Source organism: Gadus macrocephalus, chromosome 3 (assembly GCF_031168955.1).
Source record: "Gadus macrocephalus chromosome 3, ASM3116895v1".
Taxonomy (NCBI): domain Eukaryota; kingdom Metazoa; phylum Chordata; class Actinopteri; order Gadiformes; family Gadidae; genus Gadus; species Gadus macrocephalus.
In genome coordinates, this window is record NC_082384.1 from 25847407 (window position 1) to 25973420 (window position 126014).

At 47.3% G+C, this 126014-nt stretch overlaps 5 protein-coding genes across 9 annotated transcripts in view; 3 read left to right on the forward strand and 2 right to left on the reverse strand.

The window, feature by feature from the left end:
* Positions 1-2722, forward strand: part of LOC132453608 (transmembrane channel-like protein 7) — a 13862-nt gene extending 11140 nt beyond the window's left edge. For all 3 annotated transcript variants that reach the window (XM_060046569.1, XM_060046571.1, XM_060046570.1), the window contains 4 exons: positions 331-461; positions 843-1001; positions 1403-1481; positions 1871-2722. In XM_060046569.1, coding sequence (XP_059902552.1) covers positions 331-461; positions 843-1001; positions 1403-1481; positions 1871-2107 — 606 coding nt within the window. In that variant the 3' untranslated portion in view covers positions 2108-2722. The remainder of the gene's footprint in view (positions 1-330; positions 462-842; positions 1002-1402; positions 1482-1870) is intronic.
* Positions 2723-24419: 21697 nt separating this feature from the next.
* LOC132453624 (uncharacterized) lies at positions 24420-28021 on the reverse strand. Of its 3 annotated transcripts, XM_060046597.1 has the most exons (12): positions 27265-28021; positions 27008-27111; positions 26638-26910; positions 26451-26544; positions 26245-26312; positions 25913-26140; positions 25759-25830; positions 25496-25630; positions 25265-25327; positions 24999-25118; positions 24766-24838; positions 24420-24554 (listed from the first exon to the last, which is right to left on the reverse strand). In XM_060046597.1, the coding sequence occupies exons 1-9, from the start codon at positions 27356-27358 to the stop codon at positions 25307-25309; spliced, it is 1089 nt and encodes a 362-aa protein (XP_059902580.1). In that variant the 5' UTR covers positions 27359-28021; the 3' UTR covers positions 24420-24554; positions 24766-24838; positions 24999-25118; positions 25265-25306. The 3 variants fall into 3 exon arrangements, with proteins under 3 accessions (XP_059902580.1, XP_059902579.1, XP_059902578.1); XM_060046596.1 differs by having other exon boundaries at positions 24999-25327; XM_060046595.1 differs by having other exon boundaries at positions 24999-25630; positions 27265-28019.
* Positions 28022-41177: 13156 nt separating this feature from the next.
* Positions 41178-48243, reverse strand: LOC132454206 (uncharacterized). The gene is made up of 4 exons (XM_060047426.1): positions 48049-48243; positions 43017-43086; positions 42086-42264; positions 41178-41988 (listed from the first exon to the last, which is right to left on the reverse strand). The coding sequence occupies exons 1-4, from the start codon at positions 48241-48243 to the stop codon at positions 41203-41205; spliced, it is 1230 nt and encodes a 409-aa protein (XP_059903409.1). The 3' UTR covers positions 41178-41202.
* Positions 48244-54304: 6061 nt separating this feature from the next.
* nomo (nodal modulator) lies at positions 54305-81265 on the forward strand. The gene is made up of 31 exons (XM_060046548.1): positions 54305-54522; positions 55537-55626; positions 55709-55754; positions 56323-56423; positions 56781-56887; positions 59054-59126; positions 60094-60246; positions 60797-60934; positions 61292-61381; positions 61923-62028; positions 62333-62483; positions 63535-63712; positions 65084-65225; positions 65737-65868; positions 67886-68022; positions 68120-68207; positions 68505-68568; positions 68691-68786; positions 69275-69505; positions 70095-70177; positions 70350-70509; positions 71192-71318; positions 74057-74170; positions 74595-74722; positions 75548-75689; positions 76280-76363; positions 76627-76737; positions 77268-77369; positions 78040-78159; positions 78463-78555; positions 79520-81265. The coding sequence occupies exons 1-31, from the start codon at positions 54364-54366 to the stop codon at positions 79649-79651; spliced, it is 3678 nt and encodes a 1225-aa protein (XP_059902531.1). The 5' UTR covers positions 54305-54363; the 3' UTR covers positions 79652-81265.
* An 11702-nt stretch (positions 81266-92967) lies between these two features.
* On the forward strand, positions 92968-121122 carry LOC132454208 (uncharacterized). The gene is made up of 8 exons (XM_060047427.1): positions 92968-93004; positions 93265-93640; positions 113587-113705; positions 116926-117053; positions 117282-117382; positions 117469-117617; positions 118170-118478; positions 120563-121122. The coding sequence occupies exons 1-8, from the start codon at positions 92968-92970 to the stop codon at positions 121105-121107; spliced, it is 1764 nt and encodes a 587-aa protein (XP_059903410.1). The 3' UTR covers positions 121108-121122.
* The last annotated feature ends 4892 nt before the right edge of the window (positions 121123-126014 follow it).

Sequence of the window (126014 nt, forward strand, 5' to 3'; positions counted from 1 at the left end):
GGCTAATGCTAATATAATGAGTAGGGTAGGATGTCTCTAAGACCAGACCCCCCCTTCATGAGGCTAATGCTAATATAATGAGTAGGGTAGGATGTCTCTAGGACCAGACCCCCGCTTCATGAGGCTAATGCTAATATAATGAGTAGGGTAGGATGTCTCTAGGACCAGACCCCCCCTTCATGAGGCTAATGCTAATATAATGAGTAGGGTAGGATGTCTCTAGGACCAGACCCCCCTTCATGAGGCTAATGCTAATATAATGAGTAGGGTAGGATGTCTCTAGGACCAGACCCCCCCTTCAGGAGGGTAATGCTCCCTCCGACCCACTAGGTGTCCCTGGTGAACAACTGCCGCCCGGCCACCCGTCCGTTCCGGGCATCCAGCTCCAACTTCTTCTTCCTGGTGGTCCTCCTGATTGGCCTGGCTCTGGCCTCTCTGCCCGTCATGGTGGGCGTCGGCCAGTGAGTGATGTCGTACTCTTAACTTTGAGCTTTTGTGGCAAAGCACCTTGAAGATTTTATTTGCAGGAGGAATCTAGAAAATGCAAACACAAAATATATCAAGAATGGGAGACATACAGTATAAGGAAATGTGCGGGCCCATGCAGGGTATATTATCTCTGATAGTATGAGGCTGAAATAATTGGATTCTACTAAATGTCCATGATGTAAAGGATTCTCAAATCAAATCAATTTCTCATTCAGCAACATCATGTTCCTCCCGGACAGAGCTCAGAATTGAATGCTGTGCATTTTCCGTTGCCCGCCTTGTCCTCGCTCCCTCTATTCCACGGCCTCTCACTCTTCCTCACCCTGTGCTGGGATGGTCTGCCTCCCCTCCAGGATCAACTGCTCCCAGGCCTGCGGGCCCTTCGTGAACTACACCGTGTCCTGGGAGGTTCTGCCTCGCACCGTCTCCCTGCTGCCCAACAAGGCCCTGCGCGACCTCCTCTTCGCCCTCGCCTCGGAGGCCGTCGCCGTCTCCCTCTTCGTCATCACGTGGTGGGTGCGGCTGTTCCCCTTCACAGCTCCTCCCCCCACGAGCCCTGAGCCAATGATTAGAGCCGTCAATAAAGTCTTTGGTTACTATTGGGTCGGCATGTGGCTCAGGAGGTAGAGCGAGTCGGCTGGTAACCGGAAGGACGCTAGTTCGATCCCCGGAGTGTGGAGGTGTCCCTGAGCGAGACGCCTCCCCCTGACTGCTGCTGACCAGCTGGCTGTCGCCCTGCGGGGCTGACTCCGCCGTCGGTGTGTGAATGTGTGTATGAATGGGTGAATGTTGGGCAGCATTGTAAAGCGCTTTGAGTGGCCACTGGTTAGAAAAGTGCCGTGTAAATGCAGTCCATTTAGCCAATGATGTTTTCCGTGTACTGCTTAATATTGTCATCTATTCATCTTTTCAGTGTGGGCATGTTCTACGTCATCGCCTTGGCCGGAGCTCACAAGAGGGTCATCAACCAGCTCCGAGAGCAGCTGGTCATGGTACGTAGCCAGTAACTATCATCTCTGTGTACATGTTTCACAGTTTGACCTATTTAATTGAATAGTGGCGCCATGTGGCTCAGGAGGTAGAGCGGGTCGGCTGGTAACCAGAAGGTTGCTAGTTCGATCCCCGAGGTGTCCCTGAGCGAGACGCCTCACCCTGACTGCTCCTGACCAGCTGGCTGTCGCCCCGCGGGGCTGACTCCGCCGCCCCGCGGGGCTGACTCCGCCGCCGGGGTGGGGATGTGTGCATGAACGGGGTGGATGTTAGCCGGTATTGTGAAGCGCTTTGGGTTATTTAAAGCGCGGTACAGAGTCTGTTTAACTTCAATCACTAAATAGATGTCCTTAGCGGAGCGCTAACCCTTCGTCTGTCCCGGGGCGACCAGGAGGGGCGGGACAAGCGGTTCCTGATCCAGAAGCTGTGTCAGGCCCAGAGGCTGACCCCCGCGCGGCCCCCGGCCCCCCCGGGGGGCCCCCAGCCCCTGGCCCGGGGGGGCCGGGACGGCAGCGCGGGCAGCAGGAGCAGCTGGGGCAGCCCCAGCTACCACACCAGCTTCTCCACCAACCACAGCGACGCCATGTTCCTGGCCAACGCCCCCCCACACGGGTCCACGCACGTCTAGTGTGAGCCGGGGATGTGACCTTTGACCTCCTTAACAGGGGGGTCAAGATGGAGTCTTCACATTCATGGCTGTCACTTAGAGGTGGTTTCATTGGAGGAGGGGTCGTCTTCCTTTTGGGGGGGAAGGAGGTCGACGGGAGAGAGAAAGACGATGTGAAGCTCAAGCGTGTGAATCTTTGGACTAAAGATGGAAAAATAATGGTGGGGGAAAAGGTGCCTTCTGTGTGTGTCCTCTACATTTTCCTTCCAGGAAGGACTTTTATATGATGGGAAAACCACATCTTCTACTTCTCAATATTAACTTTTTGTATTACTATAGGAAGTGCTTTATTTACGTTGTAAATGTCTTGTTTGGTCGAAGCGGGTCGTAAAGAAACAATGTTTTGTTTGTTGCAGTTGCATATTGACCAGAAGTTGACACTTCTGGACTACTTGTCGCAAAACAAATTGTTCCCTTTAAATTGTTTTACATTTGTCCAATCTGTTAACTTTTAAGTTGTGCTGTTACTTTATTTCATCAATGGCATGTAACAATATATTTGGTGTTTTGCCGATTTTTGGATCACAATTCTTTACTTTTTGCCCAATAAAGTAATTTGGTCATGTTTTCCAAGAACGCCTCAATCCTGAATTTGAAGCCATGAACCCTCCTGTCTCCACTCCGCACTGCCGTCATCAACCCTCCTATCCACCAGGGGCACTGCTGTCATGAACACTCCTATCCACCAGGGGCACTGCTGTACTGCGCCCTCCACTCCGCTAGGGAGCGCTGATGTCATTAACCCGCTAGGGGGTGCTGCCATGTCCAATTCCAAATAAAAATCAGTACATCTGACTGTAAAATAGTTGGTTATACTCTTAACAACCCACAAAGTGCAGTGTTCGAGCCTTGTCTGAACACCAACACGTCAAGGGATTGAGTTTAAAGTAGATGCTAATCAGTTATAAACTTCTAATAATTAATTGTAATTATCTTGTCTTAGCTTTACTTTGAGGCAGGAAATATTAACAATGGAAGTATCACGTGCTTCTAGTGTGTGAATAATAAACAAGTTGTCCTATGGACAGAAGTGTATTATTAATTGTCTACGGGCAGAGACATCAAACGTTCAAGGCTTGTGGGTGAGAGACACTCTTCCTCAAAAGTACCCGAAATTTTAAGAATAATGCAAGTATATTTTATTTAATTTAGTTAAGTTTGGTGTATTCATCATTAAACTAAACGAGTATAGTAACTGCCTGTAGCCCCTAGAGAGCGCCACTGTTCTATATATGGTGAGTTAGAGCAGGGTACAGTATATGGCCCATGGACCGATAAAGAAACGGCCGGAGCAGAAGACCCGCATGTCAGTCATTGTTATTAGTTATGCGGAATGGATGAATAAAGCCAGGTCAACTAAAGTACTGGTTCTGGATTATTGATTTGAAGATTATTGAGTCAGTTGAATGTGTTTCATTGTCGCCTTCCGAAGAAATGCACAGTGAAATGTTGCCAAACTATACGAAAAGAAAAACGAAAAAATAATATGCTTACAACAAAACATACAGCTCCCCAAATATTAATTAGAATAAATATCAAGTTGCAAAGATGAATTGGGCTTGACATGGTGACGGTTCGAGTGGCAAACTGTGAATACGCCTGGTCCAAACCTTCTCCAAGGCAATTTAACATGGCAGAAGTCACAGACCCGGAGCTCTTGTCCGAGGTTTTTCCTTTTAGTTAACATGAATGACGTTGATGGTTTTTAGGCACTGTGTTGACTTTTTTTATCAATTAAAGTCGCCAAGGGATGTGTAGACAGACCTCTCGCCTATGATGCTACAATGCTACACAACGAGAATATATCTGCATCCGCCACGTCAGGGCGTGGCTGGCTCCCATGATTCGGAAGCTAATATCTCTTGACGTTGCCTTCTTAAATATGTCCATGGATATTGCCCTGCGCCATTGAGCAGTTTTCATAGGAATGAATATGCGCCATTTTTTTAATCCAGTGTCCTTTCTTTAATGGGTCTATGTCACAGACCCGGAGCCAGTTGGTGTGAAAACGGAACCCTGTGGTTTGGCAGGTCGGGTTTCTTCGGCTTTTTTTCGACGTTTCACGTCACAGTTGCGTCACAGTCAAAGTTGTTTGACCGAAGTCAGATGAAGAAGAAGGACAAGGACAAGGACAAGACGTGCACCTGTGAGTACTTGGCCTCTTTACATTCGGACATTTGTATTTTTCACGTTTATATCCATCGTCTTGCTAATGCGCACATGCTTTGCGAAGTGTCTATCTTGCTTATTAACATATGTTTTGCAAGGTACACATTGTTTCGTCAAGTTTGCTACCGTTAATTCATTAACACTTGTTATCACATGTCCATTTTTCCACGACGCTCTTATGAAACCCGTCATCCCTCCATGATGGCGAAATTTAAAGACAAGTTCAACTTGATTTATAAGGCGTGCTTTTACTTTATTTCAGCAATGGGATATAACATTATTTCTGGTGTTTTGGCGATTTTTGGATCAGATTCTTTACTTTATGCCCAATAAAGTAATTGAGTATTTGGCGTCTTTATATAGTGTTTGTATTTGTCGCCTTTAAATCCATCGTCTAGCTAATGCGCACATGTTGTGCGAAGTGTCTATCTTGCTTATTAGTGTATGTTTTGCAAAGTACCCATTGTTTCGTCAAGTTTGCTACCTTAAATTCATTAACAGTTTACATAAATGTTAGTTTTTCCACGACGCTCTTCTGAAACCCGTCACCCCTCCAAGATGGCGAAATTTAAAGACAAGGTCAACTTGATTTATAAGGCGTGCTGTTACTTTATTTTAGCGATGGGATATAACATATTCGGTGTTTTGCCGATTTTTGGATCAGAATTCTTTACTTTTTTCCCAATAAAGTTATTGTAAGTATTTAGCGTCTGTATATAGTGTTTGTATTTTTCACGTTTATCTCCATTGTCTATCTAATGAGCACATGTTTTGCGAAGTGTCTATTGCTGTGTCTGAAATCGCGCACTTGAGTGAAGTTGGCGCAAAAACGGAGAGTGGGCCAAAAAGCAGTGCACTGGAAGTACCTCGTGGCGCACTCAAAATTATAATTATCTAAAACTTGAGTGTGGACGATGGACACTTTCCACCCCCAACGGCCGCCATCTTGTCTACGTAGCGGAGGGGGCGGGAATTTCTAATGGAGGACGTTGTAACATTTGAGACCGACGTGCTCTGCAGATCTAAATAAAAGTACACATTTTTGGTTGGTTTTTCAGTATAGCACTGGTCGGGCTGTATCCGACCAGTGTTTTTATGTTAATTCTGTAATCAGTTGGTATTGTCGTAGCAATTTCTATTAACGACTTATCTAATTCCCCTCAACTAGCTATACGCAAAAGGAATCGGGGAGTCCGGAAAAAGTAATGACAGAGACTTTATTGTTACCCACAAATTAGGCACAACAGAGCCGAGTATATGGTTTTGCAAAAGACACACTGACGGGCGCTTCGATCCCGCTCTCTTATCCATCCCAACTGAGCTGTTTTGCATGTAATTTGACCGTCCTGGTATGTGTTCAAAATGGTCATACATAGCACGGAAAGTTAGCCTTACATTCCTTTACGTATGTGCTCATCTCCTGTAGTTAATCTAAAAATGGGAGGATGTCAGTAGCTTAGGCCCCAAAGTCCTTGGCGCCTTATCAGGCCATTACTCTGGGTCCAGGTGTGGTTTCTCTACATTCCACCATTAATGTTTATGCCTGATGTATATACGCCGGAGAATACTCATAGTTAATATGAAAGTAATGGTTAATTTCTCCCACTCATAGTTAATATAAAAGTAATGGTTAATTTCTCCCACAGTATCAAGAACGATAACGTGAATACTGCTAGATCGCTCATACAGGTGAGTGACGCAAATGATCAAGCAGAAAAAAAAGACCACAGAAGAAACGTCAAACTGCAAACTCATTTCCGGTAGGTGCGCGAAGCTTGTTTTGACAGTGTACTGTAGAAATGAGAGCACTGCGCCTATAAGTAAGTGTACTGTAGGGGTGTAACGATACATCGATGTAGATCGATACATCGATTGATTGGCCAACGTTCCAACTGCATCGATGCAACGGCCAAACATCGATGCATATCGCAGTATTACACCCTTTTATTATTATATATCTCCTTTCGCGGGTGTTTGTGAAACTATTTCTGCGCAAAGCGCCAAGCCGCTCGTATCCATTCACCGGTTAACAGCGAGCACATGTGTGAGCGCGAGGATTTCTAGTTTGCCCAATCTGGCAACACGGACGGCTTATCTTAACAGCCAAGATGATTCCGAGGGATGTTTTGTTTTTAGAAGAAAACTATCCACACAGATAGGTTGGGAATGGTCTACGTTCAAAATGAAAGATCATTACAGGCTCTTTAATTTAAGCCATAAAAAACCTTTGGCGCTTAAATGCAATTATGTGGCACTTTATTATTTGTATTAAAGATGGATTTTTTTGTTTTAAATATCCGGAAGAGCAAAGAAATAAAATGATGAAATTATAATTGAGTTCATGTGATTGTAAGAGGTTGTGTTAAATGGGCATATGATATCGTCTCATATCGATCGCATGCCCCTGAATCGAAATCGTATCGCGGCAGACTTTTGATATCGGCAAATATCGTATCGTTGTCCAATGAATCGACATAATATCGTATCGTGATGAAACCAGAGATTTACACCCCTAGTAGGGTGTGATTTCAGACACAGCATATCTTGCTAATTAGCATGTTTTTTGCAAAGTATAATTTTTTTCAAGTTTGCTACCCTTCATTCATTCACACTTTACTTAATTGTCAGTTTTTCCACAACGCTCTGCTGAAACCTCTCACCCTTCCAAGATGACGAAATTGTAAGACAAGTTAAGCTTGATTTATACTTTTTGGTGTGGTTGCTACTACTGCAAGCACATCCACTGTTAAGTTTTATTTGTTCCGTTTGCCTATTTAACCAGTTTTGCCAGTTAACTGCTCCTGCATACTTTCAGCTACAGAAGCTATTCAACTATCAAAACGTCTAGGGTAGTTATGGTCAGGCGACTGACTCCAGGTGTTGATGTTGTTTTCAGCTGACGGGGTTGATGGATGACTGCTTCTGTGACATCGAGAGCATCGACTCCTTCAACAACATTAAGATCTACCCCCGTGCCAAGAGGCTGACCGAGAGAGACTTCTTCAGACGCTACCGGGTCAGTACCCTTAAGTCAGTACCCATAGGTTACTTCCACTAGGTCAGTACCACCAGGTTACTATCGCAGGCACACATGTTCGAATATGACCTCACTGCGTAGGCTATTTATCATGGCTTTGCTACTCATATTATTAAATATCCTGTTGTGTCAATAACTTCACCCTCACTATCAAAAGTTTAACTTTTGCTCACATGGATCTTGGTTTGCATTCGGACATTCCAAATTTCGCTAACATCTTTTGTCTCTTGAGTCATTCTGATCTCTCTCTCTGTCTAAAGTCGATACCAGGAAGTGTTTAAGTGGACCCGTATCTTTCATCTTATACCTTCTCTTCAACATTTATTTTGCATCGATGAGTAAGGTGTTACGCGCTGCTATGATTAAGTAATCTACCCATACAAACAATCACTTTCTCGTACTCAGATTTTCTGCTGTAGACACAATGATCAGCATCATTTTGTACAATGCCATTCTCTGTAAGATGATCATGCAGTAACATGTTCCAGTTAATCCCGGACTGTTTTAAACCATGCAATGACTTATTGAGTTTACACGCTAAGTGTTCTCCTGTTTTTGATTTGATCTTGAAACCATCTGGTTGTTCCATTTATTCCAGTCTGTCAGAGCATGGAGGTAAGCGGTCTTCACATCCATTTGGTGTAGGATAAGATCCTCTTGTACAGCCACCTACATCAATGCTCGGACAAAGGTCACGTTAGCTGTCGGTGAAAAGGTCTCTATATTCAATCCCTTCTACTTAAACCATCCCTTTGCGTCATATCTGGCTTAACAAGTCTCCGATCCATCTGGGCTCTCTTTCACTGCATATACCCAGTGTACTCCAACTGCTTGTTTGCCTCTTGGCAGTAGGGTCAGAGTGAGAGTCATTCTCTTTCAAAGAGTTCATCTCCTCTTTCATCGCATCAGCCCACATTTTTGACATTTTAAAATCCATACCCTTTTTCTAAATGTGTTAAGTACACCTTACCTCTGTAGAGATAAACTTAATTTACACTTTCGTCATTATTACACTCCTTAACACTGCTACTCCTTTAAGTATTCTGGAGCCTTTCTGTCTCGTAGGAAACTTCCTTTCTCTCTGAGTACTCTCTGAGAACTATCTGTCTGGGTCGCACCTGCCTCAGCAGTCTTAACACTGGTCTCTTTACTCTTCTTAGGCTGTCCCTGACCCTGGTTGACTATCTCCAGTGGTCTATCTCCATAACTCTCAATGTCGTCCTCTAAATCACAATCTGTCTTGAGTCTGGCTATCTTTGCTACCTTTGGGGATGAATTTCACCAGCCTATGTTTTTTTCTAGAATGCACGTTATATGCTCGACTATATTTATCATAGCCTACAAAGATCCCCTTTTTACACCTTGAATCCAGCTTCTTTCCCTGCTGATATCCGTAACATCAGAGCTAAATATCTTCATGTTAGATAGGTTAGGTGTTTTTCCTGTGAATAAAGGGTAAGGTGTCTGCTCTAGCCGCTTACTGTAGCACCTGTTACAGATTTGAGCAGCTGTCTGTACATGTCCATAATTTCTTCGGGAGGTTAATCTCCAATAGCATGCATCGTGACATCTCGATTAAAGGTCCCATGACATGCCATCAGGTGTGGGTTGATTAGCCGTTCCAAGTCGTTTTGGAAATCTGTCCCTTATGACATCACAGGTGGGCGTGTCCACCTAGATGTGTGACGGATGTGTCACATGTGTGACGGACCTCATCTTTTTCGCCCTTGTGTTTTGCCTTAGAAGAAATAGAAATCGATGCGTTAATTATCTGGACAAAGGGGGGGGGGGGGGGGTTACCGGCGCCTTGTCCCGCTCCGTCAGCCTCTCCCAGAGAGCGATGATGTCTCTGGTCTGACGGGCGGTGACAAAGGCGTGGTGACGTAGCTCCACGAGGCCGTGGGCCAACCGGGCTGACATTCCGGCCCGACGGCGTCCAGACAAAAAAACACAGCGCACAGACACGGCACCCGATGAGACGCCGCACGCAAACAACTCGGCCGACATGAAATGTTGACGGGGCGACGGTCCACTAATTTCCTCCTCCTCCTCAGCCTGCTGCACCTCCATCCCGTCATCGACAGGAGGCGGGTGGGGCGATCCCAACGAGGCTTCGACCTGGAGCACACCGCGGGGCTCCTGGAGGAGGGCGCTGTGGTGTGCCAGGAGACGGATCTCCTCTGGCTCCTCCTCCTCCTCCTCCTCGAAGCCCTCATCGGCGGCGCCGTCGTCCTATTCCTCCTCCTCGGCCCCATCCAGAGCGTCGGGATCCGGCTTTTGCTCAGCGCCCGACTGGGAGTACAGGTACTCTACCCCCAAGAGTTCCCCTGCAGAGAGAAACACACACACACACATTAGCAGATGCCTCAAGACAGCTGCAGCGAACACTGTCGCTAATCTCTATCAGGCCTCGACATTAACGGTTGCCCGCTTGCCCGGGGCAACTAAAAGTAATATTTGGGCAAGTTGAGATTGATTTCTGGTTGCCCGAACGGGCAAGTGGATGTTTATTATAAAGCCTAAAGTGTTTTTATAAACTGCAGAACAACCTTTTGTTCCCCGAAATCACACAAAAAAGTATTTGCAATTGATCAGCGCGCTGTCTTCTCTTCTCTCGGAAAGCGAGTTAACAGACACGCATCGCTTCAGCACGAATATAGCCCCACCTTCTGTCACTCACTCGCAGTGCGGTCTCTGGCCGTGATTCGAAGGTGTTAGCTAAAGGTTAGCCAACACGGCTAGCATCTCAAGTGCAGTGCCTCCGCGAACGGTTTAGGTAGAAGGTAAATGGAGTAGTGATGGAGGAGTGCAGTTTGGAAGTACTTTGGATTGAGGCAAATTACCAAGGAAAGTCATATGCAAGAACACGGTTTTGGGTTTCATAACTGTGCACATGCACAGCAATAGCGATCTTTTTCACGAGATTGGACCCTCACAAACTATATATTACATGAAAGCTGAGCCTCCACTTATTCCAAGGTGGTGATTCCAAGGTGTCAAATAAATGGAAAAATTGTCTGTTTTAGTAGTAAGCCCACTCACCGACGTCAAGGTACAGACCTTTAGAGAGTTTTTTTTTTGGTTTTTGTTTTTTTACGGCTGACGCAACTCAACTCAAAATGTATTTATAGAACACGTGTAAAAACAACGGTTGACCAAAGTGCTGTACAATCAAAAATAGCAAAAGTGTTGAACATATATTATTGATCCCAGAAATTAATCATTTATCAGGCTATATTATACTGCTTAAAAGATGCATTAAATATATACAATATCCATAACATACAAACAGCAATATTGACAGTATAACTATTAAGGAAAATCTGAATATTAACAAGAACCAAATAACTCCAGCAAAGGGACTCGTACCTACCAGTCCTACAAAGGAAAAAAACTGAGCAGAATAGTTAGAATATGATTTGACAATTTGGACAAATGTATTCATAAATATTCTGCACATGGGAAAGACAGGACTGGTGAAAGGGCCTACCACACCTCCTGCATGGGACCAGAGGTGCTTTTCCTTGCCTGATGGTCCGTCTGCAGAGGCAGTGCACATCCACATCAATGGCGAATGGCTCGGCAGTGGGGGACCTCATGGCTCTAGGGAAGAGTTGCACTTCTCCAGCCTGAAAACAGGAAAAGAGGTGACTGCGCATTTGTCCTTGATGGTATATGATTGTGGTGGGACCCTCCCCGCTGCAGAGAGCAAAACTGTTGGCAATAGCAAACAGTCCACAATCTGATCCACCTGCCTGCTGCTGTATGTCAGGCCACTGCAGTCGGACACTCTTCCCTGGAAAAGCAAGCAGACCTGTGACCTGTTCAATGAAGACCTCTGTCCTGGTGTGTCCTAGGGAGTCAAAAATGTTTACTGAACCTCCCTGGCAGCCAATGTCACTTACCGTAACCCAGTGATTTGCAGAAACATTGAGTATCTGTACAAACCCTTGCGCTGGCTCGGGCAAAGTGGACAGCAAGGCTAGGGAGGTGGTGGCGTAGAGCCCGTTGACGTTTGGATACTTAGCCTTAAGCAGGGCCTGAGCATGGTCCATAGCACGGTCATCCAACCAAGTACTTGGGTTGCTGAGCATGGCCCTGAAGCCCTCCACCCTATTGCTCAGTGACGCTTGATAAGCCCGGCCTGGCTGGACACTAGTGATGACAACATCCAAGTCCTGAAACCAAAAAAACAAACATCTCACTCATTAAGCAACAATGTGAGCATGTAATAGAGCAACCAAAGTATTTATTAAGTGAAATTAAGACTGACTGAAATATTTACCTCTAGTGGGTCCTCCTCCAACTCTGAATCTGATGGCTCGGATAGATCGGACACAGTCTCCTTGGTGGGACAGGCAGCCTGGGATCCTAAAGGGGAAAGAAGCACCTTATCAAAAAGCTTCATAATCACTTCCCAGTATAGTCTAGATTTTAATAATTCAATTAACATACTTCTCCGCACAGGCTTCACTGAAGCATAGGGTGTCCTGGTCTTCAATGGCTTTCCATCCAAGTTCTCCATCTGCACAAGGTTATTGTCCGTAACCTCAGTAACCCTGAAAATATCAAACATCAATGTGAGAGCTAGATGAGTTTTGATACATATATATATATATATATATATATAACCATTAATTGTATTTCTTTATTGGCAGGATAAGCCTTAGATCTTGTTTTCGAGGGGGTCCTCGAAACGTGATGCCTTTGATGTCTTAACCATTTTTGGGTATCTTAACGATTTACCTGTACACAGTTGGCCAATCTGGCTCCATGGTTTGACCATGCCTTCCACGCTTCCTCTCATTCTTCTTCAGGACCTCCATGCCTGGTGTGATCCTGAAGCGCTTGGTCCCCCTCTTGGTCCTCCTCTTGTATGCCTCTTTCTGTATCTCCTGGGCCTTCTCTATGTTGGCAATCACCTGATGCAGGATAGTTAATCGATATATGAATATTCCGCCCTCACAATTGCCTTTCTGTGCAAGGCAACTAGCTTAACTACTAGAGATGTCCTCAAATATAAAGCAAAAAACCATAAATACATAATGATGATAATATAAATAATGATTTGCTTCCCATTTATAAAACACTTGCCTTGTCATTGACCTTTCCATCGCTCTCAGCTCTTGCCTGGACGTACTTCTCGATGTCCTCGTTATCTGGAGAAGCAATGTCCACATCATCTGGAAGATCTCCAGTGGTCTTAAGTAACATAGGAAAGGCAAAGGACAAGCAATAAAAGTACGTTCAGCCTCATAGAAATTATTATTTTGACATATATACTTTTCATGTTGATTCCCCACTGTTAAGTCGTCTCCTTATACCATACAAAGTGTAACTTCCTCCCCGAAGAGTAACAATTTTGATTTAGAAATTGTTAATATGGTAATATGAAAAAGTCAACCACTACACACCTCTGAAAACAGACGTGGCTCCCGTCCATACATCAGACTATAGGGCGAATACCTGGAAGAGGCTTGGACACAACAGTTATTTGAAAAAACAATTTCTTTTAATTTGTCTTCCCACCTCTCCTGTTGTCCATCAAGGGTCTTGCCAATGGACCTCTTCAATGTTTGATTGGTCCTCTCATCCAGTCCGTTGGTCTGTAAAAACAGCAAAGTACAAGCAAGGGGAATACATGCATGTATAAGTTAATAGTAACATTATTTAGAAGCTTATCGATCTTTCTTTTATGTCAATTATATTTCTTTATTACACAGCTTTGTTGAAAATTCGATTCTGATTGGTCAATTAGGGCATTCTACGGTCTGTTATTTCTGTATAGCAGACCGCTGCTATGAATAACAGACTTTTGCTATGGACGCCGTTCTGATCATATTCCAGTCGGGGTCCTGCATCACCCTGTTGGGGTTAATTTCTCAATAATGACCTGTACATTATCCCATACATAATATACACTATACCTGAGGATGGTATGCTGATGTGATTCGGTGCTTGACACCAAACTCCTCAAACATGGACTTGTTTACCTGAATTAAGGAATTCAACAGTAATTGGGTTTCTTGTTTGCCAGTGTTAATCAATCACTGTTAAATGACACATCTATATGTGTAAATACTCCACCTTGTTCCAGAATTCACGACCCTGGTCTGTCAAGATGACCTCAGGAGCCCCATGGGAGTAGAAAATGTCCATCATAGCCTGTGGAACATCAAAAGAAGCTGAAATCATTCTCCATCCCCCCGCCAAACTTTTCTGTCAGTTGTAACAACATTCTGCATTCACAATATGTGGCTACGCTGCAAATGTTGCTATGATTTACACACCTGTGATGTGGCAATTGCAGTCTTGTCCTTGATGGGCCTGGCCTCCACCCACTTGGTAAAGAAGTCAGTTGCTGTCAGACAGAAGCGGTTCCCATTCTTAGAGGCTTTGAATGGTCCAATTAGGTAAACACCTAGAGTAGGGAGAGTAATAAACACATACCCACAGCCCATGACGTTAGAGAGGTAGAAATGACAATACAGTACATTAAGAAAATAATACAAATTAAACTATGACTTTGAGAGGTTGTAGCCATTTCACAGAACCCAAAAGCAAGATATCTCACCAATCATATGCCATGGTGACTTTGGTTTGATGGGCTTCAACTCTGGTGCCTCCGTTTTCACTTGCTCAAACCTCTGGCATGACATACAGGTTTTCACCTTTACAACACAAGGAGATTAAACACAACAGATTTAATAATATGCTCTAGAGTAGAGGTGATGTTCTTTGTGTCACAGTAGTTTGAATGAACAATTACTTATATAAGGCAATCACTATAAATTATTATAGGGGTCATTTTGACCCCTCTTGTGGCGCTAGTGGCGCTCTTGTGGCGAATGTTCGTCAACCTTTCACGTCATTTCGATGCGATCGTCTGTTGCCAGGCAACGGACGACACGATCATCTGTTTCCAGGCAGGTTTGGAATGGATTACGTATTGATGACGCGCCCGGTACAAATTTGGCAGCCGGTACAAATTTGGCATGACTGCGCCCCTAGCATTTGCCTATGCCCAGGGCCGGCTCTGCTGTTATCTTCCCCTTGGAAAAAAGTGGAGCAGAGAGATCGCCATGTCTGTACCAGAGTGGTGGTGACGTTATATCATTCGCGTCGACAGCAGCGAAGAGCTGTAAGTTCACAAAGTGGCCTCACACAAAACCTAACATTATCAAACTTCTTCGTGAACATTTTTAGTTTTCTTTGCATGAAAAATTATAATTGAAATCCACAAACATGTGTAATCCAGGGCATATAAAGACTGGGACCAGAAATTAATTACTTTCTCCATTGAAACCCATTCATATTTTTTGATCTCATAGGTCCCATGGGCTCTACCGGTGGCGATTTACTCAGACACACAGGGGGGCAAAATTACCAGTGTTTAAACATAGAATGAAATTAATTATTGTAAATTGTAAGTTGTAGATGAATAGGGAAAAAATGCTGAAAAGGGACAAAATATCTATGGCTTTTATTAGAGGGGCAAAAAAATAAAAAAATGGGGTGAAAATTTAAAGTAAAAATCCAAAAGTTAAAAATGGATAATATTTATTAGAAAAAATAGAAAAGACGAAGACAAAACATTTAAAACATTGGGTAGTGCTAAAAAAAAACACATAACTATGCCTTTGTTTAGAGGGGCAAATCCATAAAAAAAAAATGGGGAGAAAATGCATTATTTATTAGAAGAAATAAAAAAAAAATATATATATAGAATATTTAATATTTATTATTTATTAGAAAAAATAGAAAAGACAAAGACAAAACATTTAAAACATTGGGTAGTGCTAAAAAAAACAAAACATATATATGGCTTTGTTTAGAGGGGCAAATCCATAAAAACAAATGGGGAGAAAATTCATTATTTATTAGAAAAAATAGAAAATTAAAAATATATATTTAATATTTATTATTTATTTGAAAAAATAGAAAAGACAGACAAAACATTGAAATTATTGGGTAGTGCTAAAACCTGCGAGCCAAACGAGCTAACCAGTTACAGAAGGAAATCTAAACAGAGGCACTCATGATCGGAGTAGTACGTGGACAGAATTCGCACTTTGATATCAGTGGGATTAATGTCACGAATGTATACGTGATCAATTGTTGTGTCGTTTTCTGTGGTTGGCAAAGAGACAATTTGGGTGTAACCTTGCTGTCGCATGAAATTTTCTGCAGATTTCGAAACAAGAGCATTGTCATTGAAGTCACCCATAATTACCTTTCCTCCTGAAAGTTGGTTAAAGTGTTGCAGTACCAAAGCGAGATTGTGTTTGAATAAGGCGAGTTGATATGATGGCGGTTTGTACAGCACAATGTAATTGTAATTCAAAGGCTGAACATTAAACATGATGGCTTCCAAGTCACTGCATGGCATGTGTATAATGTTACAAGTGATGTGGTCTTTGTGATAGTAGCCCACACCACCGTGCCGTTTGTTTACCAAGTCTTGGAATTGGGTCATGTTATGGTAGGATTGGGCCCGGAGTTTGTGATTAAAAGTCCAACCTGGCATTTCAATGGAACTGACTGATGTGCTTTGTTCCAGCCATGTTTCTGTCACGCAGATGATGTCAGCACTCAAGACTCTCTGGTCATGTTTAAGGTCTTCCATGTGTTGACATAGACCTTGAATGTTGTGTAGGCATATTCTGAGGGTCGAAGTTATTTCTGCTGGGGGAGTTGCAATGAATGGTTCCATTTTTTGCAGGGCAATGTCAATGTCTGGTTTTGAATAGAAGGCTTTGGCTGTGTAGTCTTGAATGGTAAGGTTTTCCTCACACGTTACTCGGCTTAATGCTACATATGCTTGGCCAGCTGCAAATATATTTTTGAGGGACACTACAGCTCTTTCTAAAGTTAAACCTTGAACCTTGTGTATGGTACAGGCCCATGCTAGGCGTAACGGGAATTGGCGTCTAGATCCACCAGTCATTGCTTTGTCTTCCACAGCATCTATGGGTGTTGCTTGTTGAAATTGTGGCTCCAAGCATAGAGACCTACTCCTCAGTTTCCTGCCGATTTTGTCATTGTCAAAGTTAACCAAAATGGTTTTGGGAAACTGAACGTTTCCTTCAAATGTTATTTTGCAAACGGTACCGAATACACCATTGACCAATCCGTCTGAAAGATCTATATTTTTGATGAGCATAACACGAGCTGATGGACCAACGATTAACGTTCTGCTTAAGCATGTCTGTTTATCAAAAGTTTGTGGACTAGGTTTTCTCGTTACATTTCCTGTGTTAGGGTCTCTCTGAGTATCTTGAGCTTGAATTTGCACTACATCCGTACATGTCTTGTGTAACATGGTGATGTTATGGACTGCCACTGCAGTGTTTGTTGAGAAAATGTGAAGGTCCTGTGTCAGTTCCCCCTCGCTTGTCTCGCGTTGTCTTAGTAAGATTTCATCTCGCTCATAAAGATTGTCTCCTTTTCTGTGTTTCCTAAGACGATTCAAGGTTTCAGCAAACTCTTTTTTTTTTTGTCGCATTATCTTAGTCAACTCAATGTGAGTGAAATGATTGTTCCACAGATCGGTCACCAATTGCTCGTGGTAAAGATGTGTTCCCTTTACAGGGCCGAGCTGGAAGAAGTCACCAACTGCCATGATTGATACATTCCCAAACAATGCATAATCTCCTTGTTGCTTTATTTGTCGTAGTCTGCCATGGACATACGTCAGGATTTTATGATCAACCATACTCACCTCGTCCAAAATGAGTATTTGTAAGTCTTTCATGGTGGCTCTTAACGAATTGATTCTTTCATCTCCTAGAGGTTGATATGGCAGTTTGGCAGTGGTAGTAATAGCAAAGGTGCTGTGTATTGTGCTTCCGTTGATATTATATGCTGCTACTCCTGTAGGAGCAGCTAGCAAAACATGAGTGTCTGGATTAATGGACATTCTTGCAAAGAGTCTGCATGACTCGTAGTACACAGCTTTAATCAGGTGGGACTTTCCCGTGCCTGCTCCCCCTGAAATGAATACTCGAAACGGGTCAGGGTTTTTGCCATTGACTTTGTCAAGGCACCATGCGCGGATTTTGTAAAAAATTTGAGTCTGTTCGTTTAACGTGCGCATAATGGACAGACCTTCAGCTCTTTGCATCGAGTGTGTGGGAAATTCTTTAGACAGTGTCGCGATTGTGTCCGACTGCAAGTCCGGTATGGCTTCTCTTTCATTTTGATTTGTGTCGTTGTTGTTAGACATCTCCTCCTGACATTCTAATCGCTCCAACTCAGATTCAGGGCAAAGGTCTGCCCATGCCTCGTCGTGAGCCCCGTGGTGCCCTGCAACCTCTTGGCATCTGTCGAGCTCATCTGCATCTACTTCAAACAGGGATCTGTTCAAATCTACAACTTCCTTAACACTTTGCGTTGTATTGCTGCTGTTAGTGAAGGAACCGGTCCTGTAAAACTGCTCATAACTGTTGTACGGTGGAGGTTTTAACTCATCTGTTGAATAATGAGGCAAAAACAATTGTAGCAAACTTTGGTAGTGTTTTTCTGGATATTTGGTTTGTGAGAAACGAGCGTATCTAGCAACAGCATCAGATCCCCTCGTTCTCATCTTAACAAAGCCAGTGTTATTTTCCAGTTTAACAGAGCCCTTGCTGTGCTGCTCTTTCCCGTACAGAACTCTGTATTTTGAAACAAATGTGGCTATACAAATATCATGGAAAATTGCGCCCTGGGGGCGGTTTTTGTAGCGGTCCGTTATGCTCGTCATCCATATCGAGTCTGTTGATGTGTCACCCTGTTCTGCTTTGCTTTGAATGACACTGAGAGGATAACTCATTCTGACGGTATTTTCACCAGTAGGGATAAATGTGACCAGTCTTGAGCATTCGTTGAGATGCATGTTTGTAACTCGATAAACACTTTCTTGAGCTGAGACCTCGCGATTGTGGAGAAAGACACTTCCCAACTTATTGAGTGTTTGTTTGGCATCTAAATTTCCATGTTTTTTCATTTCATTTTGAGTATGTTGCAACAATAAGCCCATGTCTTGTTCTGCTTTTGAGATGTAGGATATTATGTATACTACACAAGCAAAAGCATCGCAGACATATTGTATGTCCATGTTGGCATCCCAGCAACGCAAAAGGTCTTTGTTGTATTGATTAACGTAAACATCTGATGGGTTGCGTTTGTGTACAACCGCGTTTTTATTGGTTGTCAATCGGTAGGCATTTTCAAACATTTCCTGGGTGATGTTAATGGAAGCAAATAGCTGATCCACAGTGTCGAAGGTTAGGTCTGGACTTGAAAGAGCATGTTTGACCCTTGTCATGACACTTTTAGCCACCTCTTTTTCTTTTCGCATTTCTAATATAGAGACGTCTATCGGATCAGCGTCTGTTACCTCCTGGTTCTCGTCTGTTTTACTTCTACAAAGAAAGGTGTGGTTGCTTGGAGGACGTGGAAAGTTAAATCTGCATGTTGTGCCTTTTTTCCTACAACTCTTTGAGTGCTTGGAGCTGTGTTTTTGAACGCTGGAAACAACTTCATGCAATGCGTCGGTTGCTGGCGGGAGTTCACAACTGATGTATTTATCGATAAATTGTGTGACTTCTTGGTCTGTGTTTTTGCCTATTTTCGGTACATTTTCTACCCAGAACAGACAATGAGTATGGGGTGAGCCGCGTTGTTGGAATTCAACTCTATAAAATGTCTCTAACTTTACCAATGGGGTTAGCTGGTGACTTGATGACGTCATTTAGGAAAGTCTGAAACCTGTGTTGGAACATTCTTGCCGCGGTAACCGGATTAGTTTTGAGTAAATTGCACCTCTGTGACCAGTCCAGGTCGTTGACATTTCCCTGTATTTTCTGTAGTCTCATGAAAACATCGATGAGTTCAGTCCAGCGTAAATCAGCACATGAAAATGAACAGAACCAAGTAGGGACACCAAGCTGACGAACCATAGCAAATAGATTTTTCTGTACACCTTGCCAAAAAACTGGAGTCCCTCGGATCGGTTGAAGGAACTTGTAACCGAGATCGGTTTTTAAGACATTTTGTACATAGTCTTTGTTTGAAAGCATGGCGGAAGTTATAGCCAATGATTCCCCTGCATGGTAACCTTTTCTCAATGCTATGGACACCTTGGAAACAACCTGATTGACCTCAGATAAATATTGAGCATAGAAAATGTAGTCCAAGTTGCTGCTAAACCTCCCATCAGCATTTAGGATTCGTGTGTTGATGTATCTACTGAGAGTGAGCCTGTGGGGCCGTGCATCATGGAATGTACCCGTCCCTTTGGGGAAAAGAGTTGGGAAACATTTTGCTTCATTGCCCTTATCTGTCAGCAGCCTAACAGGACTGTTGCCCTCAGCTGGAGCTATTGATAAAACACTTTCGAAATGCTGATCAAATATTTCTTGTGCGATATCAATCGGTTGCAAACATGTGTCCAAGAGTAACCCGTGTGTTTGAGTTTCATATATGTGGTCAGCTTCTTCATCATCCGACACCTGGTCTGATTGAGTTGTAATGTCACTGCTTTCAGGTGCAGATGGAGTGGCATTAACTGGGTTGCATTCTTTCAAAACAGAACATGCATCTTCTGGCAAGGGATTTTCCCATTCTGCGTTAAAGTCTATGTCCTTATACCATTTATTCATGTCCTTTAAACATGCTATCGCATTTTGGATTTTGAGTGTGCACGGCGCGAAGCCTTTGAAAAAATAATGATTAAATGGTACATTCTGAGGCTATCTTAGAGAGAAATTCTAGCTCTTGTGGTCATCCTGAAAAACTAAAATACTATCAACTTTTGGTAGACTTGTACAACTTTACCCTGTAAATAAACATGACAAATTTCAAAAATATTGGCTAAACTTTTATTAAGTAGGACAAATCACAACAGCAGCCGTCTGTTCCTGAGACTGCCCCAACGGCTCACTGCCTTGTCAAAATCAAATTGATCAATTGCAGGCCCCTCAATACTGATCCTGAGGAGGTGGTTCAGGGTAGCGTTAGTCATGGTAGACCTCCTGTGCCATGCCTCTATGGAACAAGTTTTGGGGCTCTAGAGTCAATAATGGCGACGCTATAGAAATGTTACTATTGTTGTCGTTTTCAGTTTTGCACTTTGCAGACGGTCCCTAAGCTCGCGGCTGAAAGCCGACTGCTCATAGAAGCCAATGCAATTCACCGTTCGCTAAAGACGGCTCGTTTGGATGAAAACTATGTTGTAGCTGGTTCTCTGGGTTACTACACTTTTATTGGGCTAATTCGGCCGTGCAGCTGCCATTTAGTTCCCTGCTACGGGTTCCCTGGTAACAGGGAACCCGTAGCTTTGTGCAGAGAGAACTGGAATGGTCTTGTATACTTGCTTAGCATCTTGGCGCCTAGACCAAAAACCCATTCAAATACATAGTAGCTAGCTAGCTAGCTGCTAATAACTTTAACGTTAGCATGTCGACTCGGTCTGGGAAACTCCAATTAGGATCGGAATATTTTTGGAGTAATTATAAGTTATTTGAGGATCAGACACATTGTCAGGTGGTGGTGTTGGGATATTTTCGCGGAGAAAAGATCGTTTTGAGAAATACTGTATGTTGTACAGCAGCATGTAAGTACAGATCCAAGTCTGACAGGTTCAGTCGGCATTTCGGTAGGATGGCGCACGCCGGGAGTATCGGGGCGCAGCGCCCCTGTTCCCTTGTTTAGAAAAAACCCTGCTGATAATGCCCCTTATAAGTAAGTTTTCTTTTCAGTTTTATTCGGATCATTAAATCTTGATTTTCTAGCCTAGGGAGAACCGAAGTGACTACATCGCTGTTTGATGGAACGCAAGTCACCGGCCCATGGACAGAATTCTGAGAACCTCGTGGCAATGCCACAAGTCGCATAAAGGGAATATTCAATGCGCACAGGTGTTGTTCTAATGAGTTCAGTGTGCCTAATTCGTCCGGAATTGGATCTAATGCCATATTGTTCACAGCGCTCTCCTGGGGAACCTTACCACTGAGTAACTTGGAGTTGCAACTGAAACGTATCCACAATTTACCAGCAACTGTCTGTTTTAGTGTGCATGGCGATAAACATGCGTTATCACATTGATGGAGATATGTCGTAGTAATGCATTGTTTTGCAATTGCTGACACAGTTGAAGCCTTGGATTCATATGAAGTTATGTCACATAATCTTACTTGCTTTCGGAACAATAATCTGTGACATACACAACAAACATGTTCTGGTCCATGTTTGACCTCTTCTTGGAAGAGCTCAATTACAAAGTCAATATTGTGTTTTAAGAGGGTTAGATTAAGTCTCCTTTGACAGTTTCTTTCAATTACAGAGGGTTTATAAACCGGATCTTCTCTGTATTTGATTACAATACTTTGTATCACCTGGTTACGATGGGCGAGATTATTAGCATATTTTTCAATACTACAGTTTTTTAATTTTGCTTGATACTGGTCATCACAATTATATCTTTGTTGTGTTTGTAGCTTTTTAACTTGCCTATATTCTGGGTCTTCAGCATATGTTTTCTTTTTTCTTAGATTATATTCTTTATCACTACATTTTTTACGTGGTGAAACAAGGTTTGCATTGGACATTTTGTGCGACATTTCACAGAAGCTAGTTAAACTAAAGCATGTAAGCGAGATTTTTCCTTTGACACATGCAATTGGTTCATAATGGCATTCGTTGCAGTGATTCAGATATATAGCTTTTCTTGAAATCGGCTCAATGTTCGCCGTAAATGTAATCCATTTCTGTTGACTGTATGTGTAAATATCAACACAGAGGAAATCTGCAGAAGCTTGTATTTCCAACTCTGTTGCCCAAGATCCAACATATTTCATTTTTGAGTCCCTGAGATATTGCTCCACAGAATCAAATTGCCGTCTTAGACAAGAAATGTAATGGAGTGGATTATTTGAGATGTGATTCACTACAGCCTTTCGAAAGGCCTTGTGATGTGACTCGCAACCACTCAATACAGACGAAAGAGAACGAAAGAAACAATTACCGTCACCTTCAATGGATGTTGTTTGGCATGGCTCAGGCTGTGCCATATCGAAGGTTTGTACAACAATATTTTGATCTAAACTTGGTACGACATTCAGTTTGTTGCAAATCCTGTTTTTTTCCCTTAATGTCAATCCAGTAAATATTATATTGGGGCTATCTGTTACAGAAATTAAACAGACATCTGATGCACCCTCTGTGTGAATTGGAGGATCACTGTCAATGTTTACCGTTGTGTCACATGTAGAAGTGTTTGCTACAGGCTGCACAGTTTCAAGGGTAAAAGACGCGTTTACTGCAAGGGAATTTCTATGTTACCGAAAGGACACAGAGATCAGAGTCACTGTCAAGGTCCAAAGTACCGTCATGTGCCGAAGTGCTGGCTTCAGGCTGTGCAGTTAAAGCAGTAAATGGTGAGTTTACCTCAACAGCTTTCACACCAGTGACTTCAAACACCTTGTTTGGGATAACAAAAGCATGTGGATGATTTTGATATAAGGAATTGACAAGGATCTTAATATGGTCATATAACTCATACACAGTAGCATAGTGCGCTACTATGCTGGTTCCATCCGGTGCAACCGAACCCCAAGTACTACGAGAATGAGGATCGAAAACTGCAAAAGCAGTTTCGACCTTGAAAACGGCACAGACACTTCCTTGGATGTTGAGCAAGCATGTGTCTGTCTGCAGCAGTGTCTTCTGAATAGCCTCTTCTAAAGGCATGGCTATGTTTTGCAAAGAAGCGTCATAATCATCCTTTTGATCAAGACTTCCAGTGAGTGTATCAAAATATTCCAAACTAAATCATTTATTGTTGAATTTGCAGTGTCTGGGTAACTCTGAAATGAAAATATGCCCACTGGTTTTGGCTGCACTGATTTCCTTATTTTCTAGCATAGATGTGTACAAGCCATTACCTTGTTTTAGAATATGATGAATGTTCTTTTTTTTCCATTTGAGGACGCTATGGGTGGTGTGGGTCATAATCGCCACTATGCCATTTGTAGCACACTGCTTACCTGCATTTTCCCCGAATATGTGGCTGCTCTGGTCAAACGATCCTTGAAGACACCCAGGGTTGTCATAAGTCACATGACTTGATGTAGCAGCTCTGGCAGGTGCGAAATCACAGGGTGCCTAAAAACAACAGTAGTTCAATCAAAAAGGAGTGTAACCAATAGTTTATATCGAAATTAACAAGGAATTCATAAAAAAGGCTAGGAATCAATCAGCTGTAGTTCATGGCTGTGTATAATGGGAAAACGGAATTGTACATGATATTAACATTACTTTAACTAATTTCCAAGATCTAATAAATGGCAGGAAAACTCACAAGGAACAGGGAATAACATGTTAAAAATAAGTACCTTCTGATTGCCAAGTGTTACATGAGGATCTTCAAGCTGGCCATTGTCCTCAGGCGGGCTCTGCTGAAATGACAATTCAGTGTTTTTAAAAGCATGTTGGTTCCCAGTAAGTAATTAGAAAATGTACATAGTATAGGCAAATTAGTCAGAACTGCACACTTACACCATATCAATGTTTTAAAAGAATAAACACATCAAAACAAAATGGGTCTCTTAAGCTGCGGCTTTTCCCGTTGGTATACAATTATTCCACTAGTAATTGCATACCTGCTGACTGCTCACAGTGACCTCAGGTGCTGGTTCAAACGGCTCATGGTCCTCAATGTGTGTCATCTGCAATCACAAACATTACGAATGTTAAAAAAAAAATAGGTTTACCCATACATGCAAACTCATAAGCCATAGAAAAGGGGACATTTGGTGTATTGTGGTGAACAGAATTAAGGACAAAGAAAACTTTTATTTCAGTTCAGTTTAAATAATTAAAATGAGCACAACAAGTTCATCAGCCAACCTTCTTGACATTTCCAAATCATAGTGTGTAGATATTACCAAGAACATGTTAAAAACAGTTAAACTATGTTGATTGTAATTATGAAGTAAAAATGTAAATGTTACTAGATACTGATCCTGGAACAGATTGATTGCTCATTTGCAAATCATTTGTTTATATTGTTTTAATTACCTTGGTTGAACATCCCAAGAAGCTGGTCTCATTAGCTGTTGGTTTATCAGCCTGGGCCATCACAACTTTTGGCCCCCAAGGTGTTGGCTCCTCTTGTTTTCTCTGTCCAGAGACAACCCGAGGAGTTGGCTGGTTCACCTTCTACAATGAGGTAAGGGAGCAAAATTATCGAGAGATACAATTGCATGAAAATTGAAAAGTGGGCAGTTCAAAGAACTTACTGCTAATGTAGTTTATTTAAAACAGTAACAAACATAGTGTTGTGCACGCCTGTATTTTGTGGCGCTACATACAAATTTAACAACAAAACCCAAATATTACAAGATGCTCTTTTTTTCCCCCATTCCTTTACCTCACAAAACTCTGTTTGAAGAAACGGCCACTCATCAACACAGAGTCTGGTCATCCCCCTCCGGTTGAGCAAACTGCAATGACATAGAAAGAATTATATGTACATTACAATTGAGAAATGGAAACACAAAACTACACTTTCTTAAAGGGTACTTAGAGAAAAAATCAAAAGAATAGAGAACCGCACTCTATTCACTGAATGTGTGTAATCATCACATGTTGTATGCAAATTACCTTGCTCGAAGGCACAAAGACGCTGCCCTCCAGAGTGGCTGGTACAGCAGCTTCTGGAACAGGTCGAGGGGGAGGTACCAGCTTCGAAGGTTTGGCAATCCTTGCTGGAGTTGGAAGTGCCTGGAAAATAATTGTAAATCATTGGCAAAACAATACCTACACAGAGAATGTTGGACTATCTCTTGTGTTAAAGGCGAAATCAGAAAATAGTTGTTCCTGTGTTTCAACCAAAAAACAAGTACATATTTCACTGAGAAATTACCAACCTCAAGGCGGGCCTTCTTTCCTTTGGAGACCACAGCCGTGGTTCAATGTGCCACCTTCCGTTTCTATCATAATGGAAGAGAACGGAAATGATAACAGTTAATGAAATATAACACATTTGTTATCAATGCAACTATCTGTACCATACAATGTAAAGCTTGTCATATAGGATTACAGGCGCTATTAATATGTATGCACTCACAAACAGTTAATATTAAAATCACACAAATTACCTTTGAGCGATTCCCCATGGGGACGTCAAGGTTGGATGGAACAATGCGATCCATTGCAGCCAACTTGTCAGTGCTAAACCGGATAGGGTTTAGCACGACAAAGCACTCCCTCAGGACCAGAGGAGGCACACAAACCTAGAAATAAAAAACAGAATTGAGCCATTGACCATTTGCCCTGTCTTATAGGAATAGCATTTAAATGAAACAAATGTACGCATCATTACGGTTTAATTTCCTATCAGCTATCATACCAATGTACAAACCTCATGAGGAAGGATCCGCACGGAAGACTGATCCCAGTCCTCAGGCGCATCCCAGGACTCAGGTTGGCTGCGCTATAAACACATAGGGAGAATTAGTATTCAATAAATGTGGCCTAACTAAAACTAAAGCTCTTCAAAATTGTATAACTTTTACCTTTCCGCGACGTCCGACGACAGTTTCCTTGAAGGGGTCAAGGGGACGTGGACGGGAAACCTCTCCCTTCACAACCACGGTGGTAGCAAAGGGTCTCACAGTCGGGGGTGACTTGGGAGGAGACACAGGCGGAGGTGTAACAGGCAGAGGTGACTGTAGCTGCAGAAAGGAGAAGTGCCACAGAAGCTTCGCGAGAAGCGGCATCCCCAGATCGTCACTCAGGTGGATCTATTATAATGAGAAGCACGGGTTATTATTGAAATAAACTGCTTTTGCCATCTAAAAATGACATTACATGAATTTCTCACGTGCCAAGTTATAACACGACTTACCCCATCACGACTCCACAAGGCACGCGAGTCCAGCGGAAAGCGGTCAGCTGTGACGCAGTACTTAACATCTGCAGAAGAAAACAAATATTAAACCATACACTATATACATATTTTACACGTGGTACCAAGAGGTGGTGTTGATACACTAAAAGCTTTCCTACAAAGATATTCTATACTGACATTATCTCTTAATCATTTTTACATACCGTTCTTTGCTGCAACGCGACGAAACTCCTCTCGAAGGAATTGTTGCGGTGCCAATTCACTCGCCAGCCGGGGAGGGAAATCGAGCACAAACACCTGATCCGCACAAAAGTTTTGGATTACACACTATACAATTCTGTTAAATAGTCTGCCTTGAAAATACACTTTATTTTGTAACACAAAAACTACCTTAGGCCATCGACTGCGGGCAGCTCTCAGAAGTCCATCGAAGGCAACTCCAGCCGCTTCGATGCCTGGCGTCGCCGTGAGGTTGTTGCTCGGAGCCAGCAAGCAAACGATGTCGGGGGTTCTGGGGATGTCTGCGTTCAGCAACTCAGTGCGGAGCTCAGCGGCAGACGCCCCAGGCGTAGACAGGAACCCAAACGAAAGGCAACCGTCTGGCATCCTCACGTAACGGTCAACCAACGCACGCAGATGCGAGTCGCCCACAAACAGCACAAACTATAAATAAGGACAAATAAAAAGTTGTCATTCCACTCCAAACATATTCCACAGCTAAATTATATATTATTTTCTGAAAGGTCTTTGACAAGTTTACCTGCTTATCTGGAGACTCAGGAGGGAGAACCAATCGATTGGTCTTCCCGGTGTGGGCAGAGACAGGCCACGGCTCGACACGGTGACGTGCTCCAGTGCCACGCACTAATAAAAAGACAAATTCAACACAAAACTAAAATGAATAACTTATCTCGAGCTGTTGATCTAAAAGTCAAACATCACACATTCATGCAATAGAATTCTGAGGAATATAAATGAGTTGAAAACATGCATCATTGTATCTTTACGACTACATACCAGGCTCGAAGCCTCTGGCCAGAGTCGTCGCCATGGGAAGAATCCTCTTCCACTTCATCTTGGCTACAGACGAAGCGCGCGAAGCACGGGGCATCTAATGATTTCACAATAAGAAAAATAGAATGTTTCAAAATAGGTACAAGATTTCCCTTTACAAATACACATCAAGAAAGGCTGCATGTTGAAAACCCCACCCTGTACAGAGATGTATTTATGTAATTATAACCATGTGTTTTCATATGAAATGAACATTAAACAGAACAGATAGGTGCAATAAATACACACACGCACATGTGAAATCAATATATGGGCTAAAGCACGGCATTTAAAACACATTGCATATGGTGGACAGAGGTAGAATTTAGACTGTTGGGTGGATGTGTGCGTGTAAAAAGGAAATGTAACACGACATTGCAGCATTTAAAATTTCCTAATCACAGCCAACTTATAAAGCTTTCATCCCAGGACAAATTTAAAGCCAAATATTTGCATAGAATGACATAGGCAGTACAGAAAACATTTTCCCAAAAAAATCTATTAATAGACAACTAAAATGCTAATTCAGTCAAAACCCAACCAGCACCAAGTAATTTAACCAGCACCTCACCTTGAGTTGAACGGCGGACGATCTCCTGTTTCTCCTTTCAACACATGACCAACAAACCTACCGTGCTTAGACAATCTGAAAATCAGTATACAGCCACACACGACACAGCCCCACACACAGACAGGCACACACACAGACAGGCACACACACAGACAGCCACACACGACACAGCCCCACACACAGACAGGCACACACACAGACAGGCACACACACAGACAGCCACACACGACACAGCCCCACACACAGACAGGCACACACACAGACAGGCACACACACAGACAGCCACACACGACACAGCCCCACACACAGACAGGCACACACACACACAGACAGGCACACACACAGACAGCCACACACGACACAGCCCCACACACAGACAGGCACAGCCCCACACAGCCCAACACACACAGACAGGCACACACACACAGACAGGCACACACACAGACACACACACAGACAGGCACACACACAGACACACACACACAGACAGGCACAGACACACACACACAGACAGGCACACACACAGACAGGCACACACACAGACAGGCACACACACAGACAGGCACACACACAGACAGGCACACACACACACAGACAGACAGACACACAGACAGGCACACAGACAGTCACACACAGACACACAGACACACACTCAGACACACACACAGACACACACACAGACACAGACACAGACACAGGCACAGGCACACACAGACACAGGCAGACACAGACACAGACAGACACAGGCACACACACAGACACACACACACACAGACACAGACAGGCACACAGTCACACAGACACACACAGACACACACAGACACAGACAGGCACACAGACAGACACACAGACACACACACACACACAGACACAGACACACACACACACAGACACAGACACAGACAGACACAGGCACACACAGACACACACACAGACACACACAGACACACACAGGCACACACAGACACAGGCAGACACACAGACACACACACAGACACACGCAGACAGACAGACAGTCTCACACAGACAGACACACACAGACAGACATACACACACAGACAGGCACACAGACACACACAGACACACAGACAGACAGGCACACACACAGACATACAGACACACACACACACACAGACAGACACACACAGACACACACAGACACAGACACACACAGACAGACACACACACACACAGACACACACACACAGACAGGCACACAGACAGGCACACACACACAGACAGACACACACACAGACACACACACAGACACACACAGACACACACAGACACACACACACACAGACAGGCACAGACAGGCACACAGACAGTCACACACAGACAGACACACACACAGACACACACACAGACACACACACACAGACACACACAGACAGGCACACACACAGACACACACACACAGACACACACACACAGACACACACAGACACACACACACAGACACACACACACACACTAACCATTTTCCAAAAAAATCTATTGATGGACCCACTAGCATTAGTAATATAAGCAGCACCTCACCTTGGGTTGAACGGCGGACGATCTCCCGTTTCATGACCAACAGCACAGCATTTAAAACACATTGCATATGGTAGAGTTTAGACTGTTGGGCGGATGTGTGCGTGTAAAAAGTGAATGTAACACGACATTGCAGCATTTAAAACACATTGCATTGTATGGACAGAGTCCACCAGAAAGCTTTTCTGTGGTACTCACGAAGAAAGAAGAAAGCTTATCTGTGGTAAAATGGCCGCCTAGACGCCGCCATCACCACATCATGTCAACAAACCGGTCACGAAAGAAGAAAGCGTATGCCATAACTGTATCAACAAACCGCCAAAGCAACCATGCTAACTTAATACAATAAACAGGGTAGCTAGTTGCCTACCCGTGATACACAACTAAGCTGCACGATTACGTTGTTTTTCACTGACTTAGACAAAGAAAGCTTTTCTGTGGTAAAATGGCCGCCTAGACGCCAAAGCAACCATGCTAACTTAATACAATAAACATAATTATCCATTTCTTAAGGACTTACCTTGACAACGAAGTTCTTTGGTTGAACCGCAAAGTTGAATGACGGAACGTACTCGAATGAATCCGCTCACAATATTAATCCGTGGAAAGGAGAGGAAAAGGGTCTATCTGAACAAAGATGTCTCAAGCAGAGAAATTCCGAACAGAGAGTGAGCCGTGCCGTGCGTCGCTGACGATAGTCATTCAACTCGCGAAGCACCATGGGAGTATGCCACGCCCACACCTCTACAGATGTTGTAGATGTGTTTCTCTGCTCTTCATACCAGACAACATCTCCTGACTTCTTGCTCGCCAAAGTAAAAAAGATAAGATTGACGGATGTCCAAAACGGGAAGACTGAATAATACAGTTGGTTTGTTTTGTTTGCGTGAAAATGGATACAACCGCAATGAATGCTAGGAAAAGCCTGCGAATTCAAATCAAACAAAGGACAGAGAGGCAGAGAACTCCGTGTATGGTTCGTTCATTGAATATTCCAATTTAACAAACCATACACAGATTCGGAAATACCTTTTTATTTCATGATTTGGATTGTGGCTTGTGAATAATAGCTAGCCTAGCGATCATCTACGAATTCATATAAAAGGATAGACAGAGGCAGAACTCCGTGTCTGCCTCTTTGTCCATCGACTTGGGACCGTCAAATATCCCAGGATGCATTTCGCATTCCTTTTTTAAAATATCAGTGTAAAAGCTATAAAATAGGCTATATAGGGACATTTTAAAAGTATAACAAATATGGAGACCTATTATTTACATACTATTTTAAAATGAAAGAGGGGTTTTGCTTTATATAATGTGTTTATATTGTATAAATCGCTGGAGGAAACCCATCGCAACTGAGCCTGCATATTGTGTGGACTTGGGACCATAGACATCATATAGGTAGACGCCGCCTCCACTGCTACAGCCCGTTGCCTCGGCGAAACGCGTCGCCGCCATATTGGTACGGGAGCTCTCTGAAGCCAGAGGTCTGTCAGACGTGGAGCTCTCTGAAGCCAGAGGTCTGTCAGACGTGTCAAACAAGCGCAAGTTGCCAGGAGCTGCGGTTTATCTGGATAAAAATCACGATAACCTTTTACATTTCGTAACCAATTACATGGAGTATTCAAGGGTTTATGCTCTACGTGAAGTGTGTGAAAAAGATTAGCCTCTACGTTACTTTGAATCTCGCTAGTTAAATCGCCAGTCATACATGTGCATGGGTCTATGATAAACGCTCACTTTTCTTGCACAGCCCGTGCACTTTGAAAATACTGAGAAGATCTATAAACTATCGAAATAGTGCTTTAGTTACTACGTACGTATTGACCATCATTAAAGGCACCCAGTGCAACTTTATGTAAACATTCAATGAAAAATAAACATTCAATTTCTAGTCTTTTTTACACGTAGTAAGTTTCAATAACTCCATACCATTACATATCGACATTCAAGGAGCAAAGATGAGACGTCGTTGTGTGGTGAGAACTGATAGAAAATCGTAAACAACAATCGCCGGTGGGGAGAAGCCATTTTTCCATAAAACATAAAGAAAATGGCGGCATTGTTGTTATCGAATTTCTATCAGTTCTCACCACACAACGACGTCTCATCTTTGCTGCTTGAATGTCGGTATGTAATGGTATGGAGTTATTGAAACTTACTACATGTAAAAAAGACTAGAAATTGAATGTTTATTTTTAAGCCTCGAAAGTTGCACTGGGTGCCTTTAAGAGAAAGAGCATACATCAAATAGTGAGAAACTGGCAGTCAGTGTGTTTTTCATAGTTTAATAGTTCCTTTTCAAGTATGTGCATTAAGAAACCTTGAACAGTGCAATTGGCAGTACACATTTATTTCACAAATCAACATTACCAAAAAAAGCTATATGTTTCTATAGCAGTAAAAATATACACATCTCAATATATACATACACATCACAATATAATATAATGACTCAGTATAATGTGCAAGCTATATATTTCTATAGCAGTAAAAATATACACATCTCAATATATACATACACATCTCAATATACAATATAATATAATGACTCAGTATAATGTGCAATGGAATAACATATATATGATATATAATATGTGAAACAATATAATATAATATATTTTAAGTATAGGTATATATTCATATTATATAATATATATATATATATATTTGTACAATTTGACATAATATACAATCATCCTCATAACATTTTCACATCTATGCAGTGCAATTGACACAATATATAATTTCACACAATTGTGTGGACTTGGGACCATCAAATATCCCAGGATGCATTTCGCATTCCTGTTTCTCAATTCGCGTTCTTTTCTGTACTTGTGTGCCTGCGTTTGGACCGTCAAATATCCCAGGAAGCATGTGTTCAAAACGCTACCGTGAACCTGTGGATACGAAGGTTTTGACTGTGGGAGGTTCGGTGTTGGAGATATATCCCTAAACGCGATTTCAGAACATTCCTTTGGCCAGTTAGGAGATGAAAAATTCCCTTGTTTATGGCGGCCCCTAATGGCGAAAAGGAGATGAACAATTCCCTCGTTTATGGCGGCCCCTAATGGTGAAATTTTGTGGAAGATATACAATTTCCTCGTTTATTGCGCCCCCTAATGGCGAAATGTTCCGTTATTTTTATCGAAGGTCATTAAGGTTAGCACCGACATGTGTTTAAAATTTGGACTCGATCCGATGTCTAATTTTATTTTGATTTTTTTTTTTGATTTTCCACGTCTAATTTAGCTAATAAACCAATATTCAAAACGCTAACGTTTCGTCGGAAAAGGTCGGATCAAAAAAGTGTTCGAGGATTTCTCTGCGTGTGCGTCTGAAGATGTCTTGTGCAAAGTTTGGTGTTGATTGGTCAAGAAATGTGGGAGGAGTAGGGAAAAATCAGTTTTGCGGTTTTCGCGATTTTGCGAAAAATATTCATAGACGCAAATGGGCGTGGCCTAGGCCAAAAGATGCAGCAGACTCCAGTGCATATGTGGGTACAAGTTTTTGACTGTGGGAGGTTCGGTGGGAGTTATAGCCCCAAACGCGTATTCCTTGGTATAGTGCCACCTAGTGGCTGGCGTGTCTGGATTTTGTCGTCTGCCGTCACCTCACGGACCTGGATCTAGTCATGCAATTTGCGTGTGTGCACCATTTACGGTTTGGGCTGTGGTACCACTTATAGCTGGGAATAATAAAAATCCTTACAAAAACATTAGGGATCCAACCTGTTGGCTTGGACCCCTAATAAGAAAAATCCTTACAAAAACAATAGGGATCCAACCTGTTGGCTTGGACCCCTAAAAATATGGTCTGCACTTTCACTGTAGACTAACTGACGACCCCGCCTACTTGTTGACTACCTATCTTCCGTAAGGTGATCAGCTGATGCCATCAGCTGGATCTGGAGCACCTGGGACCGGTGCTCCAGCCGAATAAAAGAGCAGCTGATTGCTTGTTGTGGGCGCTACTCATTGGCCCTCCTTGCAGGCATCCACACCTTTTGGGGTTTTAGTTGGAGGTTTTGTTAAGTTATGTGGTGTAGGGAAATAAACCTTCGTTTTCTATTGGTAAATGCACGTCTCTCCCGTTTTTGAGCCGGGTCATGACAAATGGGGGCTCGTCCATTCGGTTTGCGCAATAGTTGAGTGTAGATTTTGTTTTGCCTTTGTTAGTTTGCCTTGAGGGTAAAACGGTTGTTGCTCATTTTGTGAGTGTTTTTTCAGTAATTAAGGGGAGAGTTCATGGTGCATGTGGGCTGACGGATCAGGGTGAGCATCAGGGTCGCTCACTTAATTTATGCCAGTACCAAAAAGCCGGTTGACAAGTGTTGTCCTCAGCGTGTGGATCTTAGTGCGGTGCGGAGTTTTCCCTGGTAGGCATAGCGGCGTTCCCCTTTGGGTTCGTTGCGGGGGTCGTGGTAGTGTTGTGGCGGCATAGTGGTTAAAGCATTGTCTTGGGAGCATGTCCGTGATTTTGGGGGAGTTGCTGGCTTGCTAGTCGCTTTCCCGGGTCAGCGGTCTCTAGTGCGTAAGTACCCGCCACTGCCCGCTGCATGAAGACTAGCCGGGAGTTTAGGTAGGGGGTTGATGTTTAGATAGCGGGGAAACTCCAAACTGGGATCCTCTTAGTGCGCACGGGGATACTTCACTGTCTTGCTGGTCCTGTTCGGACTTAAAGGTGTGTTTTGCTTGATTCTAGGGGTGGTTTGGGGGGGGGGGATTGCTCTGCTTCCAGACTGCTCATTGGCGTTTGCAATTGTGACTTGGGCGTTGTACTCCGCATCTCATTTGCGGCGGGGGCAATTTCTCCACTTAAAAATCTTGCACGCGAAAAAAAAATTGAAAGAATTTGCACTACTTCCATTGCATATTGTTGCATCTGACAAGAAATTGTGCGTTTCGTGTTCTAAGTTTGGTCGCCCAGTTATTTCTCGTCCTTCGATATCGGGAGGAGGGTTCGGCGTTTCTCTTGAATTTTGGAAGGAAGCTTGCGGTCTTTGTTCATTCATTTCATCGGTTGTTGAACCAAAAGCATGGGAGCACAAATCTCCAAAACCGCTGGAAAGGAAGACGTTGCTGCAGAAAAGCCACCAGTAGAAGCTGTAACTATTGTCACGAAGAAGGACATTGGAAGGCAGATTGCCCTGCATTAAAGGCTAGGCGCCAGGTATTGTGAAGAGCTGGTTGGTATGGAAAAGGGATGGTTGGTTGGTATGGAAAAGGGATGGTTGGTTGGTATGGAGATGAGTTGGTTGGTATGGTAAAGAGTAGAGCTGGGTTTCGATTCAAATTTCAAGAATCTATTCAATTCCGATTTTTAAGTTTCAGAATCGATTTTTTTCAGATTTTCTCAGATTCCATCCGATTTTGATCTGATTTTCGATCCGATTTCGATTCGATCCGGGGGTTAATGTTATTAAAAATGAAAAATGTATTTGAACCGTTTCCTTCACTTCATGACTGTGTAGAGAAGCAACATATTAAAACTAGTATTATATCAATATTAAACAGCAAATCTTACAAGTATTGGTAGTTACTGATGGCTGGAAGACTGATGAAAAGGTTAAGGGTCAATCTACCTTCAAGAAAGATCATCATTGAGGTGACTATATCTGCAACAGTGGATTCCTACTGGGACACTAACCAGTGCATTATTATTATGCCTGAAAATAATTAAGAATTCACCCAAAAGCGGTTGCTACCAAAAGCATTTTTAATTATAAAACTGCTCACACTTAATAAACTGAGAAGTACTGAAACTGGAAGTATAAAATGTAAACGTTGAGCATTTTTCTTTAACCCATTTATGCCTAAAACGCCTGCTAAAAACGCCTGCTAAAATCCTATGCTTTTCTAGGAAAAAGAACCTCATTTCCTGAGGGTTTTCTGAGAAAATAGTAAGAATTGTCAACGTCTACAAAAACCTTAATATCTAAGCCTCTGTAGCACTTAGAAACATTAAATAAGAAGCATTGTGAAGGTAAGAACTGCAGGTTTTATTTAAACCTGCTCCCTGAGCACACAAAAAACAATAACATTTATAAAAAAAACTCAAACACACAAACAATATAAATCAATGATATACAATAGTACAATAAATACAATTTTGTATGCAAACATTATGAGGGAGGGGAAGAGGGGGAGGGAGGGGGGAAGAGAAATGGGGAGGGAGGAGGGGAAGAGGGGGAGGGAGGGGGGAAGAGAAATGGGGAGGGAGGAGGGAGAGGGTTGGGAGGGAGGAGCAGAGAGGGAGGGAGGGAGGAGCGGAGAGGGATGGGGAGGAGAGGAATGGAGAACGTCCTGGGGTGGAGCTGGCCTCGCGGTTTACATGGAGCATGAAGCACTCGCGTTGCAGAGGGATGTTACACTGCTTGCACCCCATCAGTGTTGACCCCGGACGCACGTTGGTGCCGCTGTGCTTCAGGGAACACTCCTTGCAGGTCTTCCTTTTACTATTGATCTGGGCCAGATCATGGTCAGCAGAAGCTCCTGTTGGGGTGGTGGGGCGCACAGAGGGAGCGCTCCTCGCTGTGACAGGAACGATCAGCTCCTGGGCCAGATCCTCCAGCCAGTCTTTAGAGCCAGTTCTCCTGTATTTCCAGGCAGGTCCTCCCACAGACCTGGCAGCAACAAAGGCATTGTAGGCCGCCACACCGATCAGGTAGAAAAACAGCCTCCTCCACCACTTCGTAGACCGATGGTGAATCTGGTAGTAGCCCACCATCTGGTCCAGAAGATCCACACCCTTCATGTGCTTTTGATAATCAGCCAGGCACGCTGGCACACGGACATCTGTCTGGCGTTGCCCACCAACTCTCCTTTTCACTGACCCATGCTCTGTCCGGTCATGAAAGTTGGACAGAACCATCAGTTTTTATGTCCTGCCAGACGCAGAACGTGAGGTCATCCCGCTGCGCCACATTGAATGCGTGCTTTGTTAGACCAGCCGCCTTAGTCAGTTCTTTGTTTTTAGGGAGGTCCTTCCTCCCGGCACGCACCGTGCCGCATGCTTGCACCCCCCTGCCCTGCAGATCTAGTAACAACTTCACACTTGTGTAAAAATTGTCCATGTACACAGACAGGTTGGACCCAAAGTAGGGCTGTGCCAGGTCTGACACAATGCGGTGAGCCAGGCCTGTCTCAGTCTTTCCCACAATGGCCCCTGTGTACACCTGGAAGTTGTTGACGTAGCCAGTGCTGCTCTCCGCCATGACCCACACCTTTATCCCCCACTTCACCGGCTTCATCGGGAGGTACTGCCGGAAGGAGAGGCGTCCCTTGTATTTCACCATGGACTCATCCACGCTCACATACCCATTGACCTCATAGAGTGCCTGGAACTGAGCGAGGAGGAGGTCCATGAACCGCCGTATCTTCCATAGTTTGTCAGATTTATCCATGGCGGGGTCAACATTATCTTGGAGATGGAGATATCTGAAAATACATATGACAAAGCATTCAATCATTGTATTATTATGAGACCCACCCTCTCAGCTGGTGCTAAGACAATGGCCTACTAGAGTGTCTATAGGGTATAGGGGTTAATTTTGGGGGAGGGGGGAGGGGTGACAAAAGATGACAAAGGTGAATAGCAGGAAGGGGGTAGGGAAGGCGTTCAAATGCTAATTGTTCAGGTCTCATTGAGGCGCAGACAGGGAGTACACATTCAAATTGGATACACAATAAAGCTACACTAACAGAAAAGCATTTCCAGTTCCATCAATGTTATTTATAGTATTTATATTTATTCATAATTGTATTATTCATTATGCTGTATTATGCTATACAGTTCTGCATCAACATTAGTAATCGCTATAGCAACACTATCATTACTGCCCATTCCGTTTTCTAAGAGAAGAGAACTCGGAAGAGCGCACAAGAAAACAAAACATAAATAATTACCTCCAGATCATGTCGAAACGGTCCCTGGACATTGCCTTGGGAACGTGTGTCTGGAAAAGCCACTTAGTTTGCCTCCAGTAGTCCCGGCGTGCTGGCAGCTTTAAAATCCCGAACGTGAGACACAGCCCGAGGAAAGTTTTCATCTCCGTTTTGGAGACCGGTGTCCACTTTGAGTTCGTGGGGATCTGTGTGCGTAATTGTTCAGCATACGGATTTGTCTCTGTTGCCAACAAGTCCCACAGCTCATCTGTAAATATCAGGGAAAAGACTTCGAGGGGGCTAGCATCCACGGCGATCGGTTGCTTTATCCCCGGTGTTCTTTTAAATGCCTTCGTTGTCCGAGGCTGGTAATTGCCGGTTGTCCAGTCCACTTGGAATCCCTGAAATTCCTCCTCCTCTCCTTCCGTGTCCACAAACGTGTCCCACTCCTGTGCCGTATCTAATGGATCCTCAATATCCTCCTCCCTCTCAGACTCAAATCCTTCAAAGTCTAGCTCGAAATCACTGCCATCGCTATCAAAACACTCCATCTTCACTGCTCCTTCTTCACTACTACTTCTCGCTAACCAGCATGGAATCACTGAAAACGAACACAGAATATCGCGTGGCTATATGATTGATTGACGTGATTTTCAGCCAACCAAAGTTCGTTTTGGTGGTCTCCTGATCTTTACCAAAGCCTTAAGACCCACCCCATGTGTATTTTTAACCAACCAGAGTGAGTTATATGCTGCATTCGTCATGAAAACAGCACGTGTACAAAATAATGCGCTACGCAGCAACCGGCAGGAAAGCCTATGTTGCGCTATGCAGCAACCGGCAGGAGGGGCTATGCTGCGCTACGCAGCATCCGGCGCCAATGGGTTAAGGTGATCAGCTGATGCCATCAGCTGGATCTGGAGCACCTGGGACCGGTGCTCCAGCCGAATAAAAGAGCAGCTGATTGCTTGTTGTGGGCGCTACTCATTGGCCCTCCTTGCAGGCGTCCACACCTTTTGGGGTTTTAGTTGGTGGTTTTGTTAAGTTATGTGGTGTAGGGAAATAAACCTTTGCTTTCTATTGGTAAATGCACCGTCTCTCCCGTTTTTGTCATCGCCATTGAGCCGGGTCATGACAAATGGGGGCTCGTCCATTCGGTTTGCGCAATAGTTGAGTGTAGATTTTGTTTTGCCTTTGTTAGTTTGCCTTGAGGGTAAAACGGTTGTTGCTCATTTTGTGAGTGTTTTTTCAGTAATTAAGGGGAGAGTTCATGGTGCATGTGGGCTGACGGATCAGGGTGAGCATCAGGGTCGCTCACTTAATTTATGCCAGTCCCAAAAAGCCGGTTGACAAGTGTTGTCCTCAGCGTGTGGATCTTAGTGCGGTGCGGAGTTTTCCCTGGTAGGCATAGCGGCGTTCCCCTTTGGGTTCGTTGCGGGGGTCGTGGTAGTGTTGTGGCGGCATAGTGGTTAAAGCATTGTCTTGGGAGCATGTCCGTGATTTTGGGGGAGTTGCTGGCTTGCTAGTCGCTTTCCCGGGTCAGCGGTCTCTAGTGCGTAAGTACCCGCCACTGCCCGCTGCATGAAGACTAGCCGGGAGTTTAGGTAGGGGGTTGATGTTTAGATAGCGGGGAAACTCCAAACTGGGATCCTCTTGGTGCGCACGGGGATACTTCACTGTCTTGCTGGTCCTGTTCGGGCATAAAGGTGTGTTTTGCTTGATTCTAGGGGTGGTTTGGGGGGGGGGGATTGCTCTGCTTCCAGACTGCTCATTGGTGTTTGCAATTGTGACTTGGGCGTTGTACTCCGCATCTCATTTGCGGCGGGGGCAATTTCTCCACTTACAAATCTTGCACGCGAAAAAAAATCGAAAGAATTTGCACTACTTCCATTGCATATTGTTGCATCTGACAAGAAATTGTGCGTTTCGTGTTCTAAGTTTGGTCGCCCAGTTATTTCTCGTCCTTCGATATCGGGAGGAGGGTTCGGCGTTTCTCTTGAATTTTGGAAGGAAGCTTGCGGTCTTTGTTCATTAATTTCATCGGTTGTTGAACCAAAAGCATGGGAGCACAAATCTCCAAAACCGCTGGAAAGGAAGACGTTGCTGCAGAAAAGCCACCAGTAGAAGTATAAGATGTATAAGATGGCTTGTGCATATACACCATGTAATTAGACTAAAATAATATTGATATTCGATTTCTGTGGACTCTTATGAACATTTCAAGACCCAACATGAAGTATCAACTCATTGTTGAGGATATCCACAACGACGATAAAGTAAGAATGCACCAAGGGTGGGGGAGGGTGAGGGGGGCTATTTTGACCTAAGACACTAGGATATATTGGATCGATATTCACTAAACATTTATTCCACCGAATGGTTGATATTGGTTGACATTCCTGAGATTCTAAGCTTTCAAACAGTGTATGACATGACTATCACTCAACCTTATGATGCTGAAAATTGACCTATCATGTTTGGGGGGAACATGCTAGGTGTAACTAAAACTTTCCCGCCGGCGGGATTTGACGATTAAGTAGCTAACAAGACATAATACACAATTGCATGAATATTACTAAATATATTAAGCATTTTGACAGTCTCACTTACTTGCATGTTTTAGGCATCACTCGCTCGGGCGGGCACACTCTAATTTCAGGTAAATTTCAGCTAATTTCAGGTAAGAAACGGGATCAGAAATGCTGTTTGACCAGTCCTCAATGTGAACTGAGTGGCCGCCCCCTCGATGTGGAACTGAGTGGCCGCCCCCTCCATGTGGGCTCCGTCTCCTCCAGTAGCTCACAGCAGCTACCTGCTGTGACCTTCTGGAAACCACTACTGGAAACCTACTGATAGCTGTTTCCAGCTATCAGTATTTTGACGATACTGATAGCTGGATCAGTCCACATGGAGGGGGCTGGCGGAGTGCCAGCCCCCTCCATGTGGACTGAGTGCCCGCCCCCTCCATGTGGGCTCCGTCTGCGGGCTGCAGTCAGGGGCTTCTCGACTGAAGGGGGGTGCACATGGAAAGATCGTCAAAACATAAGTAATTAGAAATCCTGATGCTACTATTGTGAAGAGATTTTTATAAAGATAATAAATATGGGGACAAAATATATGCATTGGGGCATTTTGGGGGCCCCAAAAACCTTCTATGGGGCCCGGGGCTCCAGGCAAATGCCTGGTTTGCATAATAGTACGGCCCGCCACTGCTGATACAGCATTATTGCTATCCATACCCTTCGTTCATGTTGGCAACTTATTTTCAAGCAAGCTACCTGTAGCTGAACATAAATGGGATCTATTTTCTAAATCATTGACATCTTTCGTCCCTACCAGTACATCTCAGTGGCTCAAAAGCCTAAAGTTAGGTAGGTATGCAGTTAGGTATTCTCTTGAACTAAATCTTTATCCTTTTACCTGTCATTTAACTTACTTAACAATCTTTGCACTCACTATATCCCTGCAATCTCATCTTTAAAAGTAGGATAGTATTTATTCTAAGCCAGATAGAATAAAAAGCCTGCTTAATGAATGATCTTAATTCATTTTATGTGGCCTATGCCAATTAGCCATGGCAATGACAAAGAATGCAGGCTCAGTTTGCTGCCCTTGCTCAAATTTTGAATTGCATGTAGAATTGCTTGCGATATATAGGAAAATATTTTTATTTGTCTATACCCATTTACTTGTGTGTGTGTTCTAAACCGCCATGAGAAAGAAAGGCTTCCTGTAAATTCAATATTTAGACCATAAAGACTTTACCATTACCTGCACAGCTTAGTCTAACTGACCAATTCCCTTTTTAAGACTTTATTATACAACAGTAAAATATTAATAGAAAACACATAAAGTAAATACAAGTGCCAAAATTGAAAAACGCAACACAAAACCACACAACAAAGGTTAATGTCGATGCTTGTCAAACAATTCTGCCAGGCCCTCATCATCCACATGAGGCACAGCCTCAGAGTCCCTTACATAGGAGGTCGACGCCTCCTCCGCATCTGGGACATTGCCCTGGCCGCTGTGAACTGTGGCCTCAGCAACAGCAGGAGGAGCCAAGCGCTCAACCAGCCCTTCAGAACTGAATGTCACCTCCAGCTCAGGCATTGCAATTATTATTTCCTCCAGGGCTTGAGCATCATGGGCAGAAGTTAATAGTACTTGAGCCCTGACAAACTCAGACACCGCTGAGTTGGTCAGGACCATTGAGCACTCCTCCCCATCTCTTGCTACCACAATTAGCTTACCAGAGTACGTCACCAAGTACGAGGCTGTGTGCTGGTGCATGGAGCAGCGCTCGCAACGGTGAGTGGACAGCTTCACACCCAGGTTGTCCTGGCCGGTGTGGCATCTCGGGCACCTGGGCTTTGCAATGGTGTTGACCGCAGACACCAGCCCACGCAGAGTCTCCTTAGCCTTCACGGCCATCAAAAGAAGGGAAGATGGCTGCCCAATACCCGCAATGAGGGTGACGACTGAGGAGGGTGTGGTGGTCAACACTGTCCGGTTAGCGTCCTTCCTGGTGCTCAAAGCCTGAAAAGAGTAGCACTTCCCCACCTGCACAGATAGGATCAGCCGGTCCCACACAGTCGATGCCGTCTGTCCCGTCCCATCGCACACCTCAAAGCATTTGAGCTCCACCGGCGCTCCTTGGATCTGCACCACCCTGACCTCGATCACGCCCACCTGTTGAAAAAGGACAAACAAACTGGAGTTAGGATTCGATATCCGTCTCTCTCCAAAATACTTATTTCAACAAGCTTCACAGAAGCACGACACTTACCCTCTGCCTGGGACCCAAATTCAAGACTTGCGCTATGGTCAGCTTGTCCGTGTTCCTAGGGACCCTACGGGGGAATGCGAGGTCCCCAGACACATCGAGTCTGCTGCGGCTCGATACCAGGACATCAAATCCCCCTGGATTGCTATAGCCTGTGAAAACAAAATGGGAAGAAATGAATGCTTAACAGCAGGCCGTAACACATGGGATGCCACTAACGACTCATTTATGCGATTGGTCGCTCAATCTAAACGACTGATTAAAAAAAAAAAACATTAAAGATATATATCAACCTCTCTGAAATCAGCCAGGCACGTTTACGTGTAAACTAGTCCTGTCAAGCGATAAAAATATTTCACTCACGATTAGTAGCACATTTCTTTCTATTCTAAATATCCCTTGATTTCTTTGTCCCATTTCTTTCCATGTTGATAAGCGCATTTTTAATGCGCTTATCAACATGAAGTGCATCAGCTTGCTTTGTGCAAACGTTTTTTCATTGAGAACAACATTGGCGTGTACTTAAAAAATAGTAAAAAGAAAAGTAAAAAAATTAATGCCGTTAAAATTGGTTTGCGTTAACGCGTTAAACCGACAGAACTGGTGTAAAAGGGAGGGGAAGAAAGACGAGCAGGTCGAGTCTGCCATTTTACATATTAAAGCACCTCCACACACTTGCCTTGTGTAGAGGTCAATTAGTTTGCCGTAAGACTAGTCGACTAATTAATTTTTTTGCCGTAGACTAATTTTGATGGTCTAGTGACTCCTCGTGCATGGCACAAGTCAAGCTCCCTCGCACATCCCTCGACTGACTAACGACGACACGAGGAGTAAAGTAAGCTAATTACGTCGATTACGTCAACTAATCACGGCAGCACTGTATCGCTCATTCCATTTAAAAAAACTAACGCAGAAAAGCCAAACCAATACTTACTGATGCCCTTTCGCACGTTGACCAACTTGACCGCTTGGCTGTGGTCAGCGGCATGGACAAACTGGTTGCGCTTCTCAGGGGCGTAGCAGACAACTCTGTTGAACTCCTCCGGTCTGTAACGTCGCCTCAAAGTATCGGTTGTTTGTCTTCAGCGACGTCTTCAACGGAGACACTGCGTGCAAGTGCCCAACCACTGTCTCGCAGTCGGTCATTTGCTGCTTGGTTGGAGTTGCCATGTTGGTAATTTGGAAATGTGCGGTGTGAGCTTGGGGCTTCAATTAAGTAGGCAAGGGGTCGGTAACGGGAAGGCAGGCAGAGGTTTGACGGCCGTTGGGAGGTCGGACAGGCGATGGGTCGGCAAAGGGCAGGCAGGCAAAGGGTTTGACGACGGGTGGAAGGTCGGACAGGCGATGGGTCGGCAACGGGCAGGCAGGCAGAGGTTCGATGACGGGTGGGAGGTCGGACAGGCGATGGGTCGCAACGGGCAGGCAAGCAGAGGTTCGATGACAGGTAGGAGGTCAGACAAGCGTGAGGACGGCAATGGGCAGGCAGGTAGATAGATATCAGAAACACGGAGGTAGAGAGTGCGGGAAAGCTCAGTAAAGACTAGAGACGATCTGGCAGAGACTGGTTGGGGGCAGAGGGTTAATATAGAAGGAATACAGGTGAGGATGGTTGGGTTGATTAGGGAATTGCAGGGTGACTGGGAAACTCAGGAACGGATCGTGACAAGTTTATCTGATATCGGCGGGCCAAAAGCGTTGCTGTTCTCTCCAAGAGTGTCTGGATGGAAATACTTAACCTCAATAACGAAATAATTTGTATAAAACCTTTCATTATCCGTGGGGATGCACCGATATGAAAATTTTGACCGATATTAAAATTGCTGTTACGGCCGATAACCGATATTTATCGATATTGGTATAAAAACAAGATGATTTTGTATGTATACAATGATTCTTTATTTTCCAAAACTTCGAAATACATTGTTTCTTCAACAAGTTACAGGGCATCCATAACAAACACAAGTTACTAACAGTGTTAGTTTTAGGCTACTTTTACAACTTGCATCTATGACAAAGTTTGGATCATAAATCACAATAACGATCACAAATCTAAATATCTTGACGAGGTTTTATAACTTAAATCAAATTTGCCAATATTCACTTGTGTAATAAGTTACAAAAAGTGTTTCAAGTTTTAAGTCAATTTCAACTGAAATCTGTGAAATAGGATAAATCAAATATATCAAGGGAGGTTGGTTGTAGTCTTTTCACTCTGTTCTAGCCCGACTGTTGATCCGGAGAACGGACGAAAAGACTACAACCAAATATAAACGTATCCGGTTCCCGCTTCTATGCGATTACTGAACGCCAAATAAAACACAACAGAAACTGTATTTCGCTACGTTACTTGATGACGTTGTTAATACTGGAACTGTCCTTTAAACATGCGCTGATCACGTGAACGCACAACTTTTTTTTTTATCAGCCGATCCGCGGATCACTTGCGTCCCTAACCGTGAGGGTTGATCCGTACGGATCACGGTAAACCCGTGAACCGTTGCACCACTAGTGGGTGTTGAATGATTTGGCACGGCATCCTCCGTGCATTACTTCGGCTTTGCAAGTACTGCATATTGCAATTCGAGTACCTTCATTTGAGACCGTAAAAAACATCCAAACCGCCGACATGGATTCTTTTCAGTTAAGGTGACAAACACTCCTGTACTGCCTCAGCCAGTGCATACTTGCTCTGGCTGCGTCACTGACACTGTCACATGACCAAACAAGCTGCGCATGGGCAAAAAACACACAACGGCAACTAGACGGAAATAAATATCGGCTGTTAATATCGGACCAGTTTTACTTATCAGGCCGATGCCGATATGTTAAAAAATGAATAACATCGGCCGATAACGATATCATTGCCGATATATCGTGCATCCGTTCATGTATCAAACCAGGCCCCTACGTTGTAGCTACTGCATACTTGCGCAATCCACCAATGCTCAACGGCTAAGGGAGCGTGTCTATGTTCCCCGTGTCCTATGTACCCCGGGTCCTATTTTTTTTAAAAAAAAAGGTCCTATGTTCCCCGCTTTTCCCAAAAAGAGTTCATGTTCCCCAATATGTATGTGACCGTGGAACATGGGACCCTTTTTAAAAAAAAAGGTGTTATGTTCCCCGGTCTGTTACTTTTTCCACCATTACTGCCAAATTCCGGCCGACATAACCACCATTTACCTTTTTGTGGAAGAGGGAGAGACGTCGGAGAACCTGACGCAGTCTATTCATACGCCGGTAAACAAACCCAGAGAAGCCCAATCCCTACGAGAGCTCCCCGCGCTACGGCCATCCGGAGGCGCACAGAGCTTTTGGCCGTGATATTATTCTACAATTATATTATATACTATTATATAAAGAGCTCCGGGAGTCGCACACGGCAACAATCACTTTCTCCTCCATGCTGCGGTTCACCCCGTACTGCACTGCACTGAGTTGGCCAGTTGAACGCTGATTGGCTGTTACGTTACACATGTCACTCAGTGGCCACGCTGTTGAACGCCGATTGGCTGTCATCACGCGAATGTCGCGTCAAAGTTTAAATATTTTTAAAGATTGATAGATTGCAGGGAACATATGTTCCCCGCTTTTCCCAAAAAGGGTCCTATGCTCCCCGGATATGTATTGCTACAGGGTAACATAGGACCCTTTTTGGGAAAAACGGGGGACATAGGACCCGGGGAACATAGGGATGACCCCGCGGCCAAGCCTGGTTGTTTTAACCATAACGAGCTGTGGATGGGTCCCTCGATTCATGGGGCCCAGAAGTACATATCCCAGTTTTCGCAAAGTAATTCTGGATATCAGTCAAAGGCTCAGTTATCTTCATACAAAGTACTAATAAAATCCACGTTTTGTCTTTTCAAAACGCCGCCTCAAGCGTTTTATTTGATTATTTTTGTGCAGCTGAAAAGGAGTCGTAGTGAAACAAATGTTCTTCTTTCGGCCCGGCATTCGAGAGGACCCATTGCCCGGCTCCGTGAACTTCTCGTGTCCGAGGTTTTTCCTTTAACTTAACATGAATGACGTTGATGGTTTTAAGGCACTGTTGTGACTTCTTATCACTTAAAGGGGACCTATTATGCTTTTTCGACTTTTATGACCTATAAACGTTGTCATAATGATTGATAGTCATGTTTAACCATACTAAAGTGTCAAATAATGACGTACATGCATTTCGACGTATTCCCTGCTGACAGTCTGGGGTGGCTGTGCAGAGCGCTAAACACTCGGGACAACGTTTGCGATTCACTTGTTCACATTTCCGGGAAATCATCTACGTAGAGGCACTCCTGCCGCGCCCCCATATGCCTGGTCAAATCTGCCCACGCACGCGCTTCAAGGAAGGTAACCATCACAACGCAGTTGGGTTGGCAGGAGGGGGGGCGAGGGGGCGGAGAAGGAAGAAACCGAGCGTTGACAGAGAATGCTGAAAGCGCCCAGATGAGAGGAAGAGTTTCCCGAAAATCAACATCGTTTTTTGTGTATGGTTAAACATGACTTTCAATCATTATAACAACATTTATAGGTCATAAATGTCGAAAAAGCATAATAGGTCCCCTTTAAAGTCGCCGAGGGATTTCTAGACTGGTTCAGCTGTTGGACATGTGTACTAGAGCCCGACCGATATAGAATTTTTTAACATTTTTTATTTTTAATTTACCATTTTTCCCACTTACAATATAAACTGCAATTCTTACTGGATTAGAAGCGTCATGAATCGCCTCCAGAACGGATGCTTGTTTACATTATGTCTCTTAGGGATATTGTTCCGAAGACCCCTATGTATTTGTGTCATTCTGTCGGGCAGACTGTAATGCGCCCTTACCTCTATGGGGTCATTTTTCCATTTGGTAAACATTGACGCATACTCGTATAATGCTGTAGTACATTCCGCCAGCTGTCGTTATTACCGATTACCGAAACGGTCGTCGTGTAGCCACCTAGCCGATGACGTCCGTCCGGCAAAATTAGTTAGTTTATCGAGTCCCATTATGCTTGACACCCAACATTGCTGCTTCTAGCTATATTTTTTATTTATTTTTGTGAGTTTGGTTTTATGAACATTTTGAAAGATGGCTTAGCGCCCGGAGGGGGAGGGAGGGAGGGAATCATGTTAATAGTTATTTTTGTTTATTTGTACATTGTTATTGTAATTTTACTTATTTTTAGTGTGTTACTTATTTTTAGTGTGTTACTTAGTTTATTTGTACATAGTTATTCATACTATTTTTACTATTTCAGTTTTGGTGGTTATACTATTGCAGTTTTCACTTTTTAAGTAAAAATAATAGCAGAAACACTTTTTTAGCCTTATTTTGTCAAAATTGCATAGGCGAATAGCTAAAAATTGGATTTGTGTGATTTTGCCTGCCTCATTACATATCGGAATCTCTGGTATGCTATCTAAATGGTTCACAAGAAAGCCCAGAGGGTAACCTTTCATTTGCGACCAAGATTATGCTTCTATATGTTTGGGTCCTTTGGGTCTTTTTTGATGTCTCCAAATGGACCTTGAACAAAACAAATGGACATATCATTACATGAAAGGAGCTTGAGACTTCATCTTTTATGCTTTGTTGATCTGCTTTTACACAAAGCATCACAAGACCTAGGGCTAGGGCTCAGTAGTGATTCAAAGGGATATGGAGTTACTCAGGGTACTACAATCAGCTTGGTTTTAGAGGTGTGTGTGTGTGTGTGCGTGTAACCTGCTGGAAGGAAAAACAATATTGTAGCCTTCCCAGCACTGACAGTACATGATAGTTATTCTGATAATGTTAAACAATTCTACAGCTTCTCAGCTTTCCAAAGAGTTCAAGCATGTGATTAGAGGTCATACTATGAATGAGCAGTGCTCTCTAGAGTAGGCGAAGTGCAAAAACAAAAAAATGGCCAAAAATGGCCCAAAGACTAAGTGGTTAAAGTGACATGCTTATACGTCAGAACAGCCGGGAATAGCTCACGTGAGCAACGTCCAGCTGCTCCAGGATTTCCTGCGACCAGCCCGCCACCTTTTTGCCGCTGGAGGGGCACTGAAGGCCCTCTGTGGCCATGTAGTACCACCCGCTCCTGTCCGAGACCCTCCGGACGATCTCGTAGAGGCCGGCGCCCATCAGCTTGCCCCCATCGGCGGGGCACTTGAGGTGGCTCGCCCACATCCGATAGGGCAGCCAGAGGGAGAACGGGCGCTGGAAGAAGGCGTGAGCTGTGGCCGGGGGGCTGCGTGTAGAGGAGCCGGGCGCCTGGCGGGTACCACCTCAGTCGGGGCGGTGTGGTGAGGACAGTCTTCCCGCTGCTGGGGTCCCTGTGGAACAGCGCCCGGCACACCCACTCCTGCTGCTCTTCAGGCAGCGTCTTCCTCCAGATGAGGGGATGCAGCAGAAACACACAGACACACCTACTCGGACCCCACCGACGCCCAACAGCTCGCCGCTGCCGACGAGGTCGACCCTCCCAGTGAGTATACGTTTAGATGTGAATACACTTGTACCGCACGTGTAACGCACCGCCCTAACGCTGATATGGGTTGTCAGGCACGTCCAGGGACGCCCCTCCGGCCACGCTGGAAGGACCAGCACCAGGTCCAGGACCAAGACCGATGGCCACGAGGCCTGCTACCGGCAAAGAGGTTTGTATGATTGTCTGTGTGTGTGTGTGTATGTATGATGTGTGTGTTTATGTGTGCCTGTCTGCTGCACATTCACACTCATTAACTATGTGTCTGCTGCGTGTGTGTTTCAGCTGCTCCCCCTCAGCTGGCGTCAGACGCTGCCTGAAGAGCAGCAGGAGGGGGTGGGCCGGGCGCTGTTCCACAGGGACCCCAGCAGCCGGAAGGTGGACCTCTCCACACTCCCTCGCCATGAAGAGGCCGTAGAGCTGTTTGCTGTCGGTGGGGACCCCCCTCGCGAAGCGTCGCATGAGGTGCCACACGTCCAGCCGCACCACCAGCTCGTGCAACTCGTGGTACATGCCCTGCACGGCCGACTGGCCCACGGCGGCACAGCAGCCCCGGTCCACGTACAGGACCCTCGGAGGGGCCTTCCCGGCTTCCCAGTACCGCCGCATCAGGCAGGCCGGCATGTTGGTCAGTCCCTCTCCCTCGGCCGAGGTGAGAACGGACACGAGCACCTGCCCGTACTCGTTGCCAACGTTCGTCATCCATGCGGCTGAGCCCGCGGCGGCGCCCGCAAGCTTTTTGGCGATCTGCAAGACACAATCACATATTTAGACGCACGGACGGACGGCACACAGACGTGATACGAGGTGACGGCACACAAAGAGAGAAACCTCGCCTTCTTGGTGGAGTCCATCTTCAAGATCTCGCCAAAAATGGACGTCACCCTGACCGTGGTCTTGGCAAGCCTGGTCATGGCCTCCAGGACGTAGACCCGACCGATCCAGGTGAGCCCGGGCACCTTGACGAAGGTCGGGAGCAACACTGTCCAGAGCATCAAACATTCCACAGCGAGAGGTCCCTGCTATTCCGCTCACAGAGCTGGGCACCCGAGCCATCAACATCTGGTGTCCCAGCACAAGGTCCAGGATGTGCCGGTAGTGAGGCAGTGCGCTGTCCCACCGCGTACCCCGGGAACCGGGCACACGGGTGCCTGTGGGATACAGACGGCAGAGCTGGACACACACTGCTTCTACCAGCCGGCTTGCGCTGGGACTGCTGGCGGGTCCAGAGGTTTGTCCGACCAGGCCGCTGCGGACGACGGACGAAAACAATGATGGATGTGAGCGCGCCTGAAACGTTACATAAAGCAGCTGGCGTGTACGTCAGGGAAATGTACGACGGAAGCGTAGCCTCCTCACCGTCTCAGGCTCTCCGCACCGGGGATACCAGTGCGGCCTGGCTTCGCTGCCATGAATCGTCCCCCCCCGAGCTGCCCCGTCCCTGTAGCCGGGAGGGTAAACTACTCGGCTGGCTGAAGTTATGGCTCGAACGTTCTTACCCGTGTACTCCCTGGGCTTGGAGTAGTCCCTGACCAAACTCGAGCCAAGCCCCCGTTGGCTGAGCTGGTCCAGGGAGTGCTGCGGGCGGCCACTGTAGGTGCGGAGCAGCGGACGACCCTCCTGGGCCGCGACGGTGGTGGCGCGGGTGGTGTTGACGCTGGTGGTGGTGGTGGCGCGGGTGGTGAAAGATGGACATTACAATTACAATCGGGGCATTTAGCAGATGCTTTTACTCAAAGCGACTTGCATCGATTAATACACACATTGCACACCGACGGCAGAGTCAACCATGCAAGGCGACAGCCAGCTCGTCAGGAGCAGTTAGGGTTAAGTGTCTGGCTCAGGGACACATCAACACTCAGCTAGGAGGAGCTGGGGATCGAACTAGCAACCTTTCGGTTACAAGACAACTGCTCTACCTCCTGAGCCGACCCCGACATGACAGTGAAACACGTGGTTTACCTGGAATGAAGCGGATGAGATGCAGATGGAACGACTCCAGGGACGTGGAGCCTCGCGCACAACGGTGCGTCAGCAGGCTGATCCCCCCCCCCCCCCCCCCCCCCCCCCCGGTCGGCCTGCCTGTCTCCGTGTACAGCTCCACTCCCGGAGGGTCCTGGTTGCACTGGTGGTTCCGCCGCTGCTCCGTGGCGATGGAGAGCCATCTCCCTGTGGCTGACGTGCCTCCACACTCCGGCGTCGGGCGTGGAGGTCATCCCCTGGGCCTCAAGCGTCCTCTTCATGGCGTGGAGCAAACCGGGCTGTGTCCTCTTGGTCCCACAGGAAGGTACTGGCAGAGTGCTGCTGCAGGAAGACCTTGTAGAGCTGGTGGCTCTCGGTACTGACAACCAACGCATAGCGTCGCATCAGGTGCCAGATGTCCAGCCGGACCACCAGCTATTCGACCAGATAGTTTAATTTATTTCGAGCTTGACTTCCAGCGATCTGAATTGTCAAAAGAATAATAATAATCGAGAGATATATATTTGAAGAGATCTGTTTGGTCGAAGAAAAAATATGAAAAAAAATAGATCTGATTGGTCGAAAATTTTAATTTAATCATTTTTCTACATTTGTCTTCCATTTCTTCCCCATGCCATAAAGAAACAAACATAATAACTGGTAGAAAAAAAATCGAGATATGTGATTGGTCAGCAAAACTATTTGTTGAGGGATCTGATTGGGGGGAAAAAACTTTTTCTAGTGATATGATTGGTCGAAATAATACAATTATTTCGAGAGCTCTGATTGGTTGAATAAATGAATTAATTTTGAGCGACGTGGTTGAAAATTAATGATTGGTCGAAAAATTTATAATTTCTAGCAACTGATTGGTCGAAAAAAAAAATATATATATTTTCAGCGACCTGATTGGTTGAGAACTATTTATTTCAAATAGGGATGCACCGATATGAACATTTTGACCGATATCCGATATGAAAATTGCTGTTACGGCCGATAACCGATATTTATCGATATTGGTATAAAAACAAGTTTCTATGATGATTTTGTATACTGAAGAACATGTAAACACTGAATATCTTTATTTTCAAAAACTTTGAAATGCATTGTTTCTTCAACAAGTTACAGGGCATCCATAACAAACACAAGTTACTAACAGTGTTAATTTTAGGCTACTTTTACAACTTGCATCTATGAAAAAGTTAAGATCATAAATCACTAACGATCACAAATCAAAATATCTTGACAAGGTTTTATAACTTAAATCAAATTTGCCAATATTCATGGAAACCAGACAACTGTCTAATTAACAGTTTAAGTCAATTTCAACTCTAATCTGTGAGATAGGCTAAATCAAATATATCAAGGGAGGTTGGTTGTAGTCTTTTCACTCGGTTCTAGCCCTACTGTTGATCCGGAGAACGGAGCGAAAAGACTACTACCAAATATGAACATATCCGGTTCCGATTTCTGTTTCAATACGATTACGGAGCGCCAAATAAAACACAACAGAAACTGTATTTCGCTACGATACGTGATTAGATTAGATTTATTTATTGTCCTTGTTCAACAGAGTTAATCAACGAAATTAAGTTTAGAACATTGATGTTGTTAATACCGGAATTGTCCTTTAAACATGCGCTGATCACGTGAACGCACAACTTTTTTTTTATCAGCCGATCCGCGGATCACTTGCGTCCCGAACCGTGAGGGTTCACAGGGAAACCCGTGAACCGTTTGCACCACTAGTGGTGTTGAATGATTTGACACGGCATCCTCCGCGCATTACTTCGGCTTTGCAAGTACTGCATATTGCAATTCGAGTACCTTCATTTGAGACCGTTAAAAACATCCAAACCGCCGACATTGATTCTTTTCAGTTAAGGTGACAAACACTCCTGTACTGCCTCTGTGCGTCTCTGGCTGCGTCACTGACACTGTCACATGACCAAACAAGCTGCGCATAGGCAAAAAACACGGCAACTAGATGGAAATTAATATCGGACCAGTCTAACTTATCGGGCCGATGCCGATATGTTAAAAAATGACTAACATCGGCCGATAACGATATCACTGCCGATATATCGTGCATCCCTAATTTGAAGCGATCAATAGTTGAAAAAATTATTCATATATTTTGAGCTTTATTGGTCGAAAATGTTCTTTACAGCGATCTGATTGTTCTAAAAATTATTCAGAGCAGGGGTCGGCAATCCCTGGCATGCGTGCCACCCCTGGCACGTGGCAGCATAATCATTGGCACACTTGGGGGAGAAAAAACAAAACATTTTTATTTTATTATTAGTAAAAAAAATCACCGCACATCATTCCTACCGATTTTTTTTTTTTGCACTTTATTCTGTTTTGGGCATTGACTCCCAGTGCAAATATGTTTAAATTAGTTGCTGAAAGTAGTATTCTGAAATGGGATCAATTAATAGTGTTTAAACCTATGTTGTGAGTAATAGACAAGTATTTAAAATATTGTTGCAAGTGGCCTGTATGTTTCGCCCTCGCATGGTTTTGCAAAGCTGTACCTGTCTTAAAGATATTGATGTGGATGCTTCCAACAACCTCGTATGCAGCAGAGCTAAATTTAATTTGATTTTGTTTTATTTTTGGTCAATGTTCATAATTTTTTGTTTTATTGTGAACTTCTCCAAAGATTGGTTCCTGTGTAAGTTGGTTCCACATTGTTGTTTTCTATGGCATGCCTTTTGTTTCCCTTGGGAGTGGTTTGGCGTTACACCTGTGTGTCAAGCTTCAGTTGGTGCTGATGCACGGAGCTGAGTGGAGAGAGATATCTTGGATTGTGTGTGACGCCCGTGTTTCTTTTGTCAGCTTTAAAATAAATAAACCTCCATAACTCGACTCCTGTGTGTGCCTCACTCAACGAATACCAGACAACGCAGAAACTCATCGCTTACACATATTCTCGTTTTTTACATTTCTCACAGTGCAAATATGTTTTTGAGTTTCTGAAACTGATTGGTCTCAATTTCTTTTTTTTATTAAGAGCTATCTGATTGTTAAAAAAAAACAAGCTTTTTTCCAAGGGGAGGATAACGGCATCGAAAGAGGTGAAAACCATTATAAGTCGGGGCACGTTCAGAGTTTCAGTTATTGTCGGTCTTGTCCACGCCAGTCGCAGGGAGCTTGAGGTCCCATGAGACGTGTAGTCATTCTCATTGTGTTCTCTACAGCCTTTAACTCATGGGTTCCCAAACTGGGGGTCGCGAAAAAATTTTGATCTTTTAAATACACAAACATGTGTAATCTGTGGCATATAAAGACTGGGACCAGAAGATAATTACTTTCTCTCCGTTGAAACCTATACATATTTTTCGACCTTCTTAATTTTACTGTATGTTTGACGTTATTTTTGCAACCATGTAACCAATAAAACTGAATTTGAATTGAACCTCATAGGTCCCGTGGGCTCCCCCTGAAGGGGGTGTGACTACGCCACTACGTCCGATTCCTACTCGGCGACATTCTTCCGGTCTTCAATTATTTCAATTAAATTCATAAAAGCTTTATTGGTATGAAAAACAAACATGTACATTGCCAAAGCATGTGAACAATAAAGAGGTCAGTATATATAAAAGTATATAAGTATAAAACGTTAAAAACAAAATATACATATTGGATAGAATCTAATATCCTATCAATCAGGGGGTGCCGCTGTCACTATCCAGTGGATCCACCCAGGGGCGCTGCTGGCCTCCTTCCTCCAGTCCACCAGGGGACGCTGCTGCCCGACTCCCCGCCCTCTGCCGCCGACCCCCTCTCGGCACAGACCCGGTGACAGCGTGCACTTGTCCGGTCCGCTGACAGCCGAGAATCAGAGCAGCATCAAGATGATCGGGATTACGGTTCTTCGAGTGGACATGGGGCTCATGGCGGTGCTCCTCGGGGTGCTCTGTTGCCAAGTCCTGGCGTCGGCGTCGGACGACGTGGTGGTGGCCTGCGGGGGGTTCGTGAAGTCCGACGTGGAGATTAATTACTCTTTGATCGAGGTAAGAGGAAGGAAGCTAGGCTAGTCTGTTAGCTCGTCAGTTAGCCTATCGGCTAGCCGCTGATCAGATGCTGATAATCTGAGCACAGTACCTGTCAATCAACTTTAATGATTCCCCTATGGGTTAACCTGGTATTTGTTTGATTAAATTCAATATCTCTTCATTGTGTCTTAATATCTACCCCTTGGTTGTGAATACTAATGTCTCCTTGCAGTACCATGTATATGATGGCTTAATGAAAGCTCACTCACACATACGAATACATTTGGTCAAATTTCTACCACTTGGTTGTGAATAGTTTCTCCTTGCAGCAATATGAATCTACTACTAATCCACTCCCAGACCCACCCAAAACGGCAACTTTTTCTGTCACTTGCACAGCAGTGAACCGTGGCTGTAGCGCTGCCACTTGAACACTTTACACTAACTCATTAATGCGAGCCTCTCGTTAACCCCTAAACCTGCCGGTGCTGATCGGGCTGTCGGCTCACACCAGGGTCCCTACCCCCCATGCCTCCAGTTAATACGATTAACTGCTTAGTTAATACCGGCACAACCTAGACTAGCCTGGACCCCCAGTTGAAGACCCTTTAAAGATGTGGCGTGTTTGTTCATTCATCCGATCACATCACTGCATTCACCAGACAAGGTCACGTTTCCATGAAAACTCACTTTTATTCAACAGTTTTCAGCTGTGCTAACATAATTGCACAAGGCTTTTCTGATCATCAATTCGCCTTTTAACACGATGAGCTAAACAATGTACCATTAGAACACAGGAGTGATGGTGGCTGGAATTGGGCCTCTGTTCGCCTATGTAGATATTCCATGAAAAATCTGCCGTTTACTGCTACAATGGTCATTTACCACATTAACAATGTCTAGACTGTATTTTCTGATTATTTTAATGTTATCTTCATTGAAGGAAACAGTGCTTTTCTTAAACGTTTCTAAGTGACTCCAAACTTTTGAACTGTAGTGTATATTAAATACATTTGTTTTCTCTTTTCACAGATTAAACTGTACACTAAGCAAGGTTCACTGAAATATCAAACGGACTGCGCGCCAATCAATGGTTACTTTATGATCCCTCTTTATGACAAGGTATGTACATTACAGACCCCAACTTGAATCTTCATTCATGAATGATATTTTAGTAAACAAAAATATACTTTTTGGTTTCCAGGGCGACTTTGTGTTGAAGATTGAGCCTCCACTTGGTTGGAGCTTCGGTAAGAATATCCATCACAGCCTACTCAGTGTTTAGATATACAGATAAACACAGGATCCACGTGACCATCCACAGGAAGTCAGATAAAACTGGGGTCATTCTGTCTTTGGTATGCAATAGGTATACCCACGATACATGATATATCTTCTGCTCATTAACATGTCTTTCAAAATTGCAAAAATAACAAATTGAATGCTTATTTCCTTGGCTGTAAACATTGTTTTACCCCACAAACGCACACTGAAACAAGCCACTCTTTTGATTTGGTCTGCAGAATGCCTCCTCAAATCTAACTTGGCTGTCATACTCATTCTGATCATTTCCTAATGATCCGTGATAAGGCAGAGGATGTAACCAAACCCGTGTGTGTGTGCACCTCTGCTTGTATGAGCCCGGCCTTGTTCTCATAGGCTGCCCCCCCCCCACACTTCACACATGTGAGAAGTGCATACAGAAATAGAAGGGATTCATATTTATGTATGCTGCACGAGTAGAGGGATGTCCATCGTTATTTTGTTATGTCTTTATTATCGCCGATGGTTTCCTTGAACGTTTTTCTCCCCATGAAGAGCCGACCCGAGTGGATCTCCACGTGGACGGGGTCAACGACATCTGCACCCGGGAGCAGGACATCAACTTCGCCTTCACCGGCTTCTCCATCTCGGGAGCGGTTAGTACCTCTGAATCATGCATACATACTTTTATTTTTATTTTTTCCCTTCAAGCATCAATTGATGTACACCCTTATTGTAGGTTGTACGTCCTGGCACTTAAAAATAGTACTTAGCAATGTGTAGCATCTTATCCTAGCCAACTCTGTTGTGTACGGGGAATGGGTTAATCTAGTGATTGTTAGTGCTTGGCGCTTGGTTCTATGACCATCCTTACTGAACCGACAGAGATATATTGTTGTTTCTCCATCTTCGGACGTCTGTACTTTGTCGCTTTGGATAAAAGCGTCTACTAAATGTAATTGGAAAAAGTCCTTCTTCTCATTTCCTCGCTGTTTTTTCCCGATGACCTTCAGGTTCTCAGTAAAGGTCATCCACTGGGCCCAGCCGACGTTGAGGTGAAGCTGAGCCGGTCCGGGACGGAGGAGAAGCTCCAGTCTGTCCTCACTCAACCTGGGGGAAAGTAGGTTATCCTTATTAACTCACTAAAGGCCAAAGTATGCTACTCCAAATCCGTAACTACGGAGACCCCTCCAGCAGTCACAGTTCTCCGTCGGGTTGTCGGATATGCAATGAAATTCACCGCCCGATCGATCTTATATGTTGACTACAAACTAGGGCTGTGCAATTAATCGAATTTCGATCGCGATATCGATTTTGGGGTCAAACGATCTCCAAACTCGTATAATCGAGTTGAAACGATTAATTTGACATTTTCCGTTTTACAGTAGGCCTAGAGAGTTTATGAAAGTTTATGAAAGAGACGCGCATGCGAAAGCATTCAACGCGGCGAGAGGGAGTACAATCTAACAGGCGTGCTGCATCAGGAAGTATGCCGTTGGCAGGAGGCGGGACATGCCAGTTAACCGCCAATCAGCAGCATCGACTGTTGACAGACATGTTGGAGTAGACCTACCGTGTGGAATATTAAAGTTTCAGTAACGTTACAGTTTGATGAACGATAACAAGCTCCTATAGCAGACTTTAACTAAGAGTTCTTTAAGGCAGAACTGCCAAGTACATCTTGTATATGTATTTCTGTTTAACAACAATATGATTTTTATTAGCCATCCAGTGATGTTGCTAGGTACGCGTCCTGCGTCCCTGACGCATTACAATCTGAAAGGACGCACTAAACTCACTATCCATGCGTCCCGGGGACGCATCTCATTTTCCCCATGAAAAACGATACATTGTGAACATTAAACAACTCGTGTTTAATCACAGTAACTGGCCAAAGAAACCTTCTTGTGAGCAGATCGGACAAGCGCTGTTTCAACCCTCTGCGCATCTACTCGGCGCAGACGTGATCCCCTGTACAAAGTATCGCGACATGCTAATTTAGCCGCTACCAAAACAACTAGCTCGTCACCGCTGATTTCATTTCAACAATTAAAAATACGAACTTCATAGTAAATAAACCCACGTTTCCACTGCTCGATGCTGTGCTCATTCGTGTCGAATGAGCAAATCAAACAGGATTTTTTTGCAATCCTTCTGATTGAATATATGTACATTTATGACAAAATCGTGAGGACTAGGCTTGTGACACACACACACAAATGTGGCGCTCGCGCGGTAATAGCTCATTGGCGCCACCTAGTGATCATTATGTGCAAATGCACAGCCTCTCATTAAAATGACTTAGGGGTCATTTGACCCCTCTTGCGGCGCTAGGAGTAGGCCTAAGTAAAAACGGCCCGGCGTTTCTAGTGTTAAACATGAACGGTTGAGTACTCCAGCTCTAACCATATCATACCACCATCAAGGAGTTTAACACTATTAATTTAATTTAAGAAATAGAATAATAATAAAAAAGAAACACATTTTTTAAACTGGGGAGTCGGAACCCATTGAATTTCTCAGGGACCCACCCAACTCGCCACCTGTGGGTCCCGGGGACTCACTACATTGAAAACCTATCAACATCACTGGCCATGTGTTTGTTATGGCTTTGTGACTTTTAACTTTGCTATGGAGAAATGCTGGGACCGTTGTTCTCTAGACATTAAATAGGGAATGTATTATTTCACGTATGTGTAGAACCTATTTAGAATGGCTGAGCCTGACCTTACATAAAAACGGCTGTGAAAGAGACTGGAGGCAAGCACTTCCCCTGCCTCCATGAGGGGGGAGTGTGAGAGCATGTTTCTATGTCATAATTGATTGTGTCAATAAATGCATGTTTTCAAACTCAAAAATAATCGTTTGAATAATCGTGATATCAATATTGACCAAAATAATCGTGATTATGATTTTTCCCATAATCGAGCAGCCCTACTACAAACCATGTAATTAGTGTCGGAAAATATCTTCCAAAGCTTTTCAAATCTTATTTGGTGTTTTATTGATCCTTAATATGCAAAGTAAACAATGTACAAAGTAAATAAGGTGCAAAGTCAAACCGGGAAAGGTGATTCCGGAAATGATTTTGTTAGAGGACCAATCACAGCCCTTGCCGTCTCCGTTGCGTCGACAGATAGTTGAAAAATATACGATGAGCACGTAAGACACGGAGAGGGCTCTCGTGTCTACGTACAGGCCTTCACGGAGCACTATAAACCGGCCTTTAATGTCTCCACTGGTAGACCTTCCGTCGTCTCCTCTGAACCCAACTCTGTTTCTCCAGGTACACCTTCTTCAAAGTGATGCCGGGAAGCTATGACATCACAGCCTCTCATTCCTCCTGGACGCTGGAGCAGGTGGGTCACTCACAGATATCACCTGATGAAGTCAGAAAGGTACCCATAAACAAAGGCACCTGGCCTTTGTTTATCTTTACCTTTCTGACTTCATGTGTTTGTTTATGTCGCTACAAATCACGCTATACGTCTTACAGCTTGAGGACTTTGAAGTCCTGCATGTTTATTGGTGTGTAATTTTCCTTGTTAACTTAAGTGGTCATATTTGATGTTTAGTTTGAGAAACATGTACTCGATAAACGGTTCAGAAATGAAGAACATTATATTATAGTTTATAATGCAAGATTATATGATAGTTTATAATGTACGATTATATGATAGTTTATAATGTCAGGGTCGGGGTGTGTGTCCCTAACTCCTCCCCCTATGGGGGGCTAGGGTCGGGGTGTGTCTGTCCCTAACTCCTCCCCCTATGGGGGGCTAGGGTCGGGGTGTGTCTGTCCCTAACTCCTCCCCCTATGGGGGGCTAGGGTCGGGGTGTGTCTGTCCCTAACTCCTCCCCCTATGGGGGGCTAGGGTCGGGGTGTGTCTGTCCCTAACTCCTCCCCCTATGGGGGGCTGGGGTCGGGGTGTGTCTGTCCCTAACTCCTCCCCCTTTGGGGGCTAGGGTCGGGGTCTGTCTGTCCGTCCCTAACTCCTCCCCCTTTGGGGGGCTAGGGTCAGGTGTGTCTGTCCCTAACTCCTCCCCCTTTGGGGGCCTAGGGTCGGTGTGTCTGTCCCTAACTCCTCCCCTTTGGGGGCCTAGGGTCGGTGTGTCTGTCCCTAACTCCTCCCCCTTTGGGGGCCTAGGGTCGGTGTGTCTGTCCCTAACTCCTCCCCTTTGGGTGGGGAGGGTCGGGTGTGTCTGTCCCTAACTCCTCCCCCTTCGGGGGGCTGGGGTCGGGGTGTGTGTCCCTAACTCCTCCCCTTTGGGGGCTAGGGTCGGGGTGTGTGTCCCTAACTCCTCCCCCCTGTGGTCGACTCCCAGAGCGTGACGTCGGTGCTGGTGTCCAACGCCAACGCCCCGGCCGCCGCCCCCCTGGTGGTGGGGGGCTACGATGTGACGGGGGTGGTGCGCAGCGACGGGGAGCCCATGAAGGAGGTCACCTTCCTGCTGTACTCGGCTTCCGTCCGCCAGGAGGTGAGCCCCCACACCCCCACACCCCCCCGCCTCTGTCTTAGCGGAGGAGGCACCGAGGCGGGCGTGGAAGGACGTGCGCGCTCGAGGACTTTAGGATTGGAGGACGTCTGGTTTCACCTTGCTTGGGTTGATCGATCTCAGGGGGGCGACCTCGTTAGCTTTCGGCGAAATTCACAGATTTTAACGCAAATCCGGCATCCGGTTCGTGCATCGATCCTTTTCTGATGACTTTCTGACAATATTTCTTCGTCACCTTTCTGGGCCCTCACCAGTTTGCACCCCCGCTATCTAATTGTTAATTATTGCCTTTGTTTGAAAACCCGCTGGTCAATTAAATAAGGAACAGAAACTTTGCACCTTAAATTAACTTGTTTTTCTTTGACTTATTTTGAGCTATTTGAGTTGTCCCTGCTAGCACAGCCCCACTGAGCTCTGTGATTAAATGAACAAAACGTCCCCGCCCTTACGCTAACCCACATGCATTAAGTGACCCTATTAATAACTCTACCCTCTGTGTGTCTGCGTGTCCTCCCCCCCCCCCGCGGTCCAGGCGGTGGCGGGCTGCAACACGGCGCCGGTGGAAGGGGCGGAGTCGGGGGACAGCGCGCTGCTCTACCTCTGCAGCTCTCTGTCCGGCGAGGACGGCGCCTTCGTGTTCCCCTCGCTGCCCAGCGGCGAGTACACGGTGGTGAGTAGCCCGCGCCGGGACTGAGGGAGGACCCGGTTAGGAACCTGTACCTGGAGGATGTGTGTAGCATCTGCATAGACTCCCCCTTGTCCCCTCCACACCCCTCTTACGTCCTGGCACAACAAAAATACTATTTAGCATTGTGTAGCGTCTTCTCCTAGCTATCCCTGTTGTCTACGGGGAGTGGGTTAACCTAGTGATGGTTGGTGCTTGGCAGCTGGTTCTATGAACATCCTTACTGTACCCACAGAGATATATTGTTGTTTCTCTTTCCTCTGACTAATGGACTGATAAGTGGCTCTGGATAAAGGCGTCTGCTAAACGCCCTGAGAGTAAACGCGATTCCGTCTGCTTCAGATTCCGTTCTACCGGGGAGAGAGGATCACGTTCGACGTGGCGCCCTCCAGGATGAACTTCAAGGTGGAGCACAACAGTCTGCAGCTGGAGGTAAAGGAGCCGCTCGCGTTCCCTTGTTGATCTCCTCGGTCTCCTACTGAACCCTGAGGTCTGTGCGGGCAGAGACCAGGGTTTCCCCGGGTGGTTAAAGGTATTAAAAGGTAGTAAATGAAATTAGCCCAAATTAAGGCCATTAAAAAGTAATAAAAGTAATAAACATCACATGAAGAGGTATTACGTTTCCAATTAGGCCTATGAGTTTTTCAATTTGTGTAATTTACGTGCAGGCCTATCTCCTAAAATTACTACAACTTGACAGTAAAGGCCGACCCCCCGTGGGTCTCAGAGCGATGGGGGGTCAGCCTTTAGTGTCTACGGTCCTCGCCTCTGGAACAGCATGCTGGAGGAGCTGAGCCATCACAATCTGTGAACCCCTTTAAAGAAACCTTAAAGCATACCTAATTCAGCTTTTAATCCCTTTTATTTATTTCTGTATTTATTTCCGTTTATTTTCATTGTATCGTTAAGCCCCTTGCACTTTTGTACGGAAGGCGCTTTATCAATAAAGTTTGATTTGTGTGGTCCTCTGTAGCCCATCTTCCGCGTCATGGGGTTCTCCGTTACCGGCCGCGTGCTCAACAGCCTGGAGGGGGAGGGGGTCCCGGACGCCACCGTGTACCTCAACAACCAGATCAAAGGTACTGGGCCCCTTAAAGAGCTACCAAACCAGGCAGGAGCCTGGTCCATCTCATTCTAACTCCTCCATCAAACTTGATGCTTAGTTTCTTGGCTGTAGACCTTGTTTCAAACGCACAATAAAACAAGCCACCCTTTTGATTTGGGTCTGCAGAATGCTTCCTTGAATCTAATTTGGCAGATTTTCCTAAATGATCCGTGATAAGCTTGGATAAGGTGGAGGATGTCACCAAATGACAAATCAGTGGCATGCGCCTATGAAGCGCCTATGAAATGATGCGTCGCTCTCTCTGGTTCGGACTCCAGTGGTGACCAGAGAGGACGGCTCCTTCCGCCTGGAGAACATGACCGCAGGAACCTACACCATCCGCACCCAGAAGGAGCTCATGTTCTTCGAGCCCATCTCCGTGAAGATCGCCCCCAACACCCCCCAGCTCCCGGACATCATCACCGCAGGGTGAGTACCCCCCCCAGCTCCCGGACATCATCACCGCAGGGTGAGTCCCCGTCTGTTTGGGGGGTTTTCAGCTGATTTTGATAATAGCTGTTCCAATACCGGTATCCATACCGGTATTGGGAGATTTCTCAGATGGTGCAGTGTTGTGATGCGTTCGTTAACGGTGGGGCAACGGAAAAGTCGGAAAAACATGGATGCTCACGCTTAACTACAACAATACAAATGTCTTATTATAATTATAGATCATAAATGTAAATTATCTAGTGTTTGAGCAAAAATAATAGTGGTCTATACATCGCTGTCATCGTAAGAGAACCCTTCAATCAGAACAAGTGCTATTAGTAGTTGGAATGCCAGATGCTATATCGGTATATACTCTGTATCGGCTAATACTCTGTATCGGCTGATACTCCAGTTCAGGAATCTGAATCGGGGAGGAAAAAGTGGTATCAGAACATAATTTTGATGGATGGGTTCTTTGTTGAGGCAGAGGTTCTGCTGGGGCTGAGAGACTCTCAACCTGTTTACCGCTCTTCTGCTTTATGAATAAAACAGCTGCCACGTATCAACTTGGTGTGCGGCTGCATCGATGCATTGATTTTAGTTTTTCCAATCCTCCTCACTCAAAGGGATACAGAGTTTAAGAATATATATTTTTGAAAATGGATAAATATTTATAAATGGTCTCTTCATCTTAACCCAAATCGAGCGTGTGCGTGTGCGTGTGTGTGTGTGTGTGTGTGTGTGTGTGTGTGTGTGTGTGTGTGTGTGTGTGTGTGTGTGTGTGTGTGTGTGTGTGTGTGTGTGTGTGTGTGTGTGTGTGTGTGTGTGTGTGTGTGTGTGTGTGTGTGTGTGTGTGGCTCTGCTCTGCTCTGCTCTCGTTGGGCTGAAGGGTTTATTGGACGTCCGGGGAAGGCTAAATTGATCATTAAAATCAGTATTCTCCAATCACAGCGTGTAGCCCCTCCTAGTAACCAGGCAGCCTGCGCTCCCTGACGCTCCCGTCCTGACGCCTCGCTACCCTCCCCCTCTGGTGACTCCGCCCCCTCAGGTTCAGCGTGTGCGGCCGCATCGCCGTGAGCCGTCTGCCCGAGGGCATGAAGCAGCAGAGCCGCTACAGGGTGACCCTCCGGCCCCGGGACCAGGACCCGGGCCTCGGCAAGACTGCCGACTCTGACCCCCAAGGCGGCTTCTGCTTCCAGGCCAAACCCGGAGACTACAGCGTCCACGTAAGACCCCCGCCCGTTAGCCCCCAGTTAGCCTGTCCCTTAGCCCCCCGGTAGCCAGTCTGTCAGCCCCACGTTAGCCTGTCCCTTAGCTGCCCATTAGCTGTCTGTTAGCCCGTCTGTTAGCCCCACGTTAGCCTGTCCCTTAGCTGCCCGTTAGCTGTCCGTTAGCCTCCGTACGCCTGTCCCTTAGCCCCCCTGGTACCCCGTCTGTTAGCCCATTAGGACCCCGCTAGCCCTTCTGTTAGCTGCCCGTTAGCCTGTCCCTTAGCCCTTAGCCCCCCTGTTAGCCTGTCCGTTAGCCCCCATAAGCCTGACCCTTAGCCCCCCAGTAGCCCGTCTGCTTGCCCCACGTTAGCCTGTCCCTTAGCTGTCCGTTAGCCTCTGTAAGCCTTTCCTTTAGCCCCCCGTTAGCCCGTCTGTTAGCCCGTTAGTCCCCCGCTAGCCTGTCTGTTAGCTGCACGTTAGCCCGTCTGTTAGCCCCAGGTTAGCTCATCCGCTTTTGAAGGAAAACATTCTGCCCGAAGATTCAAACACTGGAAAGATTCAATGGGCAGTTGCACTCATTAAACGTACTTGTATAAAAAAAATTACATATTTAAAAAAATATATTACTAGCATTTAATTTAAAAAAATGCACTTTGAGAGACCGTTTCAAAGGAAAAATGTTATTTGACTATCAACCTTTTATGCACCATTAGTTGATATGATTTATGCTTTATTCATTTAATTATTGATATGTTGCAGTTCTAGTGCCTTTCCTCTGGAAAGGTCTAATATCAATAACATTTCACATTGTGCACAATCAGCTTATGCTCAAAACTATCTCAAAGCCATTGGTGTAAATCAATGTGTTTTTAATGGTGTGATCCAGTTGCCTCTGACACCAGCCTTTCGAGTTGCAAGTGGGGAAATCTCCCAGCTTTCTTGCGGCATTACACGGAGGCACGCCCCCTTTTGGTCGAGCCCCCTCGGAATTCTGAGAGTAGACCGAGTTCAGTGATGACGCTCTCAACAAAGAAGGCTGCGCCACGTTCGACATTTCAATGTCGATTTTAAATGCTCTTACAAACTTGATTGCATTACTACTTTATTCCGGTCACAAATGTATGCATTGCACGGTCTTGCTGTGCGTTCAAAACAATGCATAGTTGTGTTTTTTGTTTTCGAGCTGGTTTGCTAAAGACGTTTATGCAGCCAACAATCACAAAGACAAACGGGAACACTATAAGTGCTCCGAGACCGGAAATTATGTCACAAGTGCAACTCGGAAGGCTGGTGTCCGAGGCATCTGGATCACACCATGATATAAAGAGTACTCCTCCCAGACGTAGTGACCCAACAGTCTGTCCGACGTGCCAACTCCCCGTCCAGGTGTCTGTCCCCGAAGCGGAGGTGAAGCTGGGCATGGCCCTCCTGCCCTCTCTATTGGACGTCTCCCTGGTGGACCGGCCAATCACAGACCTGCTCTTCACCCAGTTCATGGCGTCCGTCTCGGGCAAAGTCCACTGCCTCGGTAAGACTGTAGACCGGGTTAATGATCACACTGACACAACTGACTTTTAAACTAATGTCCTTGTGAAATGTAATTGTTTAATTATTACTACCTTTTTTAATTCGATGCCATGACATTTATAAAGTAAGAATTTAACAGATTTGCCGAAGGGTATATTCCAGACACAAATAATTTCCTTTGTCCTATTTATAGTAGTAGTAGTAGTAGTAGTAGTAGACAGAGTAAATAATTGAATACAAATGTAAACCTATAAAAATATAACATTTTAATAAAAATGGAATAGGATACAATAAAATGGTTAGCTAAAAATCCCAAAAAATAAGAAGTTAAAAGAAAGAAGGAAGGAGAAGAGGTGAAAGCGATCTTGAAAAGCTGAGTTTTTAGGGACTGTTTGAACGAAGGGTATTCAAGTGTATTTATGACTTACTCATTTGAAAGATTGCGACATCCTCCTTCAAGGTCATTTCCTATTGAGCCTTTTAAGAGCGTGTGACCTTGTCTCGACCTCCAGCCTCCTGTGACGACCTCTCGGTGACCCTGCAGCCCGTGAGTCGGCAGGGCGACCGACGGACGGTGGCGCTGTCGGCCAGCGGGGACGTCCTCAGCTTCTCCTTCGACGGCGTGCTGCCCGGAAAATACAAAGGTTGGTGCCGCTGTCTCTACTGGGAACAGTGGTTTAGGAACGTGGTAATGGGGGGGGGGGGGGGAGCTGGTGGTGGTGGTTCTGTCAACCCGGCCTCCGTCTCTACTGGGAACAGTGGTTTAGGAACGTGGTAATGGTCGTTGGTGAACGTGGTAAACGTGGTGGTGGTCGTTGTTGTTCATTCACAAGGGGGAACAAACTGTCCTTTTTATAAGCACCCAGGATGTCATGGATGGAATCGTGAAATTTGGTTCTAGGAATGGAATAGTAGTAGTAGTAGATAATTAGCAAGATAATAATAATCAAAAGTAGACTATTGTAGTAGCCTTACAGACGAGTAGGCATAAATACATAATATTGCAATTTTCTGCGCATCATTAAAAATACTGTTATATCTTACCAAATTGATATTAATGTTATAAATCGGATTAAATCGTTTTATTAATTGACGTAAGTAGACACTCTTTCTGAAGATAAAATTAGCACAAATCGTAAAAGTCAGAACTCGGAAAACAATAAAAGGAAAAATAAAGAATAAGTGAAAATATAAAACGGATTTCATAGGTCTCCACCTTCACTTGAGAGAACCCCGTCTCTGGTGAAGGGCTGGTTTAGTAGCAACCATCTGTCTGGATGGACGTAAACGAGGTCAAACTCAAATGTAAACGCACCTAATGCAAAGAATCAGTCGAGAAATTACGTTAAAAGCAACAAAGCAGAGAGGATGTCTCAACTGTGTACTTTATTTATTTATTTTGGTGCAAAGTAGCCGTAGCAACCCAGTTATAAATAACTGCCTTGCTACAGTTCCAAGACTTGCGGTTCTGATGCTTCTGCTCAGACGTGGTTCTATAGGTGAAAACACATTATTTAGCATCTGCTGCTATTGATGCTGTGTCCCCTTCATCTATCCATTAAACGGACATGCCATGGTCGCAGTGCAGGCTTGTGTAGTTCAGTGGCAGAGCTTCAAACCCCACCCGGCCCTTTGTATGTGTGGTCCTGGATCAGATCACGTCGCTCTGCTCCCTGTGTACCAAAGCCCCAGCTCTCCTGGTCTGAGCTTCACTTTGTTCCCCCCGCCGCACATGAGAGCTGAGCCAGCAGACGGAGCAGCAGCAGGGAGATGATTCAGGCCGCTGGAACATGCGTGCGTTTAAAAACAGAACTGCTTTAGTCAGACACAAGCTTAGTTTAAAAGCTGTGATGTATTGCAGCGGAGGCTTTAGGGACCCTCCACCCACCGAGGGAATGCAGAGCCCAGCCCAGAGCGGCTAAACTTGTGAGACCTCTCATATGTTCTTATTAAATAAGTGCGTCAGGGCCGGATGTTGTCGACCGCAGGGATGCACTTCAGCACATTATTGCACCTTGGAGAAAGTGTGGGGGAATGCATTTCAAAAAAATTCTTCCTTTCCTCCAAATAAATAGTTATGACTATAAAACCTGCTAGAATATTCCAGCCGTAACGTTATGAAGGTAAGAACAGGCATGTATTGAGCAACACATAAAACTGTAAAACTTTATCATTTGTTTCTTTCGTACTTTTCCGTTTTACTCATTTAATGATAGCGACTGTAATTCTAATTCCCTAATTCGCCTTGTGGGTTTAAAAAGTAGGTCGTATCTTAATCCAGTTTAGTACGGGGTGTAGAACTCTGCAATTAACGGCTATCGAGTTCTCCCTTCGGAGGCGGAGAGGTCATCCTAACCCCTCGTCTCCTCTCTCTCTCCTCCTCCTCTCCTGCTCCTCCTCTCCATCTCCTCCTCTCCACCTCTCTATCCACCTCTTCTCTTTCTCCTCATCTCTCTCCTCCTCCCTCTCCTCTCTCTCCATCTCTCCTTCCTCCCCTCTCTCCATCTCTCCTTCCTCCTCTTCCTCGGCCTCTCCTCCTCTCTCCTCTTTCTCCTCCTTCCTCCCCTCTCTCCTTCCTCCTCTTCCTTGGCCTCTCCTCCTCTCTCCTCTTTCTTCTCCTTCCTCCTCTTCCTCTGCCTCTCCTCCTCTTCCTCACCACAGCGAGCATCTCCCACGAGGAGTGGTGCTGGAAACACAAGTCGGTGGAGGTGGAGGTCCTGGACTCCGACGTGGCGGGGGTGGAGTTCCGTCAGATCGGCTACATCCTGCGTTGCTCGCTCTCCCACGCCATCACGCTGGTACGTACGTCTCCGTCCGATCGACGTGACGACGCCCGGGAGGACCCCTGCGCTGGGCCGCGGTTGAACCCTTTCCTCGTCTCCCTCCTCTCCGCAGGAGTTCTTCCAGGACGGCAGCCAGCCGGAGAACGTGGGCGTGTACAACCTCTCCAAGGGGGTGAACCGCTTCTGCCTCTCCAAGCCTGGTGAGGAATGGGGGAAAAGAGCGAGGGGAATGTATCCAATGAGGGGCGGCAGTCTCTCATGAGGTGGAGCGGGTCGACTGGTACCCTGAAGGTTGCTAGTTCGTTCCCCGGCTCGAGTGTCGTGGTGTCCCTCCCTGAGCAGGACGTCTCACCCTGACGCCTCCTGACGAGCTGGCTGTCGCCTCGACGGGTTGACTCCGCCGTCAGCCTGTGAATGACTGGTTGTATTGTTCACCGCAAAAAACTGATGTTCTAGAACCCCTAAATAATGACTAACATCGTGTTGTTCTTGTCTAGGCGTATACAAAGTCACTCCCCGCTCCTGCCACCAGTTTGAACAGGATTACTACACCTACGACACGTGAGTGTGCACTTCCTGCACACACGCACGCGCTCACGCTCGATCCGTGTGTTGTATTTTGGTCGTCTCTTCTTGTCCCGCCCACAACCCTACCGACGATTGGCTCGCTGTGTGTTCCTCAGGTCCGCCCCCAGCATCCTCACCCTGACCGCCGTCCGCCATCACATGACCGGCCTCATCACCACGGACAAGCTCCTGGACGTCACCGTCACCATCAAGTACGAGCTCCTCTCCCCCCCCCTCACCCCACAGATTCAAGAGAAAGAGAAAGAACAATATATCTCTGTCGGTACAGTAAGGAAGTGCCGAACACTAACCATCACTAGGTTAACCCATTCCCCGTACACAACAGAGATAGCTAGGATAAGATGCTACACAATGCTAAGTACTATTTTTAAGTGCCAGGACGTACAACGTACAATAAGGGTGTTTGGGGGGGTTAAGGGGAAGGCTATGCAGGTGAGCCTATGTGACCTCCATGACGGTCTCTGACTCATCTCCTCCTCCATGGAGTCTCTGGTCTCCATGACGGTCTCTGACTCCTCTCTGGTCTCCATGACGGTCTCTGACTCCTCTCTGGTCTCCATGACGGTCTCTGACTCCTCTCTGGTCTCCATGACGGTCTCTGACTCCTCTCTGGTCTCCATGACGGTCTCTGACTCCTCTCTGGTCTCCATGACGGTCTCTGACTCCTCCCCCCCTCCAGGTCGTCCATCGAGAGCGAGCCGGCTCTTGTCCTCGGCCCGCTCCGCTCCCAGGAGGAGCAGCGCCAGGAGCAGCAGCTGCAGGAGATCACGCTCCGCCGGCAGGAGAGGGAGCGGCGGGCGGCGGAGGAGGGGGAGCAGGAGGGCGGGGCCCGGGACGACGGCCCCCCAATCCTGGAGCGGGCCGACGAGCTGACGGGGCCCTTCCACTTCGAGTTCTCCTACTGGGCCAGGTGGGTCCAGCGGCACCGGGGGGCGGTGGGGGAGCGGGTAGTCTCACTGCCGGAAGGTGGCGGGTTCAATCCCCCAGGTGTCTGAGGCCTGCTTGTACCCATGGTAACGACGCCAGGCGCGGTATTCCCTACCGGCCCCATAATGACTCTGAGTTCAACGAGTGGCTTTGGATAAAATCATCTAATGACTTACTTTCAAAACTGTAAATCTGGGCGGCATGGGGCTCAGGAGGCAGAGCGGGTCGGCTGGTAACCAGAAGGTCGCTGGTTCGATCCCCGGCTCCTCCTAGCTGAGGTCGAGGTGTCCCTGAGCGAGACGCCTCCCCCTGACTGCTCCCGACAAACTGGCTATCGCCCTGCGTGGTAGACTCCGCCTTTCTGTGTGTGAATGGTTTTAAATCGCTTTGAATAAAAGCGTCTGCTAAATGCCCTAAATGTAAAAATTTTAATCGGAGTGTACGAAGATCAGTTTGGCCTGGTGATGCGATTCAGTTAGTTTTGTTATTATTGAGGTGGATGGAATTCATGTGTGATGACATTCAGTAGAGCTGCAGGAATCAACCAACCGGTGGCTCTCTTCTGTGTGCAGGGCTGGAGAGAAGATCACCGTCACCCCCTCCTCCAAGGAGCTGCTCTTCTACCCCCCCGAGGTGGAGGCCACCATCACCGGAGGTCAGTTGTGTGTGTGTGTGTGTGTGTGTGTGTACGTGTGTGTGTGTGTGTGTGTGTGTGTGTGTACGTGTGTGTGTGTGTGTGTGCGTGTGTGTGTACGTGTGTGTGTGTGTACCTCAGGGGTCTCTCCATGCCTCATGGTGACGCCCCCCTCTCCCCCACGTCCCTCCAGACTCGTGTCCGGGCCGCCTGGTGGACATCTCGGGGCGCGCGGGTCTCTTCCTGGAGGGCACGGTGTTCCCTGAGCTCCAGGGGGTGGAGATCTCCATCACGGAGCGGGGGGCCGGCCAGCCTCTCATCACCGTGGCAACCAGCGAGACGGGAACCTACAGGTAACCGAGGGGTGGCGGTTTGATGACGGATAGCGCTGAGATGTTCTGGCTGAGGCAGGGCTGCAGGCTGCTCAGGAGGTAGGGCGGGTCGGCTGGTCACCGGAAGGTCGCTGGTTCGATCCCCGGCTCCTCCTAGCTGAGTGCTGAGGTGTCCCTGAGCGAGACGCCTCACCCTCACTGCTGGCTTTCCACTTGTATGGCCGACTCCGCCGTCGGTGTGTGAATGTGTCCGTGAACGGGTGAATGCGCTTTAAAGTACCCAGTATTGCAAAGCGCTTTGAGGGACCACTGGTTAGCGAAGCGCTGTCTAAATGCAGTCCGTTTACCGTTTACAAACCAGCAGAGTGGTCCTCCTGAAACTCTTTTGGCTCCTGGCGGTTCTGCCGGAGAGCTGCTCTCTGCATGCTAAGAAGGCCGACGCCGCCTCACAATGGACTCGGTATCAGTCGTCACGAGGGTGGAGCGCGGGCTGTGTTCTGCTCGTTAGCAGCTCATTAGCAGTTCTTCTGTGGTCCCGTGCTTTACAGTTTTAATTAATAGTTCACGACCCAGCATCACCTGAGGTGATAAGTGGGACGTGTGGTTATTGCAGGAGAGCCTCTGAAGCAAGAGCCTGTCTTTGTGTCTCCCCCCTCCCTCACCCCCCTCTCCCCCTCTCTTCTCCCTCTCCTCCCCCCACCAGGGTCGGCCCACTCCACAGCGACCGCGAGTACGACACCAGCGCCCGCAAGGAGGGCTTTGTCCTCAGCGCGGTGCCCGGTGCCTCGGGAGACTTCAAGGCCTTTGCCCTCGCAGGAGTCACCTTCAAGGTACGCCATCCGTCTCCCCCGTCTCCCCCGCTCCTCCCCCCGTCTCCGTGTGAGGGGGGGGGACTATATGTATTATTTTTGTTCCTGAGCCTCCGGTCCTCCTTCTGCGGCGGCGGTATTTCCGTAGTCGACCTCTGAACACGTGCAGAGCGGATAGTGCGTCTTACTGTCGGAGCAGACGGATGGCTGTGACCCGCGACCGGGACGCTGTGCCGGGGCGGATGATCGGACTCCAGAGCCAGGCTCGTTAGTCCCCGTCTCAGAACATGTTGCGCACCAAAGCGAATACTTTTAATGAACAGGGACGAAGAGGAGGCTGGTGTGGGCGGGGGTCTCTTCTGCGGTTCAGAGGATAAAGACAGTCCCGTCGTCGTGTCGCCGTGCGAGCCACCAGAACCGCTCCCTGCTTGTTCCTGGATGTAAAACAAGCGCTTGGAGGTCGTCTCCTTCTGGCTGTAGCGCGAGAAGGCCTCGCTCGTCTCCTTTATAAACCCGCTCACGCCGTGAGCCCTTTGTTCCGTCACCGCCACATGCTCTGCTCTGGAGTCTGCCAACGCCTCGCTCTGGGCCCCCGTCCCTGGGGAGGGGGGCTCGCTGGCTGCGGTCCGCTGTTCCTTCTGCGCTGTATCCCAGGTCGTTTATAGGGGGGGGGGGGGGGGGACAAGGATGGCATTCATCGACACGGATGAAGTGTTTAAAAAGGCAACTTTAGAAGCAGTTATCGTACTTTATCCACACGAGGTGGAACTGTGACCTCAAATGGTAAATGGACTGCATTTATTCAGTGCATTTATCCGGTGGCAGCTCAAAGCGCTTTACAACATGGCCTCATTTACCCATTCACGCATCGACGGCCGTGTCAGCCACGCAGGGCGACAGCCAGCTCGTCAGGGTGAGGCGTCTCGCTCAGGGACACGTCGACACTCCGCTAGGAGGCGCCGGGGATCGAACTAGCGACCTTCCGGTGACCAGCCACCCCGCTCTGCCTCCTGAAACACAAGCCGCACACGTCGGTAGCTGCGATCCCCACGGCCTCCCAGCGATGGAGCCTCCACCCCGACGGAGTTCCACCTTCAGTCCGCTCCTGTCGCCCGTCCCCGAGCCCTCTCTCTGCGTGGGCCGGTCCGTTCCCCTGACGTCAGGACAGCCAGGGCCGTCCCCCGGCACCGCGGCACCGCGGCCTGTAATGGAGACGGCGGGGATCCTTATCTTCTGGAGCGGCGGCGTCACGGGGAGCCTGTCTCGCTGGCTCCCTGTGTCTCCCTCGCTCTGCGTCGCCCAGCCGTTGGGACCTGGGGTTTATGGTCCCTGATTGTTGTTGGGTTGCGGCGCACGTCGATCAGATCCTGACGCGCCCTCGGTGAGCCCTCGGTGAGCCCTCGGTGAGCCCTCGGTGAGGTCTCGGTGAGGCCCTCGGTGAGGCCCTCGGTGAGCCCTCGGTGAGGCCCTCGGTGAGCCCTCGGTGAGCCCTCGGTGAGCCCTCGGTGAGGCCTCGGTGAGGGCCTCGGTGAGGGCCTCGGTTAGGCCTCGGTGAGGGCCTCGGTGAGGCCTCGGTGAGGGCCTCGGTGAGGGCCTCGGTGAGGCCTCGGTGAGGCCCTCGCTGAGGGCCTCGGTGAGCCCTCGGTGAGGCCCTCGGTGAGGCCCTCGGAGAGGCCTCGGTGAGGCCCTCGGTGAGGCCCTCGGTGAGGCCTCGGTGAGGCCCTCGGTGAGGCCTCGGTGAGGCCCTCGGTGAGGCCCTCGGTGAGGCCCTCGGTGAGGGCCTCGGTGAGGGCCTCGGTGAGGCCCTCGGTGAGGCCCTCGGTGAGGGCCTCGGTGAGGGCCTCGGTGAGGGCCTCGGTGAGGCCCTCGGTGAGGCCCTCGGTGAGGCCCTCGGTGAGGGCCTCGGTGAGGCCCTCGGTGAGGTCGGGGCAGGGAGGACAATGAAGGGAGAGATCTTGATGTGGACCTGGCAGGGCCTGGAGAGAGGAAGCGCTTCGTGAACGGGGTTTAAACTCTGGAAGGCAACGCGTTTATATATCGGCACCGCTGCAAACAACAAAGTTTAGCGCTCCCTCGGCTAGACTTGTTGTGTAGCTCGTAAATTCTTTTTACTGTTTAAATGCTCGTATTAACTCGCACTTTGCAATCTTTGCAAGATTTGAAAGACTCCCTTTTTAAATTATGCAATAAATATGATGAATTAAACGGCTTAAAAGATACGAGAGGGACCATTGCTCAACGTGTGTGTGTGTGTGTGTGTGTGTGTGTGTGTGTGTGTGTGTGTGTGTGTGTGTGTGTGTGTGTGTGTGTGTGACAGTGTGCATGTGCTCTTGCGTCTGTCTCTCTGTCAGTCTGTCTGTGTCATTTAGAACCTGAGCGTGCTGTAGCTTAACCCTTGGTGTCCGTCTGTGAGAGAGAGAGGGAGTGAGGGGCCATTAGAACCTGAGCGTGCTGTAGCTTAACCCTTTGTGTCTGTCTGTGAGAGAGAGAGAGGGAGTGAGGGGCCATTAGAACCTGAGCGTGCTGTAGCTTAACCCTTGGTGTCTGTCGTGAGAGAGAGGGAGTGAGGGGCCATTAGAACCTGAGCGTGCTGTAGCTTAACCCTTGGTGTCTGTCGTGAGAGAGAGGGAGTGAGGGGCCATTAGAACCTGAGCGTGCTGTAGCTTAACCCTTGGTGTCTGTCGTGAGAGAGAGGGAGTGAGGGGCCATTAGAACCTGAGCGTGCTGTAGCTTAACCCTTGGTGTCTGTCTGTGTACAGATCCGGTCTGAGGATGATCAGCCACTCTCCGGTGTGCTACTCTCTCTGAGCGGGGGCAACTTCCGGTCCAACCTGCTGACCCAGGACACCGGGGTGCTGACCTTCAACAACCTGGTACGTCCTCCTCCTCATCGTGTTACTCTGTAAATGGCAATAACGTTATGTTTGGTTTCCTTCCACTATTAAGCCATTTGGCGCATGGTTTTAATCAAAGCCCCTACCCCTCTTACACACTTATTGTATGTTGTACGTCCTGGCACATAAAAACAGTACTTGGCATCGTGAAGCGTCTTACCCTAGCTATCTTTGTTGCATACGGGGAATGGGTTAACCTAGTGTTGGTTAGTGCTTGACACTTGGTCCTATGAACGTGTACTTATTGTAAGGCGCTCTGGATAAAAGCGCCTGCTAAACGCCCCGATTGTAAAACCGATGTTCAGAGAACATTGCTCTACGTCGCCTGCGGACACTGGGGATCGACCCAGCGCCTCTCACCTGGGACGCCATAAACCCAACGCTCTTGTTGTGGTTCTTCCAGAGTCCGGGGCAGTACTACTTCAAGCCCATGATGAAGGAGTTCCGCTTCGAGCCCGCCTCCCAGATGATCTCCGTGGACGAGGGCCAGAACCTCAGCATCGACATCACCGGCGTCAAGACCGCCTATAGGTACCTAGAACCATCGTACTACCATAGGGATACCAGGTACCTAGAACCATCGTACTACCATCGTACTACCATAGGGATACCAGGTACCTAGAACCATCGTACTACCATAGGGATACCAGGTACCTAGAACCAGCGTACTACCATAGTGATACCAGGTACCTAGAACCAGCGTACTACCATAGGGATACCAGGTACCTAGAACCAGTCTTTGGTCGTTCCGTTGTTTTACCAGGTACCTAAAACCTCTTTAGAGTTGTACCGTTGGCCAGCATGATACAAACAGCATTGGTATCTTTTTAATAATGCTGGCCTACTTAAGCCCTTTGGGATCGAGGCAAACAATGGATTGCGACTAGAAGCACTCGGTGACTGTCATCCAGCCAGCTCTGTTATCCTGATGGCTCTCCTCTCTCCTCCTCCTTCCCCCTCTCTTCTCTCTCTCCCTCTCTCCCCTCCCCTCTCTCTCCTCTCTCCTCTCCTCTCTCCTCTCCTCTCCTCTCTCTCTCCCTCTCTCCCTCTCTCTCCTCTCTCCTCTTCCCTCTCTCCTCCCCCCTCTCTCCCCCTCTCTCCTCCTCTCTCCTCCTCCTTCCCCCTCTCTCCTCTCCCCTCTTCCCTCTCCTCTCTCCGCCCTCTCCCCCCTCTCTCTCTCTCTCTCCTCTCTCCTCTTCCCTCTCTCCTCCCCTCTCTCCCCTCCCCTCTCTCTCCCCCTCTCCCCTCTCTCCCCCTCCTCTCCCTCTCTCCTCTCTCTCCCCTCTCTCCTCCTCTCTCCTCCTCCTTCCCCCTCTCTCCTCTCCCCCTCCTCTCCCTCCCTCCCCCCCCCTCCAGCTGCTACGGGGCGGTCCAGTCTCTGAGTGGGGATGCAGAGCGTGACGTAGCCGTGGAGGCTGTGGGGCAGGGCGACTGCAGCCTCTACAGCGAGGACACCGTCACCGACGAGGAGGGCCGCTTCCGCCTCAGGGGCCTCCTGGTAGGGGAGAGGGTGACCCCAGGGGAGAGGGGGACCAAGGGGAGAGGGGGAGGGGGGGGGGAGGGGGCCCAATGCGCTGGCATATGACACTCAACACGGAGCTACCTTATACTGCTAAATAGAGCTAGCTTATGGAGCTAACCTATAGTGCTAAATAGAGCTAGCTTATGGAGCTAACCTATAGTGCTAAATAGAGCTAGCTTATGGAGCTAACCTATAGTGCTAAATAGAGCTAGCTTATGGAGCTAACCTATAGTGCTAAATAGAGCTAGCTTATGGAGCTAACCTATAGTGCTAAATAGAGCTAGCTTATGGAGCTAACCTATAGTGCTAAATAGAGCTAGCTTATGGAGCTAACCTATACTGCTAAATAGAGCTAGCTTATGGAGCTAAATAGAGCTAGCTTATATGACTGCTCCTGACGAGCTGATGCCGTATTGAACAGCGCTTTGTGGTCACTGGTTAGAAAAGCGCTGTTTAAATGCAGTCCGTTTACCGTTTAACAGTTACATGCGTTTCATCTCGATGACATAATGAATTGTAATGACCTAATATGTTGTGACCCCCCACCCCCCCCCACCCCCTCCCAGCCCGCCTGCAGGTATGTGATCCAGCTGAGGGCCGAGGGCAACGACCACATCGAGAGGGCCCTGCCCCAACACCGCTCCCTGGAGGTGAGGAGTGGTACCACGGCCCCCGGCTTCATAAACACACAGCCTGTCCACTAGACGTGAACCGGGGGGCACTTAAGGATGTTTTGTCCCTTAAAAGTAGAGGCGAAAAGTTTGTCTCATTCAGAGTGTCTCCTCACTAACTTGATTCTCAGGGCGCAGCCTTGATGGCTGCCAGCGTATTGATCTGAGACAGCCCTCGCATACTGACTGTGTGTGTGTGTGTGTGTGTGTGTGTGTGTGTGTGTGTGTGTGTGTGTGTCTAGGTGGGTAACAGTGACATCGAGGGGGTCAACATCATCGCCTTCCGGCAGATCAATCAGTTCGACCTGAGTGGGAACGTGGTCACGTCCCCGGAACACCTGCCCACGCTGTCGGTACGACGCCCGCCCCCTGCCTCTCTCCCCACCCTGCCTCACCCCCCGCCTCCCCTCTTTAGCCCCGGGCTACGCTCTGTTTGGATTTGCATCCTGTCTGTTTATATCGTTGTTCCTCCAGGTGTCCCCGTAGATTAAGCTGCTATCGCCGTGACGCAGATCCTCCCCTCTTACGCACTTATTGTCTGTTGTTCGTCCTGGCACTTAAAAATAGTATGCAGCATCGTGTAGCATCTTATCCTAGCTAGCTCTCTTGTATACGGGGAATGGGTTAACCTAGTGATGGTTAGTGCTTGGCACTCGGTTCTATGAACATCCTTACTGTACCCACAGAGATATATTGTTGTTTCTCTTTCTTCTGACAAATGGACTTATTGTAAGTTGCTCTGGATAAAAGCGTCAGCTAAACATAAATGTTTGGCTCGCCTTGTGTCTGTGTAGACAGTTGTTTTTGCAGATTCCTGCAGAGTCGGGTGTAGTTTACCAACAGGTAGAGTCCTCACCGTCTGTCTGCCCCTCCTCCCTGACAGGTGAAGCTCTACCGCAGCGACAACATGGACAACCCCATCAACACCGTCTCTCTGGGACAGTCGCTCTTCTTCCACTTCCCCCCCCTGGACCGTGACGGGGAGGTAAGACATCCTCCTCCTCCTCTTGAATACCTCGCCTTCATTTAGCTGACGTGTTTAAAGCCACACAAGTGCATTCCACAAGGAAGACACGACACAGAAAGCGCAGGAATCATGAGACTGCACATAATTCAGCTCTATGTAAACTGCTTTGAGTGCAATATTAAAGACGAAAGAGGTGGTTCTTTATTTATATATAATGTGTAAAAAAAAATTAACGTTACTCATTACAATCACAGGCGTAATTTAAAGTTAATCTCAAGGATATAATCCAAATTGACAATCAAGTCAGACAGAGAAGGAAGTGCTAGTGTTTGCACTGTGTACGGCACTTTGGCCAGTGAAAACTGTTATTACTTACCTACTAGTATTTTCATCTTGAATATTAATATGTAATCCCTCTTAAATTCTTTACTGTGTGTTTTGGTGCATAAAACATGAAATGATCTCTTCATAAATTACATGTTAACTCAACCCTCTTTTTTTCTCCCCCCCTCTCCTCTGATTGGTCCCTGGGCCTGTCCCCCTCCTCTCTCCTCTGATTGGTCCCTGGGCCTCTCCCCCTGCTCTCTCCTCTGATTGGTCCCTGGGCCTCTCCCCCTGCTCTCTCCTCTGATTGGTCCCTGGGTCTGTCCCTCTCCTCTGATTGGTCCCTGGGCCTGTCCGTCTCCAGAACTACGTGCTGATGCTCCACTCCACGCTGTCGCGCTCCCAGTACGACTACAGCCTGACCCAGGTGTCCTTCGTGGCCACGGGCTACCACAAGCACGTCACCCTGACCTTCAACCCCACCGTAAGAGAGAGAGACACACACACACCTTTACACACACACACCTTTACACACACCTTTACACACCTTTACACACACACACACCTTTACACACCTTTACACACACACACACACACCTTTACACACACACACCTTTACACACACACGCACCTTTATACACACACACACACACACACCTTTACACACACACCGTAATGCTCTGCCCTCTACACTGAATGAACATGAGGTTCTCTGAATGCTCTGCCCTCTACACTGAATGCTCTGACCCTCTGTACGGTGAATAAGCTGCATGTGTTCTCCCCCCAGCACAAAGTGCCTGACCAGGACATCGCCCAGGGCTCGTACATCGCCCTGCCCCTCACCCTGCTGCTGCTGCTCGCCGCCTACAACCACGAGAAGGTGAGGCAGAGCTAGATAAGGAGCCCGCGCTCACACGCTGAGCAGCAGCCACGCCCTAGGCTCCTCTGCAGGGGTCGCTCCCGCCTCACCAGACAAGGCGAACACGTCTGAGGGCGTTGGTGTGAACTAGAAGACGTGTAGGGCTGCTCGATTATGGGGAAAAAACATAATCACGATTATTTTGGTTAATATAGAAATCACGGTTATTCAAATGATTATTTTTGAGTTTGAAGACATGTTGTATTTATTCAGCGTGTCTCTAACAAAAAAAACTGTTACTGAGAACTTAGAAATTTTGCCTTAAAAAAATACACTAAATGGTCAAAAAGCAAATGTTTGGATCTAAAATGATAGACAGATATGTATCCAATCGGCCAGCCCTAAGATGGTGTTCAGATTGAGTTTGACGGAGGAAGTGCCCGACGCGGTCACACGTTTGAAATGTTGTCTGTGTCTATATTTCGAACTATGCATGCCTCGTCCCTAACGCCTCCGCTAACGTGTGGAGGGCGGTCTTAACCCCAGAAGGTCCACAGCATGTAGGAGCTGCTCTGCTGGGGCACAGCGGCTTCAGATTAGCATTGTAGGAAGTATCGGGGCAATGTCCGATGCGCCGATCCGATACATCGCGTGACTAGCTAGTTCCAGCAACCAAGTCGGAAGAACATCTATGATCATGCTTAACTACATAATACAAATCTATTATTCTAATTATATATTATAAAGGTACATTATCTAGTTCTGGAAAGAAAAAGTGTCTACCGTAAGTGAAGCGACTTTACATCACTGTCACTCATCGTCAGAGAACCCTTCATATAAGAACGAGCGCCGTTAGTCGTTACAACGCTGGAAGCTGTGTCGGTGTATACTCGGTATCGGCCGATACTCAAGGGCCCGAGGCCACGCCTCCTCCCTGCCCTGTGCCTGATCCCCGGGTCTCCCGGTTCTCCTGGTTCTCCTGCAGGTCATCCCCATGCTGCTGCAGCTGGTGAACCGCGTGCAGGGCGTCCGCAGCATGGCGGCGGCCGGGGGCGACAGCGCCTCCCTGGACGAGGCCAAGCGGCAGGCCAAGAGACAGAAGACCCGCCGCACTTAGGGGGCTCGTGTGTGTGTGTGTGTGTGTGTGTGTGTGTGTGTGTGTGTGTGTGTGTGTGTGTGTGTGTGTGTGTGTGTGTGTGTGGGCCGTTCTCCACAGGGAGTCGGTAGCGATGTGCGTTTGTTTTGTGTGTCTAGGACGGCAGGGAGGGGAGGGGGTCGTCGAGGTGGACTTGAGGCCCGGTGTTAAGCCCCTCCCCGCGCAGTACCGCTGCTCACCACTCAGACGCTGCGGCCAATCGAATTAGAAAAGAACCAGTCCGTCGCGTTTTTTGCAAATTCCGTTATTAAAACGCGCCCGACTGCATCTGTACTCTCCACTGTCTCGCTCTCTCTCGCTCTGTCTCTCGCTCTGAACACGCGTTTTCTTACAGAACGTGTCCATATTTTTTATCATACAATATGAGCCATTTTTATACATTAATAATTTATTTAGGTCAACCAACGTTTTCTGTTTGTTTGCTCGTGTTTCGGAGGAGCTGGACTGATCCGGTTTATGTTATATCGTGAGGACCTATGTGATGGCGGGGGACTATTCACATTTTTTTACTGTGGAGGAAAAGCGATTCACTCAGTTCAATTCATACGAGATGTCACTATTCTGTTGAGACACTCTAAATAGATTCTAAATGTTCTGATTATTATTATAGTGATATTGATGTGCACCAAGACGACGAGGTGTCCTGACCGAGTGCTGAATTGAGCGGTAAAGTGAACCGAGTGTGTTCATAAGACCTCCAGGAGCAGAACTCCATTAGCAGTGCAGCGAGCGCAGCTCTGACCTTCCTCAGTCGAGGTAAACAAGCACTCAGCCGGTGTGAGCGATCTGTGGCGCTTCTAAACAAGTTGTTGAGCGTATCTACAGGATGTAGGGAAGAGGGCTGGGTTCAGGAAAAAGAGAGAAATGATCTTAAAGTACAGGTGTTTTTGTAGGGGTTATAGGGAGTAACATTGATGTTTGATTAATTTATTAACTTTTTTTTTCCACTCTGATGTGAATGATGATGAGCTCTATGCGTGTTTATGTTGATTTCTATTGATTTATTAAAGCAGTGTTGACACTAAATCTGAAGAGTGCCCCGCTACATTAAAACCCACCAATAATTAATTAAAGGGGACTTATTATACCACCAGGTGTGAGTGTGATTAGCCTATCCAGCACAGATCTAGGTGGACACACCCACTAGTGATGTCATATTAGGCAGATTTTCGAAATGGCTTGTTAGGCTAATCACACTCACACCTGGTGGTATAATAAGTCCCCTTTAAATTAAGTTTCTTTTAGAAGGTTTGACTTGACTTCAATCCTAAAAAAGGACAAAGGTGCCAGTGAGACTTCCAAAAGCATAAAATACTCCACTGGTCGTTGTAATGCACTGTAAAGACCGTGGACCAATTTGACAATTAATCCTTTCAGATTCGCCGTCGAAGGCAAACTATGTAAAGGACACTTAGGTTTTTCTCTTTATTTTATTTTTAATTTTTTTCAGCTAGTGTTGAATTGCCAGGCGCTGATTGGCCGGCCTGTGAGGCAGAATGACGTGAGGAGGTAGATTCTTGTCAATCAGCATCTGTTCATTTTCCAAATGTTCTAAATAAAATCTTAATAAAGTAAGCGGTTGTGTTCAGTGTTTGTCTCTAGGGGGCACTGTGATGTTGGACGCTAACGTCCCTGTGTTTTTAAGTAGACGTGTGCACGCAGCCATTCTGGGTAACGGTATTTAATATCAGAGAAACCCACACTTTATACAACAATCATGCAAAATTGTAAGCAAATATTTTCCTTGTTGATTTTCCAGGTCACATTTTTTGAAGTGACCTTAAAAATTATTTCCACTTCTCCAACAGCAATATATAATATTTTAATACTACCTTTTTATTCAGTGGAAGTGTTGACATTGTAGATAGCATCCCGGGCATCCGGTTCTCCGGCGTAAGCAGCAGGTGGTCTCTTAGTACAGACAATTAGCCAATTGAGCAGCTAACCGTCTGGACCCGGGCGTTACATAACTAGCTAACCAGTCAACCGTCTGGACCCGGGCATTAACATAACTAGCTAACCAGTTAACCGTCTGGACCCGGGCATTAACATAACTAGCTAACCTGTTAACCGTCTGACAAACCTTCCTACAGGAAACTAGCACTGCCCAGCCCCCTCACTGCCCCTCATTGCCCCCTCACTGCCCCTCATTGCCCCCCCACTGCCTCTCTGCCTGGGGACTCCAGTTATTGCAGGACAGAGGATTAGGAAGGGAGGAGGAAATTGGACCAAAATGGTGCTGGGGCTGTCAGACGCTGGAAGGGGAGGGGGCGGGGGTGAAGTGTGTTGTAATTATAGACACCACCTGTTTTGTTTTGGTTGTGTGTGTGTGTGTGTGTGTGCGTGCGTGCGTGCGCGGCCAGTGTTCCCCCCGCCCAGACTCTCTGAGGAGGTAATCTGTGTCCATACGAGCTTGTAGCCCACCCTTGTGGGTTGTGTTATTCGGAGGCTACACCTCGCACCACAGCTGATCACCCAGGGTCCCTCGCTCGCCCTCTCAGACGCAGAGAGAGAGAGAGAGAGAGAGAGAGAGTGTAAAGCACCCCATTAAGAGTCATTCCTGGTGTGTCCTCGTTAGAAGTGGTTTTAAGGTCATAGAGAGTGGCCTTGTGAACCAATAGAATCTGAGGAGAATCCTTGCTTCTTCTGAGTGTGTGTGTGTGTGTGTGTGTGTGAGTATGTGTGTGTAAGCGTTTGTCTTTCTCTGTGTGTGCAAATGTTTATTAGTGTGTGTGTGTGTGTGTTTGATAGGGCATGTGTGTGAGCGTGGTTGTGTGAGTGTGTGTGAGTGTGCGTGTGCAGGCTCCCACCTGCCAGCCAACACATGCGGCCCCTATACCGTTTATATGCAGACACCGTGGGGCCCCTGATTACCTCGGGCCCTTCAACCCCCTTCATCATAATGTCACCTCCTCCATCGTGTCCCTGACCTCCTCCCCTCCACCTCCTCCTCCTCCTCCAGCAGATGTTCCCGCCTCCACCTCCACCTCCTCCACCTCACCCCCCCCCCCACCTCACCCCCCCCGCCGGAGGTCAATGGCTGATCTGCTGCCCTCCACTCAGCGCCATCCACAGCCACACGTACACACATAAACGCACAATCACACACACACAATCACACACACACACACACACACACACTCACACTCACACTCTCTCTCTCTCTCTCTCAAACCCCTGATAGATGTGGTCGGCCTGCAGCCGGTCTGTGGGCCGCGATGACATCAGAGCTCAGAGCCCCTCCCACTCAGGTCTCCGGCGGGGTCGACGACGCCGGCTCACTGCGGCCACATGGGCCTAGAGGGGGGGGGGCCCACGACGGGAGCCCTGCACCGGGCTCCTGCAGCCTGTCTCTCTCCCGCTCTGTCTCTCTCTGTCTCTGTCTCTCTCTCTGTCTCTGTCTCTGTCTCTGTCTCTCTCTCTCTCTGTGTCTGTGTCTCTGTCTCTCTGTCTCTTTGTCTCTCTCTCTCTCTCTCTGTCTCTCTGTCTCTCTCTCTCTCTCTCTCTCTCTCTCTGTGTCTGTCTCTCTCTGTCTCTGTCTCTCTCTCTGTCTCCGTCTCTCTCTCTCTCTCTCTCTCTGTGTCTGTGTCTCTGTCTCTCTGTCTCTCTCTGTCTCTGTCTCTCTCTCTGTCTCCGTCTCCGTCTCTGTCTCTCTCTCTCTCTGTGTCTGTGTCTCTGTCTCTCTGTCTCTGTCTCTGTCTCTGTCTCTCTCTCTCTCTCTCTCTCTCTCTCTCCGTCTCTCTCTGTGCTGCTGCTCTGGTCAGAAGAGCCTGACCACAGCGGAGGAGGAAGAGTCAAGTATCTGTGTGTATGACTGTGTGTGTGTGTATGACTGTGTGTTTGACTGTGGGAGTGATCCACTGGAGTTGCTGAAGTCCTTGAGCAATGTCAGTCAGTGAAGGATGACAACGGGTTGACAACGTGTGTGTGTATCCGTGCACATTTGTGTGTGTGTGCATGCACGTTTGTGTTCATTTCGTGTGTTGATGTCTGTGTGTGTGTGTACGTTTTGTGTGTAGATGTGTGTGTATCCGTCTGTGTGTATGCGTGCACATGTGTGTGTGTGTGTGTGTGTGTGTGTGTGTGTGTGTGTGTGTGTGAAGGTATCCATAGAGACCAGCAGCAGGAGCCTCAAAGACCTTCCAGACGGGGTCTGCTGCCCCTACGGCCCTGAGGACAGCATCCGGCAGGTGAGCTCAGGACGCTGCATCACTAGGCCAACGCTACGCTAGCAGCTCGCTAACGCTAACACGCCGCTACGCTAGCAGCCTGCTACGCTAGCAGCTCGCTAACGCTAACATGCCACTATGCTAGCAACCCGCTACGCCAGCAGACCGCTAACGCTAAAACGCCGCTACTCTAGCAGCCCGCTATGCTAGCAACCCGCTACCGCTAACACGCCGCTACGCTAGCAGGACGCTACTCTACCCTACGCATGTGTTTTTCGTAGGCGGAATCCGGGAAAATCATGAATATTAATGAGGGGATAGCCAGAGATTATCCAATCACGTTGGTTTAAATCCCTGTTCCAATCCAAAAAGGCTAAAATCCGTCACGTGACCGCAGGGAAGGTAACTTAAATTGTAATGTATATTACTAACGTTAGTCAGACACACTTGTGTAACTTAGACTCCAGACAGACTTCAGGCTAGCAGACAGACTTCAGGTTAGCAGACAGAGGTCAGGCTAGCAGACAGAGGTCAGGCTAGCAGACAGACATCAGACCAGCACCACACAGAGTCAGTGAGGACGGACTCCAGCCCCTCACTCTCTAGTTGTCTCCTAACCCCTGGTGGGGGTGCGCTGGACCCAGCAGCGTTCTGCCTGGTGATGAGCAGAATGAAACCAGTTATGACTAGTCACCACCGCCCCAGAGTGCTGAGCAGCGGGAGGAAGTGACACGTGGGTTTTGATTAACACACCACACCATTTCTGATAATGGCATTCATTAGGCCAGCAATTAGCTCGTCGACCGCGGCTCCGGTTTTAATTGGGTGTTGATGTGGCCCTGTGTGTGTATGTGTGTCAGTCAGTACCTGTGTGTTTCTGTTTTGTAAGGCTTTCACCAAGTCTCTGTTGACCCCAATTTTGGTCGCTGTCTTTTTGCAGTTTTGTTGTGACTCTGCCCTCCCCTTCCCCGATGCATTTACCTCACATTTATCTGCTGACACCTCTCTCTCTCTCTCTCTCTCTCTCTGTCTCTCTGTCTCTCTGTGTGTGTGTGTGTGTGTGTGTGTGTGCCTTGTCTCCTGTATTTGAGAGTGAAGGAGAGACAGATAGAGTGAGAGATGGAGGCCTATAGGTAGAGAGAGAGATCCAGAGACAGAGCTAGAAAGAGAGTTTAAGAGAGAGAGAATAGCGAGGGGGAGATAGAAGCCTAGAGAGTGAGAGAGTATATTGACACATGGCTATGTATTCCTCAATTACAAATACTGCAATGTGTTTGTGAGTGCATGAGAGAGAGAGACCTCTGATGCGTTCCCTCCAGACCGTCTCCATTGTGTTCTCAGCGAATACAAGAACGAGTTCACGCTCAAACCGAGGAACAGCTTTGTTGCCGAGGAACAGAAGCCCCGGTCCCCCTTCAGACCGTCAGACGGATCAGAGCGGCTGCTGATCGTTAGCCTCGTTAGCTGATGGCTAACGAGGCGTTAGCGAAGCCCGGCCCCCGCGGCGCCGGGGGTCAAACTGGCAACCGCTGGGATCAGAGGAACACTGCCAGCGGGCCCTGGCGGCTCGTTGACCAAAGACAGCATCGCTGACCCGTCTGTGTGCGCTGACCTGTCTGTCTGCTCGGGCAGAGTGGAGTTTCTCTGCTGCATTAATCGTTAATCGTTCATCCTTCTTATGATACCAGTGTGGACTTGTCCCTTGAACTAACCTCTCTGAGAGTCAGACACACATCCCCGTCCAGCTGGTCTGTGTGATGGGAGCACTGGGAGTCAGACACACATCACCGTCCAGCTGGTCTGTGTAATGGGAGCACTGGGAGTCAGACACACATCCCCGTCCAGCAGAGTGTAGCTCTGGTCTGTGTGATGGGAGCACTGGGAGTCAGACACACATCACCGTCCAGCTGGTCTGTGTAATGGGAGCACTGGGAGTCAGACACACATCACGGGCCAGCAGAGTGTAGCTCTGGTCTGTGCACTGGGAGTCAGACACCGGTCTCACTCTCACTCCCTGCACTCGCATGCAGGGACCTGCTTGAGGAGTGCTAAATTAAGCACAAAACTACCGTCGCATTGAAGTGGGAATCTAACAGGAAGGGGGATGTATTCCTCTCTGGATCACACTTTGTCATGAAGATTCCCTCGGTTAAAAATACCTGCAAAAAAAACAAAACACTGCAGTCGGAATCTATCCAAGAAGAGGTTTCTTAGAATTCACATCAAATCAAACAACTGCTCACCGAATTAACCAGAGGAATCTCCCTCACCACCAACACTTAGTTTCTAGTTTAATTTACATTGACATGTACATTGTACATTCAGGGCATTTAGCAGACGCTTTTATCCAAAGCGACTTACAATAAGTCCATTCGTCAGAAGAAAGAGAAACAACAATATATCGCTCTCGGTACAGTAAGGATAGAATCATATGCCAAGAACTACAAATCGCTAGGCTAACCCATTCCCCGTATACAACAGAGATAGCTAGCATAAGACGCTACACAATGCTAAGTACTATTTTTAAGTGCAAGGACACACAACATACAATAAGTGTGTAGATTAGGTGCCAGGACGTACAACATACAATAAGTGCGCAAGAGTGGTGTGGTGAGTGTGAACTCTGAGCAAGTGTTTAGTATCCAAGGCTGAAAGACAGATTCTGGTCACATAAGTCCTCGTCTCCGCTGGCTGAAGTTGCTGACGCGGCAGCGGTTCTCCTCTAGGTCCTCAGTTATCCCAAGGCCACTGGGGAACTAATCAATGCCCGGAGGCTGCCAATACGCCACTATCTCTTTCATTACTGTCCGTCAAGACCACCCCCCCCCTCCCAAATATCGCAGCAGCACAAAGCGAGCCCAAGCACAAAGTTATCCCAACCCTGAACTGATATGCTAAATATCTTCAGCAACAATGGAGAGTTATGTAAATGGTAAATGGGCTGCCTAACATTCACGCCTTCATGCACTCATTCACACACCGATGGCGGAGTCATTGCAGGGCGACAGCCAGCCCGTCAGCAGCAGTCAGGGTGAGGCGTCTCGCTCAGGGACACCTCGACACTCAGCTAGGAGGGGCCGGGGATCGAACCAGCGACCTTCAGGTTACCAGCCGACCCGCTCTGCCTCCTGAGCCTCATGCCGCCCTTAAGGAGTTATTCTCTCCGTCACGGTGACGCTCCTGATAAGAATCGAGCTGTATTTACATAAGATTGAACATGCGTGCATTAATAATCTGTTCCCGGGATACGCGAGTCTCAATCTTTATTAGAGATGACACGCGTTGCCTTGTTATCGTTGTTAATTAAAATAATTACCACCCCAGGTTAACACGGTGAACAAGCATTCATCCGTCCACTGCCTGACAGGGATAGACAGACAGAGGGGGAGGGAGACGGGATGCTGCCGTGGTCCTACCCCCCCCCCCCTCCTCCTTCCCCCCCCCCTCCCTCATATCCATAGGCAGAGCGTGCGCTACTCGGAGGAGGAGGACACTAAGTGAGTGGGCATCCTGTCGCCGTGGTCACAGGAAGCGGCCCGCCAACGAGGGAGATCCATCACAGCCTGAGGGGGAGGAGGAGGTGGAGGAGGTGGAGGAGGGGGAGGGGGTGGTGGAGGTGGAAGAAGAGGAGGAGGGGGAGGAGGAGGAGGAGGAGGAGGAGGAGGAGGTGGAAGAGGAGGAGGAGGGGGAGGAGGTGGAGGCCGCGGCGGCAGTGCTGACATCTTCGTCCGCCATGCGAGGCCAGGGCCCTGTCTACTTAATGAGGCTCACAGTGACAGGTGACTGTGTGTGTGTGTGTGTGTGGGGCAACAGGTGCCTCGTTAGAGCTCCCCCCTCCCCCACCTGAGGACCACCGTCTCTTCTGTGGTCTTCGATGTTTATTCCATCGATCCGACTCTGGACCCATTTAAGCCTCCTGAGGGCCCCAGGGTCAAGGCCAGGCCTGTTACCACGGCGATCGTCCCCTACTCAAGGCAGATGTGATCTAGGACTCCCCGCTCGCGTTCGTCTCCCCAACGGAGCTCGCTGCTCCGCCAAGGTCGCTGTAACCTGCGTGGTGCCGGCTCTACACTAGCGTCACGCCAAATACAGATCTCCTCCAAATGAGTCTGTGACCTCTCTGGGCTAACCATCAGCCCCCCCAACGCCCCCAAACCCCGCCTTTCTTCTCTGTCTCGGCCTCAGCTCTTCCTCCTCTTCATCTTCTTCTTCCTCCTCTTCATCCTCCCTTTTCCTCCTCTTCCTCTTCCTCTCCCTCTGTATACCTCAACTACGCTGACTCCTTCAAGTGTGTGTGTGTTTGTGTGTGTGTGTGTGTGTGTGTTTGTATTGTCTGGATGCTTGTGTGTGTGTGTATTGTCTGGATGCTTGTGTGTGTGTGTGTATTGTCTGGATGCTTGTGTGTGTGTGTGTATTGTCTGGATGCATCTGTGTGCTTGTGTGTGTGTGTGTGTGTGTGTGTTGTCTGGATGCATCTGTGTGTGTGTGTGTGTGTGTGTGTTGTCTGGATGCATCTGTGTGTGTGTGTGTGTGTGTATTGTCTGTGTGTGTGTGTGTGTATTGTCTGTGTGTGTGTGTGTGTTTGTGTATGTGTGAGGGTTAGGTTTGAGCTACAGAATACAGAGAGAAATTCAACACGTCCACCTCTATTGATTACCCACCACACACCCCCAGCCCCCGCCCACATCCACCCCCAGCCCCCGCCCACATCCACCCCCAGCCCCCGCCCACATCCACCCCCCGCCCACATCCACCCCCAGCCCACATCCACCCCCAGCCCCCGCCCACATCCACCCCCAGCCCCCGCCCACATCCACCCCCAGCCCCCGCCCACATCCACCCCCAGCCCACATCCACCCCCAGCCCCCGCCCACATCCACCCCCAGCCCCCGCCCACATCCACCCCCAGCCCCCGCCCACATCCACCCCCAGCCCCCGCCCACATCCACCCCCAGCCCCCGCCCACATCCACCCCCAGCCCACATCCACCCCCAGCCCCCGCCCACATCCACCCCCAGCCCCCGCCCACATCCACCCCCAGCCCCCGCCCACATCCACCCCCAGCCCCCGCCCACATCCACCCCCCGCCCACATCCACCCCCCGCCCACATCCACCCCCCGCCCACATCCACCCCCAGCCCACATCCACCCCCAGCCCCCGCCCACATCCACCCCCAGCCCACATCCACCCCCAGCCCCCGCCCACATCCACCCCCCGCCCACATCCACCCCCCGCCCACATCCACCCCCAGCCCCCGCCCACATCCACCCCCAGCCCCCGCCCACATCCACCCCCAGCCCACATCCACCCCCAGCCCACATCCACATCCACCCCCAGTGGGGGTGGTGTCCCCCGTCTTGAGCCTCTCCTCAAGACGGGGGACACCACCCCCAGTGGGGGTGGTGTCCCCCGTCTTGAGCCTCTCCTCAAGACGGGGGACACCACCCCCACTGGGGGTGGTGTCCCCCGTCTTGAGCCTCTCCTCAAGACGGGGAACAAACTCAACATTCACATTCAGGGCGTTTATCAGACGCTTTTACCCAAAGCGACTTACAATAAGTCGCTTTGTCTGAAGAGAAACCACGATAAATCTCTGTGGGTGCAGTAAGGATGTTCATAGAAGAACCGAGTGCCAAGCACTAACCATCACTAGGTTAACCCATTCCCCGTACACAACAGAGATAGCCAGGGTGAGACGCTACACCATGCTAAGTGTTATTTCTAAGTGCCAGGACGTAGGACATCCAGTTAGAGTGGAAGAGGCGGGTGGGGGAGCTGGTCACCTTGAGCGCTCTTCACGCTGTTCCTCGCGTGGCTCTGAGCTGCGTCTGGAGGAGTGAAAGGAGGAATGGTGGTTCTGAAAGCATTGAAGGACGTTAGAGAGCCCCTCAGGGACGGGGGACCAGCACCTGGGGGGGGCGAAGACATTGATTAGCGCGGTGGAAGAGGCCTGGAAGGCGCACGGTGTCTCAGACTAATGGCGGCTGCAGAGTGGAGGGCTTAATTACCTCCAGAAGGCCGTGTGGACGCGGGACCTTCTCCTCGGCCACTCTGACGCACGGCCGCCATTTCAGGCAATTTCTCCTTTCCATTAAGAAGTGCTTAGGTTCCCCATTACAGAGAGCCGGGAACGGCAGCTCCGGCTAACCAGTTCAGCTTCAAATGTCCGCTTGGGGGGGGGGGGGGGGTGGGTGTGTGTGTGTGTGTGTGCGTGTGTGTGTGTGTGTGTGTGTGTGTGGTATTTCCCTTTGTGCGTCCTTTGAATTGGTCAAGATTACATTCATTGCCTGAAATAATGTTTCCTCATTGGATGCAGGATGTGGAAAATGAACGTCTCACTGTTGGGTCTCCACGGGTTTTTCATCAGCCTCAGAATGTTCTTAAAGATGCGCGCACACACACACACACACACACACGCGCACACACATAGTACCTACACACACACACATACGCACACACGCACACTCACACACACACGCACACACACAGATAGACCGCCGGCAGCAGCCTCTCCTCTTCTCGGAGGTATGTCGCGTCGCGGCGGCCGTGTGGAGGCTGTTGTCATGGGAACGTGACAGGCAGGTGCCGGTGGTTGGGGATGATTGGTAGTGATGGCGGCGGCTGAACTCCTGGCATCCCTCCGGGGGGGCGCTCTGACGAGCCCCCCGGAGATGAGGAGCCAAGACCAGACCCCGCTGCAGAGGAGCTCACTATATATATATATATATATATATATGATATATACATCATATATCATATATATATATATATATTAGGGCTGGGCAAAGAATAAAATTCGCACTTTTAAGACTTTACTTTAAGACTTACATCCACCCCAATTGAAGTTAAATGAGATTATCAAATGGAATGACACAGTAATAATAATAATAATAATAATAATAATAAATTTTATTTATAATGCACTTTATATTCAAGAATCTCGAAGTGCTTAAGAGAAAAAAAAAAAAAAAAAAACGATTAAAAGGGGAACCTCAAAGAAAGTTGAGCTGAATGCTCTTTTAAAGAGATGGGTTTTGAGGTTCCGTTTAAAAAGAGCTGTAGTCTGTGGAGCCCTCAGGTGGTCAGGGAGGGCGTTCCATAGTCTAGGGGCAGCAGCAGAAAAGGCCCGATCACCCATGGTGCACAGCTTCGTATGTCGGGTTTGGAGGGTGTGAGTGGATCCTGAACGGAGTGTACGTGAGGTTGTCGGGGGGGTGAGGAGTTCCTGAAGGTAGAGGGGGGCAAGTCCGTGAAGGCACTGGTGGGTGAGGAGGGAGACCTTGTACTCAATTCTGAGTGGGACAGGGAGCCAGTGCAGTGATTTCAGGATGGGGGTGATGTGGTCATGCTTGCGCACCCTCATCAGGACCCTGGCAGCACTGTTTTGAATGTATTGGAGCCTCTGGATGCTCTTGCCAGGGATCCCAATGAGGAGTGCATTGCAGTAGTCCAACCTGGAGGAGACAAAGGCATGGACGAGCTTCTCTGCATCAGCCAGGGTGAGTGATTGGCGGAGTTTGGCGATGTTCCTGAGGTGGTATAAAGCTGTCTTACAGAGGTGTTTGATGTGGGTGTCGAAATTAAGTTGTGGGTCCATTTTAACACCGAGGTTGGTGACGGATGTGGAAAGGGGGATGTTTTGGCCAGAGAAGGTGATATTGGTGATGGTGGGGGAGCGGAGCTGATGTGGCGTGCCAACAAGGATGGCTTCCGTTTTATGGCTTTTATTTATGTACATTATCATTCATAACCATTGTACTTAATAAGCAAAAACTGGACCAAGGGATCTTGAGGGAGTTTTATTGACCCACTCATTGTGGGTTGAATATGAATCTTACGAAACTCCACCGATTTGGGGATTGTAATCAGGCAGGCACTTACTGCAAGTGTAATTTAATGAAAAGTAAGTGGAAACTAAAAACAAATGATTTCTGATATGAATGTTGACATTCTGTGGGCAAAACCTTTCAAGATAAAGTAAAATAAAAAAAAAGAGGATGCGTTAATGTGCCAAATTTGTATTAATCGTGTTTAAATAAGATTGCGTTAACGCGTAATTAACGCGATAACCTGCCCAGCCATAATATATATATGCTAAAATAATATATATACAACGTGTATGTACAGCTATAGATTGTGCGAGAGATTATGTGGGTATGTATGTATTTATTTGTGTGTATATGTATGCATTTCTGTGGATGTTTGTATTTGTGCGTGTGCATTTGAGTGCGTATGGATTAGTACATCTGTTTCCATTCCTTTGAGCCCAGGTTGCAAGACCCAAGTCACACCAACCTTCCCTGGCTCTTCTAAGAAGGCTTCCCTTGATTCAGACTCATGTCGCAAGAAAGAAGGAGGGGAAAAAGGTCAGGAAGGAAGAAGGGAAGGAATTAAGGTGAAGGGAAATAAGGGTGGGTCTTGCTAGGAGGCTCCAGTGGCCTTTCTCTAAAGGTTACCTTAGACATTATGGCCAGTCAATCCTCGGACTTATGGACGTCTGCTTTCTGCTGATAGGTTATATTCAATATGGTGTGGGGGGGGCGTGGGGGGGCTAGGGCCCCGAGCTCTTAAAGTAAGAGTTATCGATCGCGGTGGAAGTCCACGTTGAAATCATATCTCAAACGGTGGTCCAGTCCCACAGAGGTAAACATGATACCGGCATTGCGCCTGCGTCTGTTTTAGAGGGTAAATACAGATCAGAGAACCAAGTGCACGCATATTTCACTGGCACGGCTTTCGTCTTCATATCAACGTCATCGATAGCCGCGCGTGAGCTATATGACATGAAGCCGGTCTGTAAATGTACGCTCGTATGACGATCTGGAACGTATACACGGTAAATGGACTGCATTTATACCACGCTTTTCTAACCAGTGGCCGCTCAAGCGATTTACAATATCGCCCAACATTCACCCCTTCATGCCCACATTCACACCCCGACGCCGGAGTCAGCCCCGCAGGGCGACAGCCAGCTCGTTAGGAGCAGTCAGGGTGAGGCGTCTCGCTCAGGGACACCTCTGCACTCAGCTAGGAGGAGCCGGGGATCGAACCAGCGACCTTCTGGTGACCAGCCGGCCCGCTCTACCTCCTGAGCCCCATATGAGCACATGTCTGCTCTCAGTGGTGACTGGAGCCGACCAGAGAGTCAGTGAAGACGAAGGAGGAGAGGGGAGAGGAGCTCTGGGATGCTTAGCTTCAGCTCATTACCCCACGCCTGTTAGCGCCCAAATAAATTGGAGGGAGATTTCAGCAGGCTTATTAGTGCAGCCCCCCGCGACAAACCCTCTCCCCCCCCCCACCCCACCCCCTCCACCCAATCTGTCCCGTGTGAAGTGAGGCGGGACCCCCCCCTAACCCCCCCTCCTTCCTTTCTGTAATCCTTCCCCCCCCCCCCCCCCCCTCAGTCCAGTTCCTGTGTGGGACGCTTCGGCTCGAGGAAGAGGAAGAGGAAGAGGAGCACCCCAGCAGGGGCCCGACGTGGATCATGACCGAGGCGCTGGGCGGACGAGACGGCCGTCGGGCCACCAGCGGCCTGCTAGAGGTCAGAGGTCAGAGGTCAGCGAGTGTCTGGGAGGTGGGGGCCAGCCAGGCCCGCTCAGCCCAGAGGGGCGGAGACGTGGAGACGGGCGACGTTGGGGTTAGGATGAAGAGGATGAGGAGGGAGACGAGGAGGAAGAGCGGCAGGAAGAGCGGGAGGATGAAGAGGATGAGGAGGGAGACGAGGAGGAAGAGCGGCAGGAAGAGCGGGAGGAAGACGAGGAGGAAGATGTTCAGAAAACAGTACAAGAATCAATACAAGAATATTATCTTTCACTTTTCTTTTTGGGGCTATATTTGTATTATTTTATTATGATTACAATACGGTCAATTTGAACGATAAGAAACAACGTATAAACTAGTGCTGGGGGTTACCTCCTAGAGGTAGCAGCTCTGAGGGTCGGCAGGTTGATGTGTGGCCGGTAAAAGGAGCCAGCGTGTGAACAACGTTAATTCATCTCCGTTCATTAATGTGTGGCTGTAGAGTCTGAGTGCTGCAGTGGGCTGTGGTGGTGATGGGTGAGGTTCTCCTCAGCCAGGGATTCCCTTCCTCCTCTCAACCCCAGATATGACTGCACAGATATGAAGACCAGTGGTGGAGGCTGCGGTTCTATTGATCCGTCCATATCAACGCATACAGACCCACCATTTATACACAACACACACACACACACACACACACACACACACACACACACACACACACACACACACACACACACACACACACACACACACACACACTTCATCGCCTCTTTGAACACCAGCAGAAATGGTCCAGTGCACCAGCTGATCAAAGATAAAGGTAGGAATTTGCTACAGAAGAACTGAAATGACTATTCTAAAAGCCTCCAGTCTCCCCGTCGTGTCCCGTTCCTCCCCTCCCCTCGTCCTCCACGCTGTCCATCAGTGTCTCTCAGCGGGCGTCAATAAGCCATCAGGTTAACATGTCGGGGGACGTCTGAGTCATCTTCTGGAGACCGTCACTGCACAGCGACCGGAGACGTCGCGGCTCCAGGAGGAAGAATGATGCAACACGCGTCCAGACACCGCACATGACAACGGGACGCAGAACGGGACGGATGACCCCCATTACCAGACCTAATGTGGGAATCCATCTCTCTGCAAAGGACTGAACTCGCTTCAACACACAGTTTAAAGTGAACCCAGCAGTCCACCACCTCTTTACCAGAATAGTTCTGTGTTCACTTTGCAATGTATAGATAAGTATTTTTTAAATTGCGTGACATTTGAAGGAAGCGGCGTGAGTTTGGTTGGTGAAACACAGAGATGGCGGGTTTGTTCTGTTAGTTTTATTCATGTCTGACGGGAGGTGATGTGTTGTGATGGGGAGGATTTGAGGACGGGGAGGGTGTTCATGGGTTCATCCATGTTTTCATCCATGGGTTCATTCAAGTGTTCATTCATGGGTTCATCCATTTGTTCATGTGTTTATTCATGAGTTCATTCATGTGTTCATTCATGTGTTCTCTCATCTGCGTTTTCAGAGTGTTTCAGGGCGAGGGTGGCGTTCGGTGACGAGGGAGAGAAACCCCTTCTGAGTCTCCCCGTGGATTCACGGAGCAGAAGTCTTCACCTGCGCCGTGCGGTCAGTATGAGCTGGTGACTGGAGGGTGAACTGTGTTTCATCCTTTCATATCATGAATGAGACCTGCTGTGTTCGATTCACCGTCTGTATAAGAAGTCAGTACACTGTTTCCTTTCTCACTGCCGGCAGTTCTAAAGTGGTTGTCTATTTTATATTTTAACGTACTCTTACAACATACATATAACCCACTAAGTAATGAGCTTACCCAATCGATTTAACATCAAAACAGCAGATTCAACGTCCTACTCTCTCTCAAACTTACATACACACACACACACACACACACACACACACACACACACACACACACACACACACACACACACACACAGAGCAACTGTTGTGTGGGTTGCTGGCTCCACTCCCTGAAGCAGAGCAGGCTGTGAGGGTGAGCGTTCACCACCTGAGTCACACACAGTGCTCACCGTGTGTGTGGATGCCTGGACCTCCAAACACCCTCATTATGTATATTTCCTTCATTAGGCCCATCCTTGGTTATTGCGGTTGGTCGATGTGGTCCAAACTATAGGGCTCTTTGTGATGCAGTGGGTGTACCCGCTATTGACATTCTGATCGACAAACACACCGCAGCATTCATAATGGAGAGATTCATAACCAGAACGTCAATATAATCAAGATATTCGCTTTCTCTCTCTCTCTCTCTCCTCTCTCTCTCTCTCTCTCTCTCTCTCTGCCTCTCTCTCTCTCTCTCTCTCTCTCTCTCTCGTCTCTCTCTCTCTCACCCTTTCTTGCCCTCTCTCTCACCCCTGTCCTTCTCACCTTCTCTCTCTCTCTCTCCTCTCCTCTCTCTCTCTCTCTCTCTCTCTCTCTCTCTCTCTCTCTCTCTCTCTCTCTCTCTCTCTCTCTCTCTCTCTCTCTCTCTCTCTCTTCTCTCTCTCTCTCTCTCTCTCTCTCTCTCTCTCTCTCTCTCTCTCTCTCTCTCTCTCACCCACCCTCTCTCTCTCCCTTTCTTGCCCTCTCTCTCTCTCTCTCTCTCTCTCTCTCTCTCTCTCTCTCTCTCTCTCTGTCTCTCTCTGTCTCTCTCTGTCCCTCTCTCTCTCTCTCTCTCTCTCTCACCCACCCTCTCTCTCTCCCTTTCTTGCCCTCTCTCTCACCCCTGTCTCTCTCTCTGTCTCTGTCTCTGTCTCTGTCTCTGTCTCTCTCCCTCTCTCTCTCTCTCTGTCTCTGTCTCTGTCTCTGTCTCTGTCTCTGTCTCTCTCTCTCTCTCTCTCTCTCTCTCTCTCTCACCCCTGTCCTTCTCTCTCTCTGTCTCTCTGTCTCTCTCTCTCTCTCTCTCTCTCTCTCTCTCTGTCTCTCTCTCTCTCTCTCTCTCTCTCTCTCTCTCTCTCTCTCTCTCTCTCTCTCTCTCTCTGTCTCTCTCTCTCTCCCACTCTGAGCAGACATGTCTCCCTCGTCTGACTGGGCCCAAATGAGCCGTGCGTAATGGCGGGAAACACCCTCCCTGCCCATTGGCTAATTGTCCTGAATAATGAGCTGGCTCCCTGTGAGGGGGGGTGGAGGGCTGTCAGGTTGGGGGGGGGGGGGGAGGTCCTGGTCCTGGTCCTGGTCCTGGTCCTGGGGGGTCCGGGTGTGGCGGTGGGACCTTCGGCCCGCCGTCGGCGCGGTAACGGGTGTGATGACACGATAGGAGGGGGAGGGGCTCTGTGTTATCAACGGGGGTCTCCTGGTGTCAGGACATCCCCCCCCCCCCCCCCAGGAGAGGTGGGTCTCTAATGAGGCTGCATCCCCCCCCCCCCCCAGGAGAGGTGGGTCTCTAATGAGGCTGCATCCCCCCCCCCTTGTTCTTACAACATACACACTGATGACAACACACGTAACGATGCAGTCCTCGTTATTCCTACTCAGAAATGTTTCACGCCCTGCTGGCGGGAATGTGAACCGTCTTGGTGAGGAACAGAACTGTTCCACTGTTGCGTGAGTGAGACCCAGTGATGCCGTTGATGCTGAGCAGGTAGGGTGTAGGGATCATCTCAGACACAAGGTCTGAACCTAGAACCTCTGGGCTGCCCCCCCCTAGGTCCTCATACAATCATGGAGGGTGGATGAAAGGTGGATGAACAGATGGATGAATAGATGGATGAACCGTGGCTGAACAGATGGATGAATAGATGGATGAACCGTGGCTGAATAGATGGATGAATAGATGGATGAACCGTGGCTGAACAGATGGATGAATAGATGGATGAAAGGTGGATGAACAGATGAATGAATAGATGGATGAACCGTGGGCTGAACAGAGGGATGAATAGATGGACGTCAGGATCTCGTCCGGGAGAGGGCTCTGGGACGAGTTCACTGATGAACACGCTGAGACCGCCATGAGGAGGGGAACAGAAAGGCCTTTTTTCCGGCTTGTGTTTGTTGTTGACTTGTTGTTTTCTGTGCGGATTCTTCTGGAAAAAGTCAGAGGCGGTGCCTGTAACCTCTGGAACAGGATGTTGTGCGATGCTGCTGATAAGCTGTATATGCTGTCTCCCCTTGGGTCTGTTTCTCCTGTTCTGAATACATTAGGGTTCTGGAACAAACATCTCACAGACAGGAGGATCTGGGTTCGATCCCCAGTGGCAGTCTACCTGCAGAGGAAGAGAGACACAAGGTCTTAAAAGGATCGGTCGCTGTTAAACATTCAACGGTTATTAAAATAGCTTTGGACTGCACCATACGTGAGGCTCAGGAGGCAGAGCGGGTCGGCTGGTAACCGGCAGGTTGCTGGTTCGATCCCCGGCTCCTCCTAGCTGAGGTCGAGGTGTCCCTGAGCGAGACGCCTCACCCTGACTGCTCCCGACGAGCTGGCTGTCGCCCTGTGGGGTCGACTCCGCCGTCGGTGTGGGGATGTCTGCATGAACTGCCACTGGGTTAGAAAATCGCGGGATAAAATGAGGTCCATTTAGCATCACTCAGGAGAACGCCCCTTCCTACTAAGCTAAATGCACAACGTGTACTTTTTACGGCCTCAGAACATTACATTTAATATTATTCATGATTTGCGAAGCACTTCCACGTTTCCTCTGCTGTTTTGCCTCGGATTTAGTTTCATGATTTAATTACGCCACCAAACGCAGATCTGTGGCATATTTTATAGAAAAACAGTGGAACTGAAATGAGGTACATCAAATACGTATCGCACATAGAGTAATATCTCTGAGGTCCTGGACGCCATGTTGTGTCCAGAAGCCTCCCGGTGACTCATGGTCATGGTGACGGTGCCATGCCTTTTGGTTCTACGTCACGGAGACTATTTCAGCTCCCCTCCTGTTTCGCCTCCCAGCCGGACCGACGGAGCGGCTGGGAGGCGAACAGGAGCCCCCTCACAGTCTGCTCTGAGGGGACACGCACACACACAGGCACACACACACACACACACACACGCACACACAGACACACACCACACGCACACACACAGACACACACACACGCACACACGCACACACAGACACACACACACGCACACACACACACACACACGCACACACACAGACACACACACACACACACACAGACACACACACGCACACACACAGACACGCACGCACGCACCGCACGCACACACACGCACACACAGACACACACACACGCACACACACAGAGACACACACACACAGACACACACACACAGACACACACAGACACACGCACAGACACAGACACACGCGCACACACAGACACGCACACACACAGACATACACGCACTCACACACACACACACACACACATGCACACACACCACACACACACACACATGCACACACACCACACACACACACACATGCACACACACCACACACACACACACATGCACACACACCACACACACACACACAGAAACACATGCACAGATAGCAACACACACACACACACACAACGCAGGGACACACCACACATAGCCCCACACACACACACACACACACACTGCCACCCACACACCTACACACTTCATTATATCACAGCCCAGCAGGTCATCTTTCGTCTCATGTCATTCAGCACCCCCCCCCCCCCCCCCCCCTCATAGTAAGCACAGCAGCAGCGCTAGTGGAGCTCCTCCATCATAAAGGGAGCTCCACATCCATCCAGCTCACCCCCCCCCCGTCTCAGTGAGGGATAGGTCTGAGCAGCCCTGAAGGATATCACAGTGTTGTCTCGGGCGGGGCGGGGGGGGGGGGGTGTCCTCTCTGATGCCAAGATGCTCGTATTCAGGCTCATGCACGTGTTCACATTGTGGGGGGCAGGTGCCCCCCCCAGCACACAACCGTCCTACTAAGGACAGCCCACCCCCAGGGCTCTGTGTCTGGGGGGGGGGGCTCCACTCTGAGAGGACTCATCAGTGTGTCTGCTGGGTGTGTGTCTGTCTGGGTGTGTGTCTGCTGGGTGTGTGTCTGTCTGGGTGTGTGTCTGGGTGTGTGTCTGGGGTTGCTGGGGTCACCTCCGTGCCCGGCCGTTACCCTGACTCCCACACTGGACTACACTCCCCCTGAATTTATTTGGGTGAGGGCTTTCCTGTCGCAGATGGTTGTGTGTGTGTGTGTGTGTGTGTGTGTGTGTGTGTGTGTGTGTGTGTGTGTGTGTGTGTGTGTGTGTGTGTGTGTGTGTGTGTGTGTGTGTGTGTGTGTGTGTGTGTGTGTGTGTGTGTGTGTGGCGGATTGCCATGGGGGATAGGGTTTGACTTTGGCTGCTTAAAGATGTCTGTTATTAATTGTCAGACATACTTTATGTAGATGAGAGAATCCAGGAAATACTAGACACACACGCTACCTTTACAAGCACGCACACACGCACTTCAATGTGTGTGTGTGCTTGTCAAGCAAAAAACCTGTTTGAGTCGGTTTCCTGCGATGGTTTCTGTGGTGTTAATCCTCTCTGCCTCTACGACCGTGAGTCATGTATGTGTTGTTCCCTTCAGATGATACCAAATGGATTGCACGCTAACTGGACTGCATTTCTACAGCGCTATTCTAACCAGCGGCCACTCAAGTGATTTACAACACCGCCTCACATTCGCCCGTTCACTGCACACATTCACACCCCGACGGCGGAGTCGGCCACGCAGGGCGACAGCCAGCTGGTCAGCAGCAGTCAGGGTGAGGTGCCTCGCTCAGGACACCTCGACACCCAGCTAGGAGGAGCCGGGATCGAACTGGCAACCCTCCGTTACCAGCCGACCTGAGCCACATGCCCCCCCCCCCCCCCCTGCTAACATCCATCCATGGCCACAGAGAGAGAGGAAGGGACCGAGGCCATAAGAAGTAAAAAAACATTGGACTGAAAAAAGCAGTATTTTAAAAGTCCCAAAATAAGCTCAGTACTGACGCTCTGACCCCTGTGACCTTCTGGTCTCCAGCGCAGACCTCCCTCTCGGAGACACGGCAGACAATAGCAGCGCAGAGATTGCCTCTAACCTTTAGCCACAACTTCTGCCAAACTTCTGCATGAATATATATTTGCACCCAGAAAAATAAAATACAAAAGCAGTTTTAAAAAACCTGCATGAAACTTTGCAGAAGTTTCACCAGCGGGGGGGGGGGGGGGAAGAGAGAAGAAGAGAGAGAGAGAGAGAGAGAGAGAGAGAGAGAGAGAGAGAGAGAGAGAGCACTCTGTCGTCCCCTCTCCCCCTCTCTCCGCCGTATTTGTCCTTCGTTGAGCCTCGACCCATTTTTTTTTTGCCACCGCGAGGCATCACCGCCTCGTTGTGTTCTCATACGGCGCCGTTGAGAGGCCGGTTTTCAAAACGCCTTGTAACGCCTAACAATACCTGGATTTTAATATGACACCTTTCAGGAAGTCGGACTGATGGCGTCCGTGTGCTCGCGATGTTTAATGACGGCCCCCGGTAAAACGATATTCAGTTGATTAGTTTGTAGAAAAAGGTTTGTTGTTTAGATGGTTTCATTGAATCAAAGATGTGTGTATTCACAGTAGATTATTACTACTGTAAATATGTGTCACACTATAGCAGACGCCTCACAAAACACATTAATACATTTGTGTCTCCAGTATCAACGACAACAGATACACAAATGTATGACTGATATCCAGGACCATATTTGCTTTTTGCATTTATTTTACATGCAACCCCTTTTTATTCATTCTGATCTAATCTCCCAGCCTCCATCGGCTCTCGTTTCCTCGACGGCTCTCGGCTTGGTTATCTCTTCCTGTTTGTGGATCATCACCGCCACCAGGCCCAGAAGACCATGCCCACGTTCTGCTGATCGTTTGGTCCTCTTGTGATAACACACGCTTTTGAATCGTCAACATGCAGTATATACATTTACAATTTACATTGAGGGCATTTAACAGTTTTTTTTTTAATATTTTTTTATTTTTTTTTAAATATTTTTATTGAAAATATGGCACAGTGCATGCATAGAAATGTCAACTTGACAGCGAGTCAAAACAAATGCCATATTTCTGATTTTTCCTTTTTTACAAACATTACAGGAAGGGATAATCAAGCTGTTATAATCATCATAATAAAAATAAAAATAATAATAATAGTAATAATATTTAGAATACAATAACATGTACAAATAATACAATTAGCACACAAAAGAAATAAATAAAAAAATTAAATAAAAAAAGGGGGGGTGGGGCCTATCAGTCAGGAGACATAGAAGAAAGCGAGTTGAAAAACGTTAAGAAGGATTGCCACTTGTTGTAGAACTTTAACTAGTAACTCTGTGTTACCTCGCAGTGAATATTTAATCTTCTCTAACTTGAGGAAAGACATGACATCACTGAGCCATCGAGAGCTGGAGGGAGCTTTAGTTGACTTCCAGTTAACGAGATGCTGCCGTCTCGCCAGTAAAGAGGTGAAGGCTAAAATGTCTAAGTGCTTGGAAGTATAGCGCTCGTAATCAACAGGTATCCCAAATATAGCAATATGGGGAGACACAATTATTGTCCTCAAAAGTATTTTTGACATTGTATCAAAGTAGAGATAGTAGAGGGCAAGAATAAAACATATGGGTTAAATTACAGGATGAAGAATGACATCTGTCGCAGCTATCAATGACACTGGGATACATTTGTGACAGTCGAGCTTTGGAAAAATGGACTCTAAATATCCCTTTGAACTGTACGAGTGTCAAACGAGTGCAAGATGAGCTTTTGTGAATTTTGTCAAGAGCTAACTCCCAGTAGCTATCCTCTAAGTTCAGCCCAAGTTCCTGCTCCCAGGCCGTCTTGACCTTAGTGGAGGGTAAGTTGTCATAGGACAGGAGTTTGTCATACGTTTTAGAAATAAGAGATTTTTGAAAGGGGTTGGAACAGAGAAACTCTTCCCACAACTGAACCGTAGGTGAGGAGGGGAAGGTTGGAAATAGCGATTTGACACAGTGTCTGATTTGAAAATAGCGAAATACATGAGAGGGAGGGAGCTGATATACACAAGACAGGTCTGTAAAGCTACGGAAAATACCGTCTCTATACAGGTCTTTAAAAAAGATCAGGCCTTTACCGTGCCATACAGAAAAGGTGGAGTCTGTGAGCGCGGGTTTGAATAGGTGATTCTTTAGTAAGGGAGCTGAAGTTGAAGCCGAAATAAATGTATACTGTCTCCTGAATTGGTACCAGATCTTGAGGGTGGAACTCACTACTTGGTTGTTTGTGAAGCTAGAGGGGCTGGTTGGGATTGAGGAGGTAAGTAGGGCCAATAGAGAAGACAAAAAACAAGACTGAGCCTCCAACTTACACCATGGTGGATCACTTGAATTAAACCAAAATGTAATTTTGTGGATGTGTGTCGCCCAGTAATACACTTGAAAATTAGGGAGCGATAAACCACCATTAAATTTGCATCTCTCCAATAATGATTTACGGACTCTTATCAGACGTTTTTATCAGAAGCGTAATACAAATAAGTACATTTGTCCGAAGAAAGAGAAACAACAATGTATCTCTTTCTGTACAGTAAGGATGTAAAACGTATATTCTATTTGAGGTCCTGACTCGCTCTGTTCTTCACACTGGGCTCCCCCCCCCGGGATCGGCCGTCCTTGTAGAATAACGACGAGGTCCAGACGAGTGGGCGGGGTCTTGGGAGAGAGAACTATCAATCTCTGGGAGCAGATGGCGTATCGGTATCGGACTGCTCTGCCCTTGACACGATCTCTGTCCGCTGTACCCGTCGACCTCACTGTGCTTTTAGTGTACACTCAAGATGGCTGCGCTCAAGTCCCCTCTCTGCTCGTTCCTCCGCAGCCATGGAAACAGCTCCTCTCTCCTCCGGCCTCTCTGAGGTTCTTGTCATTCCCGGCGCAGCGTCAAAGTCACCGCTCCCGACAGAGCCTCATCACCTCCCGGGGTTATCGCTTCTCATTCTGATAACGGTTATCCGGGCAGAGCCAGTTCACTGTTCCCTCAGTAAATTAGAGACAAAGTAGTTGATAGGAAATTAAATACCGTGAGGAGAGGCTTTTAAATTATTCCACGGTAAAATGATTATGATGAAGGATCATTGCGTTGTCTGGGTCGGCGGTCTGCTGCTCTATTTCGGTCATACTCTCACTCCTTCAACCCTCCCGTTTGGAGCTCTGCTCTCATGCCTGCCCACGGTGTCACAGTCCCCTGGTTACCACGGTGACACAGCCCCTGGTTACCACCGGCGCCCACGGTGTCACAGCCCCCTGGTCACCGCTGGTTACCACGGTGACACAGCCCACTGTGTACCACAGTGACACAGCCCACTGGTTACCACCGGCTACCACAGACCAGCTTCAGGACCAGGTCTGTGTCCATGGTAACCAGATCTTGCCTGTTACACAGCGTGACCTGCTGCTGACACCGGCTCTGTTGCCGCCGACGACTCGAATAATAACAATCATCAAAGCAGTTTTGGAGAAAATGGGATCTTTGTGAAGGTAACCGAAGCCTCCCCCTGTGGACGGGCTGCTCACCGCTTACCGACCGGGGCGGGAGCAGCACGACGTGCTGTGCGCATTAAGTAACACCGGCCTAGAGAAGGTAACCCTTGTTACATCCTAGAGAAGGTAACCCTTGTTACATCCTAGAGAAGGTAACCCTTGTGAGAAAGTTCCCCTTGTTAGCTTCTCTCCTGGCACTTGTACACACTTATTGTGTGTCGTACGTCCTTGCACATAAAATAGTACTTGGCATTGTGTAGCGTCTTAGCCTAGCTTTCTGTGCCGTGTACGTACGGGGAACGGGTTATCGATTGTTAGTGCTTGGTACTTGGTACACATCCTTACTGACTGACAGCGATTTATTGTTGTTTCTTCTCTTTCTTCTGACAAATGTACTTATTGTAAGTCGCTTTTGATAAAGTCGTCTGCTAAATGCCCTGAATGTTAATGTAAATATGTAATTTGTCAGAATGACTTAGAGAAGGCTTTTTTGGCAGAATCGGTAAAACAAAGACCCTTTGGCTAACTATATCCGTAACCTTTCTTTTAGTGACGAGCCGAGAGAGACGTGGCGACGGACATCCACGGATCCGTGACGTCCTCTGAGGACGGCCGAGGCCGGTGGTCAGATCAACACACAGGTCAGCATCCGTCTCACTAGAGGGAAACATCTGAGACCACCGCTCACCGTGGTGCTGGGGAGGGAGGCCGAATGGTCGGTCGGAGCTATCGTGTTCGTGAAAACGAGGGATGATTTATCGGGAGAACAAAGGCAGCAAAGTTCTGCTGGTTCCAGAGCTCCCGAGGACACGGCGAGTGTGAAGCTTCTGATGAATTGGCTCTTTAGGTTAGGAAAAAAGACAGCAGGTTCAAAAGGATACCGGGCAATTTAACGGATATTTCTCCTGAGAAAAGGGAGAGAGGAGATGGAGAGAGAGAGAAGGGACGGGGAGGCGAATAGGCCTAATTAGAAATGAGAAGGAAGGGCTCTTTTACAGCACAGTAAGCATGAATCAAACCCTTCTCTCGGCTGTGCTTTATTTAAAAGCCTCCCACAGAAATGAAGCACAATCCGAAATGGGTCTTGATAAAATGCACCTGGAACTAATCACATAACGTTTTAATTGTGGCAACAATGACTTAATTAGCAATGCTATTCACATGGATTTATTATTTTACTACTCATATCCAATCGTAATTATAATCTAGGCAAAAATCTGTTTAAATAAAACATTCGACTCAAGGCACTGACTAAAAAACAGAACAAAGAAAGAAAACTTGATGTTGCGTTCTGCTTGTCAATGTTGTTTATACCTTAGAGTCACATTCTGTGTGTAATACAGAAAACAAGCAGAACGCTTTGAGGGGGGAAGGCAGGACATGAGACAACAGCTTCGACAAACAGGTTCTGAGTATGTGAAGTGGGAAACAACAGGTACTAGTTAGAGTCCCAACACGCTGTTCTCATTTCCACCAGGGAAACAATTAGTTTGTTGCTGCATTGATATTGCAGTTTGGTGTGTCATGGATGTAGTAGAGAAAAGCTTTCTTCTCAATAAATAGATTGATGAACAGCTAAATGCAGAAGAGGCTTAAGATGAGAGGGAAAGAGACTGAGGGAGAGAGAGAGAGACGGAGAGACAGACAGACAGACAGACCGACCAAAGTAACATGAAATATGTAGGAGGGGAGGCAAAAGGAGGGGAGGGAGGGGAGGAAGGTGTCAGAGAGACAGATGTAAGGAGGGGAGAGGAGGGAGGGAAACAAAGAGTGGAGAAGGGGGTGAGGGAGCAGAGAGGGAAGGGTGCTAGGCTACTTTTGCTTAAGTAAAGAGAGAGGAGCCAAATATATAATTTGCCATATTCCCCAATCCCCATGGCATGTTACCATTAGTGGTATGAAACACCAACATGACAATGAAAGCCAGACTCCGTGGACCACTCTTCCTGAGATATGTCCTCGGAAAGAGCACGCTGTCTCCTGGGAGGGCGGCCGGGACGCTAGCTCGGATAGCTTCATGTCGGGAGCGCTACGGTGACAGGAAGTAGAGCCCAGCGAGCAGAGACAGGAAGACATCAGAGAGGCGGACGAGGCGGGGGGGGGGGCAGTCTAGACGCGGGCGTGGAGCGAGGGGGTTTCCACAGGGCTCCGGACGCCTTCACGCTGAGCGTTTTGTTGTCCTGGCAGCCGTCCGCGAGGCTGTTGGTCGGCGGGGGTTTCCTCTGCCAGTGCTGTTCGTGTTTTTGCCTTATCTTATCTTATCTTATCTTATCTTGCAAAAGGCAAACAGAAAGAAAGGAGCATGTGACGTGACTCACATGGGAAAAACCGGAACCTTCCCCCCTCCGCCTTAGAGCCTTTTACCTGAAACGTCTCCGGCTGAAACCTTCCATCAGAATTCTGTCAACTCTGACCCCGTTGTATTTCCCCGGTACCCTCTCCTCTTCTCATCACCTCTCCTTGTCCTCTGTCCTCCTCTCTCTCCTCTCTCCTCAGTCCACTCTCTCCTCTCTCTCCTCCTCTCTCCTCTCTCCTCCTCTCTCCTCCTCCCTCCTCTCTCCTCTCTCCTCCTCTCTCCTCTCTCACCTCCTCTCTCTCCTCCTCCCTCCTCTCTCTCCTCCTCTCTCTCCTCTCTCTCTCTCCTCAGTCCACTCTCTCCTCTCTCCTCCTCTCTCTCTCCTCTCTCTCTCTCTCTCTCTCTCTCTCTCTCTCTCTCTCCTTCTCTCTCCTCTCAGTCCACTCTCTCCTCCTCCTCATATCTCCTCCTCGGGTCCTCTCTCTTCTGTAGTCGTCACGGCGACAGCAGAGGAATCTGCACCGGGCGTTGCCAGGTGACGCACTCGGTGCCACCCTCATTTGACCTTTGACCTCAGCGCTGACCCTGACTGTCCTCCGGTGAATCCCCCCCATCCCCCCCCATCCCCCCCGTCCCCCCCCGTCATCCACCCGTGTGGACGCGGGGGCCGGTGTAAATCTGCCGGAAATAATTACCATCAGCCTCGGGGGTCCGGTGTGAAGTGAAGACTGCCACTGCAACCCCCCCACCTCCCCCCTTCCTCCCCCCCTCCCACTGCAACAGAACCACACCACCTCCCCCCCCATTCCTCCCCCCTTCCTCCCCCCCTCCCACTGCAACAGAACCACACCACCTCCCCCCCCCATCCCTCCCCCCTTCCTCCCCCCCTCCCACTGCAACAGAACCCCCCCACCTCCCCCCCCCATTCCTCCCCCTTCCTCCCCCCCTCCCACTGCAACAGAACCACACCACCTCCCCACCCTCCTCCCCCCTCCCACTGCAACACCACCACCCCCTCCTCCCCCACCTGCTCCTCTTCCTCCCTCCTCTCCCTCTCAGACCACCAGGTTCACCTAAAGCACCAAGGCCCCCCCCCCCCCCCCCGGGAGGCGTCCTGGGAGTTGATTGGCTGACAGGGGGGGCGCTCGGCTCTGACTGGTGCTTAGGCGGACAGCTCAGCGCCGGCACATCCAATCAGCTCGCTGTACACACCGAGGGGGACGGGGGGGGGGGCTAGAGCCCGGAGCGGGGGGCGCTCAGACCCAAGGTGGTGTGTGTGTGTGTGTGTGTGTGTGTGTGTGTGTGTGTTTGGGAGGTGCGTGTGTGTGTGTGTGGGGGTGGGTGGTGTGAGTGTGTTAGTTCATATGTGTGTGTGTGTGTGTGTTTATGTGTGTGCGTGTATGTGTGTCTGACGGTTTGTGTGCGCATGTGTGTGTGTATGCGAGTGCGTGGGCTTGTGCGTGTGCGTTTAGTATGTGAATCGGGTGGGGGGGGGTCTGAGGGGGTCAACTGTGACGGACACTCACCCTCTTTATAGCACGGCCGTGGGGTTGTACGAGGCGGCGGCTTCATGGCCCGACGGACCCTGACCACGTTACGACGGCGGTGATCTCACACAAACAACAACAAACACATCTCACTGCAGACGGGCACAGAGCTAATCTACGGCCGGCCTTGGTGTCGTCCGGAGCTGAGCTCTGTGTTGGAGGAGGAGGGGGAGGGGGAGGGGGAGGAAGAGGGGGAGGAGGAGGAGGAGGGGGAGGGGGAGGAGGAGGAGGAGGAGGAGGAGGGAGGAGGGAGGGGGAGGAGGGGAGGAGGGGGGAGGAGGAGGAGGAGGGGGGGAGGAGGGGGAGGAGGAGGGGGGGGTGCACTTGTATGCATGCCACATGCATACACTGTCGTGCACCCACAAGAACGCCAAGACACACATTCATGCAAACATGCACATGATAGACACACACAACACATGTGTGCACACACACGTGCACACACACACACACACACACACACACACACACACACACACACACGTATGCCCACCCATGCAGGCACAGACTCTCAATACACAGGTATACACTACACAAAGACATATGATACACACAAACCCAGACAGATTGCTAACACACAAGTGCAACAAACATGCAACATGCACACACACACACACCAACAAATACACACACACACACACACATACACACACACACACACACACACACACACACACACACACACACACACACACACACACACACACACACACACACTCACGTATACAGAAATACCGATCCTTGTGACCCTTTTGCTGAAATGTAAATTGAACCTGACAGCCACACATCCACACACAACACACTAACACACACAAACATACACACACAAACATACACACACCAACACACACCAACACATACAAACATACACACACCAACACACGCAAACATACACACACCAACACACACACATCCACACACCAACGCACACACATCAACACACCAACACACAAACATCCACACACCAGCACACACACACACACACAATGTGTTGTAACTCTTTTAGTCAGAAGTCCCTCACACAATTGGCCAGGAAAGCCGGAACAACATTTTCCAGAATATGAGGGTAAGAGGGCAGAGAGAGGGAGAGAGAGGAAGAGGGCGAGGGAAGTAGAGAGAGGGAGAGAGAAGGATAGAAGGAGGGAGAAAGGGATAAAGGGAGAGGAGTGATAAAGGGAGAGAGAGAGAGAGAGAGAGAGGCAGAGAGAGAGCGAGGCAGAGGGAGAGGGAGTGAGAGGGAGATAGAGGCAGAGTGAGAGGGAGAGAGTGAGTGAGAGAGAGAGAGAGAGGGAGAGAGAGAGAAAGAGAGGGAGGGAGAGAGAGAGCAGGAGAGGGAGAGGGAGTGAGAGGGAGATAGAGGCAGAGTGAGTGAGAGAGGGAGGGAGAGAGAGAGCAGGAGAGGGAGAGGGAGAGAGACAGATGGATGCAGCGTTCGTTGGAAAGCAGAAAAGCAATTATGAGTGAGAGAGAGATCGAAGAGCGAGAGAGAGGGGGGAGAGAGAGGGGGAGAGGGGGGGGATACTTGGGGTGCTTGCCCTCAGGGCCTGTTCAGATGAATTATTCTACAGTGAAGCAACAGAACTGCCGGCTGTTGTACACACTCCTCATTCTTCATTTCAATTACATGGATCGCGTCCCCAACAATGCAGCAGCAACGTCTCAACTCTCAAATACTTTGGGAAAATATTTGTTGGCAATAGACTATACCGGTGGAGTCGTTGTATTGTAATTACTGTTAAGCAGAAATATGTAAACTGCCTTGAGACTTCGCCTCAGACGCTCAGTTTCAGACAAGCATTAAAAAGTCACTGCATGATAATGTATTAATTAAAAATATGATATGAAAGCGAGTTTGATGTAATAATAATAATAACTCATAATTTAATGATAAATAATATGATATGATAGAGCCTTTGTCATCTGGTTCTCAATATGATACATTTATTTTTTAAGTCGCTTTTCGCTTTCAGAAAATATTTTGATGAAAGTATTTTCAGGTAACACTTAAATGTTACCTGAAGTTTCCTTTTCAGCTAACACTTAAAATAAGGTACGCAAAACCGTGTTGACGTCCCACACTGGATCGACTGGTGGAGCTGGATCGGACTGAACCCTTTCTTCACCAGTAGTTAAGCTTTTTGAATAATTTGTTCACCAGTAGTTAAGCTTTTTGAATATCATTTGTTTACCAGTAGTGAAGCTTTTTGAATCATTCGGTCACCATTAGTGAAGCTTTTTGAACCATTCGTTCACCAGTAGTGAAGCTGTTTGAAACATTTGTCACAAGTAGTTAAGCTTTGTGAATCATTTGCTTACCAGTAGTGTAGCTTTTTGAATCATTCGTTTACCAGTAGTGAAGCCTTTTGAATCATTTGTTTACCAGAAGTTAAGCTTTTTGAATAATTCGTTCACCAGTAGTTAAGCTTTTTGAACCATAATACAGTATCCCTAGTCTGTTTAACAGTAACTCCTCAGTAGTTACTAAATAAGTGTCACTTAGGGCCCCAGTTAGGGCCCTACGTTTTTACTTAGGGCCCTAAATCATTCGTTATTACTCATTTGTTCCTCAGTAGCAACCCACGTTTTTGCGTACCTTATTCTAAAGTGTTGCCCATAAAAGTGGTTTGGGTAGAGGTTAAATCCCCGTGAGAAGAAGAGATATGCTTCACAGAAATGATACACATCAAAGTTAACATCAGCTACTGAAACACACTCATCTCTCTCCCCCGCTCTCTCTCCCCCTCTCTCTCTCCCTCTCTCATCTCTCTCCCCCTCTCTCCATCACTGTGTCTCTGTATCCTCTATCTCTCTCTACCCTAGGCCTCTCCTAGAATGAATAAAAAAATACACAGACCGTTAAGAAGCCCTCCAGCTCGCGCGCTCTCTCTCTCTCTCTCTCTCTCTCTCTCTCTCTCTCTCTCTCTCTCTCTCTCTCTCTCTCTCTCTCTCTCTCTCTCTCTCTCTCTCTCTCTCTCTCTCTCTCTCTCTCTCTCTCTCTCTCTCTCTCTCTCTCTCTCTCTCTCTCTCTCTCTCTCTCTCTCTCTCTCTCTGTGTTTGTGTTTGTGTTTGTGTTTGTGTTTGCATGTGACTGTGACTTCCTGACACTGATGATATCAGATTGCAAGCTGGGGTCCTAACTGGGGCCCTAAGTGACAGTTATTCAGTAACTACTGAGGAGTTACTGGTAAACAGACTAGGGGACTACTGTATTAATTAATCATCCTGTGAATTAGTAAACTGACCAATTTATTATGAAAGCAACTGTGTTTTCCTGGGATTTCACAATTAGTTATTAAATTAACAGGCCACAGACGGGTTGATTGTCATATTTTAATAAAGATATTCACAATACATACATTAATATTCACATTTAAGGTTTATTATGTGGCGGTAGTAATGTTAAAAGTGGTGGCATTAGTAATGTTAAAATCGTAAAAGCTATTGTCCACCGCTGCAGGGCACGCCTTAAACCTGTCGCCCTTGGCTTCAAGCACTGTGGAGGGATGGCTTGGGTCCCACACCAGATCGACTGGTAGAGCTCGATCTGACTGATGGTGAGTTGTTACTCATTCATGAACCATTCGTTCACCAGTAGTGAAGCTTTTTGAATCATTCGTTCACCAGTAGTGAAGCTTTTTGAATCATTCGTTCACCATTCGTTTACCAGTAGTGGAGCTTTTTGTGTACCTTCATGTAAAGTAATGCATCATACTGAGTTGTTACTCCTTCGCGAACCCTTTCTTCACCAGTAGTTAAGCTTTTTGAACCATTCGTTCACCAGTAGTGAAGCTGTTTGGAACATTTGTCGCCAGTAGTTAAGCTTTTTGAATCATTCGTTTACCATTCGTTTACCAGTAGTGAAGCTTTTTGAATCATTCGTTTACCAGTAGTGAAGCTTTTTGAACCATTCGTTTACCAGTAGTGAAGCCTTTTGAATAATTTGTTTACCAGTAGTGAAGCTTTTTGAACCATTCGTTTACCAGTATTGAAGCCTTTTGAATCATTTGTTTACCAGAAGTTAAGCTTTTTGAATCATTCGTTCACCAGTAGTTAAGCTTTTTGAACCATAATACAGTATCCCCTAGTCTGTTTAAAGTAACTCCTCAGTAGTTACTAAATAACTGTCACTTAGGGCCCCAGTTAGGGCCCCAGTTGTTCATTATATGTTACTCAGTAACGAATACAGTAGTCCCCTAGTCTGTTTACCAGTAACTCCTCTGTAGTTACCACTTAGGGCCCCGTTTGGGGCCCTAAGTGGTAATTCATGGTCCTAAATCATTTGTTATTACTCATTTGTTCCTCAGTAGCTACCCACGTTTTTGCGTACCTTATTGTAAAGTGTTACCCATAAAAGTGGTTTGCGTAGATGTTAAATCGCCGTGAGCAGAAGAGATATGCTTCACAGAAATGATACGCATCAGAGTTAACATCAGCTACTGGAAAAACCCACACTGCTTTTAGACCACACACACAATAAAAAAATTATCTTGTGTGTTTGTGTTTGCATGCGTCCGTGAGTCTGTGTCAAATGAAGACATCTGATAAAAGTAGAAGAAAAACACTGTGACTTCCTGACACTGATATCAGATTGCAGGCTGATGATTGGTCAGAATTAAAACATTTGACGTGGTTTTTCCAACTGATATATCAGAGTTGACTCCTGAGTCCACTCCGACTCCAGAAGCATCGGAAGCTGTCAGAGAGGAGCCATGGTCATCATCTCTGAACCGGACCCTGGACTCTCTGAGGAACCTGAGGACACGTCTTTGGACCGGAGGGAGCGCAGGAACAGAAGATCTGGTAGGTGCCATAATCCAGTAAAAAAAAAAGTGTTTTCATCTGCATACATTTAAAATGTACTTTTAGAAAATGTTTTTAGCCAAAGGGACAAACCTGATAAACCAGATACCGTATAGACAGATTTATTCTCCTAAATAACGACATGTGTGTGTTCGAGACAAAAAGCCCACATTTACCTTACCTTACTTGTAGTTAAGCTTTTTGAATCATTCGTTTACCATTCGTTTACCAGTAGTGAAGCTTTTTGAATCATTCGTTTACCAGTAGTGAAGCTTTTTGAACCATTCGTTTACCAGTAGTGAAGCCTTTTGAATAATTTGTTTACCAGTAGTGAAGCTTTTTGAACCATTCGTTTACCAGTATTGAAGCCTTTTGAATCATTTGTTTACCAGAAGTTAAGCTTTTTGAATCATTCGTTCACCAGTAGTTAAGCTTTTTGAACCATAATACAGTATCCCCTAGTCTGTTTAAAGTAACTCCTCAGTAGTTACTAAATAACTGTCACTTAGGGCCCCAGTTAGGGCCCCAGTTGTTCATTATATGTTACTCAGTAACGAATACAGTAGTCCCCTAGTCTGTTTACCAGTAACTCCTCTGTAGTTACCACTTAGGGCCCCGTTTGGGGCCCTAAGTGGTAATTCATGGTCCTAAATCATTTGTTATTACTCATTTGTTCCTCAGTAGCTACCCACGTTTTTGCGTACCTTATTGTAAAGTGTTACCCATAAAAGTGGTTTGCGTAGATGTTAAATCGCCGTGAGCAGAAGAGATATGCTTCACAGAAATGATACGCATCAGAGTTAACATCAGCTACTGGAAAAACCCACACTGCTTTTAGACCACACACACAATAAAAAAATTATCTTGTGTGTTTGTGTTTGCATGCGTCCGTGAGTCTGTGTCAAAGGAAGACATCTGATAAAAGTAGAAGAAAAACACTGTGACTTCCTGACACTGATATCAGATTGCAGGCTGATGATTGGTCAGAATTAAAACATTTGACGTGGTTTTTCCAACTGATATATCAGAGTTGACTCCTGAGTCCACTCCGACTCCAGAAGCATCGGAAGCTGTCAGAGAGGAGCCATGGTCATCATCTCTGAACCGGACCCTGGACTCTCTGAGGAACCTGAGGACACGTCTTTGGACCGGAGGGAGCGCAGGAACAGAAGATCTGGTAGGTGCCATAATCCAGTAAAAAAAAAAGTGTTTTCATCTGCATACATTTAAAATGTACTTTTAGAAAATGTTTTTAGCCAAAGGGACAAACCTGATAAACCAGATACCGTATAGACAGATTTATTCTCCTAAATAACGACATGTGTGTGTTCGAGACAAAAAGCCCACATTTACCTTACTTGACTTGTGATTACTGAGTTACGGACTATTGCAAGGCATCTCAGGTAGTTGTGTGTTTCATGATATATGTACGTTATATACGTGGAACAGAGTGCAGAGTAACTTTAGGGAGCATAACACAAGTTTAGTTTTTTCATTACTTATAATTAATGGTTGTGCAAAGTGACATTAGAGTGGCAATGGTTTATCTAATCAACAATTTTGTGTTTTAATAATGGCTGCTCATTTAACTGAAGTGATATCAGTCATTAATATGAACATATCTCAAATTATCCCATAATACATGTCCTCATATTTTCTGCGTGGGCCGATGTGAAAGACCCTGGTAACACGAAGGCCACATGTTGTCCCCCCTCCATTACTGTGTGTGTACGTATGTATTTCTGTGTGTACTACTATGTGTGCGTACATGTCAATAATGAGGGAATAATAATATGCATATGTGTGTTCTAAACTCAATACGAGAGCAACAGTAAGTTTATTTTACATTATTTACATTTCTAATTGATATAATGTTGTACTTGTTCTATTTTTATTTATTCATTTTCTCGAATGCACCAATTGGGAAAGCTTACTAAAAATGTCGTTGTACTTGACTCGTGCAATGACAATAAAAGGCTTTCTATTCTATTTCTATTCTATTCAGTACAAGAAGAAAAACACTGTGACTTCCTGACACTGATGGTATCAGATTGCTAACTGATAATTGGTCAGAATTAAAGCACGTGAAATTGGGTTTACATGCGGACACATCTGATTCGCATAGATGTGGAAGAACAGCTCAATCGGAATAGAAAAGTATCATATATATACGCCTCAATCGGTTCGGAATACAATTCTATGCGGAATAGAATAGGTGGTGTAGTCCGCTATAAATACTTATTCCGATTAGTTTGGAGTTTAACTTGGAGCAGCTGCAGTAGTTCGCAATTGGTCCACTCCGTCTGTACTTTAATGCACACCGAACATTACTGCTGTCAAGGAAATTGAATTTATTGCCTGATTCACGTCTTTGATATTATCACTCCGTAGTAGTTAAAGTAGTCCGGTAACTTATCAACCCCAGCGTGTCCGGTTGCTAAGCGACGGGTGACATCGGTGGGTTCATGTGTTAGCGTATCGTGGCTCTCGCTATGTGTGTGTGTGTGTGTGTGTGTGAATGACAGGGAGAACGAGTGCTATGCAGAGATGAATGGACGGAACGATTTTTAGATTAAAATAAAAAAAAAAAATATATATATATATTTTTTTTAATACAATAAAAAAAATATAAAAAAAATAAGACAGAATCAATTCGTGGCGCACGATGTTGATTCTGTGGCGCCGCGCCACACAATGGTCTATGTATGGGAAACACTGACATACATTAATTTTAGAAAAACTTTTTTAGCCAAAGTGACCGTGTGTGTGTGTGTGTGTGTGTGTGTGTGTGTGTGTGTGTGTGTGTGTGTGTGTGTGTGTGTGTGTGTGTGTGTGTGTGTCCTACTCCTGAACAGCTCTATGGTTTCACATCATTTTCATTGTGAGCATCGGACTGCTGAGTATTCTCCATCTCCCTGCGCTTCAGTGAGTCTAAATCATATCATCCTGAATAGAATAACAATACAGTTATCATCATATTAATTATTGTATTAATAGCGATGATAATGATAAATATGGTTTATGTTAGGATTAGTATTGATAATATGAGTGATCTTACTACTATGTAATAGCAGGCCTGTCGGACAAGTTACTGGGCACACTTGGTCAACGCGCATGTGCCAAGCAGCCTGCAGCTCACACACACACACACAGCGCATGCGAACACACACATACACGGCACGCATGCATGCATGCACGCACACATACATAAACGTATACACACACACAAACGCACAGACGCAAGAACACACACTTGCATGCTGACACAGACATTTCAAGACAAAGGAAGTGCAGGACACACGTACACACACACCGCACGCACACATGCACGTCAAGCAGCATGAACCTCACACGCACACATAGCACGCGCTATGTGTATAAAGACACAAGTCACGTGATCTTAAAGAGACAGCGTCCCTATAACACAGAACGAAAACATGTCAATAACACAGTATGGTGATTATGTCTATGGAGTCCACCACAAGACTACACTTTGTTTCTCAAAAGTAATATTACATTTGAGCAACATAGTTATGTTGCTGAAATGCAACATAACTATGTTACACTTGAGCAACATAATTAGTTATGCTTTCACACAAAAATGTGTAAAAACGGCTTATATGTAGAAAATTATTACGCTTGCTTCATAACGTAAGGAGGAAATTATTATGCTTGCTTCATTACGTAATAGGTGAACCAAAATGTATACGTTGTAACATTATAGCCAAAATGTTATGATATTATGCTCTCAGAAATTTGTTACATTATCGACTGGGGTTTCCACATTATTGCCATTATACGCACGCGCGCAAACTCTAGCGTTAATAATATGAATGATTGTAACAATTGCAACAATAATGATATTGATAATTATAGTTATTGCTATTTTAATTAGTATTAACATTAATAATGATAACATGTTTTCTTTCAGGGGGGATGGACTTTGTGTTTGGCTGGCTGTGCGTTCTTTAATGTTTAGAGACGATGTCGTTCTGTTTTAGAGCTCATATCTTCTGTACTCCTCTGGCCTGTCCTAGACTCACCGTCACCCTGGAGGGATGGGAGAGAGCACTTACTGGATGAACTCGGTGAGGGTTTTATCCAAGTTATTAAATCAATCGCATTATTAACATTTATTTCAAGAACAGCCTTTGCTTTTGTGATTTATGTTTGAACAGCCCCTCTTCATTATAACTTCACATTATATATTGTCATGCTAACAGAGCATAGACGGTGTTAAACTACAATAAAATAAAATAAATAAAGGATGTCCCTATTCTTAAGGTCATGCTTCTATGTGGTCTGTTATGGTCAGGTCTCAGGGTTGTGTGTCAGTAACGAAGACCGTAAGATAAGCAGTTCTGCGTTTGTTCAGTATTTTCTTTTACATTTAACAGATGAATTGACACTTCAGGGCTGGAGTTTCTACCTTAGTTCTACTACTAAGAAGAACTGGACGGCCAGTAGAGAAGACTGCCTGCAGAGAAACGCAGACCTGGTGGTCATCAACAGCAGAGATGAAGAGGTGTGTGTGTGTGTGTGTGTGTGTGTGTGTGTGTGTGTGTGTGTGTGTGTGTGTGTGTGTGTGTGTGTGTGTGTGTGTGTGTGTGTGTGTGTGTGTGTGTGTGTGTGTGTGTGTGTGTGTGTGTGTGACAGTGAGTGAGACAGTGAGTGAGTGAGACAGTGTGATTGTGTGTGTGTGTGTGTTCATCTGTGTTGTCATAACAACAATTGCTATTAACTTTGGCAACAGGGGTTTGTCAGCAGATTGATGGGTCCTTCCTGGCTTGGACTGAGTGATCGAGACACAGAGGGGACCTTCAAGTGGGTGGATGGTATCCCCATGACCTCAAGGTAAGGCTGATGACTCTATTCAGCAGCATCTGTTCTCTGAGAGTGAAAGACTGACCTCAACACTGTCTCCTCCTCGTGGTTCTCAGATGGAGACACGGTAAACCACGCGATGACGGCGGAGCAAAAGACTGTGTCGTAGCAGGGGAGGACGGCTGGTCCGAAGAACGGTGTGACAGTCTGATCTGTGAGAAGGTCGTTGACCTGGATCATCTGGAGGCTGAGCGAAACAAAGAGGGTTCGTAGACTTTGTTTGTGTTCATGAGTGGAGAATGTTTCCTCCTTTCTGTTCTCAGTGTAGATACAGTAAATATACTATTTAAGAGTTGAAAGGTTGTTGGATGTGTTTAGGTCTACTAAGGTAAGGTTTCTATTGTGGTCTACTGAGGTCATGTTTCTATTGTGGTCTACTAAGCTCAGGTTTATATTTTGGTCTACCAAGGCCAGGTTTCTATTGTGGTCTCCTAAGGTCAGGTCACAAGAGTCAACCCTTTCTGGGTTCACTTGCAGTTTCAATTTGAGCTGCTGAACGGTTTTGCGTTCTTCTCTGCAAGCTCCGCCCCCGACTCGTTAATCTCTGAGCTGGAGTGGCTTCCCCTCCCTGGGAAATCTTTGTAGACACTGCTGTGATACTCAATCATGTATGAAAAGGCAAGCCAGAATACTGGGTGTGAATCCCCTGGGTCGCCCTCTAGTGGACGGGTGTTAGGAGAGAGTGAAGGGAGTGTCTGATGCTGCATCTCTAGATCCGTGTTGTAGACGTTCACTCCTCTCCTCCTGGTTTCTTCAGGTTCAGTGATGCCCACGGAGGAGGAGGAGGCCCCCAGCATCACAGAGTTCCACTCCTCTACCCACGTGTTGCCCGTGGGCCAAACGGCCCGCTACACCTGCCACGCCGGCGGCACGCCGGAGCCCACAGTAGAGTGGCTCCACAACGGCAGGCCCCTGGTGAGGGACGGCACAGACGACCAATCAGAGGCCTGGGTTGAGAGGGGGTTCCTCTTCGTCAGAGGTGGGAGGTACGGCGTGAACACGGTCTGCTGCATGGCGAGCAACAGCGCTGGCACGGCCAATCACAGCGCTGAGCTGCTTGTCTTTGGTCCTGGATCCAAGGAGAGATGTTTGTTGTTGATGTTTTCATAACGTTGTTGTTGAGGTGTGTGTATATACATATATATATTTATGTATGTGTGTATATATATATGTGTGTGTGTGTGTGTGTGTATCACTAAATGTTCATATGTGTACTGTCACTTGTGTCATCCCCTGCTTAACCCAAAACGTAGCGAACCCAAAACCGTGATACGAACCAAACCACGAATTCTGTGAACCGTTCCCTAGTTTTTGTGGATGTCATGAAGTTAAAGTGGTGTTTTTTAAGTCCATCGACATTTAGCTTCTACCGGACGCAGACAACCAGCCATGTATGTTGTCCAGTTGAACCTAGCCTCAAACCACAGACTCGTTCTCAAAACCAAAACAAACTATAACTCAGACGTGCAAACTTAATGGACAAGTGTAAGGAAAGTGAAATAGGACTGGAATAGGGACTAGAAATCGTACAATTATTGAAGTAATTGTACTACTGCCATTACACGCTTATGTGTGTGTGTATTGGTACGTTTGTTTATGTATGTGTATGTATGTGTACATATTTATACGTATGTTTACGTATGTGTACGTGTATTTATATATGTGTTGTGGTAACCCGGCACGGTGAGCGAACCACCACCTCCCGAAACAGGACACAACTTTGCTGGGCAAAAGCCAAAAGGCATGTTTAATCCAAAATCATACAAAGTCTCATACTAAAAATAATACAACAGCGAAAAAACCTGGGAGGAATCGACGGTCCCATCCCCCGTGGGTGGAACCCCCCCCCCCACGAGGACCGTTCTCTCCGTACAGGAGCCCCATGGCTGGGAGAGCCCTGAGTGAGTGGAGAGGCAGGCTGTTTAAGCCCTGCTTCTCCACCTGTTCCTCAGGTGCTCTGCATGCCCTTAATTGGCCCGGGCCGGGTTGCCACAGTGTACATATACTTATAGTATTAGGTATACCGTATGTTTACGTATGTATGTGTACTAATGTATACCTATGTCTGAGTATGTATACTTATGTCTAGCTATGTGTACTTATGAATACGTATTTATGCGTACAAATGTATTAGTATCTTTGCATAGGTAGGTATCATTACATATTCCCGTATGTATACGTCTGTTGGTCTGTACACATAGCTAAAAAACTTTAGCTATGTGTACGCAACCTCTCACGCACACACACACACACTTTTAAGGAGTTTTTCATCCGCTCCGTATCCTTGCTTGCCTCCTTTTTTCCAACGTTACTAGTTGTTGCTAGACAGCAGGTGAAAAAACTACGTTTGCCAAGCCAAAAGAGCGTTAATCGCGCAAAAAAAAATGAACGCCGTTAAAATTGCTTTGCGTTAATGCCGTTAATAACGCGTTAAGCTGACAGCACTAGTATTTATACTATGTATGCATATGTATGTGTACTTATGTACACATATGTATGTGTACTTATGTACACATATGTATGTGTACATGTCTATGTATGTATGAGTACATGTCCATGTATATATAGTATGTGGACCAGTTCTATGGTTCATCAGTTCATCTCCAGCCTGTATGTGAGCTCAGCTCCTTCCGTCCGTTGTGTACACCGGTGAACACACCCTTTGAAGGTTGAGTGCAATGTATGTGTATTGGGAAATCCAAAAGTTTAATATCTTGGAAGATATTACTACTATCGTTTGGATATGTGAGCAATAAGCTTATCATACCGAACATTTTGGTGTATAATATGTTTACGTAGTGAGTGAATTATTGAGGGAGTAAATGCACTTTATACATTTGTCCTCGTTTCAATGTTTTGATTGGGCAGCCACTCACACACACATGGGATTTCCAATTAACTTTAACTTTAATTATCTTAAACACAATGTATACTATTGCTTAGAAATTATACAGCACATGATTCCACTAAAGTTCCTATCATATGATATTTTTTTTGTCTTTCTATGTTAATGTTTGAAGGAGAGAGAGCGACCAAAATAGGAGAATAAAAAGAAGAAGAGCGCAGGAGAACAGTACTAGGGATGATGATGATGATGATGATGATGATGAAGAATGGTTCAGCAGCTCATCATGTCTTGTTGTCCTTCAGATGCCTGTGAAGTCACACTGGACCCGAACACGGTCCATAGAGAACTCGCTCTGTCTGAGGACAACCGGAAGGTGACGATGGCTGAAGAGGACCAGCCGTATCCGGATCACCCAGACAGATTTGACTCCCTGTACCAGGTGTTGGGTAAAGAGGCTCTGACTGGCCGCTGTTACTGGGAGGTAGAGAGGGAAGGATGGGTTATTATAGGAGTGACATACAGAGGAACTTCCAGGAAAGGATGGGGGGGTTCTGGAGCATTTGGAGAGGAAAACGAGCGCTGGGGTCTTGATTGTGTTGATGATGCTTACCTTGCCTGGTACAACGATGGTTTCACAGGCACATCTCTCCGCCCCGCTGGCTCCACCAGAGTAGGAGTGTATCTGGACCGGCCTGCTGGCTCTCTGTCCTTCTACAGAGTGTCCCCAGGTGGAGGAGGGTCCTCAGACACACTGACACACATCCACACCTACCAGGCCACCTTCACCCAGGAGGACCTCCTCCCTGCGTTTAAGTTAAATGGGATTTCCGCGGGTGACACATGGTGAAATAAAACCGACGGGCGGGCGCGCACACGCACACAAACACATGCACACACACACACACACACACACGCACACGCACACGCACACGCACAGCACACACACACACTCCGCTCCGGGAGTACAATCCCTTTCTCCTCCATGTCGCGGCTCATGGACTTCAGAGAGTCAAGGCCAAAGTTCCTTTCCCCCATTTCTTCTCAACCATGGCCGAGATAACCCCCACTACGAGTCTTTACTTGTTGTGGAAGTAACACAGGCGTCAGACGCAGTCTTTATGATTCATAATATCATCCGAGGCGCACATAGCTTTTTGCCGTGATATTAGATATAATATTATATAAATACCATTACCCATACATAATATTAATATAATTATATTATATTATATAGATATAGAGCTCCAGGAGTCGGCAAACGGCCACAATCCCTTCTCCTCCATGCTGTGGTTCAGTCTGACAGCTCATTGGTCAATGGGCAGCAGCTTATTTGCATTAAAGCTACGGACACCAGAAACAGCGCATTCTGAAGGGACTGAAAGCTGAACGTTCTTTTTTCCAAAAAGCTATTTCCAGCAAACAGCTTCAAAAACATGTTTTCTGAAACTCAAATACTATGTTAACTAGTTGGGAAAACACCATAATATGTCTCCTTTAAGCTTTTTGAATCATTCGTTTACCATTCGTTCACCAGTAGTGAAGCTTTTTGAACCATTCGTTCACCAGTAGTTAAGCTTTTTGGACCATTCGTTGACAAGTAGTTACGTTTTTTTAATCTTTCGTTCACCAGTAGTCAAGCTTTTTGAATCATTTGTTTACCATTCGTTTACTAGTAGTGAAGCTCATTTAATCATTTGTTAACCAGTAGTGAAGCTTTTTGAATCATTCGTTCACCATTAGTTAAGCTACTTGAACCATAACACGGTATCCCCTAGTCAGTTTAACTAGGAGTTAGGGCCCCAATTAGGGCCCCAGTTCGTCATCCGTTCCTCAGTAACGAATACAGTAATCCCCTAGTCTGTTTACCAGTAACTCCTCAGTAGTTACTGAATAACTGTCACTTAGGGCCCCGTTAGGGCCCCGTTAGAACTGGGGCTCTGGTTGTTCATCATTCGTTACTCTTTCGTTCACCTCATTCACCTCAGTAACTACTCACGTTTTTGCGTAGCTTATTGTCAAGTGTTACCGTAAGGTATCGGGCGATGAGACTCAAGGCTCCCGTTCTCCAAGAGGAGCAGAGTCTCCTACAGGGGGCTCCACTCAGCTTGACGCCTGGACCGCCATCGTAGCCCGATGGGTGTGGTGTCCAACACACATAAGCGTGGTGTGTGTGTGTGCGGGTAAGTGAGTATGTATACCGTATACTATACCTTTGTGTTTGTTTGTGTGTCTGTCTGTGAGTATAAATACAGTCTGCAGTAGCTGTGTGTGTGTTTGCGAGTGTGTGTACTGTATGCAGTAGCTGTGTGTGTGTGTGTGTGTGTGTGCGTGCGAGTGTGTGTGTTCTGTATGCAGCAGGTGTGTGTGTGTCTGTGTGCGAGTGTGTGTACTGTATGCAGTAGCTGTGTGTGTGTGTGTTTGTGTGCGAGTGTGTGTACTGTATGCAGTACTATATGTGTGTCTGTGTGCGAGTGTGTGTACTGTAGGCAGTAGCTATGTGTGTGTGTGTGTGTGTGTGTGCGTGTGCGTGTGTGCGCGAGCGCGAGTGCGTTCCCCGTCTCCGTCCGTGTGTTGTGTTCCCGGCTCTCGGAGCCCAAACAGCAGAGATCCAGAACCACACTCGCACAAGCCGTATGGGACCCCAAAAGTTGGGTTGTCTTGGCAACCCCAACGGGAGCCATACATCATGCTAATGGGCGCCCTCTGTCTCCATCAGGATCAACGGCAGGAGGGGAGCGACGCAGCGCCCCCCGACAGAGCACCAGGTGAAACGGATCTGCGTCAACGGCTTTTGAGTGACAGGTTAGTTGGGGGGTGTGCTTTAGCCTTCTCTTTCTCTGGTTCTTTCCCTCCGACGTTGGAAGGGGGGCAGCCCTATCCCTCCGACCCAGCCGTCCATCACGGCGGGGGTTTAAGTGGCAGAGAGACGCGGGTGGCGCTGCGGGCTTCCTGAATACGTTATCTTGGTTAAATAACGGCAGAACACAGCGGAGGAGGAATCGCATTAAAGCGGATGCATGGTTTTTATTTGGGGGGTAAATGGCCATTATCTGTTTGTCCGAGTGTACAATAAGCGTAATACGATTAAAGCGTGAGATTATTCTCCTGATTGCCCTTTCTTATTGCCCCGGTTCATCCTGCGCTGCTTACGCTGGACTCTGATCCTATCCTGTTGAGAATCAGAATCTAGAGTAACTTTTATAACATCTTATTGTACACAAATACACATGAGTTCAATGAGTAGGCTTGGTGCCTCAAGCACATAGCAGCAACAATACAAGATAAAGTAAATAAAGACAGAAATAATACAAATAAGTAAAAGTAACTCGCAGAGGTGGTGGTGGTACCAGCCATGGTTGGTTCAATCACAAATATGTTTAGAAATATTCAAATTACAGAAATATGTATTAAATAATCTCTTTACATTTTTTAATTTCAAGGCAGAAGAAAATCCTTGAGTCTGAAGAACAAAGCACCGTACTTTATCTTCACACGACAGATGTTACACATGACGTAACACACATCTATATCAAACGATGTGTTACATCGATGGCCTGTGGGCTGCATGTTTCCATGCATGGTTCCCCTGCATTAATGTAATGTACTGGGGTGTCTTCCCGTTGCCTATTTAAGAAGATCCGATGCTTCCAGAGCACTCTGAGTGGAGGCCTGACTTCATCAAAGACCATTACGCCTCACTCCCAGGATTCTGCCAGTCCAGTGGTTTCCCGCCCTCTTTTTGTTTGGATGCACACATATTTCAGAGGAAAGTACTAAACAAATGACTGTGTAGGAAGGGACAGGGATCAATGGCTCGCAATTCCTTGCATTATTTTCGTTGTATTTTCGCCTGAGTAACAGAACGCGCAGTGGTTAATACGTGGGGTAGCATGGCAATGTCTTCACTGTCTCGCACACGTACACGCACACGCGCACGCACACGCGCAGGAAGTGGGTCTCCACACTCTTTCTGTCTTCTCTGGTTTCTCTGCATGCACACACACACACACACACATGCGCAGAAATACATCATTTCGCAAACACATGCATGCAGACACACACACACACACACACACACACACACACACACACACACACACACACACACACACACACACACACACACACACACACAGGCACAAGCCCACACACACCCCCCCGCTGCATCTCTGACGCAGCAGAAGGGGGTGTTACCGGCCTGATGGGTGGGAGGCGGCCGGGGGGGGGGGGGGGGGGGGGAGGTAGGTGGAGGCTGGTGCTGGTGGGTGGAGGAGGGGGCCGGGGGGCAGGGTGGAGGAGGGGTGTGAGGAGGGGCTAGGACCCTGGCCCCAGGGAGGCCATGAATCGGGATCACCGTGAGCAGAATTAAAGGGAATAAATACCGGGCTATCATATGGGGGGGGTGATTTATTCCGTACTTTCCCCGCGCCGCCTGAACACAGAACCACCCCCTTCCACCCCGGGAATCAATATGTAATTATAGACATCCCATCCAGGCCGTCACTCTCCCCACACTCAGGCCCCCACCCCGCCCCCACAACCACCACACCTCTTCACAGACCACCCTGCACCCCCACCAGCACCAGCACCACCCTGCACCACCCTGCACCAGCACCACCCTGCACCCCCACCAGCCCCAGCACCACCCTGCACCCCCAACAGCACCAGCACCACCCTGCACCCCCACCAGCCCCAGCACCACCCTGCACCACCCTGCACCCCCACCAGCCCCAGCACCCTCCTCCTCCAAGAGGCCCTCTGCAGCTCCCTGCCACGCTGAAGACGTCCACCGGGGGCCCTGCCTCTCGTACAGGCACCTCAAACGTCTCCAGAGTGATCTCTGCACTGTGGGGAGTCTGTCGCCCACTGCTCCACCACTGAGGGGTGGAGCAGGGTTTGTCTTGGTGCCTGGGCCGGGCTGGGCCGGGCCGGGCCGGGACGGGGCTGTGGTTCTGTTTGAGTGGGCCTCCCTCTGAAGCAGAGAGGTCTGGTGTCAGGGGAGGAGTCGGCGGCACACGGGCCAGTAGCGCTCCGTGTCACGCCTGGGAACAGTCTACACTACGCAGGCAAAATGTTCATCTAAGATGGACATCCTAGTCATAGTCCCGGCCGTGTCCGAGGCAGAGACGTCTCCGCATGGCTGTGCCTCTAAGGTGGCCTGACACATTGATGAACAGCTTCGCAGGGGTGAACTCTGCTTGTCGCTAGGTGCACACACTCCTGGCAAAATCAATGGGCTAAGCAGTCAATGCATGGCCACACTCAGGCTATTGCCCTTATCTTACCCCAGCGATTCAACGCTGACCCCCACACAGGCAGAGAGAGACACTCTAATCCATCTCTCAGAGCCCAGACAGACTCATCTCAGCTCTCACTCTCTCTCTCCCCCGCTCTCTCTATCTGTCTCTTGCCTCTCTCTCTCTCTCTCCCTTGCTCTCTCTATCTGTCTCTCGACCCCCCCCTCTCTCTCTCTCTCTCTCTCTCGCTCAGCCCCTACACACTAATACTCCCTTCCCCTTCTTTTACTCACAATCTCTGCCTTGATGTCTTCCACAATTTCATTTTCTCTTTATCTGTCCTACTCATCTTCTTCTGTGTTGGTCCATTCCTCACTCTCTCCAGGTCTCGTTTGTCTCTCGCCCACTCTTCTGATTGGTTGTGGGCGCGTCCTGGTCTGAATAGCACTTCGGTGACTTAAAACTTTGCCCAGTGAGACTGAATCGACAAACACATCATAGACCATCAACGAGAGCT

Bases quoted from the DNA above. Each gene is read 5' to 3' on its own strand.
- LOC132454208 (XM_060047427.1), top strand. From the start codon at position 92,968: ATGTCTGCTCTCAGTGGTGACTGGAGCCGACCAGAGA. The intron at 93,005-93,264 runs GTCAGTGAAGAC...CCCCCCCCTCAG, and splicing joins TGACTGGAGCCGACCAGAGA to TCCAGTTCCTGTGTGGGACG. The intron at 117,383-117,468 runs GTAAGGCTGATG...CGTGGTTCTCAG, and splicing joins GGTATCCCCATGACCTCAAG to ATGGAGACACGGTAAACCAC.
- LOC132453624 (XM_060046595.1), bottom strand. From the start codon at position 27,358: ATGCCCCGTGCTTCGCGCGCTTCGTCTGTAGCCAAGATGAAGTGGAAG. The intron at 26,141-26,244 runs GTAAGTCGTGTT...TCATTATAATAG, and splicing joins CCTTGTGGAGTCGTGATGGG to ATCCACCTGAGTGACGATCT. The intron at 25,831-25,912 runs GTAAAAGTTATA...ATGTGTTTATAG, and splicing joins TCGTCGGACGTCGCGGAAAG to CGCAGCCAACCTGAGTCCTG.
- LOC132454206 (XM_060047426.1), bottom strand. From the start codon at position 48,243: ATGTGGGCGAGCCACCTCAAGTGCCCCGCCGATGGGGGCAAGCTGATG. The intron at 43,087-48,048 runs GTGAGCTATTCC...GCCCCTGAGAAG, and splicing joins AGCAGCTGGACGTTGCTCAC to CGCAACCAGTTTGTCCATGC. The intron at 42,265-43,016 runs GTAAGTATTGGT...CCTGCTGTTAAG, and splicing joins CAACGTGCGAAAGGGCATCA to CATTCATTTCTTCCCATTTT.
- nomo (XM_060046548.1), top strand. From the start codon at position 54,364: ATGATCGGGATTACGGTTCTTCGAGTGGACATGGGGCTCATGGCGGTG. The intron at 62,029-62,332 runs GTACTGGGCCCC...TTCGGACTCCAG, and splicing joins CCTCAACAACCAGATCAAAG to TGGTGACCAGAGAGGACGGC. The intron at 62,484-63,534 runs GTGAGTACCCCC...CCGCCCCCTCAG, and splicing joins CCGGACATCATCACCGCAGG to GTTCAGCGTGTGCGGCCGCA.